Genomic DNA, 144179 nt, shown 5'->3' on the forward strand with positions numbered 1-144179 from the left:
TGTTTACATTTCCTGGGGATTGAGGCAGTGAGGTGTCCTTGATTTCCAGCCTGGAGAGGAATCGTTGTGTCTGCCCAAAACGGGAGAGCAGCAGCTCACACTGGGTATGGAGTTTAGAGTTGTACTAAAGAATTGCAGGGTTACAAACAGATGAAGAATAGAAAAGCTCAATTCCTAAGGCATCACGGGCAGCCCTGGGGGTCCCACTGCCCACCCCAGCCAAGGCTCCTGCCCCTTCCCCAGGGCCTCTCCACTGCCTCCAGCCAGCGGGTGGGCTGCTCTCTCTTTGCTTGCTCTTCATTCAGCCTCTGAAGTGTAAAGCATTATTAAACTTGTCCTCAGTCACTTCAGAGTGGCAGACGAGGCTGCCACGCTCTGCCAGCCGCTGATTTATTAGTCAGTTCTGCAAGACTTTAATCTACTCGAGGGTTTTTCCTTCTCTTTTCCCAATTCATAAATGGGTATCTTTATATTTAATCTCTAGTCAAACTACTCTGTACTTGACCTTTAAACTGCTACATGAGGGTGTGTAATTGCCTCTCTCCAGGTCACATCTGCCCACGGGAAGTGGCTGAGCCCCAGGAGGGCAGACCTGGGATATTCTGTTCACCCCCACTTTCAGGCTATAGCTCACTGAAATATTATATGAGAATTGTGATGGCTTTCCTGGAAAGAGATATATTCACTTCCAGTCAATGCAGAAGGGCACCTGACTCCCCTGGTGTCTTAGCTGGGATGTAGAAATAAGTGCTAAAGGATCAATTCCGTGTGATTTTGCCCTTCATTTACTAAAACACAGCCACCCAGCCCCAGTCCAGCACCACCCTCCCCCCATCCTGGACAGAGTGGGCATCACACCCCCAGCCCAGTCTTGGATACAATGAAATGCCTTGGGCTTAAAAAAAATAAAATTAAAATTGTGCAGAACACATATAATTTTGGCAAGACCTTACTCTCCCTTCCTTCAGGGAATGCTTATAAATCAAAAATAGTTATGCAAAATTATGCTTTTTTTTTTTCTTTTATACTGTAAAAAGCCAACACAAAGTGCTTCTCTGTGTACAAATACTTTAAATATCGGATGCTTACTGGACACAGTTCTGGATTTTCCTTTAAATGTGAAAAATGCAAATGCCTCCCATGGAAAAATTATGGAAATAAACTAGGAAGGGAGGCTTGTTTTTTTTCCAAGGATTTTCACACCAAGTTTCAATATGCAAGTCACGCTCCCACCGTGGAGGGCTGTGCACAGATACAATCTAGTGAAGATTTTGTGTACACTGTGTAAAATAAAGCCACATCAGCTTCATTTTGCTTGTGCTAAGAGCTGCTTAAATGTATTATTCTTCTGCCTCATCACCAAACAGAAACAACACATAGAAACAGCAGCAAAATTAAATTAAAGATTTAGCTTCCAATTTAGAGCCACAAGAAGAAAATGTCCTGTACGAGGCACCTCCAGAGGCTCTTCTGGGGGATCTTTGAGCCCTGCATCTGCTGCACTGCCATAAGGAAACATCTGGAAATGGTTTCCTAAAAAAAGCCACCCTCAGCTTGGCCTGAGGCACATCATCTTCCAGCCTCTCCTCCACAGGGATGTCAGCAGCTGCCCAAGGTGCTCAGTGGCACCAGGCAGTGCTGGAGGGAAAGGAGCCATCCCTGGCAGCCTGTAAATCCCCAGCATCACTGGTGTGACTTGGGAGAAGCAGGAAAACCAGAGTGCAGCACATTTTTAAAAACTAGTTTGTTTCCCATCTCTTGAAATTAATTTTCTCTGTTTTCATACCACCATTAAAATGCCAAATAAACATCAGATTTTTTTAAAAAGCAGCATTTCTTTCTTCCTGTGAATAGCAATACACATGGGAAACCTCCCACACTCCCCTTTCAATCTACAAACCCCACGTGCTGCACAATCTCCTTCCCATGGGAAAGGACGTGAACCTGTTCATTGCTTGCTAAGCTGAGAAGTGCCAAAATAAACCTGGTACCCAGATACTGGCAACTGGGAATAAAAGGGTTTTAACTGATACAATGGTCTGGTTTAGGGGGAGTCTCACAGCAGCTTAAAACAAGACCACTGGAAAATCCATGCTCCAGAGGCTCCTCACATCCCACGATCCGAGCTGGGAGGGAAGAACTGGTGGTGGTGGCTGAGGGAGAGCTTCTCCCTCTATGCAGGCACGCTGCCAGACTGGCCCCAGGGTTTCAACGTTTGGCCACAAACAAGCCTTGAAAAGCAAACAGGGATGTATTTGAGAGTGGTTTTCTGCACTGCCCCCAGCCCTACTGCCCATCAGACCCGCAGGCACTGCGCTTGTCACTGCCCGTGGCAGCAGGAAGCAGGGACACAGCCAGGACCAGGCACAGTCCTGTGAATTGCTGTGTCATTATCCAGGCAGGACAGAGGGGAAAGTGGGCTCTGTAAATCCTACAGAGACTGGTGTTTGAAGCCGAAATTGTGGGAGATGCTTGGGGGTGCTGGCAGGTAAGGACAGGGAGTTTGGCTGAGCAGCTGCCGGATGAATCCAGGGATCATCCCAGCCCCCTGAGTCACCTCAGGGCAGGACACGGCACCTCCTCCTGCTCTCTCTCACCCCTGCCCAAAGGTGGGGTCCCTCCATAGCTCAGGCTCAGGTCGTTTTCCTCTGACAGGTACATAATTTATGCCTCCACCCATCTAACACTCCTCAGGCTTCCACAGAATCTCAAGTGGCCAACACCCACTGCCATGGAAGAGCTGCTCTCCCCAGACCCCCTCTCCCTTCTCGAGGCAGGCATCCCCTTGTCCCCACACATCAGGCCATATTTTGTTCCCAGTAGGTACAGCCAGATCCATCCACAGCTTCTCACCCAACATTTAAACTTCCTCTGAATGTGCTGGAACAACCAAGAAATTTGTTCTGAATTGGAAATTGGGCAAAACAACTGGCTGCAGCTGGGCAAATTAATTCCCAGCATAATTCCACTGAAATGGAATTTAACAGGCATTTGAAATAACGTGATCTTTTCTTGCCCTTTGCATGCATAGAAGTAAAAAAACAAACAAAAAAAAAAAAGGTATTAACAACTCATTCCCAATCTTTGCATGGGTAATTAGCCATGTGGGGAGCAAAGAGCCCCGTGCACTCCCAAGCTGGCAGGTGCCCAACCTTCTGCTCTGCCAGTTGCTACCTTTGTTCAGGAGAAAAAGGAGCTGTCCTGGCTGGGTCCGTACAATGGACACGTGCTGAGGCTGACAGGTCACAAACAAATCACGTGAAAGCTGAGCAGAACACCACGGGGCATACCAAGTTTCTTTGTAAACTGGTTCCATGCAAAGATAATAGCGAGCAGAGGCTAATTCTGCAGTCTCTAATTTTCTCGTCTGACTAAGCAGGCATAATTTACACCCATCAGTTGCAAATGGCTTCTCCCACCAATCCTAAAGATAGAGGACTTTTTTTTTTTAAAGGGACCTTTTTTTTTTTTTAAAGGGGAAAAAAAAGAAAAAAAAAGATGATTTCCTACCTCTGCAGAAAGAGGATGAAAAAACACATGCAAAGGCTGTCTGACACAAATATGTATTTTCACTCAGATAGTTCAAAGAGATCATCCCACAGCCCAGAAACAGGAGACTTTGATGGAACCAACTGGTCCAAACAGCTTCTTCTGTCAGATATGAACACAGGGGGTGATAAAGACAATAATTTTAACTGGTCTTACTTAGTCATTTGCTCCCTGTTGCCCTTTTCAGCCCATATGACACACTGCAATTGTACAAATTCAGCTGCTGCTGCACGATGCTGACAATCAGCCGGGATGCACGTGGCTCCATTCCACAAGCCCTGGGGAACCTGTCACCACTCAGGTGCCAGGACAGCTCAGCCCCTGCTCACAGCCACTGCATCACATCCGAAAAGGCCAGGCAGGTTCCTGCATCCTGCCATCACCTAGGGTGATGCATCCTGCATCCTGCCATGTCCACCTTCCTAGGGTGACCCCGTCCATTGGGGAGCGTGTGGTCCAGATCTCAGAGCACCAGCCCATCTCCAGGTTCAGACCAAGACCCCTCCAAAGGAAGGAGCTGACAAAAGGGGCCCTGCTGGGGGTGCCCAGCGAGTGTCCGGCTGCGCAGAGTCCATGCAAGAGCTGGCAGGGATGGAGCAGGGATGGAGCAGGGATGGAGGAGGGATGGAGCAGGGATGGAGCAGGGATGGAGCAGGGATGGAGCAGGGATGGAGGAGGGATGGAGGAGGGATGGAGGAGGGACGGAGCAGGGATGGAGGAGGGATGGAGCAGGGATGGAGGAGGGATGGAGCAGGGATGGAGCAGGGATGGAGGAGGGATGGAGGAGGGATGGAGCAGGGATGGAGCAGGGATGGAGCAGGGACGGAGCAGGGATGGAGCAGGGACGGAGCAGGGATGGAGGAGGGATGGAGGAGGGATGGAGCAGGGACGGAGCAGGGATCGAGCAGGGACGGAGCTGCTCCATCTCCACAAACTCCCAACGCCGCCCTAGGGTCCCACATCCCCACTGTGCCCTGCCAGGGGGGAGCAGCCAGACCTCCGAGGTGTGACATCCCTGGTGGCAGGGCCTGGGGGCTGCTGCTGGTGCAGAGACCCTGCTGGGTCTGTGCCAGGTGTGCCACACTCTGTGAGCCTGCGGGGCGCCCTCGGACGGGGCAATCTGCGGCATAACTGGTTAAAAACAACAGGATCCACACCCTGATACTGTCTCACTCAAAGAGGCTCCACCGGCCTCAGTTAACACCGGCTCCAGGCGGGAAAGTCGCGTAAACCTCTCTGGCCATTGTTTGAAGGGTCGCGCACTCTCAGCACAAGCCTTGTCTCACACCCACGTCTGCTTGGGCCGTGGAAGGAATCGGTGCTACAAATACCGCCGGGGGAAGGAAGAGCCACTTCGCATCTCCTGCCAGCCTGGGGGGGGACGTTCGCGACAAAATCTCGTAGCTGCTTCCACCAGCTCTGCTGGCTGCGAGGAGCTGACGATGGGACCCACCAGGTGCCCGGGCGGTTTGCACGGCGGGGATGATGCCAACCGCTTCAGAGAGCAGTGACAGCGCCTTTTGATGAGCTCAGGCACACGGGCCCCACGCGGGGCTCCGATCTGAGCATCCCGCAGCCAGCCCAGCCGAGGAGGGGAGCGCTCCCGGCCCCCTTCCCACTCTCCCGTCGCTGCTCCCGGTTTGACAGGAGCTCGCGTTCTCCTGACTTTCACAATAATATATTCAGCAGCACTGGATACATTTCAAACCAGCTATTATGCCACAGTATGTTCCAACATAAATATATGCAGCGTAGTGCAGCAACAATTCTTGTGCGAGCACCGCGCAGATTGCAGAAATCCCACATTTCCCTGCCCGCCCCACCCGCCCAGGACAGAGCGGCCGCACCGGCACAGCGGGAATTAATTAGAGGATAAACTTCATAAAAATCTAAGCGGGAAACCGCTCCACTTTCAAATTTTTATGTTTATTTGGCATTATCTGCCCAGCACCACAGCACACGAGCGGTTCGCCCTGCCCTGGCCCCGGTGCCTCCATCCCAACCCCGCAAACCCTGCCCGCGCTGCAGGCAAGGCACGGACAAACACAATGCCTCTCCCTTCCAGATGGGATGCCGAGCAGGAGGAGGGAATCCTTCCCCTTCCCTCCGCCCCACAACAAGTAAAATGTAACACAAATCGCAGTGAGTTTGCGGGGGCAAGTGCGGCTAAATTGGTGTTTGCTTTTACACGAGCTGCTGGAGCGTGGTTGGTGGCGTCATCCCGGCTCATCCCGGCTGCTGGCAAGGAGTTAAAGCCTCTCCCATCCCAGGAAGAGGCACGGAGCAGATCCAGACTCCTCGGGCAAAGGCGGCTTCTCCCTGCAGCACTGCCGTGCCCAGCCCGGCGCCGCTCTCAGCTCTCCCCAACGCCATCACAGCTCCCAGATGATTACAGCCGAAGGAATCCTCCTTACAGCATCTAAACTTGCCATTTAAACCAGGAAATCTGCTGTGGCAGAGCTGCAGGAACCAGAATTAACCAGAGTGTTGGAGTGAGGGATGAGACCGGGAGAAAGGAAAGGAGGGATCCTTCATAATGGATCCGTGAATCGCAGGCTTCAGGTCAATTTAGTGCACCATCCATCAAGCTGCGGGTGTCACAGCGAAGGGCCGGAGCCGGGACGGTTTCAGTAGAGGGCACTCAAGTCCCAGAAATCTGCATTTCCCAGGTATATTCCCTGGGATGTTTTAGGAGCCGACTTCAGCACATGAATCTCGGTAATGCGAGCGCTGAGCCTCATAACTCAGATTGATTGTGGTTCTATTAGACCTGATGCATATAAATCTAAACAAAACACATGTGGATGGAGCTAATTCGAACGAACCAGTTTAGATACCATTAGAGAAATAAAGAGAAGGCTCTTTTTCTTCATTACTATTGAAAAATGCTATAGTTATAGAAATGCTTATGTCTCTTTCTGCCAGGTTCATAGCTCTGCTGCTGCTCTAAAGCATTAGTCTGATTTGAAAATGTCTTTTGTCAATCAGCATTTTCCTCTAGGTATTAATAATCTTAACACTATTTTCCATTTCTGCAAGTGATTCCTTTCATACTCAAAAATAAGAGTATAATTAAAGAGTTAATAAGTCACATCAGTGACTTGAGAACAGCCATAAACCTACAGCTTTATTTGTAGGTGACAGGACTGAAATTTTTATGCATATAAAACCCCCATAAGATGTACACAATTTTGAATCTGACCTGTGTAATAGCTGGAGCTCTAAATACCACACATACTCATTGTAAAAACAGCAGCACGAAAAAATATATCCAAATACCTTCACAACAAACTCAAAATAACAAATCAACTTCTCCTCACCGGTACACTGTGTTCACAAGTTATAAATACACCAAAGTTTGCATTAATTGATACACTCTTAAATGATGAATTTCCACATTAAAGCTATTTTCACAGCACTTATGAACTGGGCAAATATCTTGTATTTTTAGCATTGCAGTAACAAGCCATCCAAAGCCAAAGCCCTTCTGCTACCTTTGATCATCCTTCAAGGCACAGCCAAAGATTCCTGATGAGAGACCTGACTCAGCTTGGTGTAAATTCCCCCTCCCAAGGCCCAGCATCCCAGTGGGCAGCACTCACCTGTGTAGCAGCACTGAGCCAGAGCTCTGGGCTCTTGAGGAGCTCTATCAACCTTCCAGGTACTTCTCTCTTTTGTGCAGCCATCCTGTCTGAGCTGTAATTATCCATCACGACCTGGCTCCTGCTCCAGGGGGAGCCTGGCCTGGTGGCTGAAGGTCATTGCTCACAGGTCTGAGCCCATGCAGCCCCTCCATGGGCACGAGGTGAAATTCAATCTTTGTATGGGGCAAAAAAAAAAAAAAAAAAAAAAAAACCCAAGCAGTTACGGTGCAACACCTAAGAGAAGTTTCAAAAATGGCCTCTCCGTAATCCTGCCACAGAGCAGCCCTGGGATCCCCAGTGAGCTGCCCAGACAGAGGAGCACTGCCAAGTCACGCACAAGGGATGGGCTGGGAGCAGGGTGGGAATCTGGGAATACAAAGGAAGGGAGACACAGCCATGGTGGGCTGTTCTACTGAACGCCTCGGCTTGCTTTGGGAAGGAGCAGCCACACAAAGCCCAGTAAGGAGAGGAGCAGCCATGGAGTGCCCAAACTCGACTGCTGTGGTAATTTCTGGTACAGGACTGCTCCTGTCCTGCCCTCTCTGACCTGCACGCATGAGTCGAGGACTGTCTGTGATCTCCATACACCCATCTGTCACTAATTAAATAATTTAATACAAAATGAATTAATTGTGCTGGCCCTGCAGTAGGATCCAGTGGCTGAAGCTGAGATTGGAGCCTTACCAGTGCCTGGTATCGACAGAAAGTTAGGAAGCAGCATCCCAAACTAACAGAATATTTCCTCCCAGCTACAGTTTAATTTAAACACTTGGCAAAATCAAACCTCTTCTCTGTGTGCTGGAGTCTGCAAAGAGTAAAGAACAGCCACAGCTGAAACAGCCCTTTTTGCCTGCTCCCTCCCAATAGCTTTGTGGGCCTTTTTTATCTCCAGGTGCAAAAAGTCACCAGGTTGTGACATTTAATTTTATAACAAGTTCACAGAAACAGCTGTCCTTCACTTAAGCAGTATGTACAGAAATTTTCTTCCGTGCCCTTTTGCTAAATCTTATCCACTTTGGTGTCAGGAGGGATAAAAATATCCCTAACAGGAGCCACTCTTTTTTTTCTGCAACCATCTTTGGCACAGGCAGGAAGGTTCGGGTTGGGAGCTGGAGCCTTGGCCCTGCCCACAATCAACACCAACAACCCCCTCCTCTGAGAGCGAGCTTGTTCGCAGTGCTTGGAGGAGGCTGAGCAGCACCTCTGCCTCTCTGGCTCCATGCTCAGGTAGGAGCAAGGCGTCCCCTCCACCACGGCACAGTGCTGCCACCGCAGGCCACGCTCAGCGGTCCCTTCCCATCGCCCCAGCGAGGCACCGCTCACACCACGGCCCAGGGAGGCAAAGCAACATCTCTGAGAGGCGCTGGTCCTGCCCCCGGGCCTGTAGATCTACCAGAGACTCTCCCAGCTTCTCCTTATGGTTCTGTGTTGATGGCGGCTGTCACATTCCCTGGCCAATCCCTCACCGCAGCCAGAACGAACAGCCAGAGCCCAGACACCCCTGCAATGGGCACGCAGGGAGTCCCTCGCGTGTCCACCTCTCTGCAGCGGTCCCCGTACTCGCTGCCTGCTGGCAGAGGCGACACCCAGCAACTTCCCTTTGAGTTGTAGATCAATAATGACTTGCAGCGTTCCTCCTGCAGTCCGCACGCTCGGGCTCCCGGAGGCTGCTCCGGGATGGGTCTCTGGAGCAGAGCGCAGGACGGCGATCAGCGTTTCTCCCAGCACGCCGAGCTTGCTGCCGGGGAAAGCGACGGGCAAGGAAAATTAAAAAGATGAGCCGATACAGAGTAATAGTATGTTTGTAAGAAAATTAAAGATTTGCTCTTCAGCTGTTCCAGGCTGGAGTTAGCAGACAGCTGGCAAATGGGAACGATTGGAAATGATGGAATAGATCAAATTATTTAAATGAGAAAAAAAAGGATTTCGCCCTAGACTGGCCCAGCACGTTGACAAAGCAGCTCCCGGTCCGCGGCATGGGCAGCCCTTTGTCTCTGTCACCGAGGTCATTAAACTCCCGGCTGCGGAGCGCGGGCCGGGCGCTCGCCCCGGTACCGCTGCTGCAGCGGCCCCGGCCCAGCCCCGGGACACCGGGCTCGGCCCCAGCCCCAAACCCAAACCCCCCGTGCCCCGCCTCTCCCGGCGCCTGCCGGCGGGGACACCGGCGCGCCCGGGGTCAATAGGGACACCCGAGAGCTTGGGGGACACCGGGCACCCCGCCATCTGCGGGACAGGGGCCCGTCGGGGGCAGAGGGAACAGGAACATCCAGCGCTGCCGGGACCCCCGGGACCCCTGCGCCACCGCCCCCAGTCCCGCCGTGCCCGCCGAGGGTCCCCTTGGTGTCCCGGCCGCGCCCCGGGGGAGCGGCGGGTGCCGGTGCGCGCCGAGCTGTGTGTCGGGGTGTCAGCGGCGTGTCAGCGTGTCGGGCCGTGTGTCGGGGGTGTGTGTCAGGGGGGTGTGAGCGTGTCGGTGTGTGCACGCTCCACTCCGGGGCTTTGCGCGAGCCGCGCATCAGCGGTAGGAGGGGACAGAGCCGTTCCTGGGGCGCACCGGCAGCCCCGGCTCCGCAGGTGCCGCCCGACCGGCACCGGCACCGCACGGCTCGGCCCGGAGCGGAACGGCCCGGCTCGGCTCGGCACGGCACGGAAGGGAGCGGCCGGAGCTGTGGCTGCCGCGGGACGGGCCGGCGCGGCCGCTCTAAGATGTGCCATGAGCCGCCCGGCCCCGGAGCCGAGCGGCCGCTCCGCCTGAGCCCCGGGCAGCAGCCGCCCGAGTCCCCGCTGCCCCTGGGGCCCTAGGGCCGCGCCGGCCCGCGCCCTCCCCAACGATGCCCCATCTCTGGCCGGCGCTTCGCCGCATCCTCTGGGAATACTGGGCAGCGCTCCTGGTCGGCGGCTTCTGGGGACAGAGCTCGCACGGGATGCCGCATGTCATCCGGATCGGTAAGGGCCGCCCGCGGCGGGAGAACTTCGGGGCCGGGACGGAGAACGCGGTGCCCGGGGCCGCGGCGGGGGATGCGGTAGCCGGGGCCGCGGGATGCGCTGTCCGATGCCGGGGTAGAGGTTCCCCCGGCGAAGGGTGCCCTGGCCGGGGCTGGGGATGCGCTGCCTGGTGCCGGGGTGGAAGGCGCCGGCGGCGCGGCGAGGAGGGGGCTGTGTCCCAGAACGGAGCGAGCAGCGCTCTCGGTGCGAGCAGCAGCCCCGGGCGAGGCGCGAGAGGGGTTCTGGGCACCTTGAGAGGAGGAGAGGAGAATGCTGTCCTCTGGAGAGTGGGGTGCTGATTCCCCCGGAGAAGGGGAACGCTTTGCTCTCCGAGAGGACGAATGCTTTGCCTCTGGAGAGGGAGGATGCTGAGCCCCCAAAGACGGGGGATGCCGAGCACCCAGGGAAGGGGGGATGTTGATTCCCTGGAGAAGGAGGATTTTTGCTCGCAGAGATGGGGGATGCCGAGCTCCCGGAGAGAGGGGATGCTGAGCTTGTGACGAGGAGGGCTGCGGTACCCGGTGCGAGGAAAGCTGTTGAGCCTGCGGCAATAGGGTGCTGTGCAGAGGTGCTTTGACCCAGGGCTGGATGTGCCCAGCACAAGGGACAGACAGACCGGAGGGGCCCCGCGGCACCGAGTCCTGACGCCTGGAGGATGCCAGTGGGCTGGCTCCGCTGCAGCTGCTGCTGAGGACCAGGCGTGTTTCATTAAATTGCTGAGGTTCTGGGGAAAATTAATTTTTAATAATGTTACATAAAGTAATTGCACAGATAACATCCTGGGAATGAGTCTGCGATCTTTCTTTTTCTAATTAAACGAGATAGTTGTTTTAATCATGTCATGTAAAGAACGGTGCTGATCTGTTACACCCCATGCACTTTGCCATTGGTACACATTCCTAGGGATTTGCTGTCTGCCCACTAAAAATTACAAGGACGTGTTTACCTGCCTTTTGAGGGTTCAAATTTTAACTCGGAGAAACCAGTGAAAACTGAGTAAATTTGTGAATAATTTTTACGGGAGAAAAAGGGGTCTTACTTATGCCAGTGCAACTGCACAGCAGCAATAGGAAAGCCACAAAGAGAAAAATGCTGGTCCTGAGGGACAGGTGCATTTTGAAGAGAAACACTGTCACCTCCAGCACGGCTTGGAGTGGCTGCATGGCCCGGATCGTCTCATGGACAAGGACTTGATTCCTGCAGGGTGAGCATCTGGTCTCCCCCAGACTTCTGTGAATGGGGAAGCTCCAGGCAGATGTGTAGCCCGTGCACATTGCAGTGCCGGAAATATTGGTGGAAAAGGTTAATGGATCTGCCTTCGGGGACTGGGGCCCGGCGGCTGCTGAACTTTCACCAGAGCCAAGCTGCTTAGTATGCTCTGCCTCCGCCTGGAACAGCTGGAAATGTTTTGTACCACACAAACCCACTCCCAGGAAGGCTCCGTTGCTGCTGACAGGGCGCGCTGGGTTTCGCCAGTCCCACCGCAGGAGCGGGGAGGAGGCGTCCTGCTCTAAGGGCTCCCCCCCCGTCCGTCACCAGCCTGTCCCCACCAAGAGCACCGCAGTGCTGTGCCGGAGTTTCCCTCCCCGACAGGTCCCAGGGCTCGGATCCGCTTTGGGACCGTGATCCGTGTGCGGGGCAGCTGCCGCAGCTGGGCTGCCATCTCCTCCTGCTTTCGGCTTGGCAGCAGCCGGCCCGATTCTTGGTGGCCAGAGCCACCAGAGCCGCCTGCTGCCAGGCTGTGGCTCCGAGGAGGAGGGCGAGGGGCAGCTGTGGCAGATGCTTAAGGGGGAATGGGCTGGGGCTGGCGAGTGCTGAGACTCCAGGGAATACTCGCCGGGCTCAGGGGAGATATTCAGGCTCAGGAGTCTTCCTGGGGGCTCTGTGGAAATGTTTTAGTCTCGACTCTCAGTGCATCAGTTGTCCTGAAAATGGGTTTTCTAGGCTCAAAGCAACTGCAGAAAAGGACAGAGATTTCAATGCAGACACTGCTGCCAGCCCTCCACGAAAGCTCTTGGGTCTGTCTGCTGCAGCTCCGCTTCCCTTCAGCGGGCAGGCGGGTGGGCAGCCAGGAAAGCAGGGATGGAGGCAGGCAAGGAGGGAGGGATGGAGGCAGGCAGGGAGAGATGGAGGGAAGTAGGCAGGGATGGAGGGAGGCAGGGATGGAGGGAGGCGGGTAGGGAGGGATGAAGGCAGGGAGGGATGCAGGGAGGGATGGAGGGAGGGATGGGTGGAAGGATGCAGGGAGGGATGGAGGCAGTCGAGCAGGAAGGGAAGAAGATTGCCCACTGCAGGAGCACAGCTGTGCCACTGCCAGTACTGCCGTGCCTTCCACAGGAATGGTCTCGCTTTACCTGCTGAGAAATCCCACAACAGCCAGCCCCTCATCGAGCCACCTTCTTGATCAGTAAAATAAGAAACTTAAAAGATCAGAAAAAGGCTTTAATCGGGGCTTCAGGGAGATCTGTGTTTACCTTTTCTCTCAGCTAAAACTGGCATCATTTTGTGACCTCTTTTTCAGCCCACTGGAAAACTGCAGCTTTTTGCCCTGCATTAATTTGTGCAAAGCTGCCCTGGCTTTCAAGTAATTATTTTAATTATTAGGTTATGCCAAGAAGTGAAGAACACTTAAGTAACTACTGGTTTAGCACTGAAAATCAAACCAGAGAGAGAGAGAGCAGGTAACTTCTCAAAGCTCTTTTTTTTCCCCTGTGAAGCTGACTATTGAAATAAATACAAGGGAGAGATATCTAAGAAAGAGAAGGAAAAGCCAAAAGCACTCTTTCTCTCACCAGTAAAATATAAATATTTAATCTGCACATCTAAACATAATCTATACATGCACCCGTACAAAGAAAATCTGTGCCTTGTTACTGGATGGTTTTTTTAAAGCAGGAGTTTGTATCTGAATCTTATTCAACAGCTGCTCGGTTATTACGCAATCTGTTAAATATTTGAAAATGCCGTATCAGAAAACACCTCCCGGAGCTGCTCCAAGTGCTCAATTCAGCTCGGAGTGGCTGTGGAATAGAGGCAGAGGAGGGTGGCGGTGTGAGGAGCTGCCCCGTGTTTACCCCGGTGAGGGATCCTGCGCTGCTGTCAGCCCTCACTGCGGCTGAGCTCCGGGAGATCACACCTGGAGCCAAGAGCTGCTCCGAGCAGCTGAGGATTTGCAGCATCGTGCCCCTCGTAGCTAAAAGGAGCGAGAGCGAGGTGGTTACTGTGCCATAGAGAGCCCTTTTGTCTAACCTTTCACTTGGATTAAAAAGCTACAGACGAGAGCTTGATGCCATTTTGTAGAGCTGATGGCACCATCCCTAACAAAGCAGGGCGGGATGACTGGCACGGGTGGCACAGGTAGAGCAGGACTGGTGGCTCCAGCAGACCCATTCCAGCCTCCTGCTTTGCTGAAGCGTCACCAGAAATTACTCTGAGTGATTGTTTTGAGGGATGATGCTGGTGAGACGCACGTGCGGATCAGATGCCCACGGGTTGAGATCAGTAAATTGTAAAGAACAGCCCCCTGGCACTGGGCAGGCAGCAGGAGCTGGATTTGGGGGTTCCTGGGTGGATTTGCACTCAGGTGCTGCTGAGAGGGTGACACTGTCACCACGCTGCCCTGCTGCCGTCATTGCCCTTGGCCACCCCACTCCTTCCAGGAGCTGATGTGGCACCTGCTCCCCCCTCTGTGGGCAAGGGGACACGTAGGGTCCCAGCCCACCCTGCCCTTGGGTCACCCCCACCCTCTGCAGGAGGAGTGTGCTGGGCCAGGGAATTGGGTTCATTTTCCTTGCTACATTTTAAAAGGCATCACCTGCATGTCTAGGTCCTCATTTTTTGTGCCAGGTTTTTCACTAAGGTTCTATTCCTGCTGATATTTGCGGCAATAATCCCACCTCGAGAATGTCTGACAGTCCTACTCCTGCATCTCTGAAGTCGCTGTGAGCGGGATCAGTCCCCAGCAAAGCTTTTAAACAAACATCCCTGCATGAGGAATTTATCGGATTTTATTTCTTGTAGTGTCTTTCTAAGCTGTGTTTGCATAGAGAAAGGGTCAGGGCATTGATTGTTTGTATGATTTGCAAGTAACAGAGAAAATACAATCAAATTGGAGTCCGTGTGAGAAAAATATCATTGATTATTTTATAGAAATGCATAGAAAATAAATTCTGTGGATAATTACCGTGCTCTGTGTGATTGGCTTTTCTGAGGCTTATTATGCCTGTCAGGAACTTTATTTTGAAACCACCTTCCCACACTCTGCAAATGAAGTTGTATTTTTAAAAATAAAGGCAGAAACCGGCTTTTCCAGGCTGAAAAGGCAGTACTCAAGGGCTGGGAGCTGCACAGCCATGGGGGACATGAACGCTGGAGTGGGAGTCCTCAGAAAGGCAGCTTGAGGGTTTTTCTGCTCAGCTTGTGCCTGGCGACCAGAGTGGCCAGTGCTCTTTGGGGATGCTGGCAGGGGATGGCACCAGGGTGTTTTAAAATCACTGCTTTGTAGCTTCTCCTGCATTCCCTCGGGCATTTCTGTGACCGTGCACCCACTGCTCAAGCATTTAACGGTTGATAAAGTTATTTCAGGTCATGAGACGCTTTGTGTGTCAGATAACACATCCTGATAATTTCAGCAGGATAGGAGGGCGGCAGTGTAAATTGTTTGGTGGTAAATGACTTCTGAATACATTTGAATAACAATGTTAACTCTTTATCGAAGAATAGTCTAATTATTTGATCTTGGCATTCTCTTGAGAACTTCATACAGGAAATTAAGATCAAACCACACAGAAGAAAAGAATAGGCTCTCATTTATCACGAGGCAGGAGAAACCAAAGCAGACAAAGCTCAGTGCTGGGCTGCTGCCTCGGGGCACTTGGACAGAGCTCGGGCTGGAGGCAGCGGGGCATGGGCAGGGCTCGAGGGGAGAAGGAGCCTGGCTGTGCACTGAGAGAGGTGGATGCACATAGCCTGGCACACACAGGGACACACAGACACGCACTGGGACACACAGACACGCACTGACACAGACACGCACTGACACAGACACACACTGGGACACACTGACACACACTGACACACTGACACACACTGGGACACACAGACACGCACTGACACAGACACACACTGACACAGACACACACTGACACACAGACACGCACTGGGACACACAGACACACACTGACACAGACACACACAGGGACACACTGACACGCACAGGGACACACAGACACACACAGGGACACACTGACACGCACTGACACACAGACACACACAGGGACACACTGACACGCACAGGGACACACAGACACACACTGACACAGACACACACTGGGACACACTGACACACACTGACACACAGACACACACAGGGACACACAGACACGCAGTGACACACAGACACACACTGACACAGACACACACAGGGACACACTGACACACACAGGGACACACAGACACACACAGGGACACACTGACACACACAGGGACACACTGACTCACAGACACAGACACACACTGACACACAGACACGCACAGGGACACACAGACACACACAGGGACACATTGACACACACTAACACAGACACACACTGACACAGACACACACTGGGACACACAGACACGCACAGGGACACACAGACACACACTGACACACAGACACACACAGGGACACACTGACACAGCCCAGGACACACTGACACGCACTGGGACACACTGACACGTGCTGGGACACACTGACACAGCCCAGGACACACTGACACGCACTGGGACACACTGACACACACTGGGACACACTGACACAGCCCAGGACACAGTGACACACTGGGAGATACTGGCACACGCGCCTGTAGCATGGCAGCTGCCTCTTGTGATGCAGTGTCACGGCTGGTTTTATCACCCGCAGGTGCAAATCCGCCTCTATGAACTTAATTTCTCCATCTCTGATGTCTTTATTAATGAAACCAAGCAGAGGCCGATTAGTGAAAAGGTTCCTGTGAAGCCTGCATGCAAGGAGCAGCATTAAAGTCTTTCTGTCTCCGGCAAAGCGGGGTCCCTTTCTGGCCGGGAAATGAAGCTCTCCTTGGGTACGGGGCAGCAGTCCCAGTGAATTAGCGCTCCCGAAGGAAATCCAGCTTCCCTGCCCGGCTCCCAGCCGGGCCCTGCATCGGCAGAGGGCACTGGCCCGCCGTGGCTCCCGCACCTCCTCCCGGACCAGCCTCAGCACGGATTTCCCAGCGTTTCCACGGAGCGGCTGTGCCAGGAGAGCTGCGAGGCTGGAGTCTCTCGTGGAGCAGACACGGTATCAAATCCGCCCGGTGCGGTGTTTATAGCCGGCATTAAGCCTCCTAATCCAGTGTTACGTGCCAGAAATGTCCTCTGGTTTCGCCATCTCCTTCCTTTCCTCTTGGCTGCAGCTTTAACGCGATGCTGCTTAGGCGGCTTTTCCCTTTGCACAGCAGAGGACGGCGTGGAAGTCTCTGGGAAAGGCAGATAGGGGAGTTGAAAGCACCAGAACCATGGGCGAGGGAGGATAGAGGCAAATGTTGAAAGGAACCGAGGGCTGAACGAGGGGATAAGAATTGCTCTGCTGGAGGGAATAGATGTGGAACTCAAGTGCTGTGTCCCTTAAAGATTCCAGCTTGGTCTGCCAGGCAAGGATTGTCACAGTATGGGCCGATGCAGAGGGGATTCAAATGGGATGGGGGTTCATGCATTGATACACTGATTCGTGTTCTTAGCAGTGAAAACTGGGATGATGTGCTGCTATTTCCCACTTGTAATAAAGACTAAAGTAGATGCAGGTCCTTAGCACAGGCATGAGTTCTTAAAGCAGGTGGAGGGCTCAACTCATCGCTTTTTCTTTGCTCCTGCACCAGCTTTTCTTTGTGGTCGCATTTATCAACCCCTTCTGCCTCCTCTGACCCCCCTAGCTGTGCTGCCCCGGGGGAACCCACAGCTTCACTGCTCAGGTTTGCACTGTGAGGCTCTCACCATGCCAGCGTTACCTGGGTCCTTGTGCTTTAAATCTGCAGTGAGACACTGAGCAGGAATACACAAATATGGATGTGACTGCTCTGTTATTTCTGGCAGGGAAGATCATCAGGAAAACGTGGTTCAGCTGCAAGCGGCTGAGGAGAGCGTGGGGTACCCCTGCGTCAGAGGCAACCCCGGTGCTGCTCTGAGCTTCCCCCACACTGCTCAGCTCTGCAGCGCTGCCAGGAACAGAGGGAACCAGACACCAGCCTTGGCCACCATACAGTAGCTGTATTACTTAATACTTTAGTCCAGTCCTCGCTAGACTTCAGCTTTTTTTTTTTTTTTTTTTTGCTGTGCCCCACGCCCCTGTGTGGGGTCAGATGCAGAGGGTAAAAATCAGAATTGGGAATTAGTGAGGGAACAGCTGGCACGTTCTGTATCAGCTCGTTGTGCCTGGGACATTCAGCACAGCGGTGTGACCTGGAAAGCAGCAGGAAGGATTGGGCTTCCAAAGGCACGGGTGGTACATTTGGAGAAGTTTTTAAGCAGACAGATAAACCAGCTAATACCAAAGGCACAAACCAAAAACTTAAAATGACATAAGCGTTCCGATGAATGTTTGCACTTTGCTCATCACTCTGGAAACTGGGCACTGGGGATCCCCTGTAAGGGGTACCCAGCTCCCCGGGGACTGGAGCACTCAGTGCTGCACAGGCTTTTGAGACAGATTCCAATTTCATCCTTGGCATCTGCAAGCAGCAGCTTCGGGAGCATCAGTGGTGCCCCTGCAGCAGCTGGGTGGAAATGGTGCTTCCTACCCCCAGTAAGAACCTGGGTGAGGAGGCCACTGGCTGCTCTGACAGAGGCCACTGGACACTCATTAGCTGGCTACGACATCTGAGGGCTATGGCATGTCCTTTGTTCACACTGGGGACTTGGAGGTGAACAGATCTCTGAACCCACCAGCTCCCAGGTGAGTAGGAATGTACAGCATCCCCAAAATAACTGGGGCTGGTACTGCAGGTTCCAAACTCGATTAGAGACGTGGAAGTGTACGGGGAGAGAACCAGCATTGCCGTGGGCGGCCTCCCCCCACTCTAATGAATAGACGGCTGTCAGCTCGCACTTTTCTCCCAGGATGAAACAGTAAATAAAATCTGGTATAACCCACAAATTTAGCTGAGTTATGGCTGTATATTGGGACTGAAGTGTTAGACTTGTTGGTTAGTTTAGCAGTGAATTCAAAGCTCTCTGAGGGAAGTCACCGCAGTGATTTTAAATTCCACCCCCTGTGAGACACTGTGCCTGCCTGGGCACATGGGCTGAGGGGGATTTTTCCTGGCTGCAGCAGAAGTTTTGTGTTGGGAACAGGGTGGATTTTGTTCTGAATGGAACAAACATCCACAGCACCTGCTCAGCAGAGGATACAAGGCTGGATGTCATAGAATCCCAGAATGGTTTGGGTTGGAAGGGGTATCAAAGCTCATCTCATTCCTGCCGTGGGCACGGACACCTTCCACTAGACCAGGCTGCTCCAAGCCCCGTCCAACCTGTCCTTGAACAATTCCAGGAGTGGGGCTGATGTAACTCCAGGGCTCTGTCAGATCACCCTGCCCACTGCTGGCACAAAGGAACAGCCCCTGAGCCACGAGAGGGAGGTTCCCTTCCTAGAGACCCTTGGGACAGACACCAGTCCTTTAGCACTGCAGAACTCCAAGATGATACTTTTTTATCAGATGTGCAGCAAAAAGTACATCATGATTAACCTTAAAAGCTTAAGCTTTTTCTTTACCTGTGCGAGATAGATTTATAATATTTTCTCTTTCTTTTTCAACACTGGATTCTTAGTGCAGACAGTGATTTATTGAATAATCAATTTCCTTATCTGCGTAACACATTCAGGTGATCCATCAACGCCAGATAATCAATCCAGTTCGGGATTTTAAGTGTATATATGTGTACTTGTATATATATTTTCCTGCTGTACTGTTGGCAGGCCGAGTAATGTCTCCCTTTCTTTGCTCCTTTCCCTGTGACTTTTGTTTATGATGTGTAAAAGAAACCCCCGACGTTATATTACACCTTGTAAGTTTTACGGTACTTGAGAGGTTTATGTGCTATGAATGTAAAGGGCAATGCAATAACGCAAAGGGCAGTGAGACATTTTTAAGCGCAGAAGGATATACACGGAGCTGAGGAGATAAATCTGGGCGGATAATCGTCCCACTGTGTCTCTCCTATTTATGAGAGGAAAAGACATTCACTGCAAATCATGCTCCAGGTCACTTGTGCCCTGGTCCCTGCTCTGTGCTGCGTTATTGGCTGCTCTAACTGCCCTTAATCTGCTTTGGGATCTCTGTCCTGGTTTGGAGCCGTGTCCAGGCCCAGCAGAGGGGGCTCAGCACAGGTGGGATGTGATTCCCCATTGCTGGAGTGGGCTTGTGCAGCTCAAGGACTGGGGTGTGTGGAAGATGATGTGTCTGTCCTCCGTGAGCTGGGGAAGGGCTGAGCTACAGAACGAGCCGTAGGAGGAAGTAAGAGGAGTCACAGTTGCCAAGTCTGGAGCTTATGGATGGTTTAGCTGGGAAAGAGGAGCCTGGGTTCAGCCTCCCACAGTTGGGGTGTTCGCTGCTGGAGTTTGGGCTGGGCAGGAAACTGTTCAGAGAATAGGTCTGGGAACTTCAGCAAACTTCAGCTGTTCCTGCGAGGAGAGGAACTTCCCAGGGGCATTCGGATTTCTGAAACAATCAAACCACGAATCTCTGTCAAATGTGAATATTCAGAATTCAGCATTTGCAATTAGCACTAGAATTGGAGACAAAATGCCATTACTTTCAGAGGTCAAGATAAGTTGTATACAAAGGTCACTGTTCCATGTGTTTCATTCAAAATCCAATTTGTTTTGTGGGCTTACGATGGCAGAAATGTTGATGATTTTGCTATTGTCACATGTTAGGTACTTTCTGTGCAGGAAAATATTTTGCGTTTATTACTTCTAGTTTTAACTGTCCGGCACAGAGAAAGGATTTTCCTGATTTGAACCATCTCATCAAAAGTTGAGTACTTAGCTTTCAGCTGAGACTGAAAACTTCGTGATGTGGCAGAGCTCCATGGAGTTCCCAGGAGTAGGAGCTGATGGCTGGTGTCCTGCTTCCCATCGTGACAGCAGCTCTCCAAATTGCCCCTGGGATGGGAAGAGGGGAGAAGAAGCTGCAGAGAATCCTCTGAATCCATGTCCCTCCCATCCAAAGAGTTCTGCAGAGCCCAGCAGCTCCTGCAGCTCCAGGTGCCATCACCAGTGACGTTTGTTTCAGCAGTAATGCCATTACCATTTTAAGCTGAACCAGGGACTTGTAAAAAGGAGGCTCTTGGTTTAAATCTCTGGTCTATAAAATCTTAAGGACCAGCTCTTTCTTTATAGGGAAAGAAAACCATTTTCTTCCTCATTTTATGTACTTTTCTTTGGTGAATTTTTATTTCTGAAAAAGCAGTTTTTGTCATCTTTGCTTAGACAAAATTCAAAATGCGACCACGGATGTTTTGCTTCAGGGTGGCACCTTAGCTTGGCTCCTAATATTTGAATGGAAACAGGATCTGTAGTTTCTTTCCTAATCATCTACATCACAGTGAAAGGATTGTCCAAAATGGGTGTTGCACAATCTTAGATGAAGCCAGTAATATTTTTAAAAATGTAGGGCTTGTCCCTGCATAGTTTACCAAATTCCCTTTAGGTTAAAGTTACAAATGAAGAGATTCTCAGTTCTTTGAGCAGCTACCTTCTACCCTGTGGTGTATTCCAGTAGCCAGAATTGACTTTGGAACTGACTTTGGAACTGACTTTGCCCATCTATTTATAAAGGATCAGTAAATAAAATAGTAAGAGTAATCTTTACTTAATTTTCTTAGACTTTAATGCAGTGGTTTCTATTTGAGTGATTTTCTTTTCTGCAGTGTAACTTCATCTATGAAATGTGGCAATTTCAGTTGCTGGATCCATTTCTTCCAGCTGAAGGGCGAGCAATGGCACACAGCACTCAGAATCCAGCCTGAGCTGCAGATCCCCCTCTTTTCAGCGTTTACTTTTACAATTTTTCAGAGGTGCTTCTCACCTAATTGGCTGCCACTCCGTTTCCTTCTCTCTCTTACTCCAAGGATCACACACTTAATGTGAAGAAACAAAGACATCCTTAAGGATGAGCCACAACCAAACACTGTGATCCTTCCTCAGGAATCAACCTGGCAGATGTGACCTGCCCTGAGCTCCTACCTAAACACCAGCCCTGGGGCACAGCCACTCCCTCTGTGGCTTTCATCTCAGATGCTAAACTCCCCTCCCCATCCCTAGTCCTCAAAGTGGAGGCAAGAGATGAGCACAGTTGAAATCCTGAACAAGCTGTACTTCCTGGTATTTTAAGAAAATGCTGAACTTTAAGAAAATTCAGAGTTTCCTCAGCAGCTGGATGGGATTTTTGCTTATCCCCAGTGCTTGGGAACAGAACCCTCAGAATATTTCCAGCTTCCTAAAGATCCTGTGAGCTGCCACCAGCACTGGTGACACTCTGAGCACCCTCACTGACCTCACCACCACATGCACATGAGTTCAATGGAAGTTTCCCCCAAGCCTGGTGACCATCTATATTTAGTGCTGGCCCAGGCACCTGGTCTCTGTATTTTGTGTTATTACTGTCGCTCTGTGTGGTTACACGACTCTTTGTGCTTTGTGAGTGTTTGTTGGGAAACCCATTTCCATATGAATTATGGAAGTTGATACCAACAGGGCTGTAATTCTTAAATTGTTCTGACAGCAACATTTTGTAACAGAACACAGAGAAACCAGGGTAATAAAACTTGCCATTAAGGGAGTGGACTTGCGAGTCCTAGAAAGAAATCTTGTCCAAGGATTATTTATGATCATTGCACACCAGAATGTGTTTTTGCATTTTTATTGCTGGCAAATTACTTGTAAACCCACCAGGGAGCTAATGATTTTTCCTCTGAGGCCATGCAACTTCGTTTTGGTTTATATGTATATCCATTTCTGTGACCAGTTAAGCTGTCACTTTTGATTTATATTAACAATAATTATTTCAAAATAGCCCGGGTGTTAAAGGGTTAACTATCCTTTGACTCCAGCTGACAAAATCTACAGGACAGTGATTCCAAAGGAGAAAGGTGGCGCCTGGGCAGGTTTTCCCTGGATCACTGTAATGGTGCTAACTACCTCTAATGGGGAGCACGGATTATTTATGTTCTTCTGCAGCTTCTCATTAATTTTTCAGAGCTCTTGCTTTGAAGAGTTCCGACTTTTCGGTTCCTTCATTAGTGTTACCTTTTCAACAGCGTGGAGCAGTGGAGGTGACATTTCAGAAAGGAGCATTTTTTTGGGGTTTTTTTTTGTTTTTTTTTTTTTTTTTTTTTTTGTGATGTGCAACCTTGGACAGACTTTCCTGGTGCAACAGATGCAAGAACTGCCTCCAGGGATGGCTCAGTGGTGCCCATCCACTGCTGTCAGCCCAGCTGGCATTCCCTGGGCCCAAGTAGCAAATGGATGGAGATGTTCGTTGGGTTTTGGGGGTCGTGGGACATTTGAGCATTCATTAACAAAGTCAGTAATGACTAATTGCATTTCTGATCGTAACAGAGCATTTTGTTGGGGCCACATTTCCTTCATGGATTTTCAAAGCTTTATTTTTAAGAGAATTTTTTTTTTTTTTGATCTGCTGTTGGCTCCTCTTCTGCTCTATTACAGAATCCCTGCATTGCTTTGAACAAATGACTTTGCTCTTCCGTGCCTTAATTCTGTACTTGCAAACTAGGGCTGAGCACACTACCAGCTCCTCTGGGCTGTGGAAATGGGAAGGGTTTAAAGCCTGCAGATGTCAGGAGCCGAGCTCACCACACCCAGCAGGATCTTTGAAGCAAAACAAACAGATACGATCAGTCACAACCCTATTACCAGTGAAATACTGAGATTATAACCCGGGAGCCTCTGACTGGAGCAATTCTGGGGAAAAAAAGTGTATCCTAAATACACTTAACTGCTTATTTAATGTAGATTTTAAAAGTTATTTATCAAAATTTAGCAACTGTTTACTCAATCTGAGACTGGAAAGCCTTTAAAACACACTCTTGATAATCCCTCTGTATTTAACTAATGCACAATAGCGTGTGCTATTACATCGCAATTACATCCTATTTGAGACACTTAATTAAAAGGGAGGCTGTAATAAGCTCCCAATTGTTTGGCTCCTCAGCCAGACCCACATGATGGAGGATTCTGCCTGTCAGCAGGTGCCAAGAATATTCTGGAAATACACAGTGGTAGCGTGGAGCTGGGTCTGTGTGGGGCTGGGTCTGCGTAGGGCTGGAGCAGCAGGGTCATGATCCCACAGGGCTCTCAGGCCTTGGGGATCACTCCCACTCCTTATGGGATGGCTTCAATCCCGGGATGTTCTGCGAAAGGGGTCGGACCATGGACACTTGATGTTCCTGGATTCCAGAGCTGCCCAGGACTGCAGTGTCACAGGTCATGGGTGCTCTTCAGAAGCAGCTGCCCATCACAGCAGCTCTGGTTTTATCACTGCCATGGGAATCAGCACCAGCCCCTTCTCTGCAGGAGCCACCTCCAGCTTTGGCCAGAAGTTCTGATGTGGAAGAGCAGCCTTGGAAGGTGCACCAAAGTCAAAATGCTGCGTGATGTTGTGGGAACCTTGGGAGCCCTGCACTGCTGATTCCCTGCTGGGTGCCTGGGCAGCACATGGTCTGTCCTGCTCTGCCCTGGCCTCTCCCACAGCTGGAAATCATAAATCTGGCAACCAGTGCCATGCTGGTACGGTTATCCTGCCCCAGGCTGCCACAGGCAGGCTCTGTGGAAGAGCTCTCAGACATCTGTCTGCAGCCAGCTGCTTGCCATCCCACCAAGTGACTGCTCTGCTTCTCTTAAATAAAAAATAATAATCCAAGCCCCCTCTAATTCAAGCCTGCTTGAAATCAGAAGTGACAACAGCTTTGTGCTTGCTCCGTGGTGGGATATGAAGTTAATTTGTATAAGTGATTCTTTTACTTTTAATTTATCAGCCTGAGTTTCAAAACTGAGGAACACAGGGACCCCACGAGACATGGCTGAATCTTTCAGGAGTGGAGCTTGTTTATTCAAATGCTTATATATAGCTTTTAATTGTGTGGCAGATCTTACAGTACAGTGCAAGGAAGGCAGGATAAGAAATCCTTCTGCTCCCTGGGTCACTGTCCAGACCCTCACTGTGGTGCCTGTGCAGCCCCTCAGGGGTAGCGAACCCCAAACTCTTCTCCTACACAGAACTGCTAGAACAAGTGCAGAGGGATCTGTGTGCAGCAGCTCTTTGGGTTTTGCAGGGGATTTCAAGGCCAGCCCAGGTTTATGAGCTGCCCATGAACCCAGTGCACGGTGTCTCATAAAAACCCCGTTTTTCCCTCTCAGCTCTGCAGTTGTATTTTGTTTGCAGTCTAAATCTAATAAGAGGATCAACAGAGGTGTTGGCAGGGAACAGTCCCCATCCTGGGTGTGGTGACTGGTGCAGACACATCGAAAATCCAGGATAGCAGCATTTCCCTCCCAGGAGTGGGCCTGAGGAGGCTGTTCTTTGGGGTTTTGGTTAGGAAAGGAAGGATGCTTCAAAGTGAAAGGGAAACAGAATCTCCAGGAGGTTTTTTTGCTGTTCCAAGTGCTTTAAAATGATGTTTAGTTTTCGTGTATCAGTAATTACATACACTTGGGTGGTATTTAATGCCAGCCACTGATGGATGCTCTATAATCCTATAGAGAGAGAACACGTTTGTTTTCTGAGGCTAACTGCACACAATCTGTTATTGTGTGATGTTGAATACTTTGAGGGTTGGTGCCTTTCAGTGCTGAGAATAAAAGCCAGGCCTCCCTGACAATAACCTCCATTAATCAGGCTTCCCCCATCCACAAGCCTCTGAGACCACGACGTCTTCTTTGTATGCCAAAGCTTGCCAGGATTCCACAGTGAAAAACCTCCCACCGATCTCCCGCTCTTTCATTTTTACTTTATTTGGTTTAAACGGGAAAATAACCTCCCAGTACCCAGTACTAAAGCATTTCCCACTGCTTTAGCTGCATCTCCACACATTTCTTTTAAACTAACCGGCAGCTTATGGTGGGAAGAAGAAGCAGCTGCAACTTGCTGGGAGCGGGGGAACTTCATTTCCAGAGGATTCAGCTCCTTTTGTTTTCCACAAGAGCTGTTGAGTGCTCAGAGCTTTAAAAAATATGGCCACTCATTGAGGCTCCTGAAACATGGATTAAGGGGAGAGGTGCTCTGCAGGCTCTCCAGAGAGCTGGAAGCAGGAATGAAGATCCCTCAGAGCCCCACCGGCTGCTGTGCTTGGCTACACTTCCACAAACTCCCATGGAAACTGAGATTTTGGTGCTTCAGCTTAAGTTTTCACCACTGTTGGAGTCCTCAGCTGTGCTGTTTGATATGTCCCAAACTCCCCAGCTCCTCTGAGTGGGCGGGAATGACAGAAAGAGAGGACACAGTCTTACAAGGGAAGTTTAGGTTAGACATTGGAAAAAAATTATTCACTGAAAGAGTGACTGGGCAGTGGAATCATCTGTCCAGGGAGGGGGTGGAGTCACTGTCCCTGGACATGTTTAAAAAGAAGCTGGATGTGGCACTCAGTGCCTTGGTTTAGTTGATGAGGAGGTGTTAGGTCATGGGTTGGACCAGGTGATCCTGAAGATCTTTTCCAGCCTCGTTCATTCTGTGATTGTGTAATTCTGTGATTGTGTGATTGCCTGATTGTGTGATTGTGTAATTCTGTAATGGTGTGATTGTGTTATTCTGTGATTGTGTCATTGTGTGACTCTGTGATTCTGTGATTCTACGATTCTGTGGCTCTGTGATTCTGTGATTGTGTGATGGTGTGGTTCTGTGACTCTGTGGTTCTGTGGTTCTGTGGTTCTGTGGTTCTGTGGTTCTGTGACTCTGTGATTGTGTGATCGTGTGATTCTGTGACTCTGTGATTCTGTGGTTCTGTGGTTCTGTGATTCTGTGGTTCTGTCATTCTGTGATCCTTCTGTGATGCAGGACCACTCCAAAGTGAGCCTGCTTTTACCGAGGTGCTGCAGTATGCCAAGGCTTTCAGACCCTGTCCTGAGAGGAATCCCTGCAGGGTCAGGGCTGGGCTGAGCTGGGGCAGCAGCTGAAGAGAATGGGAATTCTGGGCGAGAGGGAGCATGGCCACAGGGCTGGGGACAGAAGTGCCAGACACCTGGCTGAGGAAGGGGGTTTGAGGAGAGAAGAGAATGTTCCAGGGTGGCTCATCCTTCTCCTCTTGGGCAGCTCCAGTGGGGATGTGCAATGTCCCAGCTGGACAGGTTCCCTCAGGGCAGGAGAGGCCACGGGTTTGTGGTGCTCCTTGGGGAGAAGGGCCCTCCACAACGATTTAAAGGACTTTGGAAAAAGCCAAAACATGCAAGAAAAGCCAACCAAACTTGGGCTGCAGCTGGACACTTCGGTCTTGAGCAAGCAGTGTGTAACCTTGACCTCATCCAAGCTGTATTTTCCTCCTGAAGTCAGTCCCTGCCTGTCCTTGATGGGCAGTTTCTCAGTGGAGAAAAGACTCTTCTGAGCTGCCAGCCAAAATAAACCTAATTGTTCTATTGTGCCTGAGCAGCTCTGAAAGTTGCCAGTAACAGCTATCTCAGACCATCACAATCAACATAATTTTAGTCTTAATTGCTAAGTATTGCTGTAGAAAGACTGGTTGTCTTTCTGCTCCAAGTCCTTGCAGTTGCTCTCCCAGGTTTCAAGATGCAGTGAAAGTTTTTGGGTTGTTTTTTTTTTTTTTTTCTTCCACACTACGTTTCAAATGCTTCATTGTCAAACTGGTTAAAAGCCCTTATTTATAAAACGTGTGCGTCTCTTTCAGCTTAACTGAAAAGGCATTAAAATAACTGCAGCTGTGGAAAGAATAATTACAGCGAGATTTTGTCAAGGACTCTCTTGTCTGATGTTGCCATCTGTGACATGGTGAATGCAAAGATCATTTGAAGCATAGGCAGTTAATGTAGAGAATAATTTCAGAGCTTTCGATATTTATGGTAAATTATTTAACTTTATTGTTTGGTTTTATGGCCTCATTATTCTGTGTCGTAAGGATCTCTGCTTTTTGTGTTGTTCTGCACTTCGATTTCCACTTTGTGAAGAAAAGAACCCTGCAGTAAAAGTAACACTTCACACTTTTCAGAAATGTTTCAAGGAGACATACTAATCAGATTATTTTCATGCACCTCAATATCATCCTTGATGCCTTTAAAAAAAAAAAATCTGCAGAGAAAGATCTTCTTATTGACCAGGTGTTAATAGTCAGTCCTTCAGGCATGGGCAGTGACAGGGGCTGGTAAACATTACAGTGTTGCATTAATTTTCTCTTGTCTCTTAGAATATTGTTTCTGAGACTCCGTCTGAGAGGACATTGCTGCATTATTTCCTTCAACAACCCCTGACTGGCCAAATTAGGAACAGACTGTCGCACTGGAAGTGAGTAATTGGCTGCCAGAGACACAGAAAAGGGACTTGGCTTCCCCAAGAGTGGCTGCTCTGTACACAGGGCTCACGCTAGAGCCAAGCTCCTGTGCTCATTAACCAGATGAGGGCATGGCCAGGCTGTGGGTTGGTTCCTGCGTGGGCACTGCTGGGTTCCCCGAGCTCCTCCAGCTCCAGCTGGGTGTGTCCCATGTCACCTGCATGTCCTGCCCCAGAGCAGGATGGGGAAAACACCCCTGGGAGTGTTCCCTTCTTATGCCCAGGGTGTAACTCCTCCACTGGGCTCTGAGCAAGGTGTGAGCAGCTCTCTCCAGGGAGGGTGACTCCAGGAGGAGACTGTGATGGGGTGAGGGTTGATGCCTTTCTGGGACTGCCTAAAAACAAAGGCCAGACAAAATTAAGAGAATAAAAAGCAGTTATTTTTATTGAAGGCCTTCAGGTACATTTAGGGCAGACAAATCTCCCCAGGGGTTACACCCAAAAACTGGATGACAAGTCACAGGTTTTCACACTTTTATAACTTTGGTCCATTTGCATATTGAGGGTTAATCTTCCAATTACAGCTTCAGGTAATGAAGTCATTTACCCCAGTTTGCTCCCCCCAATCACTTTTGTTTCCATCTCTCAGGGCCTGAGGCAGTGAGGTGTCCTTGATTCCCAGCCTGGAGAGGAATTGTTGTGTCTGCCCAAAATAGGAGAGCAGCAGCTCACACTGGATATGGAGTTTAGAGTTACACACTAAAGAACTGCAGCACTGCAAATAATTGAAGAATATAAAAACTGAAACCCTAACGCATCAGCATTAGGTACAGCACTGTGCCTGCTCCTCACTGTGGCTGCTAACTGCAAACCACCCTGCAGCCTCACTGTGTAGTCCTGGGGATGGTGCTTCTCACAGAGCATGAGGTTTGCTCCTTCTGGGGAAATTCATGTGGCTGCATCTCAAAAGCATCCACCAGCACTTTCCTTGGAGGTGCTGCACATGGCATCCTCAGCAGCACTGTGAAGCACATCAAGTGCCCCCACCAGCCTTCCCTGCTCCTGCAGCGCTTCCACAAGCCCAAGGAGAGCTGAGAGAGCCCAGCAGGAGCATTTTGTCTGATGTGAACTTTTCAGTGGAATTGGGATCGTCTTTCTGACAGCTGAGGGCTGCAGCTCCATTGTGTGGTTGCAGTCCTGGACAGCTGCTTTGGAGAACATGGATCAGAACCCGGGAGGGATTGGGAGCCACCTGTCTGCCCCTGCAGAAGAGCATCTTGCCACCAGCCTGCCTTCTGCAGCAGCGGTGCGTGCCCTCTGCAGCTGCTCGACATCTGGATCTCAGTCTGGCTCTGTTCATGCTGAGGAGGTGGTGGCACCACAGCCTGAACGTCCAGAACAGCTCCATCTTCTCCGTGGGTCACTGGGAAGGGGCACAGCTGCTCCAGCCAGCAGCTCTGCCCTGCAGATACAAGTTTGTCTCCAGGAGATGGTTGTGGGCAGCTCTGGAAACCATCTCAGGGAGCTGAAATGCTGCAGGAGGTGGGAGGGGAAGGTGAGGAGCCCACAGTGCACAGATGTGCAGCAGCAAGTGTGCAGAAACCTGGGCTTAGTGCAGCCAGCAGGGCAGAGCTGGCAAATCCAGTTGCCATGGGCTTACTACAAGGGGAATTAAACTGGGAACATTTGTGTGGGTCAGGGACTAGTAGAGAAGAAACTGGATAACATTTATTTTCCTATCTATAATACAGCCCTGGGGCAATTCCCTGTTTGCCCTCAGCCATCCAGGGGCACAAGAATCCCTCAGGAGGTTCTCCTGAACCTCACTTCCCACCTCAGGCTGTACAGGAGGCTTTGCCACATTTAGCTCAATCTTTCACATTTCTGTACCTAAAATTAGACACTGTGCTCCAACCCTGCACTCCTGGATTTCCCAGCTCTAGGGAGGTCAATGTGCAAATGTCTGCAAGCACATGAAGAAATATTTAAAGAACAACATTTGAAAAGCCCTGGATGCCAGACACTGCCAGGTGTTCCTTTATTTAGAGGAAAAGTAAGTTTGTGTACGCAGGTGGTTTATGGTATTTAGTAAATTTTGGTAATTTGTCTATCCCTGGTAACTTACTCTGCAAAACAATACAGCTCATTTTGGAAACAAATGAAGCAAACGGATTCATAACTGTGCAGCTGATGAAACACAGGCAGTAGTCAGGATAAAACAGTTCCCCAATAGTGATTTTTCCTCCCCTCTGAGCAGCGATGGTTTCTAAGCAGTAGCATGTCAGAGAGTGAGAGCTCCCTGTCCAGCTCAGCCCTAGGTGGGGCAGGAACCTGGTCCTGCAGGGCTCAGGTCTCACCAGGCTGGGGAGTAGGAGCCAAAAAACACCAGTGGGAACTGGAAAACACTGGAGCTCTCAGGTATTGAGAGCAAGAATATCATCTTTGAGTTTCCTGATTCTCAAAGACTGTTTTAGTGATGGGAATGTAAAGGCCCCAGAAATATCTCCATGCAGCGATGTGCTCTTCCAGTTTGCATTTCTCTTCATCCAGTTTGCATTTCTCTTGCTCTGCATTGTTCAGGACATGTGAGCTGAAAGCTTTCCCCCTTTGCCAGCAGTTCTTTGGACAGATGGACCCAGGAGCCAGCCATGGTTCCTCACCCTGAAAGGTTCTTTCCTGCAGCCTCATAGTTTGTGTATTTATAAAAAAAATCCCTGCGCAGCATTTGTGTTGGCTCTGAGGAGGTGGAGCAGGAGGGACAATGGTGTATGCACCAGGTGAAGCACATGGTCACAAGGGCCAAGTGGGCTCTGTCCAACTCCTGCACATACAAGACAAGGTCAGAAACTTTCCTACACCCTCATTTTGCACCCTGAACTGAGGTTTATTTACAGCCACTGTCTCAGCCCACGGCTGGTTTTGACATGATGCTGTTGAAAGCTCTGAGAGGCAAAGCCTTTCTCCAGGGATCCCAGAGCCTGGCCCTGGGGGTCTCTGCCAGCAGCATCGACTCCCTCTGTCCATAAGTTTCTTTTCATAAAGGCACAGATGGCCAAGCCCTGGAGACAGGCACCCGAGCTTTGTGAGCCTGGTGCTGACCCACAGGGAGTTCTTCAGCTCAGTACAGCTGCAGTGGAAATCGTGTGCAGAAGTCTCTGTGTGTGTAGCCAGTATTTACCTCATTCACAGAGGTCCTTGGACCTGAGGGACAGACAGGAATCCCTGCTCTGCCCTTGCTGGCTGTAGCTACACAAGGTCTGCTGACAACACTGCTGAAGGAAGTTAAACATTTCAGGTACTTCTGTTCTCTCTGAGTGTGATGTTGTAGCTCGACACAGTGGGAGCTGGCAGGGCAATGGGATCAGATAACTTTGAAACAGCCCCTGAAATTCCAACTGGTTAAAGTGAACTCCACACCACTCCCTCTGCAGTGGGACAGTGGAACAGGGAGGTGCAGGGGGACATTTGTGCCACTCATGGGCTCGTGCTCTGCCCGAGGACATTTAACAGCAAAAGCACAGGGGATGAGCAGGGCAGCGCTGCCGAAACAAGGAATGGACACGGGACTGTCAGAAGCCTTTGCCACCTCTGCCTCCCTGCCCCAGCTGTGGACAGAATTCCCAATGCTGCACCACAGTCAGGGAATCCATGCCAGCAGAAACTGGAGCTGCTGGCCCAGTTACCACCAAAACCAGGCAGGAAAAGCCCTGCATCCGCTTGTAAGCAAAGAGTCCTCATGCTCCTTGGTTTCTTTTCCTCTGGCTCTCATACTTGTTAACTCAAATTAACATTCATAATGCAGAAGCCATTGGAACATGCCTTCCAGACTCACAGATATTCCTGTTATGGTCAGGATTAATCACAAGGAATAATTAGAGTATTAAATGAAATAATTATAACATTATGACTCTAATAACCAAATTCATGGATATTAGCTTCTGAGAAAAGACAAATAAAGGAACCAGAGAAGTTTGGATGGATGCCTCCAGCTGCATTTTTTTATTTTGCATTTTTGATTTAAAACCCACAAACATCTACACTGAGACAACTCTCCATAATGTGAAAGGGAAAGGTAAGGTTGGAACTATGGAGCTGGTGGCAAGAGGGGCTCCTGCAGAATATCCACAATGCTTGCAACTGCAGAAAGATGAGCATCCCAGGACTAGGGAGTGCTGAGGACCCTGATTGCCCCTGCAGCAAAAAGCCCCAAGGCTGGGCATCCTGAAGGGGAGACAGAGCTGCTGGAAGGGTGCTGCTGGTACCTCCAGAGTGATTTTCTTGTGTGGCAGTGCCAGTGCTCCTGCTCTGTTCTCTGGATCCACCACCTCCTGCCAGCTGGGAAATGCCTGGCAGGTCGGCTGGAGGCCAGGTCCAAGCTCAGCCAGCTCAGCTCCGTGGGACACCAGGCTCTGGCAGCATCTCCTGGCCCCAGGCATTACCTCCTCTGAGAAAATGGAAATTTTTCTCTGCCTCAAGGATGTGATTATCGTATCTGACAGACCCCTGAGTGCAGCCAGGCTTAGCTTGTCCTACAGGACAGCTGCTGTTCTCCAGGGATCCCAACCTGGTGGTCAGGGCTCCACGTAGCCCAGGAGGTTTCTGTGGCACTAATGTATGCTCAGCCTCTCTCCTATATTCTGTGTCATGCTACAGAGGAATAAATGAATTCATTAAAGAATTACGCAATTGAAAATGTTAAAAAATACCAAGCACATAAATTTCTGGGAGCCTACACAGCACAGCCCTGTGAGGGGCTGGATGGGGATTGGCACATGTTCTCAGGGAAGGGAATGGAAAGTGCTGCTGGGAACACAAACTCGGGTGTTCAGTGCTCTGCACACACTCAGCACAGGCAGGGCACTAAAAATGCAATGAAATCTAAAATACACAGACTAAGCAATTTCATCTTTCCAACAAGCAGTATTAATTCTAGATAATAAATTGGGATTTTTATCATATGATCCCTGGATGATTTAGAGTACAGCCAGATTTATATTAATATTGAATAGTTCCTCTCTCAGGCAACAAAAGAGAGAGTTCCTCTTGGTAGCTGGAAGCAGTTCCCATGATCTGGGGAAGGAATCATCTCCGTGTGAACTACTAATATGCCATTCTCCATATATAACCTGGTATCTGCCCTTGCAGTCTGCATGTGTTAGTCGAAGTTTTGGTATCACTCAGTTCCAAAAAGAAACAAGACCTGGGGAGCAGTTACACATCAGAGCACACAGCACATGTCTGGGCTCCCGTGGGCCACACACCCCACGTCCCTGCACACACTGGCTCAGTGAACACCTCTAAAACAGCCTGGGCCTTGTCCTGATGTGCCATTCTTGAGTGCCCTGCCTGAAGAATACATTACACCACTTTCATTCCAGAATTTCTTCGTAATATTAAATGATAAGAATTTTTTTTTTGGTAGAGTTCTGACAAAGCAGTCAAAATCCAGTTGCAAATGCTCTGCTGTTTATTGATAGCTCCATAATACAGGCGAGGTAGGATGCCAGACAGCTGCATTTCCTGGCATTTAAAAAGAATTCACTGTAATGTATTGTAATGCATTAGCATAATAATTGGTAAGCATTCGCAGATGAATAGTTTACTGACTGATAGATTTTGTACAGAAACTGTGAAGGTTACATGGAGGGTGAAAACATTTCACTGTGTCAATGAACATACTTAATTTTTCTGGAAGTGCTATTTAAATTGTGCGGCGCTGGGACATTAGCATAACAAAGACACAACGCTCGAGTTTGTGCCGTAATAGGGAACACTGCCCTGCCGGGCTCCGGCGGGTGACCCGTGAAGGATTGGGCTCGGAGTCCTCCCAAACCCGGCCACCGAAACGGGCAGAGGCGCGCCTGGAGCTGCGTGTCTTGCTATCCCACCCCTTCTCCATCCTATCCCACCCCTTCTCCATCCTGTCCCTTCCCTTCTCCATCCTGTCCCTTCTCTTCTCCATCCTGTCCCTTCTCCATCCTGTCCCTTCTCCATCCTATCCCACCCCTTCTCCATCCTGTCCCTTCTCTTCTCCATCCTGTCCCTTCCCTTCTCCATCCTGTCCCTTCTCCATCCTGTCCCTTCTCCATCCTGTCCCTTCCCTTCTCCATCCTGTCCCTTCTCTTCTCCATCCTGTCCCTTCCCTTCTCTATCCTGTCCCTTTTCCATCCTGTCCCTTCTCCATCCTGTCCCTTCCCTTCTCCATCCTGTCCCTGTCCTTCTCCATCCTGTCCCTTCTCTTCTCCATCCTGTCCCTTCTCCATCCTGTCCCTTCTCCATCCTGTCCCTTCCCTTCTCCATCCTGTCCCTTCTCTTCTCCATCCTGTCCCTTCTCCATCCTGTCCCTTCCCTTTTCCATCCTGTCCCTTCTCCATCCTGTCCCTTCTCCATTCTGTCCCTTCCCTTCTCCATCCTGTCCCTGTCCTTCTCCATCCTGTCCCTTCCCTTCTCCATCCTGTCCCTTCCCTACTCCATCCTGTCCCTTCTCTTCTCCATCCTGTCCCTTCCCTTCTCCATCCTGTCCCTGTCCTTCTCCATCCTGTCCCTTCTCCATCCTGTCCCTTCCCTTCTCTATCCTGTCCCTTCTCCATCCTGTCCCTTCCCTTCTCCATCCTGTCCCTTCCCTTCTCCCTCCTGTCCCTGCCCTTCTCCCTCCTCTTCCCGCATTTCTTGCTCCTGTCCCTGCCTTTCTCCATCCCTTCCCTGCCTTTCTCTCTCCTGTCCCTGCTCGGTTCCTCTCCTCACCAACTCCTCCCCCTGCCTGCTCAGCTCTCCCGGGTTTGGATCCTCTGGTTCACTCCAAGTCTGATGAGCAGCGCCTGAGGAGCTGGGGGGGGATGGGGGGGCTCAGCCTGGAGAAAAAGAGGTTCAGGGGGGACCTTCTGGCTCTCTAAAACTCCCTGGCAGGAGGGTGCAGCCAGGTGGGGATCACCCTCTTCTCCCTGAGGACAAGGGACAGGCCAAGTGGAAACAGCCTCAAGCTGCTCCAGGGAAGGGTCAGGTTGGACATCAGGAAGAATTTCTCCATGGAAAGGGTGATTAAGCATGGAAAGAGACTTCCTAGGGAGGTTTGGAGTCCCAATCCCTGGACACGTCCAAGAAATGACTGGACGTGGCACTCAGAGCTCTGGGCTGGGTGATGAAGTGGGGATAGGCACAGGTTGGACTCCATGCTCTTGGAGAGCTTATCCAAGCTCTGGGATTCTGGGATTCTGTACTGGCACGTGCAGTGGGCTGGGCAGCGTTCTGTGCTTGGTGCCAACCCGTGGTCCTGACCCTGTGGGTCACCACAGCTCCTGTCCCGTGTCCCCAGAACCACCAACATTTTGCTCTCCAGAGCTGAGCTGTGGAGCCCTAGAGCACACGTGTGGGTAGGTGCAGGACCAAGGTGAGCAGCACCAGGAGGGCTTGAGCTCAGGGAAAGAGGAAAGATGCAGAGAAGCAGCTTCTAAATCCACGTGAAGTGCTGCGTGTGTGTCTGTGCTGCTCCTGTCAGGGCACAGGTACAGGGACCTGCTAATGGACAAAATGTCATCTCAGACTGGGAGACCTTGTAAAGCTTCCACTAACTCCCAAGTTTTCTCTGGGTCTTCTGAGGTCTTGGGCATGAACAGAAATCACCTGTGTCCCCTGGAGAAATGCACATTTCTGAATAATTCACAGCCTTTGGCTGCTACGTCACTCTCCTCCCTGTTGTACCACAGGCTATCACAGTGACAACTCTGCAATTAACTCAGAGAAAACCAAAAAGCTAATTGGAAGGGACAGAGCTGGACTTTTTTGGACAGAAAGTTGATGGAAAACATTTAAAATCAGATTTTCACTTGCCATTATATATGTTAATCCCACTGTCATCAAGAATAAATTGGGGAAAACAGATGTGAGGAGGAATGAGATATTCCAGCATGGGAGAAGACAAAGATTTCATCTCCACTGGCAGGTGGTGGAATATCAGGCACACATACAGACCTCGCCTGCTTGGGTATCCTGAGCTGTTTTACCCCACAGTTAATGTTCATTTCCAGAGCAGGAATATGGGATTTTCTTAAAATCAAAGGAGCTTTTTTGTCCAGATGATAAACCCAAAAAATCTTCTTTATCATAACCATCTGACCTGTAGTTTCAACTGGAAACAAACAGATTTTAGGATTTCATCTGAAAGCCTTGTGGACAGGTACAGTTGTACAGGTACCTCATGAACTGTCCTACAGTTCAGATAATTTCTTCCAGAAATGATGGAAGGGTGAATTAAACCCTATTTGTAGGGATCTTTTATCTTAACACTTGTGGCTTTTATTTTTCCTTCCTGGGAAGTTCCTGTGGCATAAGGGGGGAAGCTGCAAACAGGATTTGTACTTCAACATTTATCATCAACAAGATACCCTTCTGTAGATTTTAAAAACCACTTTAAAATATGAAACACATGGGATATAAATAATGGATTAATAAAATCTTCCTAGAGGTAAGAATATGTAATTTCTAGAAGAAGTTCCTTTTTTAGCAACAGGAATATTTAGGATTTTGGGGAAAGAAAGCCCCTGATGAGGAGTCCACAGACAGATAGCTGCATCCCAACCAGACCCTTCCATGTCTTCCCTTGAAAAAGGCACATTAAACAATTAAACAACTCTTCCTCCTGGTATTTTAACTGTGAATCTTCTTCTTAGTAAGCCATACACAAACATGACCCATTCAGCTACCTGAGTCTAACTGGAAATAAGGAAATGGAAATGCAGTTTATAGTAACAGATTTCTTCTGACTTTACAGCTGCAATGTGTTTCATTAACACTTCTGCAGCAATCTGCACTATTAGGGACACATTTGCTTCCAGGAAGATGAGAGAAAACGCAGCAGTGTGGAGTGTAGGGATGGAGTCAGCAGCCCCTGAGTCCCAGGGGAGCTGTGGGATGGAGGTCTCTTGGCAGCCACTGTGGTCCCTCTGATGCTTTGATATTTTCCATATATTTGTAATCCTGCAGTTCTTTAGTGTGTAACTCTATAAACTCCATACCCAGTGTGAGCTGCTGCTCTCCCGTTTTGGGCACACACAACAATTCCTCTCCAGGCTGGGAATCAAGGACACCTCACTGCCTCAGGCCCTGAGAGATGGAAACAAAAGTGATTGGGGGGAGCAAACTGGGGTAAATGACTTCGTTACCTGAAGCTGGAATTGGAATATTAACCCCCAATATGCAAATGGACCAAACTTGTAAAAGAGTGAAAACTCATGACCCATCATCCATTTTGGGTATAGTCCTTGGGGGGGCTTCATCTGCCCTAAATGTACCTGAATTCCCTTCAATAAATAGAAATAAACTGCTTTTTATTCCCTTATTTTTATCTGGCCTCTGTTTTTAGGCTAGCCCAAATAAAGCATCACCTAAGCACCACCAAGCAGGTCAAGAACCCCACAAAACTGGCTTGACACATCCAGGCCAGGTGTGGGATGGAGGTGACAGTGGGTCCCACAGGTACAGAGTTATGCCTCAGCACAGTTATTTTTGGACAGCATTTCAAGAGATGTGTCAAAAATTACTCTGAGTGGAAATAAATTTTTTCATTCTTTCTCCCACATTTTCTGTAACACTGCCATTCCTCCATGTTTCTTAATAATTTCACTACGTTTTTGATGTGTGGGAAGAAAACACCTTCCTCAGAACATTCCAGAGGAGCATTGCTCTGAAACACATCTCTCACAAGACCCAGCACTGTTGTGCTCTACCAGAGGAACTTCAGGCTCCCTGTGCTCAGTAAAGATTTCCAAGGAGTCCAAAAACCAGTAGGAACAGGGCCAGGATATTTTTGGGCTGTTTGGTGCTGCTGCCTCAGCCCTGGCCCTGCCTGTGGCTTTAAATGATGCAATATAAATAATTATATTTAGAGCTGCACATCACATTTTAAAAGAAATAATATTGTGAGATGATTTCTAACAGAAACACCGCCTTATTCCTGGATATAGCTTCCAGTGAAGGCATGAAATTCGCTCACCAGGGAGGGAAATGATGGGAGAAACTGGAGCTCTCCCAGTCTGGGTTTGCTGAGGCTCTGGGGGGAAACTGGAGCCTTCCCAAAGGACAGGAGGTCTTAGAGTTTGCTTGAAAATAGCTCTAAATGGCATTTTTTAATCTGAGGACTGGCTTTGGGAAAGGGCTTGATGGCAAATGGAAAAAGAACAAAAGCATGTGGTCAAAGGGACTCTCAGGGTGCTGGGCAGGAGTTCAGGATGGCTCAGGATGTGTTAAGGGACTGCAACTCCAGAGGGAAAAATGCATCCTGACACTAAACACTCATTAAATTTTACTTCTGGTTCTTTAAAGGAAATCTATTATTTATTTCTGTTCAGATATATTTAATAATTAGCTGAAGAGAAAGCTAGCAGCAGATGGAGACATTCCTGGGGACAGTTTCAGTGCTGAATGTTTCATGATGTACAAATGTAACTCGCAGCCCTTTGCTTCACACAGAAAGGGGGGGGTTGCAGAAAATGTGGGAGGTGGCAGTATATATTTTTTAAATGCTGTTTGTTTAGCAAATAAATTGTACTTTATTAAACCCACAAATTTTTAAGACGTCCTGAGGAGTACGTTGAAATCCATATTAACATCTTCGTGATTTACACCAGATGAAAGCAGATCATTCCCGGGAATGAAAATGATTCTAATCCCTGGGTAATGCAGACAAAATCCTGAGTACAGCTGTGAGTGGGTTTGCCTATGACAGCAGCACTTCCTCCTCACAGGAAATCCCTGCAATTTCAGGAGAGTTGGCACTTCTTCTAATTTGAAACACAAAGCTCATGATATTTTGCATTTAAATGAGGACCCCTGGTGGGGTGGTCTTTGCTCCAGGCTGGACTCATCATTCCTGAACAGATAATATGATTCCAAGAATTTTTTATCAGAGGAGGGTGGACCTTGCACAATCAAGCCTCAGTAAAGATGTATGAATGGTCCCCAAAACTAGAAAAGTTTTCAGTCCATTGCTTCAAAGTAGATGTATGAATGGTCCCCAAAACTAGAAAAGTTTTCAGTCCATTGCTTCAAAGTTACTGGGGAATGATATGAAGAGGGAGCTCAGCCTCCTGCTATCTCCCCTCTGCAGTATTTCATGAAAATATATGCTTTCTCTCTCAAAATTTAACAGACTTTCCTCCTTTCCCTGTAGCACCAAAAATACTCCCAATTTTGAATTTTTAAAGTTTGAATTCTGTCAGTGTTGCAAACATAATTTGCCAAACCCACTGATGGTCTGTAACTGCAGAGGGTACAAACACTCCAGGATCTCTGAGCCCTCCCAGAAGTGCCACAGCTGGGAGAGCAGAACAGGTCTGGGGATCCCGGGCGTTCCAACAGGAGCTGTCTGGTGCTGGGAGCAGGTCTCTGGTCCCTGGCTGCAGAATGACTCCCCGGGTGGCACTGATGCCTTCAGATTTTAGCCTTTGTATTTCTCAAATCCTGTACTGCGTTAGTGCACGGCTCCAAACTCCATATGGAGTGTAGTTCCTGTCCTCACATCGTGATCAGACAAAACAATTCCTCCAGGCCTGAGATCCAAGGACACCCTACAGCCTCGGACCCCAAAAAAGTGTAAACAAAAGTGAATTGGGGAGGAGCAAACTGGGGAAATACAACTTCATTACCTGAAGCTGTAATTGGAGAATTAACCCCTGATAAGTAAATTTATATCTGTCTAAAAAACTTGTGCTCACCGTCCATCATGGGATTTTTGTCTGCCCTTAAAGTACCTGAAAGCCCTCCATTAAATCTATCTGCTTTTATTCTTTTCACTTTGTCTGGCCTCTGTTTCTAGGTAAGCCCCAAAAAGGCATCAGCACCATCCTTTCCCCAGCACGTGGCAGCTTTGGCAGGACTGCCCAGGGCATGCCACTGCCACATGCCACACTGGCTGGGGATGAGTTCGTGCCCTCAGCACTGAGAACATCCTAGAGAGGCAGAGTGTGGACACTGGGAAGTCATTTCGACACTTGGCTGCCCCCATATATACTGGTTAATAAATGCCCCCTTGGTAGGAGGAGATGGTATTTCATTGCAAAAGTAAAAAATAATAACGAGGGAAAGTGCTATCTCAGCTTGCTGCATAAACAGCTCAAATAAGCAATATGCAGGCGTATCATTTGGAACCCAGATTAATAATTTCTGTTCTGAGGGGTGGTAGCTGGCCTGATTTATTGTGGTGATGGTGTTACGGCCTCAGACTTTATTGTCCTTTAAATTATACTGCAGTCTATACAGGAGGCAGACAGGGATCTAAATCAAGTGTTATTGCCTGTAAATTTGGAAACAAATAGTAGTTTTCCCTCCTTTAAATCACTGAGTTTGTGTGTTTTATAAGGTGAACGTTACGACTTTTTATGGGACCGAAGTTTTTGTTTCCCCACCTCTCTCTGCCGGAGCACGGAGCCCATCCCCAACCCCGGGGGATTCGCAGCCTCTGTGACTCTGCCCCTTCTCCATTTCCCTGCAGGGCTCTGAGAGGGGCTGAGCTCTGCACCTTGGGGATTTCTGCTCAGGGAGGTGCTTTTCACCCAGCTCAAAGAAAGCCACACACCTACCTTGGGGTGGCCAGCCGGCTGCTCGCTGTGGTTCCCCTCCTGAGGCTGGTTCCCTACCAACCTCAGCACCCATGTAATTAATATTAACACTGATTTCGCATAAAGCAAACCCACTGTGGGTGCCTGCTGTGAGGATGGGCTCCAGGTGCTTGGGGATGGAGCAGCCCAGTGCTCAGGAGGTAACTGGGAAGCAGGTGGGTGAAGCTGTGCCCCTCAAGCCTTCAGACCACAATTCACTCACAGGCACTGCTGGCTGCTTGTGGTTTTGCCCCCTCACACTTGGATGTCAGATCAGACTCTATTTCTGCCATGCCTTTTGGTCCTGCTGAGTGTGTTCACAGTGTCCCTGTCTGTTTGCTCCGTGGGAGCACGGAGCAGAGGCCAGGGGAAGGACAGGGACCACTCATGGCAGAGCCTCCACGGAGACAGTCCCTGGTCCTGGGACAGGGACAGCGAGATGGCAGCAGGACCCCGTCACAGAGGGGCTCTACAAACCCAGGCAAAAGGCAGCCCTGGCTGTGAATAGTTTCTGGGGCTATAAACAGCTGAGAGGAAGAGAGGAGGGACAGGGAAGGAGAGGGAGGGTGGGAGCCTTGTGCTGCAGATGGAGGGAAGAGTGGCTGGAGTGTGGTTACCGAGGGACAGCGTATGGCACATTACAAATCCCTCCTTCTTCAGGCTTCCCAAAGCACAGCATTCCAGCTCAGTTCAGCACAGAGGGAACTGGGCAGATCCCTCCCCACTCACCCAGGGGCTGAGGGCCCTCTGCTCTGTCCTGCACGGCAGGAGCTCTGGACAATTCCAGGGAAAAGACCGGGCAGGGATGCTCGGAGTTCCCAGCCTGTGGTTAGAGCCATGGGCAGAGGATTCACAGCTTTTCTACACATTGGTTATGGCTGGGATGCTGCTTGCAGACCTGGTGATGATGTATTGGCCTGCCCTCCTCTCAGGCAAGAAGAAAAATAGGGTAGGCAAAATGTTTCTGTATCTGTAGGCTTGGAACAAATCACTTTTATGTTACCAGAGCAGCTGTAACCATTAGGGAATGCTGGTGGCCTGAAAGAGCTGCTAAAGAAAACCTTCCCGAGCTCCTGTGACACCTCGGTGGAGATGCTGGGTGTGACCAGGGGCCAGCTGGGACCTTGGGGACCCTGTGTCCATCCTGTGAGGTCACTGCCAGGTACTGGCACTGCTGGGGCAGGAAAGAGGGGAGAATCCTCCCTTTCCCAGTGCAGTGGTTCCATTAACAAACAGACCTGTAGTGACGCCTCTCCTGCTCAGCACAGCACGAGCCAAAGCCTTGCATGTAAATGAACATGAGAAAAGACTTTCCTGTCACATCTGCATCTTTTAGTTGAGCAAAGGTCTGAGTTACACACGGAAATAAATGGCCTTAAAATGCAAAATCCCGCTCAGTGACCCTCCCTGATCTCTTCAGTGCTCAGTGCCCTCATGGAAGGGAAACAGCTGTGCCTTAACACGTAAAGTTCCTGAGACTTCTCCTGGTGTTCATTGCTCCTGCCATACTTTCAGGCAATTCTCTCCCATGCCGTGCTTTAGCTGAGAAGCAGCTCCAGGGAGCTGAGCCACATGCAGAGGCAGCACAGGCAGTTGGCTACAGTAGTCTGTGTTCTGAAGTAGAGATCTGTACTCAAGAGCTGCAAAAAAGGTGTGAGATTCCACCTCTCCAAGGTGTCAGTGTCCTACGACGTCCTTACACAGCTAAAAACAACACTAAGAGGCCCCAGCCTTGGATGTGGCAGCCTGTGCCTCACCTCCCCTCATCTGCCTCTTTGTTCAGGCTCTCAGAATGACACAGACACTATCAGGGCTGAACTTGAGATGGCAGCCAAGTTTGGAGCCCCTGCTTTTTGAGTGGGCTCATAAATTCAGCATCTCATGATTTACTTTTTCCTTTTGAGATCTATAAAAAGCAGAGTGCACCGTGCCCCAGCGGGGCATTGGCATCAGAACGGTGCCATTGTGAGAGCAATGTCCCCTGGCTCCTATTTTTAAACAACCTCCTGGAGTCCCTCTGCCCACGTTCTGGTGAAAGCACTCCACAGCTTAACAGGTTTGACATTTTCATTTCTGTTTTCCTTGAAATCCTTAACATCATATGATTGAGCATTACAGCTTGTTTGCATCCTGTTGCCTGCGAATATCTATCACAAGCCCTCACACTGCAAACACGAGGCATGAGGCTGTGACAGAGATGTCCTGAAGAGGTGAATGATGGCAGATGAGCTTCTGCACTCCCCTCTCCGAGCTGTGCTCTCCTCACAGACCATTCTGTAGATCATTTGCTCTCTGGCTAATGGCTCCTGGCAGGTAGCACAAGAGCCTGTTTTTATTTCATGAGCGCTCCAAGGCTGCTGCCAGGGCTCCTGGGCTCTGTTCTGCCAGGAACACAACTTTGCACTTTTCTTCCATCAGCTGCTGCTGCAAGGGCATTACGGACCCCGTGCTGCTCTGTGTTACCCCTCAGCATCTCATTTGTGGGTACAAGGATTCGGGAAGGGAAACGCAGCCTCCGCCGAGTCATCGCTGCAGTGTCAGGAGATGGAGCCTGTGCCAGGCAGCCTCGCTGCTGGGAGTTCCCAGCTAAAGAGCTGCTCCTCTGTTATTAATACCCCACACATCTACATATTCAGCCATTAGCAACCTGCTCCTCACAGCTCTTCTCAGGTCTTGTCCCACAGCTCCGAAACATCCTGTTCCACAAGAGTCTGCAGATGTAACAGACCCAGCTGTGGGGTGAGCGAGGCTCGGCTGCCTCGTGCCACAGCACTGCTCCTGCACCTCCCTGAGCCAAAACCTGCCCACAGGGACTGCCAGGATGGGGGCCGAAGCAGTACCCAGGTGCCTTCAGAGCTGCACCTTGTACCCCAGCCCTCATGTCCCCCAGAAATCCTATTCTGCTTCTCCTCTGCCCTCTGCTTCAGCAAATCCATCCCAGCAAAGCCAGGGCTACAGAGTCCCTGGCAAGCAAGGAGCTTCTCCAAACCCCATTATGTGTTCAAAAGCACTGGACATCAGAAGGACTTTGTGTCCCTTTCATTGCATAGCAACTAATCCTGACAAAATTATGATGATGATTGCCACAATTTCAGAGCTGTGGGTGTTTCCTCTGGAACAGCAGCACAGCAGAGGAGCAAACAGACCAGACTGTGTCACCAGGGACAGCTTAGTGCTCCCTTCGTGGGATGTCTGGTCTGTGTGCCAACACATCTGAGGGATCCATTCACCTTTGATATATGTTTTAACTTCTCATCTTGTGAGCAGAGATTCAGATCTGGGTGTTGTGCCAGCCTTTGCCTCAGTGGCACGCTGTGCCCTCAGCCTAGGGGTCTGCACATGGGCAGCCCCAGCAGGGATGGCACCTCAATGGCTGCACTCCCTTTTTCTTCCATTTACTTGGGGGTCCAAAACCTGGCGGGGGTCAAAAGACCCCCAGTGTCACAGCAGCACGCTATCATCTCTGGAAGCATGATTATAGCCAGGGCTGAAAATTGCACAAAATACCTCCCCAATGATGAAGATTGCAGGGAGGCTGGAAAATTACCTTTTTCATTATGGCTTAAAAACACTGCAATCTCAGCCTGTGTCTGAGATTCCAGGAACTGGTGTGTTGTTCAGAACAGCACTGCCAGAGTTGGCTTGCAGAGAGCAAAGCAAATGGAGCCTTCTCTCAGCCAGCTACATCAGGACCCCTGTGACCACTGGTTTTAAATCCCAATACTCTGAATTTTCCATGGTTGTTGAAAGCTTTCTGCAGCTCCCACTAAACAGCAGGAAATGTTGGGGGAGGTTTAAAAGAGGAGAAATTGGAGCCCAACAGATGTTTTTTCAGGCTCTCAGAGGTGCAATGACCGGGGCTGGATAGCACCCAGGAGAAAGGACTCCATTGCAGAAAACACAGGGAAGAATCTCACAGCTGGTGGGTCCATGTCCCCTCCAGGGTGCAGAGCACTGGGAATCATGCAGAGTGGTGGGATCGTGCAGCAGCTCCTGCAGCAGTGCAGATGAAAGGACCCATAATTCCCTTAGCAAAAATCATCTTGTGCCAAGTGGCAGGAGCACAAGCACTGAGGTGGGAGCACTGTGCATGGGTTTCATGCACTGTCCCCGTGCACCTGAGTCAGGACATGGCAGCAGCTCTGCCAGCTGCCTCCTCCCCATCCACAGGCTGGTGCCTTAGGATTTTAACTTTTTTATTTTTCATATATTTATATTTATATTTATATTTAGATTTAGATTTAGATTTAGATTTAGATTTATTTATATTTTTCATATATTTGTAATCCTGCAATTCTTTAGTGTGTAACTCTAAACTCCATATCCAGTGTGAGCTGCTGCTCTCTCATTTTGGGCAGACACAACAATTCTTCTCCAGGCTGGGAATCAAGGACACCTCACTGCCTCAATCCCCAGGAAAGGTAAACAAAAGTGAGTTGGGAAGAAGCAAACTTGGGATAAATGACTTCATTACCTGAAGCTGTAACTGGAAGATTAACCCCCAATATGCAAATGGACCAAACTTATAAAAATGTGAAAACCTGTGATCCATTTTTGTACATTTTGGGTGTAGCCCCTGGGGAGGGCTTTGTCTGCCCTAAATGTACCTGAAGGCCCTTCAATAAATAAAACCATTTTTTATTCCCTTAATTCTGTCTGGCCTCTGTTCTTAGGTAGCTCCAGAAAAGGCATCAAGGGCTGCCTGCTCCCTGGGCACGGGGTAAATGTGCTCTGTAGGCTCCACGAGGCACAGGCAGAGCTCGGAGCTGGGTTGATCACACAGCCGTGGGCACGGACAGGGCTCAGCCCCTGTCTGGCTAAAGAAAAAACCTGCTCAAAACCATCTGGATCATTTGCTTCAAGAGCCACAGAGACAACTACATCTTCGTGCCAGCCAAAGAACATCTCTCTACTGCCCCAAGCTGTGTCTGGGCTCTGGAGTGAGGGATGGGCACACCAGGAAAAGACCTTGGCCCCAGAGAATTTGAAACCCTCTTCCCTGCAGTGCAGCAACCAGATTCTCTCCTTTAAACATCTGTATCCCCACAGAGGCTCCTGGTGCTGAGATGCAGCTCGTCAAGCCGGGGAATCTTTTGAAGGGACTTTCTGGTCCTGCACAGCTGCTGACACAGCACTGGCACCACAGCCCTCAGACACAGCCCCCCAGCCTCAGGGAAAGTACCAGAATATGGAGAGAAATTTTCTTCAGCAAATCAAAGAGGAAGAGAGCTTTGGCTGGGGGACCACCCTGGCTCGTGGCTGAATAGGACCCAACAATGAAATTAAAAGGCAGAAATATGCCACAAAAAAAAAAAACAAAAAAACCCACATTGTTGAGGAAAAGTAAAAAATTGGTAACAATAAAGATAAATGAAAAGTAAAAAATTTGCAAGGAAATCTAAAGGCATCCTGATAGACTATCCATTGTTAGCAAGGCAGAGGAGAATAGGTGAGAGCTTATGAAACTCAATTGAACTGATAGGACATTATTAGAGGAATATTATGTAATTGTTGTTACCAGTGCAGAGGGAACCAGAAGAATATTCAAACAGATTTTCTGATCTGTACTTGGAAAGAAAAGTGACATCTGGTGCCATTGAGGGAAGCTGAAGTGTATTTCTCCCCATGGGTATTGGAGAGAGAGCCCAGGCTGTGGTTTTAAGGAGACACTAAAAACAGCTGCCCCAAGGCCTGGGTGATGGCCAGGAGCAGCTCAGAGTGCAAGGGCTGATTCCAACAAAATGTGTAAAAACTCAAGGAGTTGGGAGAGAGCGGTGTGAAGGAGGGGAGAGCAGGATGAATCCATTAATGTAGGCTTGGCAGAGCTGACAGGAAAGTCAATTACTGAAGCATTTAGCAGCAGTGCAATGCTGCTGCACACATTTCCATGGAAAACAGTTGTCAAATAAATCTGACTTCACTCCCTGATGAGGTTTGGGATTCAGGTGATACAAACCTCTCTTATCCAGTGTTGGAGCTGAGCGTTAGAATGAGCCTGGCTCGGGTGAGTGGCATAAGTTAGTGAGAGGCTGTTTGGGAGGATGGTGGAAGTCACAGGAACTGGTGAGGTGCATTTGGAGGGGCCTGTATGGCCACGCTAGGGGTCTGAAGGGGCAGATTGGCATTTCTTGCTTTTCTAATTTTAGGAGGGGGAAAAAAAAATGACTGAACCACTAACTCCGAACCCTCCTCAGAAATGACATCACCTTGGAGTGCTCCAGGTGGAGAGCTCACACAATTCTGGGAGCAAGGGGTGATGTCTCTGGTTTTTAGAGTGGGAACAAAGTGCCAGCAGCAACCACAGCTCTGAACACCAGGACAAGGAGTTGTATTCTGGCAGGAAAGGCACTCAAGGGCTACTTCTTCTCCACTTTATGTGGTTTAATCATTCTTCACCCCACCCCAACAATCCCCATCGCTGGGAAGTAGCACATCCTAGCTCTCCCTGCACCAAGAACTCCAAACAATGCAGTCTTTAGTGGACTGTGAACAAAACGGGAGCAGCACATTTGTGAGGCACTTACTGGTGCTGCTATAAAAAGCACTTCCCATGAAGTGTGCTAGTGTGGCACAGCTGCTCGGGTCCCCACTGATGCTCCAGACACACTTCCTCTGCCTGAATCAATTTTTTGTGTCATTTTTAGCATGCAGTGAATCTTATTTCTTGCAACAGTATAACAGTAGGGCACTAAATAATCGCATTAGGGGAGGTGAGAACAGATGCATCTTGTTTTTGAAAACATTATTTCCAATTGAATCAGCCCAGTGAATTCATGCTCGGATATTCAGTGCTGTAGGGGCACTTAATAATAAAAGTTCCTTTCACTTGCTTTTGCAGGGCACAAATCTAATACAAGACTCTCAAACTCTAGTCACTACTGAATTTACACTGGTTTCTGTCCTGGCTATCAAAAGCAACCAAGTGGCCCAACTTGAGCAGTTCATGGCTGAACTTCCCCTCTCAGCCTGACACATCCATGCACATCCGCACATAATTCAGAAGGCTCCGATCTGGTTTATAGAAGTCAAACTCTTTCAGGCCAAGGGCAAGAACCCAGGAGATGGTTGCTGCCAGAGCTCCCATGGGATGAGGGTCCTGGTGGGAGGCAGGAATGATCCGTGGTGGCTCTGGGCTGGGCAGGACCTGGCTGCTCACAGGCTGCCCACTGGGCTGGCACCAGGCTCAGTCCCTGCAGGCAAAGTGGTTTTTCCTTCTGTCAGAATGCAGCAAATACCTCCCCCCTGGCTGAAGGCACAAGTGGAAAGTCTCAGACTGACATGCATGAAAAGCCTTTTTTAGCTGAGTTTTCTGAAGATGTGGCATTTGAAGTCGGCGTCTCCGATTAGTCCCGTGGCAGCTGAGCACCTGTGATTACGTGCTTTCATTAGATTCTTGTGTTAATTGAAAATGATTTTGAAAGGCATGGAGTGTTGTTGTCCACAGCCTCAGTGACCTCAGCGAGGTCTGAAAAAAGGAGCTCTTTCCTTTGAAGCACCCAGGGACGAGAAGTCTGGCGCCAAGATGCTCAGAAAATTTGTTCTATTATTATTTTAGAAGCAGAACAAACAGATTTGGCACCAGTAGCAGAGAGCCTGGCCTAGGTCAGTGTTTCTTTTTCCATTCCCACAGGATCCTGCACAGGCATCTCCCAGCCCTGCCAAATGCTGAGGGGCTCCAGGTACCCAGAGAGGCACCACAGCTGCCTCAGTTCAGGACAAGTTTTGACTGGAGCTGAAAGGACTTTAGAAAGATTTCCTCCCTCATTTTCCATGGCTAGAGAGCTGCAGCGAGTCAAGCTTGCTGATTCAAGCCTGGATTTTACCTTTTCAAACACCTGCATTTCTTACTTATTTAGCAGGATCCATCCAAAAAGAACTCAGCATTGACAGGGGGTTTCATGCAGAAATCAAGTAAAAGCTATCATACAATTTTGCTCTGATGGGAGGCAAATGCAGAGTAATTTGAGCTGAATTTTCCTTTAAGTTTCTTCGGAAATGAAACCTGAAATGGCAAGGAGCATGAGGGAAATTGCTCCTCTGTATCCCTGGGAGCTGAAATTGCTGAACACTGCAGAGATCCACCAAATCCCCTTATTCAGGACACACTCTTGCAGCATTGGTAGATGGGACAAGGCTGAGATTTGAGAATGTCACAAGCAGCACCATGAGCAGACAGGAGCTCTTGTCTATCCACCATGTGCATAACAAGCCTGGTGGGCACAAATTTTCAAATATTCTCAGTGTAGAACTCTTTTTTTTAAAAAATGAATCCGCTTGCCGTGTATATGCCGTGCAGATAGATAAGGGATAATTCTTCATCATGTGAATTTCTATATCCACAGACAACCTGCAGCTGAGCAAATGAAGTCTGTGCAGGCCCCAGAAATACCTATTTGGTCATTCAGTAGAGCAGAGAACATGCACTGGGAAACTTCTAAAGAGTTCAGCTTTCTGTATATCATGAGATGACACGGTGAGGGGTGGGTGACCATTCCTCCAGCACATTTGCACACTGTCTAGCCCAAAACTGGCTCTGAGTCAGCACAACAAAGCTTCTCCTCCCTTAAAATGAGTGTGGGAAGGCTGTGCTAGATACCCACGTCAAGGCTGGGGTGGGATCTATGTCTCTGATAGGGCTGGGAAACAAAACTCTTCTGGCCTTTGGTCACTGCTGACTGCACTGTCCTGGGGTACAAGGTCACTCAAACACCCCACACGCCGTATGCATCTGCAGGGCATTTTAAAGAATGCACTTTAAAAATTAAGACACGAAAGTGCCTGCAAATCTGAGATAACCCACACCACGTACGTGTCAGTGGAGTTTCAGAACAGGCTCAACAAATAATGGAGCATCTGTTTGCAAAAAGCAGACAAAGGGAATAATCAGGCCTGTGCTTATTTTTATATCATAATTCACTGCTGGAGTGTGAGTGTCTGTGGCTGGACTCCTGATAAGCAGCAGACAGGCAGGACGTGGTGACCAGCTGGTGCTGCTGGCACGGCTGCCTGCACTGCAGCAGGATGGAGAGGGACAGGAGGGGAAACCACAAATCTGTGGGAGAGGAGGGAAGGGGCAGGCACTGAGTCACAGCCCTGGAGCACAGCTGGGGTCACTGTGACATGCTGGACCCCACAGTGCTGGACCACATGATGCCATGATGATTTTTTTTGCCTTTTCTTTTATGTAGTTTTGATGGATTCTCAACATGCATACTTGTAATTCCTCAAGCCTAATAACTTAACATAGCCCTAATATTCTTTTAGGCCAGAAGACCAAATATCCTGAAGGCCTCAGAGTTGGAGGCTGGAAAGCCCTACGCTATCTTGAAAATTCGAAATACAAAAGAAAAAGAAAATACATCCTATAAACTAGCGTTAGGCCCATCGAGGGAGAAATACTTCAAAATAGGAGGGTAACACACTATTCACTCAAGCCTCTCATTGGGGCATTTGTTAGATATGCTAATTTACAAAGTCCATACAATTGCCTACACCACCTACGGTGTGTGTGCGTCTCAGCGCGCTCCACCTCGGCTAAGCGTCGCACCTTAAAGATCCTTATTAAATACCAAGATAAAAACCCTTTATCCCTTAAGCGTGCCTGGCTCTTAATTTTAGGACCAAGGAGAAGGCACCACCCACGGTGCTGTGCCCCACACTGGGGCCACTGTGCCCTGGACCGAGCCGTGCCAAGGCTCACGGCCCCTCCACGCTGAGGGCACACAGGAAACTAAAGAGACAGAAAAGCAAAGTACTGCCAGAGAGAAGAAAAACGACCCAAATGTAAGTGACAAGTGTTGTTTGAATAGGAAACAGTGTCTCACTGAACTCTGCACATAAAATGAGTGGAGAGAGTGGAAAATGTCTGAAGCAATCTGCAGGAGTTTATTGAATCCCCACAGGGAGCTCCAGATGGTTTGTGCGGCCAGTGTGGCTTTTGTTGCTCATGTAAAAGCTGCCCTGAGTTTTCAGGAGTGTTTGCGATTTTGCTTTCCCCTCTCCCTCCCTGCACAGACAAGGGGATTCTCTTCCCACTGAAGCCCTGCAGGTGCCCCTCTGTCCTCCCCACTGGAGGAGCACTGGACAAGGGGGACGTGTTGTCCCTGTGCAGCACACTGGTGTTCCTCCCCCTTTTCCATGTTCTTTGGGAGTCAGAGGCTCGTCCTCAGACCTGCACTTCTGCTTTTTATGATGCTTAAAGGTGTTTTTGTGGGCTCTATAATGGGACAATCTGTTCTCTTCAGGCTGTTCCGGTGGGTTTGTAGGCACCATAATGCTCTGGCACAGCATTTCCTTGGGGGGATGAGATCCATAGGGCTGCTCCTGGCTCCTGTTACAGCTTCCTGTGACAGCACCACTTCACAAGCCTCCACCCCGTCCCCCAGTTGAATCTCCCATCAGTTTAAAGGCACCAGGCTTAAAACTACAAGATTCCCACTCAGTCCTGTCATGTACAGTGCAGCCATCCTCTGCAAATCCTTCCCTGGGCTCCATTTCCGTGGTCTCTTGACCTCAGGTTGGAGCACCAGAGACAGACACTGCTGGTGGAGAGGAAATGACTTTCAAGACTGGGGGAGGCAGCAGCTTTGAGGCAGCCTGTGACCTTGCAAACCACCTCTGAGGCAGAGAGAAGTCCTGAATCAATTATACATCCAAGTTATTCTTTCCTTCCAGTTTCTGATCAGCCCCCGCCATATGCTCTGCTCTCACTTCATTCTACCTAAAGTAGGAAGAAACGTATTTGAGGTTTGGGGTTTTTTTCAGACGTGCATTTTTAATTGGGCTATAAATTCCACTTTGTTGTGTTCTAGGATGTTATTTTTATTTTCCAATAGAACTGTCTCTTCTTTGATGAGGGCAGAGATTTATTATCCAATTTCCAGCTTTATGTCTCCCTTTTGGTCTGTTCTTTTACCTGTTTCCTAGTTATACAGACAATCCCTTTTCCCCATGTTTTTATAGTTGAATTTCCTCAAGTCCTTGTTTCTGCACTACTCATTAATACCCACTTCTTTTACTCAGTCTCCTCAGGATTCATCCTGGATCCATCCACAGTCCTACATTTCCATTTGATACCTTCTTGAGGATGTCTCTAAGCTTCCCATGATTAGACAAGATATTGTCATTGAGCAGTGTGATGCCACAGTGATTTTATGAGTTTGTTTATGCTCTGTCCCCCTGCCCAAACCCTGCACAGAATTACTGAAAGGCCACTGCATGTGTTTCTTTTTATTCATCTGTGGAGAATGTCACATAACCTTCGGTCCAGCCTCTGGTTGTCTGTAGGTGAAGTCACAGCCTCAGGACCCTGTAAGGAGGCTGCACCAGTAACTGGTGTTTTAACTGAGTTTGTGAAAAGGAAAGAAAACTCAGCCAAAGTTAATTTAAGCACAAATACCCTGTAACCTGCTAATTAAACCAACTCCCCAGTGCTCTGCCCTAAAATACCTCCTCATTAATAGGCACAGGCAGCATGGCAGCAGGGACACAAGTAGGACACAGCTGTGCCTTGGCAGAGGTGTCTCCTGGCTTGGACACTCCCAGCCCAGCACGAGGTGGGCATGGAGACCTTGAGTACCTGCCCTGCACACCTGGACAGCTGAACTGCCCAAGCACCATGGGCACGGCTCTGCTGCTCCCAATGGCCACAGCAAAACTCAGCCAGCAGCAAAGCCCAGCAGATGTGGGGTGCTGGCCACACTGCAGCCAAAATACAGCCCAGGGCTGGTCTGGTGTGGTGAGGCGACTCCAAGGGGCAATTCAGGTTTTAATTCCAACCCCTGCATTGGCTACGGGGCTCAGCTTCTGACCTTTCTGCATGGGATTGCTGTGTTTATCTAAGCAAAGCCTTTTTTTGCTTCTAAACTAAAGAACCAACCCACATCCTCCACTATTATTTCAGTCTATTTATACAAAGTGTAGCTCTGTGCAGACTTGAAAGGTCACAGGAAAACCCAGGGAGTGAATTGGCCCCATCCGTTCTAATACTGCTTTGACATTGGGAAGATTCCTTGTACTAAGCCAGGAAAAGGCACAGTTATTACTGTCTTATTCTACTTTTAAAATGAAAATTTGCAGAAAGATTCAGAATAGAAAGAAGTCTCCCACCTTCCTCTGGAAAAGTGTTTCCAGTGGGGGTGGGTGAGCAGCAAGAGGAGGAGAAAAGTTCAGAAAGGCATTTGTGTTTATCCCTTTAGCTCCACAGACAAGCCCCATGCTCCTCTGTGACCTTTCACTTGCACTCGTCCTGCAGAGCCAGACCTTTGTGTATCTTTGTTTCAGCATTTCAAAGCAGGGATTATTTGAAGAACACCCAAGGAAAAAAATAAGTTGCTAATATTCATGCAATATACCCTGTAAGAATATGTTTCAAAATATACTTGAGCAAGATGAACAATCCCTGCTTGGATGAATTCTGGGAGTGAAAGCTAAAAATAAAATTATTAACAGTAAAATCTGTGAAGGACAAGGCAACAGCTCAGCACACTCATGGCTGCCCTGATGACCATGGCTGTATCTGCCCACCCCTCTGAGCAGAGCCACCAGCCCATGGGGACTTGTCCTGGCTTCCCCAGCAGAGCCATGAGAGGGACAGGACAGCCACAACATCCTCAGCAGCCACAGCCACGTCTGTGACACAGGAGCTGTGGCACCCTGGGCAGCCAAAGCCACCTGCCCCCAAACCCCCACCAAGAGGAGCTGCGAGTGCTGCCAGCCGTCCCTTCACTGATGGACAAGGGAACGAGGGTGGGGTTATCTCTGACCAGCTCCAGTATTCACACTTCCAGTGGATTCTGCTGACCAGCTGCACTTGCCAAAGAGGCTAACCTGGCTGCCCCTGGGATTTGGGTCTGGATTACTCTGCTGGAGGACTTGTGGGTTTCCTTAGGTGAGGGGAGAAGGGAAAGACAAAACTCAGTCTGGAACCCATTTGGTTGTTTAAGCAGCCCATTAATAAATGGAGTTCTGAGCAGCTCTTGAGAACAAGGAAGCCCAGCTGGAATAGACAGTTCCACATGCTAATCCACTCAGGGTTTCTGTCTTCATCTCCAAGGGGACTGCAGGATCATTACTGCATTAAGGCTCAGCTAAAACAAAGCTGGAGGAGCAGAGGTTGAAGCTCTGGAGTTTTTGGCTTCATCAAGCCTAACATCTCTGAGAAAACACATCCTTTTCGTCTCCATTTGAAAGCATTAATAAAAATACATTCATTCAGCATGAACACTTTGGGAAGAACCTCCCAAATCCACAAAACTGAACAAAGAGCTCGAATGCACTGAAATTAACTCCTGCTTATTGGGATAGAAGCATTTTATTACAGCAAGATGGGAAAGGACCACACCTGGAGCTCCAGCCAACACTGGCTCCCATACTGATGATGCCTTATGTTTTAGCTTTCATCGTTTTTAGATTCTGTATTGCCTTAGTGTGTAACTCTGAACTTCATATAAAGTGTTAGTAGGTTCTCTTCACAGTTTAGTCAGACTAAACAATCCTTTTCCAGCCCAAAAACCAAGGACACCATTGCAGCTTCAGGTCCAAAAAGCATAACCAACAGAGAACTGAAAAGAGCAAACTGGGAGGCTGGGACTTCGTAATCTGGAGCTGTAATTGGACAATTGACCCCAATATGTAAATGGACCAAAACTTATAAAAGTGTGAAGAGTCATGACCAGTTGTCCATCTTGGGTCCATCTTGGGTGTAGCCATGTCTGGGCTCTTCTATTCCCCAAGGTGTATCCTTTAAAGGCCTTTTAATAAATCCCTACTTTATTCCTTTAACATTGTCTAGCCTCTGTTCCAGGTCCACAAGACCTGCCAGGAGGGAGAGGATCCACACTGAGCCAGGGTACCCGAGATCACTGCTGACCTTGAACAGAGAATCATCTTTCTGAGCCTTAATCCTACTGCCTGCAAGCTCCAAAAGTCACATCTCTTCTTCTCCCCTTGCCTTCTAACTAATGTCTGGTTTTTCTTTTTGCTGGAGAAAGAAAGGAAAAAAAAAAAAAAAAAAAGCTGGAGGATTCTCTTTCTACTACAAAGCTGAGCAAAGCACTAGGAGGGTTGGGTTATCCCAACTCATTGTCTGGTGAGATGTGACCTAGGTCAGGCCTTGAAGTATTTCCATAAACAGTGTTTAAGAAGTGAAATCATTCACACCACGTTTTCTGCAAGTATTCTCCCGAGAGGGACCTGAGCAAAGCCTGGAGATGCACAGGGCTCCCTGCTCTGGGGAAGGCAAGGTCACCTCCATGGCTGGGGCACCCCTGGAGCTGCTGCTCAGCTGCTCCAAGGACAAGGGCCGCAGTGATGGATGCAAGGACAGACCCCATCTCTCTTCATGGTTTACTTTTAGATCTTTTCTGCATTCTTGCTACGTGTCGGCAGCAAGGCCCACCACAGGAGCAGGAATACCACCACTGGTTCCCAGTGCTGCCTCATATATCCTCATTATTACTGATGCCTTTTTGGGCTTGCCTAAAAGCAGGGGCTAGACAGAATTAAGAGAATAAAAGCAGATTTATTTAATGAAGGGCCTTCGGATGCACTAAGGGCAGACAAAGCCCCCTCCTGTAGGGGCTACACCCAAAATGGATCATGGTCAGGAGTTTTTCAGACAGATCTAAGTTTGGTCCATTTACATATCAAGGGTTAATCCTCTAGTTACAGCTTCAGGTAATGAAGTCATTTAGCCCCACTTTGCTCCCCCCCCAATTCACTTTTGTTCACACTTTTTGTGGCCTGAGGCTCTAGGGTGTCCTTGGATCTCAGGCCTAGAAGGGCTGTTTTATCTGACCAAAATGTGAGGACAGTAACTAACACTCCATATGGAGCTTAGAGCTATACACTAATGCAATACAGGATTTGAAAAATATAAAAGCTAAAATCTTAAGGCATCATTACAGCCCCAAGACGTTACCAGTGGATTTTAGCTAAGGGAGTCCCACAAAAAGGGGGCACTGCACACACTCACCCTGGCAGGGTAGCCAAGGCCAATAGCAGCTGTAGGAGAGCACAGATCAGGGCAAGAGGATGCAACTTGAAAGCCCTGTGCCCCCTGCCCAGCCCCCTTGCTGGGACTTTGCTGGGACTCACGTGTTTGCAGCAGTTTAAGTCTGGATATTGCAGAGGACAAGTGGCAGTGACCCGACACTTCATCTAATCTGGTTCACGTGCTGCTGCCCAGCACAGTCCCACTTACTGCTGGGCCAGAAGATGCTAGAAGCATCTTTTGCAAATAGCCTTTAAATATATTACACGCCTGAAGAAGAAAGCGCTGCATGAACCAGTGGCTTGGCACTGCAGCAGGGGGTGTCTGCAGCATCCTCTCCACATTTGCTTTCACATGGACAGCTCCACTTATTAATCTTGCTTTTTGTCACTTAAATCTGAAACTGAAGATATTACTCAAGTTCTGCAGCAGTTACCTGTAAATGAGAGGAAATTCAGGGATGCTGTCCCTGATTCCAATCCATGGTCCAGGCATGGAGCAGTGACCCCCATGGGGCTGATCCCTGGCTGCTCATCCCACACAAGGGACAAAGAGGAGGAGGATTGTTTCACAACTTCATGTGGTTTCCCCCCAGACAATCTGCTTACTGTACAGCCCTTGTGAGAGGAGGATGCCAGCTCATGTTCGCTGATTTATAAATAGGGTGGGAAATAGGAACCCTTCACTCCTCAGTTTTCCTGTCAGAAATCTCTCCCTTCAATATGCTTTTTAATTAAAGTCAAATTCAGCTCAAGTGCATGCTCAGCTCCTTTTGAAGCTCCCACTCACCAGTATCCCTTTTGCTCAAGCTTCATCAAACCATATTTCCATTGAATTAATGCTACTCCCAGTTTATAGCTCCCAGTTTAAACCATTACAAAGGAAATACTAACACACCTAAAATGTAAGAAATGGCAGGGGAAAAAAACCACTATTCCAGAAAAAAAAAAAAAGTGTTTCATTTCAATCAGTAGATCCATTAACCCTTCCAGAGACCTGCCTGCTCCCTGGAGCAGTTTGCTCATTGGTGCTAATGAGGCATGAGTTATTGCTCATGTTTATTGTAGGTAGATGTATTCCATTAATTAGCTCTGCATGAATCAATGGAAGCCACTGAATACATAATTCTCGATAATTCATAATACTGGAGTAGAGGAAACAGTGTCCTTAGCATTGAGTGAACAGTGATCATGGTAAGGAATCTCAGAATTCCACAAAACATCACGGCTCCGGGGTTGGTGTGAGCAGTTACAGGGTCAGGTCAGTGCTGAGCTGCCAGTGGCACAGTGACATCCACTGTCACGAGTGACAAAGGGCTGTGTCAAGCACTGCACAGAGACTGACACTCAGTTTTAACTGCATTTGGATCTCTTAATAAAGCTTTCCTCTTCCACCTCATCTAGAATTTGAATGTTTTTCTAATTCCCCCTTTTCTGATCTACCAACTAAGAATTTATCCATTTTAATTTGTGATTCACTGTGTTTAGTCATAATAATGAATATTCAGCTTCACTAGCAGATGCTTGGTTCAGTTCCTACTGAGACATTCAGCTCTGCCAGTGTGGCAGATCACTGGCAGTGGATCCCCCACTGGCAGTGGGATCTCTGGCAGTGGGATCACTGGCAGTGGATCCCCCACTGGCAGTGGGATCTCTGGCAGTGGGATCACTGGCAGTGGATCCCCCACTGGCAGTGGGATCTCTGGCAGTGGATCCCTATGGCAGTTGCGTCACTGGCAGTGGATCCCCCTCTGGCCATGAGGTCAGTGGCAGCGGATCCCTCTGGCAGAGGGATCTCTGGCATTTGCGTCACTGGCAGTGGATCCCCCTCTGGCAGTGGGGTCAGTGGCAGTGGATGCCTCTGGCAATGGGATCTCTGGCAGTGGATCCCCCTCTGGCAGTGGATTCCCCTCTGGCAGCAGGATCTCTGGCAGTGGATCCCCCTCTGGCAGTGGATTCCCCCTCTGGCAGTGGATCCCCCTCTGGCAGCAGGATCTCTGGCAGTTGATCCCCTCTGGCAGTGGATCCCCTCTGACAGTGGATCCCCTCTGGCAGTGGATCCCCCTCTGGCAGTGGATCCCCCCTCTGGCAGTTGATCCCCTCTGGCAGTGGATTCCCCCTCTGGCAGTGGATCCCCCCTCTGGCAGTGGGATCTCTGGCAGTGGATCCCCTCTGGCAGTGGATCCCCTCTGACAGTGGATCCCCTCTGGCAGTGGATCCCCCTCTGGCAGTGGATCCCCCCTCTGGCAGTTGATCCCCTCTGGCAGTGGATTCCCCCTCTGGCAGTGGATCCCCCCTCTGGCAGTGGGATCTCTGGCAGTGGATCCCCTCTGGCAGTGGATCCCCTCTGGCAGTGGATCCCCTCTCTGACAGTGGATCCCCCTCTGACAGTGGATCCCCTCTGGCAGTGGATCCCCTCTCTGACAGTGGATCCCCCTCTGGCAGTGGATCCCCTCTGGCAGTGGATCCCCCTCTGGCAGTGGATCCCCTCTCTGACAGTGGATCCCCTCTGGCAGTGGATCCCCTCTGGCAGTGGATCCCCCTCTGGCAGTGGATCCCCCTCTGGCAGTGGATTCCCCCTCTGGCAGTGGATCCCCTCTGGCAGTGGATCCCCCTCTGGCAGTGGATCCCCTCTGGCAGTGGATCCCCCTCTGGCAGTGGATTCCCCCTCTGGCAGTGGATCCCCTCTGGCAGTGGATCCCCCTCTGGCAGTGGATTCCCCCTCTGGCAGTGGATCCCCCTCTGGCAGTGGATTCCCCCTCTGGCAGTGGATCCCCTCTGGCAGTGGATCCCCCTGTGGCAGTGGATCCCCTCTGGCAGTGGATTCCCCCTCTGGCAGTGGATCCCCCTCTGGCAGTGGATTCCCCCTCTGGCAGTGGATCCCCCTCTGACAGTGGATCCCCTCTGGCAGTGGATTCCCCCTCTGGCAGTGGATCCCCTCTCTGGCAGTGGATCCCCTCTCTGACAGTGGATCCCCCTCTGGCAGTGGGATCTCTGGCAGTGGATCCCCTCTGGCAGTGGATCCCCTCTGGCAGTGGATCCCCTCTCTGACAGTGGATCCCCCTCTGGCAGTGGATCCCCCTCTGGCAGTGGATCTCCCTTTGGAGCAATGGCCCCCAGCTCTGTGCAGGGACACGCCGCCCGTGGCGCTGATGTGGTGCCAGTGGCACTCGGTGCCCATCACCCCCGTGGAGCAGGGTGCCCAGAGCCAGGTGCTGCCCTCCCCAGAGCTCAGCCTGGGGCAGCTGGAGCCCCCGATGGTGTTTGGGTCCAGTTCCCTCCCATGGCACAATCCAAACCCTTTTCCCAGCAGAGCAGAGCTCAGCGCAGGTGGGGTCAGGACCCCGTGCCGAGCCCTGACCCTGGGCAGAGAGCCAGGAGCAGGATAAACCCACGGCCAGGGCAGGCTGGCAGCGTGGCTGGGAGCAGGTAGAGCACCCACCGTGGTGACAGGGACCCCTGGGCAGCGATGGCACCAGCACAGCCCCACGCCAGCCACTTCACCGTGGGCAGCTGTTCCTCTGTGGAACAGAATCGGTTTTTAAAAGCTGGTTTTGATCATTTAGGGAATGTGGAATTCCTTTGGAGCCCAGCTGTCGGGCAGGTCCAGCACGTCCCCTGTTCTGTGTGGGGCTGTTTGTAAACCAAGAGTACAGATGACAGGAAAATAATGAAAGCATTTTTCAGAGCAGATCCTTTTGTCATTTCTGTTTTTTTTTTTTCCTTTCTTTCATTCCCTGGAATAAAGTGCTGCTTTTAAGCCAGCAGATCTTTCAGCTGTAATTACCCTGGGCATCCAGAATTGAAAATTAAGAAATGGCGGGGAGGGTTAAAACAAAGTGAGGGAAAATAACCATTCATAAAATATACTGAAGATTGCAGGTTTCAAAAATGCCCTCCCCGGGCAGATCTTTCCCACCATAAAAGATTTCAGTCAAGGTAGATTGGGAAGGAATTTGTAAAAATTCTCACAGGTCCCAGTGTGGGCCCCTGTACTGCCCCCCACCTCCCGTGCCCAGCAAGTGCCACATCCTGGCAAAGTCTGGTTTTTCCCTCTGCTTAACAACACTAAAACATTAAAATAGGAAGAGGAAAAGCCAGAATCGGTCTGTGAATGTCCCAGTTACACCTTTGGCTGCCCCAAGCACCAGCAGCAGGGCAGGTCAATCCCCCAGAGCCCCACGCTCCCCCTGCACTTCCTGGAGACCTGTTGAAATCTATTACAGACCTTTGATCTCTTCCTACAAAAAGGATTTTCTGAGGAGAGGAGATGGGATTAAGCAGAAACAATTTTTACAGGGCACTCTGTGTTTTTGTTTTTTTTTTCCCTTCTCTGCTTTCTTTTAAACAGAAGATGCCAACAGCAAAGATCCTCACAAGGCTTTGGGACTGTCAGCTCCTGAATGGAATCAGTCAAATTTAGCATCTATCAGGAGCAAATACTCAGCATGTGGCACAAAAATCTTGTAAAATGGAACTGTTAAATATTTAGGGCAGATGACAAACAATATGTCATAATATTTGCAGAACTGCATTTGCCATTGAATGCCTCATCCTAGTCAAGGTCCCAATTTTTGGAAGCATCATTACAAAAGTGAGAAACAAGTTGACTGTCAGTGTTTGATTACACTGTGGATAGAAAACAGGATTTAATGTAGGTTTCTTAAGTCTAGTATATGCTACATGCCAGGTGGGTATTAAGTCTTTAAGCTGCATCTCAGGAATGAATATTGGAGAATAATTTAATTAATATGCAATCATTGTCACCTTAATTTAGCTTGCCAGGTCTGTGTGCTTCCAATGGGCTCTCCCAGTGCAGAGCTCTAAGATTTGCAAAATCCAGTTTACCTGGGTAGACTATTTTTTTTTTCCCCCCAAAAGAAGCGGGTTTGGTTTCCAACACCCTGTGTTCAGTTTACAGTGAATTTTCACAAATGAACTTGCTGGACGCAGTCTGCACTCCGATAAATGGGAAGAGCAGTCACCAGCTGGGTTGGAGCTCTGCTGGGTGGGGAGCACCAAACTGGGGAATCCGTACAGAGGGACACGGGGCCAGCCCTCAGCTCTCCAGCACATAGTAGAGAGAAATTCAGAGTGTTTTAGCACCCTGCAGGCTTTGTTAGAAGCCTGGTCAGTCCTGGCACGAGGTGGGATTTATGTTTCGGTGTGGCCTCACTCCCTACTCTGTACCTTGCCTGAGCCATGCCCTGATGGACACCCCAGACGCCTCCAAAGGGCAATAAAACACCACAGAAAACACAGAAAATACAGAAAATTCCCTTCCAGCTATACCACCTCAACCCTGTATTACACATCTGCAATAATTTGAAGCTTTCAAACCCTTTTGTTTCCCCCATATATTACAGTGTCACACGTGCTCTCACCCCAAAGCACTGCCATAAAAGTGACATTTGCCTGTGCCTGATTTATGCAGCCATCGGTGATTCCCAGGACACGCCTGCTGAGTTTAGACTGCTCCGATGAGGTTTTGGGGAGGAGGGGCCATCACTCAGGGCAGGAGGGCAGGGATGGACACGGGGGGACTGGTGGCACAGTCCAGTCCAGATGCCCCTCCCTGGCAGTGGGGTGGCAGAGAGTGGAGGCTGGAATTGACACCGTGGTTAAATTCTGGGCAGTTCATAAACCAATCCGAACAGGTAAATAATCCCAGGGAGCCCCGATACCTGGTGAGGTATCCCATAGCAAGAACAAGATAAGCGCAAGTAGCCCAAAGCTGCCAGATCTCCCTTTTGCAGGGAAATAAATCACTTAGAGCCCGTGGGAGCCTTTCCCAGCCAGCATCGAGGGCAATGGTGGGACTGGGTGTCACTGGGAGATCAGCCCCTAGCAGAGTTCTGAGGCTGCAACAGGCAGGGTCACTTCGGGAGATTTGCATTTCCTGTGAGCCGAATACTGGGTAAATTAAAAGTTCCGTGGCATTTTCCTTGCCTTTATCTTGATGGTAATCTGTTCCTCTGAGATTATGATGCTGCTTTCTTTTTTTTTTTTTTTTAAATTAATTGAGCCTGCTTAGGAAAAAAAAAAAAAGCCCATTTTATTTTAATCATGTATTATGCAAATTAGAAATTTAAATATCATTAAGAAATCTGTTGCTAACTTAATTTATTTCTGCTGTAGCGCCACTGAAGGCTTTTGATCTCAGATTAGCGCTTTGATCCGCTCCCTTGGTCGGGGTTACGCTCCGCCGCTGCGGTAAACGCTCTTCCTCAGATGTCAAACGTGCAACACCACAACAGCTTGTTCAAAGCATGGCAGAGGAAATGCTGCCAATTAGGCCAAACGAGGAGGGTTTGCAATGAGGAGAAGTTTGTTTCTAGGAGCCGCAGCCTGTTCTGCCATGTCCTGACCCATGGGGATGAGCAGTGCCAGTGTCCAGCTGAGGATGCAACAGGTCATCCCTAGGAGCAGTGACAAACCTTTCCAGACCTTCCCTATCTACTGTTCATTAAAAACACAACCTGCCATGTTCCATTAATTCCTCATTTAGTGTGAGTAAAGTGCTGATACATACATTTTAGCTCCAGTGGTTTTAATCAGTTCATTTAACCAGAAGCATTAATAATGTATTGCTTTGCCACTTGACTGCTCATCTGTTAAGCAGCTTATACATAGAAGAATGTCACCCCCTGTGACATGAAGTGCTTAATTCAGAGTAAATGAAATAGGATTTTGCATATTCAATACCAAAATAAGAAAAGAAGGAGACACTGTCTCCTGGGAATGGATCAACCTGCTGCGATGGGATTTCTGTCCTGGCAGGTGGGAAATCCCTCCTTGTGGGATGCATTTGTATTTCACGTATCTGATTTGCTGGTTGAATTCATTTCCTTGGCATTACTCAGCAATAACCTGGCTCTGCCTCCTGCTGCACCGTGTGGTGGAAGCAGAGGCACTGGGAATGCATCTCTGTCCTCTACCAGCCACCGTGGGGTCCCAGGGACACCCCCAGAGTGACCGGTGTGGGGGGCTGTGGCAGGGAGGTGACAACAGGACTGTTCCCACTCAGGTTTGGCTCCATCATGCAGGGTCACAGCAGCTGTAATAGAAACGTTCCTGGTCACATTTGAGGGTGTTTGGGGACAGTGAGCTCCCGGACACTGGGGGGGATCTTCTGCCTCTCCTCTGAGCTCACAGGGGATCCAAGATCCATGTCCTGCCTCTTCCCAAGGACGTCAGGCAGCAAATCCAGTCAGGTGTGCTGGGGAGTTCAGGAACACCCAAACCCGAGCCCAGAGGGGCTGCGCTCAGCCCCTGCTTGGCTCAGTTTCTCTGTAGGGTATCATGGACACAGGAAAAGCTCCTGGATGGGCAGATATGTCATGGGCTTCCTCAGCCCCATGAAACTGGAAAAAAGCAGATGGAAATGCCTTGGACCTGAGAGCCAGGGAAGCTGCCAGGGTGGGAGCAGCTGAGGGACAGGCTGGTGCCTTTTTAATTTATAGGAAAGAAACGCACAGCGAACGCAGGCAGCGTGTGAGCGTAAGCGATCCAGACACACTGGCTCTGAGGTTAATCCTCTCCCCGCGTTCCAGGCAGATCCTGCTCCTGGGTTTTTAGCAATCAGCATCCAGAGTGAGGAGCTCCCGTGGGCAGGGCCAGCTCAGCCCCCGAGCCCCAAGCCCTGCGCTGGGGCTCTCTTGCGTGATGCGTGTTGATGAAGCCTGAAATTGCTTTGGATCCGCGGCTGTGCTGCATCACATTAGGCAGAGCACGCTGAAGTGACGGAGCCAGTGCATGATCAGCAGCACTTGAAGGGGGTCAGGGACAGGGACTCAGATCCTGCTGCTCTGTCAAGCCCAAGAACCCACTGACAGACCACGGGAATTATTTTCAGCTCCTTCCCAGAAGGTTTGTTTCGATCAGTTTGCAAGTTGTGCTCGCTGCCTTGGCTGGAGCGGCTCCGTGGTGCTGCTGCAAGGCACATCCCAGGATGCTGCCAGCTTCCCCAGGGGGCTGGATGGGGCTGGATGGGGCTGGACGGGGCTGGATGGGGCTGGATGGGGCTGGGGCAGGGGGATCCACTGCACCTCTTTGGCAGCCAGCGCTTCCCTGGAGTAACAAGGGCTCTGCAAGGGTGGGAGCCCCCAGAGCTCCTGGCACTGCTTTCCTCACTCATCAGTTCATAGGGTGGGTTTGTTTCTGCCTGGGGACCAGCTGGCATCAGCACCAGACCTGGGGGCTCTGCTCCATGCCGGGCTGAGCACAGGACCAGCTCCTTGGAGCACACTCATGGAGAATTTCACAGTAGCAGCTCCTTGGGGGAAGGTGCAAGGAGAGATTTCTTCTGAATAAATCTGTCATTGCTTTCCCTTTTTGTACTGCTGATATTTATTGCCTTCTGGATTTCCCTGCTCTCTCTTCATCCTTATTATTGCACCTGAGACTGCCACAGTCCCCCAGGACGGGCAGGCTCTGGGAGTTGGAGCCCCGTTCCCAGCCACAACCTCGTGCTCCAGGGAACTTTCTTTCACTTCCCAGCAGTGTTATCTCATTTCTCTCTATAATGCTGCTGTATAAACAGCAGCTCTCAAGGGACCTGGGCCATGACAGTGAGATTTTCATCACTGGTCTTGTCAGCCAAGCAGCAGTGTCAGGTTCTCCAAGCCTTCCCAGGGAGGCAGCTCTGTGAGGAAGACTCCACAGACTCTCCATTTTCTGCCTCAGGGGCTTGTGGAGCAGCATCCTGCAGGAAAAGGCACTAAATTCTGTGTACCTGTGCTCATCGGCCCATTTGCTAATACTGTCCCCAAAACAGTGATTTGTCCTCAGAAAAGGGCAAATCTCATGCCTCAGAAGGCAACAGCAAAAACATTTTATAACCTCAGAGTAAAAAAACACAAAAACCACAGCTCTGGGCACGAAAGGGCTGTGAGTGGGAATAGGAGCTCCTGTGTCCCTGAGGAGCTCTGCTGGCTCCATCCTCAGTAAGAGCTATCTCAAACCAGGTATTTCTTCCCGGATGTCACATGGAAAGAGGCTGTCAGGGCTGTCTAAATGTGTGAACAACACTGTCAGCGGGGGAGAGAAAAGTGTTATCAGAAATAGTTGTTCTTCAAAGCTAAATAACTCCGTGATTTATAAGGAGTAGAAGATAAGAGATCACACCACACGCTGAGGGCTGCTGGAATTTTCTTTCTGAGAATGAAGCTGTTTGTTTTGGTAAAAGGCAAAAGAGGGGAGAAATGAAAACCTAAAATACTTTGACTTTCTTGACTTAGCTCTTGACAAAACTAAAAATAACTGCACTGAGCCCATGCAGCCATGTTCCAGGATCACTGGAGTGGTGGAGGAAGGTTCCCAGCCCATTGCCCGAGTGTCTTTCCATCTCCATCCTGGGGGCATTCCCAAAGTCTTCCAGCACCATCCCTGGGGACAGAAGAGTGCAGTGCAGTTTTGCTGGATGCAGAGAGACCTGGGTTGTTCTGATTGTCATCAACGGGATTTAAGGTGTTCTGTGGGATCCAGGTTTTACCCTGAAGAGAAGCCTGAGTTCTGCTACTCCGAGTGAAACCCTCTGTGGTTTTCAGCCAAACTTCCCCTTGTGCCAGGCCAGGCTCCTCCTGCCTGCCCATCCCCACTATTTCTCTTCTGGTCTAGACCCAAAGGGAGTTTTAGGCATTTGCTCTGGAATCCCATTTCAGATTTTGAAAACTCCTTACCTTAGCAGCAATGTCGAGGTCATCAAATAAAGTAACAGAAAGCAGTCAGACATGAGGTTGATTGTAATTAGTGTGTTTTCCCATACACTGGCTGACATTCTCCAGAGAGCAATTAATCTGCTTTAAGAGTAAAAGACAACTGAATAATTATTTAACGTGCCTGGGATTGATTTTAAAATCCAAGAAGTCAGATATAACAATGGATTACTTCATCAAAAAATATGTAAAATAAGTGATAAGGGTTGAAAGCCTTCATCAACAGCTTGTGTGAAGCATCTTCTACAAGGCAGACTCCCAGTCCCAGATCCCATTGCACCAAAGGCCCCCCCAAACATGGCATAAAAAGAAGGTTCCCAGGGAAAAATATCTATGCAAACAAAGTCAACCTGAACTGATAAAGTTCAGGTGCTGCAGCAGGGAGTCCTTGGGCTCTATTGACTGGTCAAGGAACAGCACACATAAATCAGGCAGCAAATCTTCTGAAAAACCTCAGGAGGATGTCACAAAGCATGACAGACCTCGTCATGGCCATCTTTTATCTCTCTGCCGAGCCACGGGAGGGGAAGAAAGAAGGAATGAGAAGCCGAGACCTGCACAGACAGGAAAGCACCACAGAGCATCCAGTGACCTCCAAGACATCGGAACTAGCTTCCAAAATAGGGCAGAGGTTTAGAGAGGGACAGCAGCACTAAAGAAGCTTCAGCTGTGCTCTCCTGGGTGGGATTTGTCGAAGCATTGTGTATAAAAGTGGACACTGTTTAGTTGTGGACTTTTCACACCCACTGGCTCTCGTTTGTGAGAGTGAAGCAGGATGAGGTTTCTGCCCAAGGCCTGCGTGGGATCACTTTGCAGTGGAGCTGCCTGCAATTGTCCAGCTCTCAGCAGCAGATTGCCCAGCCCTGTTCCTTCATCTCTCCTGCTGAGGTTTGCAGGGGACCCCTGGGGTCCCCCAGCCCAGCCATCAGCCAGCTGATGTCACATCCCTCGTGCTGCCAATGCCACGAGCTGAGTGTCTCCATTTTGCTCAAATGGAAGAACTGCAACAATTATTTTCATAATTAGCTGGCTTTGCAAATTAATGCCAGTTATGCTGTGTAATCATGATGAAGATTATGCATTAATCAGCTGTTTCAAGCCAGTTATTAGGCTCTTTAAATAATGATGGGAATGAACATCTCTGAAGGAGTGGCTCACAGCCAAGAGGGATGTGAGGATCCAATGGGATGTGCCATGAATCCCTGCACAGATCTGACATCAGGTGCTCCCAGTCTCCCCAGTTTCTGAGCAAAGATCAGGCTGGGGCATGTGGTGGCTCCACAGCAACTATGGGAGACTCCCACTGCCCCAGAGTATTCCTGGTGTGTTCCCAGCAATGGGAAATATGTGGAAACCCATCCCTGCTCTCTCATCGCCTGGCCCTGAACTCAAGGGACTCGGTGACTGCACAGAAAACTCCTTCCTGTCAAAAAGCCTGCTGTATCCAGTTGGATGTCTGGTAAGGGAATTTATTTAGCATCAAACACCAATGATCCACATATCCAGCCCTTCTATATTCTCTTATAGTAAGACATGCTCCAATGCAACCCTGAAAGTCCTGGACATGGAGAAAGCTTAATGCCAGCTGGTGGATAAACAAGGTAACATTAAGCAGTTATCACTTCAGGGCTATGCCAGGAAACAACAAGTCCCTGGACAGTGAAGCTTTGAACAGAAATATGGGGTGAATCTCGCACTCACTTTACTTTTGTTTATTGAATCTGATGTAATATTGTAGATGAACTTTCTTCTGCCCTAAGAAACTTATATTGAGCTGCCAGCATATGCAAACTTTGATGTGGATGAATAATTTTCTTTGTACCAGTCAAAACCCAAATGTTTTGGCATAATCCAGTGAGAATGAGGCATGTGGACAATTCTGCTACACTCCTGCCTACGCTGCTCAGCATTCTGGATTGAAAACCTGCCCATGAGTGACTGGCTGAAAATCACGTAAGACTGAAATGATGCTCCAGAATGAGCATTCAGCCTCTTTTTTTTCCTTTATTCTTCTGCCTATAACCAAAATTAGCAATGAGCTCAGTGTTTCTTTCTAGCAGAGACATGTAGGAAACAGCTCAAACTTTTTTATGTCTGTGAACGCAAATTAATTCCCACACTCACTTCACAACTGGGGACATGGATGCACAAAGACTGCAGAGGAAGAGGAGGAAAGGGACTTGTCACAATCAAGGGGAGCAAAAAGTCAGAGGCCTTTTGTAAATCCTTCTGCTTCCTTGCTGAGAACATCTCCAGCCATTGCTCCTGTGCTTCACCCAGTCTATGGCTCTTGTCACACTCCCAGGAGGACACTCAGAGCATGGCCATCAGCAAAGTTGTCAGCTTGGCTCTGCCCAAACTGGAACTCCTGGCTAACACCAAATAGCTATAAAACTATAGAAAATGTGCTCTGGCTGCTGGGGAAGGATTCATGGCACTGCCTGAAAGCCAGGAGGGCTGAGCAGACATCTGTTGTCTACAACAAAATGTTTGAGGACTATCTTAAATTGAAGAGGAAGATTTTCCTTCTGCTAATGAACCCTGAGACCATCTGTTACCAATTGTACTTGCTTATTTCACTCATCTATTAATTATTTTGGTTTTCTTTTGAATAAGATAGAGCATGGTTTGTGTCTTTCCATGGTTCTGCGAGGGGTGCAGGGTGGCTCCTGCATCTCAGAGACAAGGACACATGATTACATAACCCATGCCTGCTCCAAGTCACTCCAATTAGAGTGGCTGTCAGTGAGAACTGAGGACAAGACTCACAGACACGGAGCCAAGAAACCCAGGGATGCTGTGACATGAGCTTGTTGCCCTTGGGGAGGTGTAATGGCATTAACAACTTTTGAACACAGGAAAGCTTCATCTGAGACGTGCATTACTGAGCAGAGGAGCTGTAGGGTAGGCAAATCCAGAAGTCTCTGCTGGTCTGAATTAAAAACTTGGAGAACTAAACATGAGGAACAATAAAAAAGGAGAAGAGTACTGAAAATGGCACTGAAAATAGCCAGCAGCAGCACCGCCCTGCCTGTCTCCCGTGCAAGGACCAGGGGTGGGTGTTGAGGCAGGAGGATTTCAAGAGGAGGAGAGTGCCAGTTTTGTACCCAGTAATTCCTCAGAGCACAGACCTGGAGCCTCCCTGCAGATGGGCAATAAGCCTGTCCACTTCCCATGGTCTGGTCCTAAAGTTTTATGGGAAGCCACTTATCTGGCTTGTAAAAATAGTCCAAAACTTTAAACCACCTCTTATTGCCCCACAAAGCTGCCACCCTGAGCATTCTCACAGACCAGCATACAAGAAAAACCCAGTTCTTCATGTCTTCATTTCAGTACAGGACAGGTCCTCAAGCAAGCCCTACTCCATCCGCAAATGTTCCAAGAATTTTCTTATCCTTGCTGCATGAATTTGTGAAACAAACTGTGGCTCAAAGGTGGAATTTTTTGTCTTGCAGGAGGAATTTTTGAGTATGCAGATGGCCCAAACACGCAGGTGATGAGTGCTGAGGAACAAGCCTTCCGATTCTCCGCCAACATCATTAACAGGAACAGAACTTTGTTGCCCAACACAACCCTAACCTATGACATCCAGAGGATACACTTCCACGACAGCTTTGAAGCAACTAAGAAAGGTAAGAGCAGAGCAAACTTCTGAGCAGCTTTGTGGACACTGATTCCGTGTAAGAAAGGTCTGGTTTCAAGACCAGCAGCTTGTTCTGTCCTGCTCTCACCAGTGAACTGGATGAGAACTCCTGCTGGAGCTGACCTTCCTGAGGCATTTTAATACAAGGGGAACAACTACTGTTTTTTTCCTCTGAAAACCTCACAAAACTCCTTTCAGCGTTTGCTCTAATCCTGAGCTAAGGTCTGGAGGCCATGCCTGTGTTTGTGTCGCTGCGTCCCTGGCAGTGCTCACATCCATCACATGGATGTTCTGTTCTCTTAATAACAGTCACTTTTGATTACTGGATAACAGCAGCACGCTTGAATTGCTGAAGGGGAGGGACTGCACAGCAAAGGCTGTGAGCTGGTAACCTGTGGGCTTGTGGAGTTTGATTCTGGCTGGGGACAAAGGAAACCTGCTGATTGAGCTGGCAGCTGTTGGAGGGACATCACCAGCAGGGAGCTACCTACTCCCAGCCAGCCCAGTGATGCCCTGTCCCTTCTCAGATGGTTTTGTGGTGGAGGCTCCCTCAGAGGAGTCCCTCAGGGACTTTTCTGTCCCTCTACCCACCTGGCATAACTCATCCTCTCTCTCTGTGCCTCATCACTGCTGTAATTATCCATTATCAGTGCTGGGTGAGTGCCCAGAAGTGTCTGGGCTATGCCCCGGGCTGCCCCATGCTTAGCCCCCCCAGGATTTGCTGACATCCCTCCCTTCCCCTTCCAGCCTGTGACCAGCTCGCTCTGGGGGTCGTTGCAATATTTGGACCTTCTCAAGGCTCCTGTACCAACGCTGTCCAGTCCATCTGCAATGCCCTGGAGGTCCCCCACATACAGCTCCGATGGAAGCATCACCCTTTGGATAACAAGGACACTTTCTATGTCAACCTGTATCCTGACTATGCTTCCCTGAGCCACGCCATCCTGGACCTTGTGCAGTATCTGAAATGGAGGTCAGCCACAGTGGTGTACGACGACAGCACAGGTGGGTAAAGGAGGGGCTCAAAGAGGGAATCCTGGAGATTTTCTGTACTGGGTTTCTTTGGGAACTTTTCCAATCAATCCTCTTGAGAGAAAGATGATGCCCTGTGCAGTGAGGGGTTCCCAGGAGTTCCAGACAATACTGTGGGCAGCCCTGGGAGCTTTCTAAGCATTTAATTCACAAAGCTCTCAGCAAGTGGGGCAGTGAGCTGGTAAAGGGTCGTGGGGGGGGGGGGTTCATTGACATGGGGTGACCATCTCAGCCTGGCTCTTCTGGCCCTCTGCAACAGAAAAGCCCCAGTACACAGCTGCCATGGAGGGAGCATTTCCCAGCTAAAACCAAAAAGCCGTTCTGGAAAGTTTTTTGTTTTCTAGATAATTCTGTAACACAGAGCTGGCAAGTTCTTCATGTAAGGAAAGCTGTTGATGGTTAAACAAAGCAAAGTGCTGCACAGCTCTAGATATAGACCACCCAAAAAACAAAAGCCACATTGAATAGCCTGTCCAACCTAATTTCACTAAACCAAATGGTTTCTTTAGGGGAGGGCTGATGAGAACACAGTTTGACATTTCTGTTTTGCAAATGTGGGTCACAGTATGTTCCCTTCATGGCATATTCTAATGTGTTTCTTCTATGCAAAGGGACATGCTTCTCTCTTCCTCCTTGCAATAGGCATCTGCTGAAATTCTCCTTGCAACACCAGATTCCAATAATTCAGATGCTCAGCTGCATCCGCCATGGCTCTTTGCCTTGTGCAGGAAACAGAAATGAATTCTGAGGGTAGCAGGAAGTTACGAGTTGTGATTAAGTGACTGTTACGATCTACACGACTCATAAATCCAAGCACATATTCATTTTTTCCTTTTGCTGCTGTGCATGGTAAATATGCAGATTTTAATTTGTTGTGTAGCTGATTATCACATCCTGTCCTTTCTCAAGGGCACATCTGCTTACTTTTTTTTGTGATCCCAGAGGTGTCAGAGGTTAGGACCAACCTGCTGTTCTCCCTTTCCTACCCAGTGCAGAAACCCCATCCAGCTCTACTGTCTGCAGGGGTGGCAGGGAACCACAAAGGAAAGCCACTCTGTCCTAGGACAGCTCCTCTGGCATTAAAGGCTGACATGTGACACCTTTGTTTTTAAACCCATTAGCAATGGCCGTTTGAGGGATGGATGGATGGATGGATGGATGGATGGATGGATGGATGATGGATGGATGAATGGATGATGGATGGATGGATGGATGGATGGATGGATGGATGGATGATGGACGGATGGATGGATGGATGGATGATGGATGGATGATGGATGATGGATGGATGGATGAATGGATGATGGATGGATGGATGGATGGATGGATGGATGGATGGATGGATAGATGGATGATGGATGGATGGATGGATGGATGGATGGATGATGGATGGATGGATGATGGATGGATGGATGGATGATGGATGGATGGATGGATGATGGATGGATGGATGGATGGATGGATGGATGGATGATGGATGGATGATGGATGATGGATGGATGGATGAATGGATGATGGATGGATGGATGGATGGATGGATGGATGGATGGATGGATGATGGATGGATGATGGATGGATGGATGATGGATGGATGGATGGATGGATGGATGGATAGATGGATGATGGATGGATGGATGGATGGATGATGGATGGATGATGGATGGATGGATGATGGATGGATGATGGATGATGGATGGATGGATGAATGGATGATGGATGGATGGATGGATGGATGGATGGATGGATGAAGGATGGATGGATGAAGGATGGATGGATGATGGATGGATGATGGATGGATGGATGATGGATGGATGATGGATGGATGAATGGATGATGGATGGATGGATGGATGGATGGATGGATGAAGGATGGATGGATGATGGATGGATGATGGATGGATGATGGATGGATGGATGGATGGATGGATGATGGATGGATGGATGGATGGATGGATGGATGATGGATGGATGATGGATGGATGGATGGATGGATGGATGATGGATGGATGATGGATGGATGGATGGATGGATGGATGGATGGATGATGGATGGATGATGGATGGATGGATGATGGATGGATGGATGGATGGATGGATGGATGGATGGATGGATGATGGATGGATGGATGGATGGATGATGGATGGATGATGGATGGATGGATGGATGGATGGATGATGGATGGATGATGGATGGATGGATGGATGGATGGATGATGGATGGATGATGGATGGATGGATGGATGGATGGATGGATAGATAGATGGCGGTTCTGATCTCTTTCTGTGCAGAAGAGAGGAAGCACTGAGGTGGGGAAGGCAGAGCTGTAACCTGTGGGTTTGTCTCTGTGTGACTCCCAAAGGCCTCATCAGGCTGCAGGAGCTCATCATGGCCCCATCCCGCTACAACATCCGCCTGAAGATCCGCCAGCTCCCACTGGACACTGACGATGCGCGGCCGCTGCTCAAGGAGATGAAGCGGGGCAGGGAATTCCGCATCATCTTCGACTGCAGCCACCTGATGGCAGCTCAGATCCTCAAGCAGGTGAGCAGGGGGGGAGCAGGAAAGCAAAGTGGCTGCTGAGGAGCCCATGGGTGTAGGGTGGCTGTAATGAAAAGTGGACCCCACCCTGAGGTGCAGCTTTCTCTTGAGCCAAAATCCACAGCCACACCAAAAGCTACAGCATTGTCCATCCTTCAAGGACACTGCTGGATTTCTACAGACAATGGCATTTTCACTGCAAGACCGGAAGTACCAAAAAGTGGCTCTAGGTAAGAACAAACAAATGTTACAGGAGGAGAAGGAGCTGTGCCAAATGCAGCGCCCAGGCCCAGGCTGGTGCTGGACAATTCTGTGGCTCTCCCTGCAGCTGCACAGCCCCAGCCTTCTTCCCTCTTCCCCCCTCTCCCTCCATCCAGACAGGCTCTCCCAGTCAGGAGGGATGGCATCCTCTGTCCCTTCCCCAGCACTGTCTGCAATTCTTGGACTTTAAGGCAGATGTCAGTGATTTTCCATTCATCTGGGCTCCCTCCTTTCTTCCTCCACAAGTTCCTCCACTGGCATTCTTGCTGCTCATCCCAGCTCCTCCTCATTCCCGAATTCCTTTGGGTTTCAGGGTCAATATGAGGCAGAGGAAAAGGCTCTCACAGAGATGTTAAAAACCAGCTGGTGGAACTGTTGCTCCATCACCATCCAGATTAAATAAATCCCTGAAGGGGTGAGAAAAGCCAGCAAAAGGCAAGAGCCCTCTCCTGCAGCCTGCTTGATGTAAAATGAAGGGAAGTGCTTAGAGAACTTGGAAAGCCTGGGAGGGATTATTATGGGAAGCAATAGAAGGGGCTTATTGTCTCCTGCCAGTTATTTTCCTGCGCTGGTTGTGTTTGGTGCTGCTCACTTATTATGCAGTTTATTATAGTTTATTGTGCCATCTGCTCAGCTCATCCCTGCCGGTGCAGAGTGAGGAAGATGGAGGAGAGGGGGGACTAGGGGAGACAAGACTCTCTAAGTCCTTCTGGCTGGGTCTGTGTGTGTGTGTCGGGGTTTTGTCAGGACCTGAAGCAATGGATTTCAGCTTAGCAATATACGACAGTGTATTTTTACTCAGGGAAATGCCGGAGTATTTTCAGAGTCTGGGAAGTCACACAAGTCCAAGCCAGAGCCTGACTGGTCTCTGCATGCCTGGCCACTCTGCTGAGTAACATCAGACAGGTTTGGAGCAGAGCACCATGACTTGCAGGTCACCCACATCTGCTCAAGATTAGGAGGCTTAGAAACCTCATATTTTCCTCACTTTTCTGCCTGTAGCAGGAAATGCGTGTCTAGAGGTGCCACCTGTATTTGTGAAATAGCTCTTTCCACTGAAAGTACAAGCTAGGCAAAGCCATCTCCTGGAGGAGGGGAGTCTGCTTCCCTTCACAACAGTAGAAGAATAATGCACAGAATGAATAATAGACTGCAAAAAAAAAAAAAAAACCGAAACAAAACAAAATAAACAAACAAAAACCAACCAAACAGGAAGGAAGGCCCAGAATTCTGTTTATGGCAGAATCAGTGATATTTATATTTTACTGCTATATTATGCCTTTTTGTAACATTTTGGTCACTACACCAGTCAGCTCTGCAGACATTTGGCTGGATGGAGTCCCTGGAGTCTCTTGGCCCTGCTGCCACCCCCACGCAGCCTCACGGGTGGCAATAAGGTTCTCACAAGACTTGTGCTGAAATTTCCACTCCTTGACTGATTTTCATTGCACATCTTCAGAAAACACAGAAGGTTTGAGCACCTACAGCCTGTGCTGGCTGAGGCAGGTCTGGCTGAGCAGTGCACACACCATCATGGGATCTTGCTCCCCAGGTTCCATGCTGCCACAGCACAGCACTGATCATCAAACTGGAGTAGTAAAAAACCCATGTGTGGGAGTCCAGGGTGTTCCCCTGGCTTCCCTGGATGCCTCGAGACCCCTCAGGCAGGGGGTTCAGAGGGCTTGGTATAGTGCCCAAGACCCCAGGGGACTGGATTTTAGTCCCTGGAAAAAATTACCAAAATTGCAGGAAGAATCACAAGTCACAAAAATTAAGTAGAGTATAAATTAGATTGTTAGAAGGTAGAAAAATGAGTTTTTAGAAATGTTTATATTAGGGGGTTTAAAGATAAGTTGGAGGATTTTGGGCGTGGTATGTCTTTTCTTCTTCTTTTTCTTCTTCTTCTTCTTCTTCTTCTTCTTCTTCTTCTTCTTCTTCTTTATGTCATCCATCTTCTGAGTCAGGATGGCATCACTGGATTGGTTTGGGACAAAGTTGGACAGTGTAATAAAGGTGCCATGTGCTGGAAAGTAATTGTAAACATTAGGTATGTAATTTATAGGATAAAAGATAAGTCCTGCCCAAGGGCAGGCAGAGCGTGCCTTGGATCGATGTGCTACACAGACCTCTGTTAGCCAGAGAAAGAATTTCTTAGATTAGAAAGAATAAACAACCTTGGAAACCTCAGAAAACGGCTTCCTGACTCTTCTTAGGTGCTCGAGCTGAGAAGACTTGAACTCTAAACCACCTAAATGTCCTGTTGTGGGGGATCTCAAGTTCAGGAGACCCCGCAGACAGCGACACCCATGGATTAGTAATCCATGAGTAACATTACGTGAGACAGCACAACTGCACAGATGAGACTGTCACCTACTGCTCCAGCCTGGGTCCCTTGGAGTGACCAGACATTATTTTGCCCTCTTGGAAAGCAAATAATTGTAGAAACCTATCAGAGAGTGGGTCTTGCTTGTGAGGCTTCCCTGTTCTACCCCAGATTTTCTGGCCTTCCTCAGTTTTGGTCCCTTGCTATCACTCCAGGTCTGTTCCAGGCTTCCCTGCACTGTCCCAGGCAGCTCTGCAGGGCACAGCTGTGCCTGTCAGCTCTGACAGAGCTCCTGCTCTCATCGTGGCCACTGCCTGTGGCTTATCCACCGGGATGATCATTTATTCATTTTCTCACAAACCCAGATGCTTCCTGCCCCAGGCTGCCAGTGTTGGGAAGCTGAAGCTTCCTTCTGACAGCAGGGCTGGGCTCCTCAGCTATAGCCAGAATGATCCAGCTGTAGAACATGAACTGGGATCTCATTATTTGCTCCAGATTGGCTCCCCGTCACTGACTGATGCTTCCCATGCTGAGGTGCCATTCCCTACTTCAGCTCTTTGAACCAGGGTGTGCAGAAGGGAGAGAGCCACACTGCAGCCCCCTGGATCCACTGACCATGCAGGGACTGGGGGCCAGGATGGTGAATGGCCGCAGGGACAGCCCCCAAACTTTCTAAAAGCTACTTCCAGAGCAGGAAACCTGAGGTGAAATCACACTCTAGAGTCACAATATCTAGGCTTGCAATCCAGATCCTTTCCTTTTCCCTTGTTTTTTGACATCTCTCTTCTTTTCAGATTATCACTTCCTTCCTCGGAGAAAAATTCCGCCCTAGTAATTTTAGCAAAAACCAAGGGAAGCAAACATTTCCTGGGGGGACTTGAAGTCACTCTCTCATCAGTGGGGATTTTAAAGTGCTCTTGCATGTGCTTTCTCCAGAAAACATGCTCACACAGTCAGCATCCCAGCCAAACTCACAGGAATCTTTCCTGTCACCAGCCACCAGCTTCAAGGTGACTTTTCTCATAGACAGAAATGTGCTCCTCCCATGTTGTGAAGGGCCTGGACAAAGTCATTCAGCCAAGGCCCCTTCAGCCCATGGATGTCCTCTGAAAGGGCTTCCAGGACAGTCTGTTCTCTCCAGTGCTCAGTTATGCAAATCCCAGCAATCTGCAGGAGCCATCCTCCATGTAGGGGCTGGCAGGGAATCTCAAACTTTGCTGGCCAAGGGCCTCAGGACCATGATCTCCAAAAGCTGAGCGACAGAGGATATTCCTACTCCCCATCCTTGTGCCTACACCTTCAGTGACCCACTTCTAAACCAGTCCCTAAGTTAGGATCTGACGGTTGTGCTCAGCAAGGAGGGACAGAGGCAGGAGCTCCACGTAGGGGCTCGCTGAAGGTGGGGATGCAGAGCCCCAGAATTACACGTGTCAGAAATCCAAACCCTTTCAGCTGGCTTCTTCACCACTACACAGGCGTGGAACTAAAAGAACAGGTAATTTATGGTCACTCTGCCCAGGTTTGTGTGGGGCTGCTCATCGTTTGGGATTGGAGAAGGGGAGGTGACCCCCTTTCCCACAGCTGTGCAAACAGAGCCTGGAGGACCCTGCACCCATGAGTGAAGTGCCACAGTGCCCTGGGGCACCCAGTGTCACCCAGAAATGCCACCAGCCCTCACGGGAGCTGGACACAGGCTTTGCCATGGTTTCAGAATGGTTTGAGCACCACAGCAATGCTTAGCTCAGCATCTGAACACCTGCCTCTTGCTGACTGAGTGTGGCTTAACTGCTCCGTGACCTCAATCCTGAATCCAGCCCTGGTGTTTCCACGTCTCTCCTGCCACATTTACCTACGAGCTCTGAGTTTTATGTTGCATGGCTGTTGTTATATTCTTGTATCCCTTTACTAACCTCTTTTCCCTACTCTCCTTAAGGCTATGGCAATGGGGATGATGACAGAATATTACCACTTCATCTTCACCACTCTGGTAAAGTATCTGGTTGTGTACACACCTTGTACACTCACTGCTGGGGGTGGGATGTGAGGGGGCAGCTGGAGCAGGAGGGTGGGATGGGGGTCTGATCCTGGCGTGCACTGCACTGCAATGGGGTGGGAAACACAAGGAATTGGGAGATCTGGGACCCCTGGAGGAGAGGGCAGGGCTGGACTTGGCTGCAGGTCAGGGTCAGAGCCCAGTGACTCCTCTGCTCTGCAGCACTGCCCAGGTGCTCAGAGATGTCAGTTCTTCCTTCCCCTGCCCTCAGACAGGTCACTCCTCTGGAGTGCACAGATCTGGATTCTGCTTTTATCTTCCCTCCCATTTTGATTTCAGCGTAGCTCCCCACACACTAACACTGAGCACAGGGAGAGTGCAAGGCTGCAGCCACCACCCAGGATTTGGTGGGACCCTAATTGTGCAAAAGCTGGGGATAAGCACCCAGGACCCCCTCTGGAGCCAGGAGCAGCCCTGTTGTGATCCAAGTTTCAGCCCTGCAGGTTTATTTTACAGGAGGGGAGCTCAGCCTGACATTAACTCCCCTCTGTTAAACACGGGCCAGTTCCTCTGTGACTCTGGGAGGCATTTGGCTTTCCTGGCAGGGTCACTTTTTTCTCCATTTAAGATGCTATTGTCTAGACTACTGTTGAATTTTGTGTGATTTTGAAAATCCAATTTGTCTTTTTGCCTTTAGGAAAGAAACACACTATACTAACCCTTAAAAACTACAAAATTTATTTTTCAAATGCAAATGACATTTTAATTACCCCTGCTGCCATTATCTATTCCAGGCAGCTTTAAGCATTTCCCAGATAACCTCCTATTAATCAGCCCCAGCTGAGCCTGGAGTACATTTCATGTGTAGGTACAGCCTGGAGGTGGGAAAAGAGGAATTATAATAAATTAATAGATAAGCAATCACAATTAATGCCACTTTCCTGAAATAACAGTTATATCATGGGAAAGATATTTTAATCTGTCATTCCTTAAGGCAATGTTTTCCTAGCTTGCAATGCCTGTGCTTCAGCTTCCCCAGTACGAGACCCATGGGGTGCTAATGAATTAGTCTATTATGTTATACTGAATGTTTCTAAAAGGTCCCCAGTCAATACTGAGCACAGTGTATCAACACTTGGCATGAAATGCTTCAACATTTTGCTAGGCAGCATGACTACAGTTCACTGACTCCAGCATGAAGAGCCCCATCAGCCTTTTCCACCACAGGAGGAGGAGGAGGAGCAGGAGGAGGATCTCTGATGAGTGCTGGTCTCTGTCACATGCAGATTTTACATCCAAAGCCCCTGCAGGGAGAACCCCAGAGCTCCACTCTTGTGGGGGTGCCTCAGCAATCTGTAAACTGGGGCTTTGCAGACATGGCCAAGCCCTGCCAGATCCCAGGGCAGAGCTGTGGAGACTCCGCACCCACAGGCAGCAGAAGACAGGGATGCCCTTCCTGGACCACCTTTCCAGCTTCCCACTGAGCATGTGGGATGCGCTGAGGATCAGTCCTCAGCACTGCTGCCACCACCATGGAGTCCAAACTGGGCAAACTGGGAAAGGGGGAAAGCATCATGGGAACACCGAGAGTAAAATTAAGGGTGGGGGGAAGAATTAATCTTCAGTACAGAAAATAATGAGTGAAAGGGAATGTAGATGAGGTGGAAAATAGAACCAGATGTTTCAATTTGTGGCTGTGCAGGAGCAGAAAATCCAGAAGAAACTGATCTGATGATTCCCATCCACACCTCCCCGCGTCCTGACACTCAGCTGGTGTTCTGAATTATCCTCTGATTTCAGGAGGTGATAAATCAGGCTGCAGCTGAGATTTAAACTGCAACCAAGGAGGGGGCCTGATGGGAGGTTGGTTTTTACAGGAACTTGGTGAAAGGAAGGGTCGGTGGGGAGCAGCGGGGCAGGGACAGCATCCAAAATACCCGTGGGATCTGAGAGGTGGCCAGGGTTGATGGTTTGACAGAGGGGCAACAGAGACCATGGGGTCTGGAGCTTGGGGATCTGATTTGTCACATACAGTCACATTCTGAGGGAGAAAGATCAGCTTTTGCAACAAAAATTATTTCCTCACAGCAGTTTCTGGAATACAAACTGAAATGTCTGATTAAAAATGAATCTTGAAAAAGCAGACCCATTCCAGCAGGTCAGGCACAGGAACTGCTGTCCCCCCTCCAAACCAGAGACACGAGTACCTGTCTGAGGTCAAACCACTGTATTTGCCCTTAGCTCCCTGAAGTCATTTAAAAGTCAGCAATGTGGACTGGTTTTCACAGTGCACTTTAACAGAATGTGAAGGTTTGCACTTGCAATTTTTCAGGGTTAAAAAACAACCCAAAAACCCAGGTCCAAATTGCCATTGTAGGGTGATTAATGATTTGGTCCCTGCTGCACCTGCAGATTTGAGCACTGCATCCATCAGCAGTGAGCCCTGGAGCTGCAGAGGTTGGGGCAAGGCTTACAGAAAAGATCAAACCCCCAAAGCTTATTAAAGCAAAGCAGCCATAGGAACCCTCGCTCCCCCATGGAGAATGATGTCTCAGTTGCTGCCAATGCTGCTGCTGTTCTGCTTTGCTTAGGGCAGCACGTGGGACTTCACCAGCCCCCTGTGGGCTGATGGGTGCTGGAGCTGTGTCCCACTAGCACAGCACAGAACAGCCCCAGCATCTCATCCCACACTGAACCTCCTTTTGATAAGACCTAGTGAGAGCAGTGAATGTCACATATTCACCCCCACGCTCCATTGCAGACGACTTGTGGTGCTGCCTTTCTACTTCCTCACATTTATACTGCCGTGAAACGCTCACAGAAATCGTTCAGGAATAAACGCTGATGAAATATGTCCCATCCAACAAATGGTTCCCATTAACCAAGCCACCCCTGGCTGCCCTCTCACCACATTCCCTCGGGTGAGTTGCTTGGCTTTGGGGAGCAGATCAGCTGCCACCTGCCCCTGACATGCTGTCTAACCCCAAACTCATCCCTGAGCACTGAAGATGATATTCAGACACGTGGAGAGCCAAGAACTGCCCCACAGTAGTGCTCCCCCAGTGCCCCCAGTTCCCCTCGCTGCCCGCTGAGCGATGCTCCCAGGCCAGCAGCCAGCAGAGCTGAGCACTGCCTGGCTCTGGTTCTCACATCGTATAAAGGGCACCCTCATTCATCTGCAGACTGTGTAGGCTGGTCAGAATGTCAAGAAATGCGTCTTAGTTCCTCTTTGATAGTCAGCAAATTGGTGTTTTGCATTCAGAGTGACTCTGTCATCCGCAGCACCCCGCGGGCCCCAGCACTGCCAGCAAATCCTCCATGGAAAAGTCCATGGGAGCTCCAGATACAGAAACTCTGCCTTGTCCCCCCTCTCTGGGTCACGAGTCTCTTTTTTCAGAGTCACAGGCAGTGATTCTGGTTTTCTCCCCACAATTCTCTCACCTCTTTCATGCTGACAGCGAGTTCCTTGGCTCTTTGGTAGCAGCTCCCTTCTGCTGCGTGTGGGGAACCTGCACATACAGCACCCAAATTCCACCAACACCTCCAGGCCTCGGCAAGCAGCGCCTGATGGCAGCAGACAGCACAATCCTTTAATTCCTGAGGGATCTGTACTCCCTCCCACCTTCTGTGGGCTCTGCTGTCTCGCTCCTAACACAGACATGAACCGACGCAGAAAACTCAAACAAAACAAAGCCAAGCAAAATGTTTAAACCAGTTTCTCTCTTTTAAGGATCTTTATGCATTAGACCTAGAACCATATCGCTACTCTGGGGTGAACCTGACCGGATTCCGGATCCTCAACGTGGAGAACCCACACGTGTCCTCCATCATTGAGAAGTGGTCCATGGAGAGGCTGCAGTCGGCGCCCAAGGCAGAGCTGGGGCTTCTCGATGGTGTGATGATGGTATGGGCAGTTCAAACAGGGCACAGGGGTCTGGGAACAGGGCAGGGTGGTAAGGAAGGCAGGAACAATTATTAAGGCCTAAATGTTACCCTTTTTTTGGTTCTTGTACCAGTAACAAGTCATCCCAGGTGTCTGCCCTGAGGTACTTTCTTCCATTCTTTAATAACTGTCCCTCAAAGTCTGGGGTGAAGCCCACACCCTGCTGCTGTGGTAATGCTCCTGCTCAGGCCCAGCTGCCAAAAGATTTCCCAGCAGACAAAGTAGGTGGCCAGGACATGTCCCAAAGGCTCCAGCTGCCCCCGAGAGCAGAGGGACACTGGCTCCCAGGGCTGGGAGCACAGCACTGGGGCTGGGCCAGGCACTTTGCCGAGATAGAGGCAGGGGAAAAGTGCCAAAGCAATGCCCAGAGATGGGCAGTGCTGCTGCTTTGATGACTCCTTTTAGGGTCTGATGGCAGCTCTGCTCTGCTGAGTTACTGCTCGGAAGGTACAGCACCTGCTCTCCCATCTGTCTTCCCTGCCAGGCTGTCTCCGACCCCCAGAATTGCTGACTGGCTCCCTCCTTCCCTCTCCCTTTAGATCTGCCAGAACCAGCCCTGCAGAGCGGCAAAGCCTCCCAGACTTTCACCTTGAAAGGGCTCCTAAGATCCCTCCTGTTGTGTTTGTTGTTAGGGATCCCACTTAGATCCCACTCTCCTGCCTCTGCCCACAGCTGAGCCCTCCTGTGCCTGCAGCACGGCTCAGTCCCCAGCTCTGCCTCTCCTCCCAGCCCTCCTTCCTTTCTCAGAGGGATCCTGCCTTTGATTCCTGTTCTCCAGGTGTCCATCCAGTGGGGCACTGGACTCAGCTGGGCATTGCAGTCTGTAATTCACCATGAAATTGCATGGATGTATCCTTGCCCCCCTCTTTCCTCCAGTCCCAAACTCACAAACCTGTCCCTGCTGAGGTCCATACCCACCCACGGATGCAGGTGGGGCTCCTGCTCTTCATGCTTGGTTGCTGAGGGAAGGGAAGGTCACAGGGACAGCTGCCAAGGCTGGAGGATTTTCTCCATGGCTACATCCTGTTAGATGTTTGCTCAGTTATTTGCTGTATTATTTTGTTTTATTGTGGTTTATTATGATGCTGCTACACTCACATCTGTTTTGTGGCTCTGTGAAGCCAGCAAATAATGTATTTTCACTAGGAGGTCTTACCACATCAGAGCAAAAAATAAATCCAATTCTCCTGATCAGTGTTTGGATGCGAGATGGGGCATCTCAAATTGAATCTAAAATTATCACATTATATGGGGGGAAAAAAAAACATTCTCCCTAGTTCACATCACTGAAATGCTAGAATATGTTACAATGCTATGAGGTCCTGATTTTGGTGACAGCTTGTGTCATTTTTTTTTTGAAAAATGTGTGCCCACAAACATCTCTGTTTCTTATTTTCCCATGTATAAAATAGTGTGGAAAATATGTTCCCGTATAGCTGTTTTTTTTTTTTTACACTCAGACAAAACAGACTCAATAACAAAACTCTGTTACTACCTTCCACATTTAGAAGTCGTTGCCTCCCTCTTTGACACCACAGCAGGAACCGTGCAAGAAACAACCCGAGCAGTCACTCACAGACAAACAACACTTCCAGAACTGCCGATTTTAGACAGAACCCCGAGCTTTCGGTCTGCAGAGCCAAGGAACCATCAAACAGGGAACATCAAGCAGAGCAACCCAGGGGGGTAACTCAGAGTGGGTTCCACCTTCTGCTGGGACTCCACCAAGGCTGTCCCCGTTCCCTTTAGACAGACGCTGCCCTGCTGTACGACGCGGTGCACGTGGTGTCCGTGTGCTACCAGCGCGCGCCGCAGATGACCGTGAACTCCCTGCAGTGCCACCGCCACAAGGCCTGGAGGTTCGGCGGCCGCTTCATGAACTTCATAAAAGAGGTAAAAGCCTGATTTTAATTTTTTTTTTTTTTTTTTTAACCATCGACACAGCCCGGGAGGGGCTTCGTCTTCAATTTCATATTATCAACAAATATAACCCTGTAGAGGAGACGAATCCCTCTGCAGATACCCCCTTGGTGTTCTCTCTGAGATAAGAAAAACTACTTAACCAGAATGACTAATGCTAGAAAAACGTAGGCCTTCTCTTATCTTTTTAGAATATTATTGGTTAGAATTGATTCTTTATAATTGGTTGTCCCACACAAAGAAACCTCATGTAGTTGGCTAAGTGTTTTAATTTTGTACCCTATTGGTTTACTTTTGATCCCCCCCACCAAACCCTATAAAAGCACATGTAGTACCCCATATATTTAGATTCCTACATGACCTCCCTTCAGAGAATAAAGCCTTTGGAAAAGTCTGAGCAGTTTCCCAGTCTTTTTATGTTGGCCGAAGAAGGTTCCTGTAAGCAAAGATGAAATCACAAACAGAGCTGACAGCCCGATGGGCCAGTGCTTACATACCTTGTAACTGACCCCTGCCCGAGAAAAGCAGGGGCGGGGGGGGGGAAAGTTACATAACCCCTTTTTATTTCCTTAATTTTGTCTGGCCTCTGTTTATAGGTAGCCCAAAAAGACATCACCGCCGCAGCCCCGCGGGAGCTGCAGGGCTCAGCACACAGCTGTGTTTGCTCCAGCTGGCCAATATCAGACATTCCATGTTTTCCCCGGCTCCCAGGGGGCTCTGCAGGCTGCACATCCCATAGGAAAACCACCTGCACGCCCAAATGAGCAAACACGAGCCTCCCCAAGACTCCAGGGTGGCGAGGATGGGAGCAGGCTGTCACTGCTCCTCAGGAATTAATGAGGCAGAGCCAGAGGAGCGTATTTACTGGGAGAAATGCCAGTTATTCCCCCTGAGAATACATTATGCCACCTTGATCACACTGGAACGCTTCAAGCTCCCCCACCCATAAAGGAAACACGTTTCCCTGTTTCCCTGCACGGAACTGCTCAGGGGAAAGAGCCCGAGGCTCAGCTCCCCACTGCTGGGATCCCATTGCTGAGCAGCCTGGCATTCCCATGGGAGCATCCTGCTCAGGACAGTGCTGCAGCCCAGCCAGCACTGCCCCCAGGCATCAGACACCTCTTCGTCCCCCAGCTCCTGCTCTGCTGGCACAGAGCACCTGGCGCTGGGGGTTCTATCGCCTCCTGAATCAGAGAGATTCATTCTAGGCACGCTGCAAAGTGAACAGTGGGAAACAAATCGAATTACAGGAGGTTTTTGGGGGGGAAACTGAATTGAGGCATCTTTACCCCAAACCTTTGCTTCTGGTCCCAGTCAGACCAAGCTGTTCAGGACCTCAGTCAGCCAAGCACTGAAAAATCTCTGGGAACAGGATGTCCCCAGCCCCAGTGAGCACCTGCCCCATCCTTAGGCTGACAAAAACTGAAGCAAGGCACCAGCAGCATGTGCTCCCAGACTCCTGTGCCTGTTTCCAAAGCTCAGATCTTGCTTGCATGAACACGTTCTTGGCCCCTTCTGCTCCACTTTCCCTCTGGAAGGACAGAGGGAAGCATTCCTGACATTTAAGCTTCCACACACCTTGGAAGCACCAGCAAGTTCGTGCACAAAGGGATTTCTTCTGGCTGGAGCAGTCCCAGAGCCAGGTCCCTGCAGCCAGCGTTTATCAGCACTACAAGGATAAACGCAGCACACAAGGATGCTGTGATAAATGCAAGTCGTTTTCTACTGAGTCATCACGTCCTGCAACAGCTGGTGAACACAAAAGGTGCGAACAGAAATTGTAGCAAGGACTGAAAGAGAGTTAAGGAAATCTCCAGCTTCGTCTGCAGTCTGAGCAGTGATGGAGGGATTATTAATTAAGCAGGCTCTTTAGGGAGAAAGAACCAGCATAAGGACTAATTAAAAGAACATATAGAGGAGGGCAAAAGATTATTTATGATACTAAGTAACAGCCCTGCTACTTTTTCTCCCTTCCACAGGCCCAATGGGAAGGATTAACAGGACGCATTGTCTTTAATAAAACCAGTGGTTTACGGACAGATTTTGATTTGGATATCATCAGTCTCAAAGAAGACGGCCTTGAGAAGGTAGGCAGGGTTTATTTTATCTGCATGTGGCTGAGGATAACGCTGGTGCTCAGCAACAGAGAAGTGGTTGGTGCTGTATTGATTCCAGGTTGCTGGGGTTTATATAAAAGGATATTCACTTTGTGGGATTTCTCAGATCCTTTTCCATGCTCAACCATGACTCACTCGCCCTGAAGCCAGTGCGTGGGATTACAGATTGCAGAAGTGCTTGTGGCACTTTCCTGGGATAGTGGAGGAAAATGAAACTTTCTGAGCATCCATTAGCCCCTCCCTGCCCTAAGCAGGCAGGAATGATGCCTGTCCCACTCCCTCTTGCTGGCCTGGCTCACAAACCCTCAGTTCTTCTCTGAGAAGACCATAGCTCTGGAGATCTTCATCTGGAGTCATTTCCCACTGTGAAATTGCCCAAGGTTGGGAACAGCCCCAGTTTATTATAGACTGGAATTTGCAGGATACACTGGGTATTTTATCATCTAAGGGACAATAAGGAAAAAAAACAAAATGTGGCCTTGTCTGCCTGGCTGGGGATGTCATGAGAGTCAAGGGCATGAAGGCTGCAGCCTTGTGTCCTCCAAATCAGTGCAGATCTTCTCTGGGCACAGCAAAACCATGCTGATGTGCAAATCTGATCCCAGGTGTGCCTAGGCACTTAATTTCCTTCTTTTCAATTACTTAAAAAAAAACAAACTTAAAATAAAAAGGCAACACAGACAGCCTTAAAGCCCTTAGAATGCAGGTTTTAAGGTGAGATCAATTGATGACAAACAGAGCAGCGAGTGGCCAGGGCTCAGGGAGCTGTGATTTCCACAAAATTCTATAATTCTGCCTACTCCGTGAGCAGCTCTGTGTCCCTGCTCTGCTACAGGTGTCTATCACCTGTACAGAGGGAGTTTGGCAGGGCAGCAAGGTGCTTTCTAGAGCAGAGTCTGCTTTGCGACAGGTACCAGGTGCCTGTGGCAGTTGGGCACGGTGCTGGGTCTGTCCCTCTGGGCAGGGTGACAGGTTCTGAGCCCACGGGACACCCGGCTGGCAGCAGGGAGGGATTTCAATTACCTGAAATTGAAATAAATCCCGTGCGTGGCCCGAGAGCACAGGGGACTCGTGCAGGGAATTAATCACTCGGCACAGGGAGGCAGCCCCAGGGCTGGAGGCAGCCGTGGATCAATTCTCCGTTTGGAGGGGATGGATCCTGCACTGTGAAGCTCCCGGGACCCATCCCCCTTCCTCACCGTTTGTTTTTCCTGGGTTTTGAAATGAATGACTGCCACGCTTCCCAGCCACAGCAGCAGCTCGGTGCCTCAGGTAACACAGCTCAAGGTCAGCACAGCCCTCTCCTGCTGGGGAGGTTTTGGTGTCAAATACGGAATAAAGAAAACATTTCAAATCAACCCAGTGACCTTCAGTCTCGCTGTGGTTGAGAAAGGCGGGACAGAGATGGGGAACATGCTGGTGCCTCGCAAGAACCGAGTAGCAGCTGACCTTTGTAGCCTTATTTTTTTACAAAATGTTTTGTTTGTAGAGCCTAACCCAAAAATAACAACACATCTTTTTGAAGTCCAGCAGCACCGACACACTGCTGGAGAGATGCGTTGGGCAGGTAATAGAGAACGTGCCAGCCTTTGATACCACATGAATCCAAATGTTTAAGCACAGCCACAGTATCACCTGTCAAAGCAACACCCCTCAGGTGTGCTGAGCAGAGCTGGCACCAGCTGGAGTTATTGCAGTTCTTTGTCACATCAAGCCCACTGGAAGCTGCCAAACCTCGACACGTCCCCTGCACACCCCATCAACTTTTGTCTCCAGTAATTCAGAGATTTCACAGTTCCCACCATTATTTTTCTGAAAGCTTCGTGTCGGCTCCAGAAGGGTTTTAAGGTATCGATGTCAAATCTCTGTTGAAGCCGGAATTCTGTCAATAGTTAATCTGAACTAACAAAATGCCAAACTACAAACAAATCCCAGCCGGACTGTGCATTATGTACCACAGCTTATGTTTGTTGAGCTTTAGGATTGAACCCCTTATCCTCATACCTCCTGGATGTTCCAGGGATTACAGGAGTATTACCAAATCCTAATTACATATGGTTGGACTATCTGACTCAGGCAGTTCTCTTAAAGCACTTTTTCCTTTTTCTTCCTTTTTTAATATTTTAAATTGATTTATTCAGTCTTAAACGCCATGAATTTAATTTTTTTAAAGAAAACATCACAAGGCAGAAGTGATTGGGGCTGCAGTGCAGTAAACTGGGGCCTCTTGTATTTGCTTTTTTCCCATCCACAGTAATAATAATAACTTTTGACATTGTAGCTGTTGTGTGATCCAAGGCAGAGATGGGGGATTGCTTCCGTTTTACCTGAAATATTTAAAACCTTTCACAAAGTTCATGGAAACTCTTCTAGAATTTATGACAATTTTTTTTGCCAGGCAGCATTGCTCATTACAAAGTCTCTTTTTGGGGATGCAGTAAAACCAAGTTCTCCCCTTGGACTGCTGAAGAGGCTGAAGAATCTTAAAAACAGCAATAAATAAAAGATGGGAAGCTGCTGGCTCCCCGGTGGATTGAGCTGGCTCCCTTTGGCTTCTCTCGGAGTCCCACCTTGCAGTTTGACCCTACAGATGGATCGTTCTGCTCCCATTTCCAGGTGGGGTTTGTTTTTTCCTCACTGTCAGGCTGGCTCTGTGGCCACCCTGCTCCATTTGCTGGCAGCACTCCCATATTCCTCCAGCTTTCCTGACATTTTATCTCACTGTCACAGTCCTTTAGCCACTCCTGCCTTCAAAGTTTGTCCCAAAGCCTCCCCTGCTCCGTGGAGATCAGGTTAACAGGCTTAGCCTCGCCCAGATGACTCCCTTAAATAGAGACATGTTTTGCCATTTCTGGATCAATAGACTTCATTAAAGTCTAATAATTCATTACATTTGACAGCTTGAGAAAACAGAGCACCTGAAATAGAGCTGATGTGCCTGTGCCATGCCTGGGCAGGGCTGCTGCCACCCCTTCCTCCAGGATTGCAGCCAGGACTGAGACCCCCACTGCAAGGATTTCCCAAAGGGGGACCCAGGGGCCTGTCAAGAGATTTGTTAGAAACCTCCAGCTGATTTGCCATGGCACAGAGAGCAGGAAGGGTCCCTATCAGGGATCTGCAGAGCTGTCAAGCAATTTTTAATTCCTCCACCAAAGCAAATTGGTGGGGAAATGGAAAAGAAAGAAAATGGACTCCGATTTGTGGTTATTTTTCTTTTTTTGTGCTTTATCCTTGCCCAGATTTGACCCTTTAATGTGGTTTGCATGCTGCTCTGTGCAGTGCCTTTGCAAATTGTTTATTCATTCAGCCCCTAAATTCCAGTCCCCACAGTCTTCATCCACTACAGCAGCACAGGGACTGTGGAACATGGGCCACTGGACTGACCTGCAGCTGAAGGGTTAATACATAGTAATTCCAGTTTTGCTGCTGTTTGCTGCAGACAAGAGAAGGAAGTTCTCTTTTCCAGGCAAGTAGGATGCTGGAAGCAAATGAGGAATGCAAGGTAGGGATTAAGGAATGCAGGTAGGGACTGAGGAATTTGGGGTGGGGGTTCACTACTTTGGTTTGCTTCCTTTCAGGTTGGAGCATGGAGCCCTTCAGACGGTTTGAACATCACAGAAATCTCCAAAGGACGAGGGCCCAACGTCACGGACTCGCTGAGCAACAGATCTCTGATTGTCACCACGGTGCTGGTAGGAGACTGCAAGCCTGTCATTGTCCTTCCCCATGAATCCCAGGGATATCCCGGGGATATCCAATACCTCTGAAGACTCACAGCTCCCAGAGCAGATCTGCTGGAAGAAGCCCTGCACGTGGTCAGGGCTCATGGGGCACCCAATGCCTGTGTGCCTGCAGGGTGACCTGCAACATCCCCAATGTCACGGCCCCTGAGCAGGCTGCCAGCCCCCATGTGGTGGTCAGAGAGGCCAGCACAGGCCAGTGGGATCCACAGGTGCTGGTCCTGGCTGAGTTCCTCCACTTCAGCTGCCCAGCCCTGCCCCTGTGCTCCCTGGCTGCTTCTCCTGCCCAGGAAGCTGCTGCTCATCCTGGCTGAGCTCTTCTGCTTCCTCTGCCCAGCCGGGTCCCTGTCCCTTGTCAACCCCTGCATGCTGGAGAGTCCTCCTCTTCCCATCCCTGGATGTCAGAGGGCCCATCCCCTGCTGATCCCTGCGTGCTGGAGGGATGAGCAGGGAACTCTCCCTGTTGATCCCTGCATGCCAAGGGGCACAGGGGCTTGCACATGCTGAGCCCCAGGACAGTCCCATGTCACCGTGCACCCGGTGCCCAGGCAGGCAGAGGCACAGCAGTGGGCACTGGGCTGGCCAGGAGTGTTCTTGGTACTAAAGAGAATACCCAGAGCAACCAGAGCCCCCTGGCTCGGCTGTGACACTGTCTGTCCGTCTGTCCCCCTCCCAAGCACGCACTGCTGAAGTGGGGAGGACTGATGCTGTTATCCAGCTCTGCTCCCAAGTGTCGTGCTGCACTTTGTTCTCTTGCTCGCTCTTGGGTCTGACAGCAGGTGTTGGATCCCAATGAGGTTTTATTGGCTGGTTCATGAATCTGGTGGCATTGGTTCCTGCGTGGCTGTTACACAGCATGGGCTCGTGGCGTGGCACCGGGAAGCAACAACACACATCAGCCCTTGGCCAACCTGCCCAAAATTGAGTTATGGGTTTGCCTGGGGAGAATTTCCAGCCCTTTTGTGTTACGTGTTTTCAGGGAATGTAAAGGTGCAAGTGGAGCAGAGCCATCTGAGGATACATTCCCTAGTCTGGAGCAGTGGGAACCCTTGTGCTGGCTTTTCCTTCCCAAAAGGATGTGACTTGATATAGTGTGGATTTGTATCATAAAAGGAATGGGACCACGGTGTCCAGAGGGAAACAGAGAAAGGGGACACTTGGTCTAGGACAGAAGAGGGGCTGGAACCAGAGGTCTCATACCCCTCAGCAAGGGGTTAGCAGCGTGGAAGCATAACATAAGCCAAAGACAGATGCTGTGGCAGCTTTTCTTGTAAATCAGCCACTCCTCCTAATGAACTTCCCATCCGCCACATGACATTTTTTCCATGAAACATTTCCGTGGCTGTGGAATTGTTGGGGTCCAGACCATGGTACCCACCACACCTCAAAGGCCATGGCATAGCGCAGAACGATGGGGCCAGGAGGGGACTGTCAGCCATCTGTCTTTGACAGGCTTTTAAAGGCAACATTTCTGCCTCATGCTCTGTGAGCACGGACTAATTACATAAGGCACAGGGTGATATCAGTTCCCATTAATTGTGCCACTCCAAGGGCCCGCACACATGCCTTGGGGTTTCCACCACAGAACCATGGCCGTCCTGGATCCCTGCGTCCAGGGGAGGAGGGAATGTGCTCAGACCTGAGTTCTGCAGTAATTGCACTGCATATTCTGGAGTCCAAAACATAAAATACCACCCTAGATGTTATTTGCATTTGCAACACCCCTTTGTAGTTCTGCACTGCTGTAAATGGCGAGAGAAGAGCCATAGGAGGAGCCTTTAAAAGAAAAAGAATGAAAGGTTGTTTTTTCCCTTTTTGCTCATATTGCAGTGACTTGTTGGAAGAGAAATATTACCCCAGCAGCCAGTGCCACTCTCCCCAAGCAATATGGGAACTGTGAAGTTATGAAATTGAGGGCACCTTCACTGAGAAATCGATTAGCAAACTGAGAGAGCTTGTGAATTGGATGTCTGGCTATTTTCAGTAATAAATTGTGAAATAGTCCGTGAATAAGTGGTTCACAGAGTTCAGAATTACCCCCTAGGAAATGTTTGAGACCTGGAGATACATTACTGAAGCGAGCGGCGTCCTAATGTTCAGTGCTTCGGCTGTTAAATATGTATGTAATCCCTACAGCGCTTCCCAAAATTAATAGTGCTTTATGGCTGCTCTGGAGCCGGCGTATTTATATCCAGATCCATAGATTCAGCTGATTCACAAACAAAGCACTAATTCCAGAGTAGAAAGCCGAGGAGGTGGCGGGGGAGCACGGGATTGAGCCGAGCTGCGCGTGCCAAGCTAAACTCCATGGGCGTGATGTGATCAGCTGGGCTCTAGAACTCTGCAAGTGGGGCTTCGTGTGCTGCCTCATCCCCTCTTGACCCTGCTGCTGGGCCAAAGGAGCACCCCCTGCCCCTCAGAGCCCCAGGGTGGGTGGGCAGAGACAAGGACCACCAGCATCCAGGCTGGCACAGCCCCACCTGAGCCCCCTCCTCAAAGCACCCCCGGGCAGGGCACCCATGCCCCACCAAACCAGGCACTGTGACAGGGCTCGAATGTGGGCTCCAGACCTGCCCTCCCACCTCTTCATGCCCCCCAGTGCCTGAGCAAAATCATAAAGGGTGTTTGCCAGCACAAAGTCCCTCACCGTCCCTTGCTGGCCACCCCACAGCAAGGACAGGAGCCCTACAGACACCCCCAGTTTGAGCTAGGGACTCACTGTAGGTACCTCACCCTCCTCTTGCCTTCCAGCTCGTGCCTGCTGCCCACCACCTTTTTCCCATTTCCGTCTGTCCTCCACACGTTTTTCCCTCAGGCTCTCCAGTGTTCCTTGTCCTTGGTGGCTGCCCAAGCCTGAGAGGCACCAAAGGATGCTGGACTTCGCTGTGTGACTTCACCTGTCAGCTCAAGGGGAGGGATGCACAAGTCACTGCATTAATTCCTGTCCCCTGTGCTCAGCTCTGCTGTGGTTCAGACACCCCCATCTCTCCCAGGCAGCCAAAAGTGCAGCGCACAGCACAAAGTTTCCCTGGGCAGTGGCAGGGCCCCATGTCCATCAGGTGGTGCCAGCACAGAGCTGAGTGGGGAGATTTTGGGGTGGTCCCAGTCATGCACAGCTCCCTCACCCTGAATTTCACCCAGCAGTCTCCCGCTCTCTGTGGTTAATGGCAGGTACTAGGTGCAGGGCTTGGGGGTGAGTTTGTCCTCCCCCTCTTTCACTGTTTCTAACATTTCATTTTCAGAGCATGAAATGGTTATTTTTCTCCCTGAAATCCTACCAAATGGAAAACAGTTGGCTGCTCAGAAGAGACAAAATTAAATTTTGTGGGGTAAACAAGGTTGCTAATTAGCTGGTGTGCTGTGCAAAGTTAATTTATTCCCAACATGTCACAGTGCCAGCCCTGCCTGGAGAGCCGGTGCCTGGTGGCTCGGGCTGACGTGCAGAGGTGGCCCTGCCTCCAGCTGGCCCTGAGCAGGGATTTTTTGCTTTCCCTATGCAGGAGGAACCCTTTGTCATGTTCCGTAAGTCCGACACCGCCCTGTTCGGGAACGACCGCTTCGAGGGCTACTGCATCGACCTCCTGAAGGAGCTGGCCATCATCCTGGGCTTCTCCTACGAGATCCGGCTGGTGGAGGATGGCAAATACGGGGCACAGGATGAGAAGGGGCAGTGGAATGGCATGATCAAGGAGCTCATCGACCACGTGAGTGAGCCCACAGGTGGCTGCGGAGCGTTGGCGTGCCAGGCTATGCCAGGCTGTGCCCAGGATGTCCCTGGATGGGACAGGTGCCATTTCTTGTTGGCCCAGAATACCCACAGCAAGCTTCTGAGACCCTGCCTGGCTCCTGCCACATGGGTTGCCAGCAGAATATCCCTGTGTCTGGCTCTTCCAAGTATTTATTTGAAATTCCTGAAAACGGTCGTTCTCCCAGCCCAGAAATGGGCTCTGTGGCTCCAGGCACAGGCTCTGCCACAGTGGGACATGGCCTGGGCATGTGATGAGGGAAGAGGCTTCTCCTGGCCCCAGGGGTGTCCTGGGCTGGCAGCACCAGCTGCTCTCACCCCTGAGAACATGGGCAAGGGCACAGCACCAATGCATTTTGGGGACCCCAGGCATGTCCCAGACACAGCCCAGTCCAGAGGAAGGATCCAGACTGCGGGAGCAGGTGTGCACTGGGCAGTTTAATTTTTTATTTTCTATAAGAACAGCTTATTTTCTAAAATCTGCTGGGACACAGAGCTCCCTCTGCCATGCAGAAGCTAAACTTCTCCTTCCAAAAGCCCATTAAACCCCAGGGAACCTGTTGCAGCAGCTTTGCTCCCACAGCAGCCAAAGCATCACCAAGTCTGAAACTGCCACTGGCAGCCAGAGGTTGCTCAGTTTCTTAATTAGATATCTTGCCTCCAGCACATCCTGTGATCCCAAGGGCCCAGTTATGGAGGTGAGGAAAGCTGATGTTTTTATGAATATCTGATTCCCAGAGAAGGCCTCTGGAAGAAAAGCTAAGGACAAAAAGAATCCCTGCTCTCTGCAGCACAGGCCACAGCGCAGGCAATGCAGAGCACTCTCCTCTCGAGCATCCTGCTCAAGCGGGGCAGCCCTTGAGCACCTCCAGGTCCTGGCTACATTCTGAATCCATGGCCTAAGCAGCAAAGACACAAAAATAATCCCCTGTAGAGCTGTGATGCTCTTACCATTCATGGGAGAAGAATGAGTTTGCTGGGTGAGTCACTGTGGTGTGTGGAGAGTCAAGCACAGGCTGGGACTGATGAATGGCTCAGGAGCTGGGCTGAGCTTCCAGATCTGCCTTCTCTGCCCTAAATGACATTGGACAAGTAGCTTCTGTGCACTGCTTCCTCCATCTGTAAAATGCAGATTATAATGATTATGTCCCTTATAGGGACAGAGTGATGCTTAATCAGTTTGTGACGAGTGCTACAGCCCTCGGCTGGCTCGGCCCAGGGAGCAGGAGAGCAGCAAGGGCAGGCAAGGACAGCTCTGGGGAGCAGGACACAGCCTCATGGGGGAACATACCACCAGTTCCACACACCTGCTTTGGTGCTTTTCCTCCTGGGAAACTCCGTGCAGCTCAAAACACAGATTTTAGAGGCTGTTACACAACAGCCTTGCAGAGTCAGAGGAGCAGCAGCATCCCAGTAGACAACACCAGTGCTTTGCAGCTCCGAGTGATGTGTGTGACACAGATCAGAACTGGCACTGAGCAGTGCCTGTGTCCCTCGGCAGAGCCCCCTGGGACACAGCTCCTCTGTCCTGCCCCACTGCTGGGAGCAGCTCTGGAGCTCTCAGTGCTGGGACTGAGCTCTGGAGCTCTCACTGCTGGGACTGAGCTCTGGAGCTCTCACTGCTGGGATTGAGCTCTGGAGCTCTCACTGCTGGGATTGAGCTCTGGAGCTCTCAGTGATGGGAGCAGCTCTGGAGCTCTCACTGCTGGGACTGGGCTCTGGAGCTCTCACTGCTGGGATTGAGCTCTGGAGCTCTCACTGCTGGGACTGGGCTCTGGAGTTCTCAGTGCTGGAATTGAGCTCTGGAGCTCTCACTGCTGGGACTGAGCTCTGGAGCTCTCAGTGCTGGAATTGAGCTCTGGAGCTCTCACTGCTGGGACTGGGCTCTGGAGCTCTCAGTGCTGGAATTGAGCTCTGGAGCTCTCAGTGATGGGAGCAGCTCTGGAGCTCTCAGTGCTGGAATTGAGCTCTGGAGCTCTCAGTGATGGGAGCAGCTCTGGAGCTCTCAGTGCTGGAATTGAGCTCTGGAGCTCTCAGTGCTGGAATTGAGCTCCGGAGCTCTCAGTGATGGGAGCAGTGAGTTCTGGAGCTCTCACTGAACTGTGGGGTTTGCAATGAGCAAATCCCCCCAAAGGGAATAAATAAAGGCAGATGGTTGTTCAGTCTAAACCATGTCACTTCCAGTGTCCTGCAAGGCCCCAAAGGGCTCTCAGGGGGCTTCAGCCATTCCCAGAGCTGTGGTCAGCTAACTGAGATACACAAGAAGGTTTGGGGAGCAACCTCATTAAATAACATGAATTTCATGGTCAAACCTGCATCGTAGCATCTACTGGATAACCATTTAAAAAGCAAATCAACACACAGCAGCAGGACAGGGACAAACCTCCTCTTCTTGCAAGTTGTGCTCTCAACACTGAGATGCAGTTCTGAGCTCTGTCCTGCATGGCTCAGCATGTGCCTGCAGGGACACTGCCCAGGCCCCACATGAAGCCATTAGTTCCTTTATCTGCATGCCATTGCTTTTTATAGCAGCGTTTATGGAAAGCCTTAGAAAGTGACATTGCAACCAGATGGGCCCTTCCCCAGCAGCATTTTCCCATGGTGTGGGGAAAGGCACAACCCATGGACACTGCACCAGGAGAGATCAAGCTTATTTCCCACCCAGGAGGAAAAGTGTTCAAGACAGCATTCAAATCAAGTTGTAGTGATGAAAATAGGGCTGCCCCACATCCAGAGTTTGATATCTGTGTTCAGCATCTCCTTCTCATAAACAAATTGGAATCATTCAGGTGGGAGAATAAAGCAGGCAGGATTTTGTGAGATCCAAATACCCAGGACAGGATTAATTCAGTGCAGGAAGTCATTGCATTGCTGAAGACCCAGTTAACTCAGGAGATGGAGCCCCCCAGACTTCTGTGACACAGGTGGGCTGAGCTGGTGTGGGCTCCCTGAACGACCTGTGCAGAACAAGGAGTGCACCTGGGGTGAAGTGAGGGGTTAAAATAGTGATAATTGCTGCTCAGAGGGCCTGGGAGCTGTGGGAGTGGCAAATTCTGCATAGCAGGGATCGTCCAACTCAGCCTGAGCTGGGGCTGAAATTTGGAGAGGAGGAGATGGGCAAAGCAAGGGGCACCTGTCCCCTGGGATGGCCTTCAGTGGCTGGAGATGCCACTCAGAGGAGCTGGGTGAGGGTGGCCTGGGTATCTGCATGACCGCAGTGTCTGGGGGACAAAGATGGTGTCACCAAGTGGGTAAATCCCCAAAAGTTGGCACCCCAAAGGTAAATCACATGCTGGGACAGGTGTTTACACGCTGAGCACTCAGGGCTTGATGCAGTCACGAATCCTCCCCCTCTGCTCTCTCTGATCCAGACATGCCTGGCCACAGGCAGGGATGCCTCGGGCTATGATCCTTTGTAAAATCCCTGTGTTTCTAGTCTGGCCTTAAGCATAAACAGGAAGAGCAACAGCAATCAGAGCAGCCACAGCACGACCCTGTCCAAGAGGTCCCCAGCAGCAGATCCAGGGACAGCAGCCTCATGCAGCTGAATGCAACAGCCCTGCCCCAGTGCCTTTCATTTGCTGCTCATCCTCAGCACAAAAAGTGCCTGTTTTGAGGAGTTCAATTCGTTCCCTAGAGAAGAAGCCTCTTTCCTCACCACAATCTACTGCTTATTGTCACCCCTCTGGCCATTCCCGCAGAGCAGCCTTGATCAGAAGGGCCATGAGAGCTGTACTCAGGTATTCAGGGAGGTCTGGGGAACCCAGGCGATGCAGAGAAGCTCCTGAGTCCTTTATTCATAACAGACAGAGAGCCTGACAACTGCCAAACCTCCTCCTTTCACAACAGTGAACTGCTATTGATGTTTATTCATAGAAATTATTACTGATACAAGCAAAGCTCCACTGCACACTGCGGCCCATCCGTTCTGATTTATAAATTCCAGTTGTCTGGCTAAGCAACGCCTGCAAATCTTCCTTATTGTTTGTGGGCAGAATCCCATAAAACCAGCAGAATGAGTTGTTCTGGACATTTTGCACAAACTTGTTCACAAATAAAACTTGTCTTCTGCTGCAACAATGCACATCACATTGCCATTCAATCTGAATCTTCAGGTGGGAATAAAAGAGATGTGGCAAATACTGGGGTTTCTAATGGAAATCCCTGCCAATGTTACTGTAGAGGAGTTGTAATATCCATCCTTAGGGACGATTCCTGACAGTTGATTTAACAATTCCATAACAAGTGGGCTTTTACTGACAGTAAATTCTGGCAGAAATACATATTGCACCACACTTCCAGCTGCCCATTAATGCTCCTGCACTGGTGGATGTTTTCTCTCAAGTGTCATGAACTGGGGCTTCATTTGGATGTCACTGGGTGAGAGATAAAGAACAAACAATTTCATTGGATGAAGTGTCCTCGACCTTTTGTTTAGACACTGCAGGACCTCAGTGTTAGGGACAGGATGGAAATAAGCCAGAACAGCTTTTCCTTTTGTTCTCAGATCATTGTTGGGTGGATTAATAACTGGAACATACTCAGGGATCGAGGTGAAGGATCTGTGTATTGGGAGCCCTGAGTTTTTTGTGTGCCTCAGCAGGTGTCCCTGCTCCTTGCTGGCTGGTTCACCTGCCAGGAATCCATAGGATAGGGCTTGTTTCTCACAGCAGTGGCATTTTCACCAGAATCCTGCATCCCTCAGGTACAATTAATGGCAGTTCCAACTCTGAAGATCTTCCTTAAAGTGAAGATTATAAAAAGCCCCTACAGGACCTTGTTGCCCTCATTCCTCCCCTTCAGCTCACAGCTAGGCTTTTCCTGCTGACATCTGTTCGTAATTCACCCCTGATATCAAATAAGTCCATTGACAAAAATTATGTCTAAGTTAGGACTGAGGTTGCAAGAGCAGCCGTTAAGAGCTGGAGTCAGACAGTTAACACTGACCCTGTTCTCCTTGAACATCCCTGCTCCCAGTGAGTGCTTCCCTGTCCCTGGGCAGGCACAGGGCTCTCACAGAGCCCTCCCACCCCTGCCCCAGCATCAGCCCCTCCTCTGTGAGCCATGAGATGCAGGGGAGCCCGGCTGCCTCAGGTGAGCCTGTTCCTCCATCCCCCACGCCCCAGGATGGATACCCGGGGCTGCTCTGTGCAGGGAAAGGTACAGGGAGATGCAGGAGTGAGCCCAGCAGACCATGGGGACAGGGAGCAGGAGCAGGGCACAGCAGCCAAGCAAGGAGAGTAGGAAGCAGAGATAGGACCCAAGGCAGAAGCCACAGCGCTGGCAATGGCAAGAGAGACCGAGGGATGACAGTGTTGATGTTGCCAGACCTGGGTAACAATTAAATCAGTAAAACACACACACTATTTCTGTCTCTCAGGCAACACACACATGATTAGTTTATGTAAATACCTAACGCAGATTGGCAAAATAAGCACAGAGGCAGCTTATTTTCCTGAACAAACATTTGTCTTGGTGTTTATGTTGTTGGTGGGCTCTGCCATGCCCACAGGTTGGCTCTGGCCGAGGTCAGGCACTGCAGGATTCCCACAGTGACTGTGGCTGTACAAGAGTTGTCCTGACCCACAGGCCACCTCTCCCTGATAAGTGAGAACTTGGAGATAAGACTTGGCATTTTTGGATGAAAGCCGAATATCTCTGCAGCGAATACGATCATCCCTGTGCTGAGCGCCCGGTGAAATCACAGCTGTTCCAGCCCAGTGAAACCCTGTGACTGGGTGAATGAGGAGATCCAGACCCTTGGAGGTGTGCTGGAGAAGTGTCTGCATTTGATGTGTAGCTGCCTTGGCAGAATTCATGGTTTTGGCCTCAATTCAGCAGAACACTTAAGAACGGGCACAAGACTTGGAAGCCGTGTGAGCTCCAGTAAAACAGAGGTGTAGGCTTAAGTGGTTTTTCTGGACAAGGGTCTTTAAGCCACTGGCACTTGCTCTAATTCCTCATCTTTAATAAAACCCACCTGACTGCATAACAGCACAAGAGTCAGGGCTGAGTAAAGGAAGCAGCTAGAGTCTGGTAATTGACTCCCCAGTTTGGAATGTCAGAGCACGACAAATCAAAGCTTCACCCGTGGTGGGTTTGATTTAGATCCTCTCTGTCAGCAAACCCTTAATTAGAGGCCACCTTCAGAAAAATCTGCATTGATAAAAAGGATATGGAAGTGCAGCCCTGCGCTGCCTCTAATTGCTCAGGACACACCCCAGCCCAGGCTCCTGAATCCATGCTCTGTCCTGCCTGAATGTGACATTCCCTGCAAGGACACAGGGCTGGGAGCACATCACGGGAGCTGCTGGACTGACACAGGAAAATTTTATGTCTCCACAAAAAGCAGCTGGATCCCTGGGCATCCATGCAGATTTTTCTCTCTTCATTTTCTGTGGCAAAGCACAAACTCCAGGCCATTCTTTAGCTCACTGTATCATTCTGACAAATTTGGCTGAGGATCCCTCAGCCTGGCCATTGCCAGCGAGCTCTGACCGCAGAACATTTGCTGGCTCCTTCAGAAAATCCCGTAGCCAAATCCTTCAACATCTTCCTCGCTTTTCCCTGGTGAGTCAGGACACCCACACAGAAGTGATGGAGGAAGGAAAATGCTGCATTTCTTCTGCAATTTCTGCCTTGTGACTGTGGGCAGCACTAAGCCAAAATTTCCAGGTATGCTGTAAGGTGATGGGAGCAGCCAAGCTCCAAACCTGCCAGGATGGTCCCAGGGATGCAGAACATCCCCACCTGAGGCTGGGCAGCCACCAATGCCCAACCACTTCCAACCCCCTTCAGCTTCTGCCACATCACCACAACCACAGCTGGCACAGCGGACTCGCTGGGAAAACACTGTTCCCATTTTCCACAGGTCTTGACAAATGCCAGTGACTGAAATGGGCTCTTTCTGTACCAGGCTGATGTAAAAATGTATTTCCATTTGGAAAGTGAGAAGGAAAGGAAACAAACCAGGGCGCAGCTGGAGAACCACGTTAGAACAAAAATACATAATTTTTACTCGTGTTACACGATTCCTGAAGGCCTCTGCTCAGGAGCTCTAAGGCTGCACTTGTTGGAGGGGGGTCCCTTACACACACACACACACACAAATGACAAAAGCTCATGTAGAGACTCTTCCTAGAGTAAAAGACCCAGATTCCTCTATTTATAAATATTGCACTGGCTTTCATCACAGACTGGCAAGGTCAGATGAAACCATTAGCACAAGCCAGGGCTCTGCTCTGGTTCCTACAATGAACCCCCAGTTCCTGCTGAAGCAAAGTATGTTCCAGCCAGTATTGATTTAAAGTTCATGAATAATGACAAATCTACTGTATCTCTAGGTAATTATCACTCATGGGTAATTTAGAATTTTAATTTCCAGAACCAGATGTTAAATAAATCTCACCCAGGCTCTTGGCATGGGGGGAGGTTTTGCTCAACTTCAGAGCTGTGATTTATGTGTCTGTGTTTCCTCAGAAGTTCACAATCCCAAAGAATGATTTGCAAAGCTCAAGCAAGGCAGGTGATATTGAGGAAACCTTGGATGTATTTACCTGTGGCTTTTAAGAACCTGGATCAATGTTTAGTGAGAGACATGAACTCAGCTCTCAGCCAGAAAGGGGGTGTATGTGGTTGCTCACTGAATTAGCACAGAAATTAGTAAATAACAGAAATAATAGAAACAAACACACTTCATACAAGCTGTCAAGATAAAGAATATGCTCAGCTGAAATTCTTCACGGTGCTCAGACCACTCCAGAAGGATGGGATGAAGAGTCCATCATTAAATAGTTTTGGTTTCCTCAGAGGGTCTCACCTCCACACCTCCCTCCCTCCCTCCCTCCCACCCAGCAGGCACCAAGCATTCCTGCCTGAGACTGAACCTCTCAAGTTGTACCATGAAATCACCAAGGGAAAAGAAATTGAACCTTTTACCTCACACTGCCACAGTATGGCTCCCTGCAGCTCCATCCAGAGCAGCCTTCCTCCACACCCTCCTCTCCTCCTGCATCACCATGAAAGGCAGGACAACAAATGAAAGGAAGAATTGCAACAGCAGCAACAGAAGACCTGTGCTGCCAACAGCAGGGTCTGCACACAGCCCACTTGTTGTAGAGTGGCAAGCAGCAAGCATGACAAGGGCCACTGACACTTTAGAACTCTGTAAAATCTGGTTTTTCTGCCCATTTCAGAAGAGTTCATCACATTGGGACAGAAGCTGCAGAGGCTGTAACGTCTCCATTTGGTTGTGCTGTATTTTTACTGTGAACATTATACCCACAACATCTGTATTTCACAGCAAACACTGTGCCCCAACATCTGTATTTCAGAGCAAACACTGTACTCTGACATCTGTATTTCACAGCAAACATTGTATCCCCAACATCTGTATTTCACAGCAAACGCTGTGCCCCAACATCTGTATTTCACAGCAAACATTGTAGCCCCAACATCTGTATTTCACAGCAGATGTGTACATGTGCAACAGGAGGGGGAAACCCCAGGGCTGCACTCCGGGGTTTTTTGGCCTTTTCTGTCTTGTGAGAGCTGGGGTGTCTCCAAAGGGATGGAAACAGCTCGGCTTGTAACTCCTCCTTTCTCCCTGCCTGTGTCCCCTCCCTCTGTGCTGTTTGCAGAAAGCTGACCTGGCCGTGGCTCCTCTGACCATCACTCACGTCCGGGAGAAAGCCATCGACTTCTCCAAGCCCTTCATGACCCTGGGGGTCAGCATCCTCTACAGGAAGCCCAACGGGACCAACCCCAGCGTGTTCTCCTTCCTCAACCCTCTCTCTCCTGACATCTGGATGTACATCCTCCTCGCATACCTGGGGGTCAGCTGTGTGCTCTTTGTCATAGCCAGGTAAGGGCTGGTCCCTGCTGGGAGATGCAGCGTTAAAATCTTGTCACCACTGAGATCCCTTCTAGCCCATCACCACGGGTTGGCTGCTTACTTTCATGCACTCGCAGTATGAAAGAATTTTAAAATGGACTTTCTTTTGTGGTTTCAGAAATTTTGCAGCCTTTCCATCTCGTCAGCACCTCGTGGTGCATGAAGAGTCGTTCTGCTCTGTATCACTGTCCATTCACGCTCCTGTTTGGTCACTGCTCACACCTTCCCAGCCTCTCCTGGCTCCCACACCATTTTCCATTTCTGTCTCTCATCCCTCCACCAGCAAAGCACAAACCCTTCCCTATATCAGAAGAAGGGAGAAGCTGTTGCTATGGATCACACAATGTGTCTGTTTACAAAATTAATATGCATCTAATTATCATGTTTAAATCCTCTATGTTTAAAGGCAGAATTTGCATACATTTGCATGTCTTGTTAATTCCACAGGGCCTTTGATGAGACACAGTCCAGGGTTGCTCTCAATCCATGATCCCACCTTTTCAAATCAAAGCAAAGCACTTGCCCCGTCCTGCAGGCAGCTGCCCTCCATGACCACACACAGCCCTCCATGGAATATTTTGCACAAACACCATATCCAGGAAAGATTCTGCAGTTTGATGCTTATTTTTCATTATTTCCAGTTGAATTTATACCAGTGGGGATTTCAGAACCCTCCCTGCTGCCTTGGTCTGGGGGTCCATGTGACCCTCTCCCCCAAGGTCTGCTGTGCTACACCTTCCTGGGAGCATCCATCAGAAACCTTCCTCCCTCATCCACTGACATTAGAGAGCCAAAGAAAAGACCAGATACAGAACTGGAGCAGGCAGATTTCATTAACCCTGACAGTACAACAAATCTACAATTTTCAGCATCCCTCAGGCACAGTGGGGACATTTAGAGCAGATTTCCTATGTTCACTCTGTCATATCCTAATTACACAGAGCAGCAGAGTGAGCTGGGCGTGAGTGCTGTGAGCACCTGCAGTGCTCACATTAGGAGCTTGGTTTTTTTCAGCTCATAATGGCCAGATCCAGCCTAAAATGTCCAGAGCTCACTTTCAAAGCATATTAAACGTGCATGGTGAGGCAGGTACATCCTCTGGTCCCTCCTCGGCTCAGGGTCAGACATTGTGGACATTGTGTTTTCCTCTCAGAGGACATGGAGGGCCCTCCCTGATCCAGATTGCAGCTGCAATTGCCCTCCTCCCTTGTCTGTGCCATTCCTCCTCACCCAAGGGTGTCAGAGATAACCAGGTGCTCTCAGCAGCACAGGACTCTCCTCTGGGAAAATGGACCCAAGGGAATCATGAGAAGGAAAATCCTGTGATGGCTGATAGAAAGCCCTTGGCTGTCTGTCCCTGTCATCCAGGCAGGGCACAGCTGAGTGGGCTCTGCTCCCACAGCACTGCTGGCTTCGATGGCACCAGGCACCAGACTGCTCCTGTGCCCTGCAGTGACAATTCAAACACAATTTTACATTTACGAGCTTATTTTTCCCAGCTCATAATAGCCAGATCCAGCCCAAATTGTCCAGATCCCACTTTCAAAGCGTGCTAAATGTGCAAATTGTATCTGCGCACAAAACACTGCAGAAAGGCTGAAGGAAATGCTGGGGCAGGCCCTGATGTGAAATCCCTCAGTCACCACTTCACACAAACAGGGATGTCTGTCCGAGCACAGCCATGGCTTTTGGCTGATGTTGAGGGATGAAAACCTGAAGAACTGTGGCTTTGTCTCAGGTTTTATTCTGAAATGAGCCTCAGCATCTCCCTACGTTGCATTAGTTATGATGTAATAGAACAATTTTTCCCTCTCAGGCTATTTTTGGACTAAATTCAACACATAAAATATTGCAATTACAGTTTCTTTTTCATGTTTTGCTCCTGACAGTTCTTCTGTCATCCTATTCTTTCAAAGAACACCGAGTATTCAGAGTAATTAAAATTCCGCAGGAATGGTCTTTTAACACATAGAGATGGAAAGCAAGAGATTTCACAGGAAAAATACTTATTGCGTTCAGAAGTAATGGAAACAATATCTGCTTTTGACCCCAGCAAGGCCTCTGAAATCCAATTCTCAGAAGAAAACTACAATCATAATAGAAAAGCCTTTATTCAGAAACATGAGTCTTCTGAACTAGGCACCAGAGCCCTCTGCTCATGCCATAACCATAGGTCAACGCCACTTAAAACAGACTCAGGAACTATTTAGAGGCAGGCAAAGGATGGATTTGGTCCATCTGTCATTTTAATCAGTCTTTCTTTGCTATTGATGGAACCCCTGCTCCCAGCCCCCAGCCCCAAGAGAGCCATCAACACTGGTGGTCCCCACAGCTCCGTGGGATGATGGTGCCAGGCTGGCCTGAGCTGCCACCTGTCCTCGGGCTCACACAGCCTCCAAACGACACCAAACCCCTTTGGTTGTGTGGCAGGGTGGGTGGGTTTAATCTTCATCCTAATTGCAGTGGGAACTGGGTCGTCCGTTGAAAATTTCTCTGGAGACGCAATTTAGACTCAAAAACATTTTGTGTTAGATCTTTTAAACTTCTTCAAAATGCTTCAATTTCCCTGCCAAAAAAAAAAAAAAGAAAAAGAAAAAAAAGGAAAAATAAAAAAAAAATAAGCCAAAAGAGATGAGGAGAATGATCCTAGTTTGTGATGAAATATTTCTCAGAGCCCACTGTGCATGTGAGGATGAGGGAAGCCAGCCACGGAGAATCCTGAGCTCCCCCACTGATCTGAGCTCTGGATGTACGGGGTCAATGAGCTCCTTTCCCTCCTTCCTTCATTTCCTCTTGCTTCCACTAATGGTTTCTCTGCTCAAGCACTGGAGGCTGTTGCTGCTTTGCAGATTTCTGAATATTTCTCTGTCATTTGAGCTGCACCAGTCGGTTTTTGCTCAGACCTTGAAGTTCTCCAGCGTGTCATCTTGCCAGGCTCATTGATCTTACCCATTCCCTTTCTTTTTCATAGTCTTCCATTGGCAGCCCAAGAAAGTTTTAATCTAATTCCTGAACTCTGGCTTTATCTGACAGAAAGGACCAAGACACTGTCCTTTATCCACCTCTGGTCTGAATCTATAGCAAGTTCCAAGGAATAAGCAGCATATAAATCCAGGTCTGAGTTCAGCCTGGTTCTTGTTTCCTTGCTGATTTTCTCTGATTCAGAGAGCAGAGGAGGGTGAGCAGCAAGAACAGCCCAGCCATTACCTGGATGAACAGCAGCAATGTCAGGTGCAGCCTGAGCAAGACCTGTGGTTCCCCAAACCCAGCCCAGGGAATGGTCCCAGCTGCAGGAATGTGAGAGAAACCAGGGAGGAAAGGAGAGATCATCTGGACTGTACTTTGAAGGTGGAAAACAGAAGCAAAAAGTGGGACAGTTGTGCCCAGGGTAATCTTTTCTAAAGCCACCAGAGCTGTGGGCTGTGCCCTGTCCATCCTCAGGGAGGGTTTTCCCCATGGACCCTTCCCAGGCTTTGCACTGCTCTGGGACCACAGCTCCACACTGTGCCCAGGGTAGGTTTCTGTGCCAGGAGGTTCCTGGCAGAGAGCTGGGGCCCTTCTCCAAACATATCCAACTGTGTGAGTGAGGGGAACTGAGCCACGAACCATCTCCTTGGGTGGTGGCACATCTGGTGAGAATTACAGAGGGAAACATTTCCTGATACAAGCTGTGGGCTGGGCTTTGAGAAGGGGCTGTTGTGAATCTCCAGGGATTCCAGAAGGAAGTAGAGATGATAATTAATGCCTGGTTCAAAAGCAATTATACCAATCATGTTTTTAATTTAATCTCTGCAAAATTTGGGACTCTCAGAAAATGTAAATAAACAGCTCTAAAAATATTAACATCTCTCCTGTTGAGCATCCTCCCCAGATCCTGGCTAAACGAGCTCATTCCCGGCAGTGCTTGCCTGCCAATCTTGGGCAGAATTTGCAGAGATATTCCTAGGAAATTCCCTCAGTCTTGCTCAACATCTCCGGAGCTATCCATGGAAATACATCCCCACTGGGAATAAGTTTCTCCCACTCCCCACCACAGGGCCAAGTGACACAACAACCCACAGTGAACTGTCACCACATTCCAGTGTCCTGCCAGTGCCCTGGCTGGGCCAAATTCTTGTTTGTCAGGACAGTGACCTAAAGCCCACCCTGATTCCCATGTGCATTGCTGGGAGAATCTCTTGAAATACCAGTTTGTCCCTGCTGTTGCTGCAGAATCACAGAGGCTTCTCCCCTCAGTCAATCAAAAATGCCATTTTCCCCTGTATTTTTGAACTGTTACATATAAGAGGTTATGCATCTGGGCCCCATCCCATCCCATTATCCCATCCCGTCCCATCCCATCCCATCCCATCCCATCCCATCCCATCCCATCCCATCCCATCCCATCCCATCCCATCCCATCCCATCCCATCCCATCCCATTATCCCATCCCATCCCATCCCATCCCATCCCATCCCATCCCACTTTCACGTGCTCCGGGTGCTGTTGTAGGACACAATATTGAAGAGATGATCCAAAGGCTCTGGGGAAGCCACACGGGACACCTTAGGAGGATTTGGCTTCCCAGATCTCTGCTTTCCAGCATGCAGGACACAGCCTTACAGCTCTGTGGGTGACTTGGGCTGAATTTGCCTTTTTCTCTATAAAGCTGTGCACCAGAGGGTCAGCAGCCCCTGCACAGCAGCACCAGAGCCATTGAGACTCCTTTTCTCCATTTCACCCCGTGTTTAGTGTCACCCCAGTTTAGGGTCATGTCCTGCCACAACCCAAGTAACTGATGTCTTAAGATTTTAGGTATTACGTTTTTCAAATCCTGTACTGCATTAGTGCATTACTCTAAAATCCATATAAAGTGTTGGTTACTGCCCTCACATTTTGGTCAGACAAAACAATCCCTCTAGGCCTAGATCCAAGGACACCCTCTAGCTCAGGCCCCAAAAAGTGTAAACAAAAGTGAGTTGTGGGGGAGCAAACTGGGGAAATATGACTTCATTACCTGAAACTGTAATTGGAGGATTAACCCCTAATAAGTAAATGGATCAAACTTAGATCTGTCTGAAAAAACTCATGACCACCATCCATCCATCTTGGGTGTAGCCTCTGACTTTTGACTGCCCAAGGTGTATCTATTGAAAGCCTTTAATAAATATCTCCTCTTATTCTCTTAATCCTGTCTAGCCTCTGTTTTAGGCAGCCACTCCAAGGTACCATAACAAGCTCCTGTTCCCATGTGTGCTGCAGGTTCAGCCCCTACGAGTGGTACGATGCCCACCCCTGCAACCCGGGCTCAGACATTGTGGAGAACAACTTCACCCTCTTGAACAGCTTCTGGTTCGGGATGGGAGCACTGATGCAGCAAGGTAAGGTGGCACCCACCTGCTTTTTTAATTTAGAATTTGTTTTGGTTGCAACCTCCCAGCACCTCCTGGCCCCTGTGGCGCTGAGCACGCAGCCAGGGTGCTCCAAGGAGGAGCAAAGCCTTCATCTCCCTCAGCTTCTTCATTCACCCACATCCCACAGACTCTGCCAATTCTTATTTCTGTTCATTCAAACCACTTGTTCAGTGCCGGGATCTCTGACCTGGCCCTCTCTCTGTTCTAAATCAGCTTTTCCAGCAGACAGGGTGCCTTGCCCTCTGCTCCATCCCCATTTTCCCCCTCCCCTGGTCATTCTGAGCAGTGTGAGATGCTCTGAAGTTCCCCCAGCTCAGTGCAAAGGTGAAGAGCTGCCCTGGGAGCCTCTGCCCAGCAGCCCCTCAGCAGAGCTGTCAGTGGCACTGGTGTGAGCCCCCACAGTCACAGGGACCTCAGAAATGGGATATGGATGGGATTACATTCCTGTGTGTGAATGGAATAGAGAGATGGAATGAATAGAATAAATCTGTTCAGAAGACAGCAGGGGGGGAGCTTGGGAGCAGCTCTGACTAAGGAACGAAATTCAGCTGTGATCTAATTGCAGAAAATCCAGGAATAGAAATAAGTGGAAAATGTCAAACATTTGTCACACTTTAATTTACCGTGTATCAGTGGTTATACCCAGACAGCAAGAGGCACAGCCTGGGCTCAGTGGCAGGCACAGAGCTCCTGCTCTGAGCTCCACTGCTGCCTGTAAAAGAGATTCCTCCTGGATCTCGGCTGCCCTCATGGACAGTGACAGCTCCCAGCAAGAAGGTTTAGCAGGATGAATCATCCCTCTTATCAGATGCTGATAAATGAAAAGAGCTATATTCTTTTTAACTCAATTCTGCATCTGAGAAGAAAAATATTTCAAAGCCAGACTGATGTCACAGCATCCAATGCATCAAAGGGCCGGAGATGGAAGAGGGAAGAAGCAGGATCTTGAGGAGAGCCAAAGCACCCTCAATATCCAGGACTCCTCCTCTTCCTGGTGTCTCCTTGCTGCACTCTGAAGGGAGGAAACTACTCCCCATGCTCTGCTTTGATGCCACACTGCCTAAAATTGCTTTGCAAAGCCCAATCTTTGTCGCACGTTCCAGGCTGATAAATCCTCTGAGCACAGCTGTTTCAAACCCAAAGCTCTTGCCTGGCTTTAAAAGGTGTTTTGGGTGATTACAAAAATAGGACAACCCATTTAGCCCTTCATGTCTGCTCAATAAAAGTCATTTCAGACCCGCTACACCTTTTATGCTGTAACATCTCCTGCTTCCCCACTTCTGACTGGCATTCAAAGCCCTGGACCCTGATAGTTCTTTTTTCTCAGTGTTTGATTTTTTTAAACCTTGTGTATTTGAACACACTCCCCAGAGTGAGTCTTTTGAAAATAATCTGAATAAAAGCAAAGCCCTTTTTAAATGGCAGAACAAAACACTCATAAAAGTTCATAAATAACTTGCTATTTAAATCTCATAAAAGCAGCCCAGTTAATTACTTCAGTTTGGATGTTTCCTGTAAATTGGGAACTGTACCAGAGGTCAGTAATCAAGGAAGAGGGTTTTTCTGCAAATGCTACAAAAGTCCCGCTGATGTCCTCACATGCAAGATGTCTGGATAATTTGTCTCAAAGCCAGTTGGCTTTAATTGCATAGCTGTAACAGTTTTGACAGTAAAACCTGATCATATATATATATATATATATATATATATATATGCACATATATATATGTATATAAAATGTACATATGGATACATAAAATGGGTTCTTCCCCTCTGTTTTGTCTCCTTTCCTTTCCCTCTCCCTCCCCAGGCTCGGAGCTGATGCCTAAAGCCCTGTCTACACGGATCATCGGTGGCATATGGTGGTTCTTCACCCTAATTATCATCTCGTCCTACACGGCCAACCTTGCAGCCTTCCTGACAGTGGAGAGGATGGAATCCCCCATCGACTCTGCAGATGACTTGGCAAAGCAGACAAAAATAGAGTATGGAGCAGTGAAGGATGGAGCTACCATGACCTTCTTCAAGGTGAGACCAGGCAGAGGCTTTGTACCTTCCAGGCAGAGATGCCAATGGGAGCCAGGACAAAGATCCAAAGACAAAAAGACTCCCAAGCTGCCCCTGCTGCTCCTTCCACGCAGCTTCTTTCAGTCTCACATCTTGCCCAGACTGAGATTGTCGCTCACCTGAGTGCCACCAAGGCTAAATCCCCCTCCCTGCTGTTAACTGAAGTCACAGTTACAAAACTGAACTGATGTTACAGTTTTGCAGGCTCTACCTAATCTTGGCTCTGACACCCTAAAACGTAGCATGTGCCAAAGTGCAGCTTGTATTAAAGCTCTGCAGAAAAATCTTGCATTCCCTGAAGCATCTTCCCAATTTCCACATCTGACCCATCCAGCTTCTTCCTTGCCCCTGCCAGCACAGCCCCATGGAGCCCCCAGGCTGATCCAGCCAGCCTCAGGGACAGAGGAGAGCCCAGATCAAACCCACAGCTGGACAGATGTTGCAAAGTGCCCTCCCTGACCAGTATTTTTTACAGCTGAAATACCTTTCTTGTCCTTCAGGTATTCATATCAATGTAATCCAGTTTTATTAACCTCTGAGTTCCAGGGCAAGGTAACGCTACCAGTGCATCACAATCCAATTGCATTAATTTCTTCTATTTAAAGTATAATTAAATTCAGGAGTCAGTCAGATTCCACCGTGGCCTCAAAAATAGAAAGAAACTGAGAGATGTAAAATGACCTTTAAAACCACTGCTGGCCTGTAAAAACCCAGTTTAGAAGAGAGAGAATAAAGGGATAGAAATGAGGGGTGATTAAGGAATTATCACCCTGGCAAGGAAAGAGGCCCAATATAAGATCCCAGGCTTTGGCTCAGGAATGGGAGCTGGCTCTACCCCACCTCTGGCTCCTTCCCCCTTCACCACCCTAATGCAGAAGGAAATGCACGTGACTAACAGAGTTCAGGCTTTACCAAGCAGGTTGTGCCTGGTGCTGAAAGATTTGAGCAGGCCCAGGGTGATGGCAGCTTGACAAGGCCTCGGTGGTTTAATTGGCAAGACTCATTAAAGGAATCCAATATGCTGGATTTTAATAATAGAGAGAGTATTGTTCCCGTGGAACTTCTCTTGGCTCTGATCTGGCTGAGAAGCCACATTCCTCCCTGAATCTGTGTCCTGACTCTGACAGGCAGCAGCAGAGGTTGATAAAGAACCACAAAGGGGTTGGTTTGATCTTTAATGATTCTGGGAATGCCCAGTTTGCCTCCTGCCATGGAGCTGGTCCGTGCAGTTCTGTCCATGGCACAGCCAGATGCACGGTGGTGTCTTCCAAAGCCATATAAACCTGGAACAGCCAGCAGAGAAAGGCAGGCTGTAACTGTGTGCTTTAACTGCTCTTTCCAGTACGAGTTTTATGTGGGAATAAAAGGAAACTGTCTCTTTTAACAATCATCAGGACACAGTATATTTATTGCTTCATATCATTATCCATCAGAATCGTACTTCAGGCTTCTAACGGCCTTGGCATGGTTTATTGATGCAGCGTATTTTCCTTTTCCTTTTTATTATCACTGTTGTATGGAGATGAATTCTCAGGAATGTCCCTCCTGACAAGCATTTCCATTACTGGAGCAGTGGGAGCGCCCACGTGGGATGCTCTGCTCACTTGTCCTTGGTGTACAGGGGGACATGGCAGGGACAGGATTCCTCCCAGCTCCAGCAAGGTCCTGGGCTGGGCAATTCCTGTGCTAGTTTTGATTCAGCTGCTCTGTCACTGCCACCTCCCTGGGGACACCTACAAGAGCACAGAGCTCCAGGTGTCAGCTGAGGATCCCCACTCCCTCAGATGGGTGGCACTGGAAGAACAGCACACGGATTGCCTCCCCTTCCTCCGCTCTGCTCCGGGGGGCAGCAGCAGGGACAGCCCACGCTCCAGAAGCATTCCAGCAGATCTGAACACACAGTTACTGCTGGGACAAAAGGCTGATGGCAGCACACGAATCGGGATCTCACCTGCTCTGTGGATTACCTGCTATGCTTGGCCCAAATTGCTGCCTGGCTCCTTGTATGGCTGCTTCCCAAAGTCATTCTCCTCATAGCAGGGTCTCGCTCCTTCATTTCTCCCTGTTAAATCAGCTGCAAGCTGCACACACCAAACAAAGCTGAGCACACCTTGCGGCCCCTCTGCCAGTGCCCATCCTGTCCATGCTGGATCCCCCCAGGGATGCAGGAGGAGAGCACCACCCCAGGGCTGATCTTAGGGAGCAATGGGCAATGGGAGGTCGAGGAAGGCAGACGCCTTGCACGCTGTTCCATGAGATTGTTCCCAAAGTACTGAGCAGTTCTGTCTGTGCTCAGGCTTCCTGAGAGCTTGTGCAGAGCTCACCAGGGACACTGCACAAGTCACAATGGAACCAAGACCCTTCTGGGATGGCCCCACAGCAAGGGATGCTGCTCCCACAGATGATGGCCCCATGCAGCAGAGCAAACCAGCCACAGCAAATGGGAAGAAGAGAGGGTCTTACCAACCGTACTGGCAGATTTTGACTTCATGAAAAGAACTTTTGAGAAGTTGTTTACTCCCTGGCAACGCAGATTGAGTTACAGGAATAAACACGGATCAATTAATTTAGGAACAGCATCTACAGTTCATTATAACTCATAAATCCTTCCCATCCTGCAGAGGATGCTGCCTCTCTGAATGGAAGGTCAGGTCTCACGAGCACTTTGGAGTCCAGGTGTGAGTGTGTGTATGTGTGTACACAGATACTCACTCATACAGAATTGTTAAATCCTCTACACTAAGTATCTTCAGTTGGTGGAAATCAATTTATTTTTTCATACAGCCTGGAATTGAAAATCTTAAGCCTGAAAGTTCCTTTCTTGCCAATTTGGCAGATAAAAAAGCGTATATGTCTTGGCAAGATGCCTCGCAGGGGCTCCTCTAAACGATTCCATTAATTGATTTGGGTGACTGGCCCTGCAGAACTGCTTATTAAAGGTGGCTTCTGAGCTGTGACTCTGAAGAATGAACTCGGAGGCGTTCTCGGTGTCGCTGCGTTTGGAGGGGCTGGCACTCAGCTTTCACACACACATCTCATTTAGCACTAACACAGGGTGATTAACATGCAGAGCACAGCAGACCAGATTCTGGTGCTATTTATCCTCGACAAATCAAGGAGAAGCTCCACTCTCGTGAGTTGGAGGGAGAGATGTGGGCAGGAGTGAGACTCGACCCTGCCGTGTGAGCCACTGCTGCAAAACCAGCCCTTGATAATTAGCAATATCTCCATCATTCCTAATGTCCTGGAGCTCCTAACATGGGAAATTCTCTGCCAGGAAGAAGCCAGTGTCAGACCATTTATCTTCATGCTCCAGAGCACCCAAGCAGCTCCTCCTCATCTACTTTTGGCAGCAAAGTCGTCACTGAGGGGGACCTGGGGACCCTCTGGAGGATGTGGGGGCACAGGAGGATCCCTTTACCTGCAACCATCTGAGATGTGCTTCCTCTAAGAAGCCCATAAAAGCAAACGGTGAATCTCTTGAGAAGAAATTTGCACCCAGCCACAGCACAGCAAATACCAGATCAGACCAGTAACTAACCCCAGCAAGGATTTTTTAAGGTAAATGATGGTAAAATCAGGGGTCCATCAAAATACAATGTACACACAAATAGAGAATACAAAAAAAAAACAACCAGCAAAATAAAGAAATACGGTTTAAGGCATACTTTATTACTAAATTACTACTAAGATGGTTTTGCTGATTTCTATGGTGTGATCCTGGCTGACAACATCCAAATTCCCATCAATAAGCAATGCCTTTGCAGTGTGGCCCAAGTATTTGAGAAGAGGAAGGGGAGAAATTAACTTTTCCTTGAAGTACAAAACATGTTCTGTGGCTTAATTGGGTGTGAGCTGTGAGCTGGCTCCTGCCCTCCCTGCTGCTGCGATTTGGGATCAATGACTGACATCGCTCTCACAGCTGCTTCCAGGTTTTTAGCAAACCATCAGCCTGTGAGGGCCGTGCTGGGAATTAGAGCTGGGGAATTTTCCCTTGGAAAAGTAGTGTTCTTATTATGTTTTAGAGCCTGAGACTGCCCTGACCAGGGCTGGGTGTGAGCTGCCCTGCCCTCCCTCCTGGAGGGACCCCCAGCTCATCTTCCCTGCCGGGGCTCAGACCTGTGCCCTGACCTCTGTTCCTGCTGCTCATGAGGCACAAATGAGCAGTGACCAGCAGCTCCATCCTCGTGGCCAGCCCTTGCCCAGCTGTGCCCCAGCTGGAACCGTGCTGCACCCCCGGCAGGGCTGGGGCTGGGCTCACAGCAGCACAGCCAGCGCTGACAAATCTGGGCTCTTCCTGGCATCCCAAACACAATTAAGTGCCTTCAAGTTGGTCAGGAGCAGTGATTTAAGAGGAGAAATGTGGTTTTTCTCTTCCAGGGAGCCTTGTCTCATGTAATTTCTGTTGCCTGAAGAGGTCCAGTGCCTCATGCAAGTCCCATTTGCTTCACTAAATGCAGCCTATTGATTTTTTGCCAGTTTATTTTGCTCTGTGCTCTAAACTGGGAGAACACTGATGTTAAAAACTCTCTGTCAACACCCAAGGAGCATTAAATGCAGGAAGAGAAGAAGAGAGAGGGAGAGCCAAGGAACCCAGAGGCCTCTGATGTGAACTATATAAATGTTAAACAAGTCCTTATCAGCCAGCTGAGCACACGATTCATTTCAATTACCCATTGTAATGTACAGATATTTAATAATCCTTTTGGAGTCTACATTTCTTGCTGCTCTTTGAGGTTTGATAGATGCCACAAATCTACCTTACAGGCACTGGTCCAGATTTTCAAGCGAGGGAGATTATCCTGCCTCTTGAATGAAGTTTGCTCCAGCACATCCACTGCTGAGCATTCATCAAGTGGATTATAACGAGCACAAGGTTTAATGGAGAAGAAGTGAATCCCTGGGTATTTCAGCCAGGAGAAGGGCCCCACAGGGTTAAAGGCAGAGGAACAGTCTTTGTTTGAACAGCACTTCATTACCCAGCTTTGGGGTGACGAGCTTTTGTTTAACTTTTGCTAAACATGCAGGAATAAAGGAGGTGGATGGGTAAAGCATTTGGAATACCAAGCATTACAAGGGACTTTCAGCTACCTCACCGTAATTTATTGTGGCTGTATCAGAAGAACCTGTGCTGGCATTATTTGGGTGATACTGAAAAAATGAGGGGGAGCCGTGGCAGCAGCAGTTGGGCTGGGCTGGGGCTCCATCTCCTGCTTCCTCATGGAAGGACAGAGACCTGTGGAGAGATAAACGACAGAGCTGAAGTCACAGCTCTGCTGCAGCGACTCCTGGTGCAGCAGCTGCTGAGAGGCCACCCTTGTTCCAGGCACAGCACAGGGACTTACCTGCCCTCTGATTTATCCAGGCTCACCGAGGAGCACAGTGGAGGAGGAGGTTTGGCTGGCTAAGCTGCCTCTTACCAATAAGAAGGTGAAAACAGATCTAGGAAAAACAAGAAATTGGGCAGAAAAGAAGAATGGTGAATAAAGGAGCCGGCAGCAGTGGGAGCACAAGCCTCAACACCAAAGTGCTGTTCCAGGGCTGGTCTGAGGGAAAAGCACTGACCCATGGGAGCACTGGGACCAGCAAAGGGGTAAGAGGACACAGCTCTGCCCATCTGGGAAATCTTCCTAAACTAAAGCCAGTTCTGACCAGCAGTCCAGTCTAGTGGAAGTCCCTTCCCATGGCAGGGGGAGGAACAGGATGAACTTCAAGGTCTTTCCCAACCCAAACCATTCTGGGATTCTGTGATTCTCTGACTCTTGTGATGACTGACAGAGACAACTCAGAAGGTGCTTGTAGATAAATGGTACTTTTCAAATGTTATGGCAAGATGTAAAATAACCATATTTCTTCTCGCTCAACACATTTTCTTGAAGAAAAAAAAATCATTCACATGAATAGCAAGCTAGAAAACATATTCCTTCCTTTGCAACAGAATGTCTGCTGATAGTGAAAGAATATCCATGTTTATTTTTAGCCGTAAGACAATCTTCTTGAATATCTCTGTGCTTCTGTTTACGTGGGTACGTTAAATCTGTTTGGCAATTGCACATATCTCAGAGGAGACATGTTTCCTTGCCATGCTTGAGGAAAGACAAAAAATATCATAGAGTGTGTGTGTAGAGAAAACCACATCCTCCAAAACTCTCTTTGTTCTCTCTGCTCGCAAAAACATTACAGGGTAAACAAATCCTGGTTAGGAAGTGAACACATTTAGGCAGATCTGCCAATGGCCTGGGAGATGAGGGGGCCTGCAGGGTTTTGGGCAGGGTCTCAGTTCCACCTCAGGACCTGAAGCACATGCACAGTGAGATGTTTGCTGCAACCCCTGCCTCTCTTTAAGGCAACATAAATCCAAACAATGTTGGGCAGTGAAGGCATTTAAGACATAGTCAAATTCATGACTCATGCAAGGGTTGCTCCGTTGTGTGATCTGTTCTCAACTGTTATTATTATTATTATTAATAACTAAATAGATACCAGCTTTCATCAAATAGAGAATTCATTCTTATTTTGGGGCTGGTGGGGGGGGGGTGTATCATTTTTCCAGAAATCCAAAATTTCCACATTTGAAAAAATGTGGGCTTTCATGAGCAGCAAACCCACGGCGCTGGTAAAAAACAACGAGGAGGGGATCCAGCGAACCCTGACCGCCGATTACGCGCTGCTGATGGAGTCCACCACCATCGAGTACATCACCCAGAGGAACTGCAACCTCACCCAGATCGGGGGGCTCATCGACACCAAAGGCTATGGGATTGGGACACCCATGGGTAAGTGACAGTTCTGCAGGGACTCCGAGCAGGGCTGGTTACCACAAACTCAACAGAGCAGCAAATTTCCAAATACCAAACTTTAAACTGTCTGCCTGTTGAAGAGAGGTCTGAACTGCTCTGCTCAACACAGGCACCTTCCCTGCTCGGTGGGATTTTGTCCCGCTTTCCCTCTGTGTGTAACTGTGTTCCCATCCCCAGGGTCACCGTACAGGGACAAGATCACCATCGCCATTCTGCAGCTGCAGGAGGAGGACAAGCTCCATGTGATGAAGGAGAAGTGGTGGCGGGGAAATGGCTGCCCTGAGGATGAGAACAAGGAGGCCAGTGCCCTGGGCATCCAGAACATTGGAGGGATCTTCATTGTGCTGGCGGCAGGCCTGGTGCTGTCTGTCTTTGTGGCCGTGGTGGAGTTCATCTACAAACTGCGCAAAACGGCGGAGCGCGAGCAGGTACTGAGTGATGCCCTCTGATTCTCTGCACTCCCCTTAGCACAGCCATGGGGGGCTTTGCTGAGCCTAGAGACAGACAGAGGGATCCAGCCTGGCACTCCTAAAACACCATCCCCAGAAGCTCACTGGTCTGTCCCTCTGACAGCCTCCACTCGGGGGAAAGTCACGTCTGCTCTGATCAGGGTCATTTGCTGCTGCAGCAGCCAGGCCAGGACACACTGGTAGTGTAGTTTAGAGCAAGCTGACAAATAAATCATTAAAATATAGACACAAGTCCCTCGGAGGGGTCTTTCTCAATGGTTACATCCATTTGAAATCACCTCGCACGTTCCAGGTGTGACTATCCATGCCTTCTCCCCATCCCATTCTAAGAGGAACAAGTCAGGGCCCTCCAGGAAGCCTCACACGGTTTTGTCAACTCTGCCACACTCACAAAGTCATCAGTGGCTGAGCAGTGTTCAGGAAACAACAGAACTGGTTTTATGTTCTTCCTTTTCCGTGGGTGTCCCGGTGCAGTAAGTGGAACACGCACTTGTGAGCATGACCAGAAATCAAAGCGAGCTGCCCTCGTGATGGGTTAGACAGAGAAAGGAAAGCTGCCCAGTAGCAGGAGGGTCAGACCCATCCGAGCCCCCTGCAGGGATCACACAGCACAGACCTCCAGCAGCCACCTGCAGCTCTGCCTTTGTGCAGGATTTAGCATGTCACAGGTACAGTCCTTGGCCAGGGACAGGGGTCAGCCAGGTGCCCACACAGCCCTGCAGAGCACAGCCAATGCCTGAAACAGCCCCAAAACTCGTGCTCACCTCTGCTGAGCCCTTCCAGCCCCTCTGCTCCTCCCTGGGGGAGCAGAACACTGCAGCAGTAATGGAGTGTTTTGTCCCTGATGCCTTGGAGTGGCTGCCTAAAACAGAGGCTAGACAGGATTAAGAAAATAAAAGCAGGTATTTATTGAAGGCCTTCAATGCATACACCTTGGGTAGTCAAAAGCCTCTGAGGGGCTACACCTAAGATGGAAGAGGGTCACGAGTTTTTCAGACAGATCTAAGCTTGGTTTATTTGTATATCAGGGGTTAATCCTCCAATTACATCTTCAGGTAATGAAATCATTTACCCCAAGTTTGCTCCCTCCCCAGCTTACTTTTGTTTATAGTTTTTGGCGCCTGAGACAGTGAGGTGTTCTCAAGTCCCAGGCCTGGAGAGGAATTGTTTTGTCTAAATAAAATGGGAGAACAGTAGCTGACAAGCTGTGGAGCTTTACAGGTACACACTAAAGAATCGCAGGATTACAAATAGATGAAAAAACATAAAAGCTAAAATCCTAAGGCATCATCCCCTGTGTCCCCAGCGCTCCTTCTGCAGTGCCATGGCTGACGAGATCCGGCTGTCACTCACCTGCCAGCGCCGGGTCAAGCACAAACCCCAGCCCCCTGTGATGGTGAAGACGGATGCAGTGATCAACATGCACACCTTCAACGACCGACGGCTGCCCGGCAAGGACAACATGACCTGCAGCACTGGATTGGCACCTGTGTTTCCCTAGAGAATGGCACTGGGGAGGGGTGGGTGGGAAGGAATTGCAGCAGACAAGGCTGGATGCGCCCCTAACTAGGGAAGAATAGATTAAAAAACAAAGAAAAAAAAAAACAAGAAAAAAACAAAAAAGCCTGGTTTGTTCATTTCGAGAACAAGGCCTTTGCAATGCAGCTGAATCCATCACCACAGAGGAACCAGAACTTCCAAGCACGGACAGTAACGTGGGTCTTGGGGCTTTTTGCGTTTGTTTTGTTACTTTTCATTCCTTTTTTTTTTTTTAATGCTTCGATCCTCCAGGCCTCATGGAGTCCAAGCACCATGGAGGAGTCTGATGTTTACACTCTGAAAACACGCGGAGGTGAAGCAGGATTGAGCCAACCCTGAGCGGGTGAGGAGGAGCCCCGAGTGCGGCTCCATCAGCACGGCAATAAACAGGAACACGCAGCCAGGTGCGAGCACCTGGCCCTCACCGACACGCAGAGCACATTTTGGATACGCTGTCTGGGAAAGGGAGAGGCATCTGGGAAGCACTGGGGTGGCTGAGGCTGTGCCTGCCCCCAAAGCAGCTCGCGGTGGCCCTCGCCTCGCGGCTGTGCTGGCCGCGGCCATCCGGAGCGGGACGTCCACGTGGGAGCCTGGTGGCAGGAGGTGACGCACGTTCCTCAGCAGATCCAGGGCAGCCAGCCGGGAAGGGGATGGTGAGCCCGAAATGGACCCACGCTCCAGGCCAGGGAGGGCACAGCGTGGCTTGCACAGGATCTTCTGCACCTCCGAGGGACAGCACCCACGCTCCCTGTGCCGAGCTCCAGCCCAAGCCCAGGCTGACACCGTGATCTCCGGGTCCTCAGCTCTGTCTCTGTTCTTCCTGCAAAGCTCAGTCTCTCCTGCAGAGAAGCATGAGAAGCAATCAGGTCCACAGGCTCCAGTAGCGGCAGGAGCAGAGCTGCTTCCAAGAGTCAAAAGTACCAATTTCCATGAAATTCATCAGTGCTGAACTGCAGCTCCACACTGGGAGGGGACCGTAGGCCTGGTTCAGGACTACGTGTTCTCCATGGCATCAAGGATCTGAAAGATGGATCTCAGGCAGGGCTGACCCGGGAGGAGCAGAGCCAAGCCTGGGATCCCTCCCGCTCTGACCACGAACTGCCATCCCTCAGGCAGCCTCTCCATGGGATTTAAACAAACACACACTTAAAATGTTTTTAGGAAATCTTCCATGAATTGTATAATTATTTTCAGGTGGCTTAACGCAGAAGGTCGGTCCTGCAGATGAATTTAGGTAGAATTACCAAAGACCCCTCTGCTGACCTAAGGTAACACTTGAGTAACATCCCGCAGGCAGCCAGTGGGACACTGTGGATTCATTTACAAAATTTAACAAATGGAAATTCCTCTGCCCACTGTCGCCCAGAATGCCCCACACGTGATGCAAAGGTGCTTAAAATCTCTGATTTAAACACTTGGTGGTGTAGAAAACAACAACGCCCCTCCCCTGCAGGGGTAAGAGGGACAGTGACCTGCTGCAGGACCCCACCTGTGCCCACCTGGGTGGAGCAGCCAGTGCCCAAGCTCTGCCCCCAGAGCCTCTCTCTGTGCTCAGCAGGTGCTGAGGCCACTGCAGGAACTGAACTGACCCCAGCTGCCCTCCCAATCTGCACAGCCATTCTGGAAAGTTTATCCTCGCCCAAAGGAACAAACCTGTCTGTATTTCGGATTTTCCCCCACTGATTTCAGACTTTCCCCCACCTGTTCCTCCCTGTGCTCAGTTGGGAAGGCTGTCTCGAGCTGAGCAGAATTAGCAGATTAGCTCAAGGGGGAAGAGCTGCTCCCCCACCCCATCATGGAACACAGTTTGTCCTTATTTTAATTTCTCCGTGATGTAAAGAAACAACAGAGTGACCCCCAACAAAACCAGGTGATTTGTCATACTTCGACTCTAGTAAAGATATGCAAAGAACTTACATTCATTTTCACTTTTTCACAAAAACCGTGAAAAATTAGGGATGAAAGCTGCCCATGCAATGGGAACCAAATTCTTAATAGTTTGCTGCTCAAATACCCTGAGCAGAGGACAGACTAAAGTGTGGGGCAGCTTCCCAAAGCTAATGACGTGCTTTCTGTATTCCTTTGCAAATCCTTAGGCTTGTCAGAGTAGTGGATTTTGTTTTCCTTGCAGATTTCTAAGCTCTAAAAAAACCAGCAGAGATGAAAACAAAGCCTGAAACTGGTCTTAAATGTCCAGAGAGTAAAATACCACAGAAATCAGCATTCATTTTTCTTCTTGGCAGAGTTTTAAAAAATAAATAAATATTGCTAATACCACAAACCCAATTAATTTATTGACACCAGCCTGATTTGATTTTACTCACAAATGTGACAGGTGAGCATCTGGAACTACTGGTGTACTGCCAGCAAGATCAAACCCTGCAGATGAACCTTTTCCTTCTCTCCTAAACACCCCTAAATCAGCCACGAACCGCAGCCAAATTCCTGCATCTGCTTGATGGCTTTGTGTTGAAGTTTTGATCATTGGAACGCTTGACATCCAATAAAGGAATGTCTGCAGTGCCCAGAACAAGGCAGAGGAGCTGCTGGGACCCAGCCTGGTGCAGACCCTTCCCCCTGGCCCTGCTCACTGTGACCTGAGGACGTGGACGATCTCAGCCCTCAGCCTTCCTGGGGACTTGGGGTAGCTCGCCCAGGAGAGCTCCCGGAGCCTTTCCCGTGTGCTCCCGGTGCCACAACCCAAAGCCATGCGTGCTCATGCCAGAGGAGGAGCAGCCAGCCCAGTGCCTCACGTGTTAGGAGACTTGGGAAGGGACAGACCAAGCCTCAAAGCCTTCTGTGAGCATCCGTGACCTGGCTGGGACAAGCAACAACTCACATCTGAAATCATCCGAATTCCAACGCTGTTAAACTCGGTTCCTTGCTTCACTTGGGCAGAGGGACTGGAAAACTGTGAAGGAAATAGAGAAAAAGCAGGTCTGGGTTATTAAACTGTATCTAAACCGCTGTCACCTTGGCTCACCGTCCCCTTATCACTTGCTTTTTCACTCCAACTCTCCCATGATACAGAGCAGGGACAGCCAGCAGCTTCCCTGTGGAGGATTTTCTGTTTGGAGTCACCCAACAGCACATGTCAGGTGTGATGTCGAGGGGACACACTCACAGAGACACAGAACGTGCCAAGGGGAACCAGCTCCAGCTCTGGGCACCCACTGCTCCACCTGGGTGCTGGGAGCAGGACTCGGCTGGGTGCCAGCACAGAGGCTCTCTGGGCAGGTCACAGCAAAGGGACGTGGTGGATCCTGGTGGCTTCACCCAGTGTTCACCCCAGCACCAAGTGACTGTGGGGTATGACAGACCCCAGAGTGCTCGGGGCTGGCAGGGCAGAGGCATTCCCAGGCATTGGCAGCACGAGCCCTCTGCTCTGTGACTTACTTTGACATGTTTCTCAAAAAAAAAAATTAAATAAATAAATTTTAAAAAACCACAAAAAAAAGGATACAAAACAGAAAAGAGTGGGAAAAAGGAAAAAATAGTCTCCGTGACATTCAGGGGATTTTCCTTTGTGGACATGCAGAATTTCTATGAATATAGTTTTTTGTAAACATTTTGTAACAATTTTGGTTTCATAGTAACTGTGTTACTTGCTGATCATTCTAGGCCGATGTAAATACAATTTCCAAAAAAGAAAAAAAAAAAAAGAAAAAAAAAAAAAGAAAAATTCGGATTATTTTCCTTTTTAAGACACTGTGATATATCAAAGTGCACAGTTTGCTGTATGAAGTAATATGGTTTTAAATTTTAAATAAATAATTTCTAGAAAATAATGAAGTTTATGCCTGTTTATACTCAACATCTCCATCGTTGCTCAGACTGTCACAAACTCACATTGTTTAACAGCATCCCAGCTTTATCAGCTATACACCCAGTGATGATAAAACCAGTTCTCAACCGAACCCAAACACCTGGGCAATGCTGCTGGTGCTGCTCACCAAGGGGGTTGTGACACATTTGGGGCAGTGGTGATGATCTCGAGCACAATGCATGGAGAGGAAGGAAAGGTTCCAATTTTGGCCAGAGACAATGAGGCTCAGGCAATGCTGCTCTCCCAGCCCTCCCACAGCCTGATATCAGACAGGTAATTAAGCCTGGATATTCCATGAAGAGCCATCCACAAGAGCTCTCTCCCATCGTGGTTTGCCTGGAGGCTCTCGGAGATTTTCATTGCAGAGCCCGACAAGGCCGTCAGGTTCATAAAAGCTTTGTTTGCCTCTTCCCTTCCATGTAAGTCAAAAATCTTATTAGCCCAATAAAAGCTGAGAGCACCCTAAAGGCCAGTGTTTATTAGTCTAAATCTTTATGACTCTGCTTTATTATATCAAGCCAGAGAGGAAAGCTCTGCGGTTTCTGGGGTGGGAGCAGAGAGCGTGGTTGGAGCTGAGCCCTTCCTGCAGCAAGAAAACAAACCCCAAAAGTGGAGGTACAGCCCTGGGAGTGGCTTTGGGCTTCAGTGGCACAGCCCACCCTGCACACTGAGAAATAAAGACAATTCCTTCCCATTTTAATTCTTTTTAAGGGTCACCCTCAAAAATTTTTCACATCTCTACTTGCTTGAGCCCCCAGAAAACCAAAGCTTTGACGCAGGCACCAAGGGGGCAGAGCCAAGCCCAGCCTCACTTTTATGCTCTGAACCCTGATCAATATGCAGAGAACATAGCAAAACGAAGAAGGGGGAAAAGGTAAAAGCAACGGATGCCTTTGCAAAGCTGCTTCTGCATCACTTAGCATGAGAGACCTTCTCTGGGAACAAAATCCCTTCCCACGTGCCGAGGGAACGGCTGCTCCCAGCTGCAGGGGACAGCAGGGGCAGGACAGGGCAGCGCCAGCTGACCCTGCATGACAAACCTCCGGCTGAGCCAGGAATACCAGGAATTGTCAACATAAATCGTTATCAGCAATAACGTGAGGCAGCAATTAACCTTGTCAGTCACAGCTCACCCTTTACTGACTCTGACCCACCGCTCCGAAGCTGCCAATCACATCCCAATGAATAATGAATGAGACAACAGATTTCACTCATAAAGCAGCAGTTCAGTTCCCTTTAAGCACCAATTAATCCCTCTGGGCAAAATATGGAGAAAATTGGGAAATGGTGAGAGGCGTCTGCCCACCCTCCCACCTCCCGGTCCCAGCCAGGCACCTTCAGACATTTTAGGTTTTCAGCTCAGCAGAGAACAATTTTTAACCTGGATTTCTTCCAGCAAAATCCCATTTCAAAGCAGTAATCGTACATCTGCAAGCAAGTGTTTTGCTGACCCTGGATGTCAGTGCTCTGATACATCCCTGTGCCCTCTCCCAGGGACAGGAAGCTGACATGGGCACCATGACCCCTCCGTGCACTCTTGCTCTCTGTGAACACCAACTCCTTCTTTCTCCCCAAACCAAACCAGACAAAATCTCTGCCACGTGGGGAGGACTCGGGCAAGTTTGGACCTGATTGTTTTCATGGGTAAAATACACTTGATTTCCTTAATGGAAGTTTGGGGGTGGAACAGAGGGAGTGATGGCAGCAGGAAATCCATTGTCTCCTCTAGTGCCTGCCAGAATGGGTTGGGAAGGACAGTCCCTGTATGGTGCAAGAACTGTGTTTGCATCACTCTTACCAGGCCCAAACAACCATGGAAATGGGGTGCAGCACCTGCACATAATAACTTTACATTTAATAACACTCTTGTCTGTCCAGCATCAGGAGCCTTTCAGGATCTTCCTGAGATTTTCACAAGTGGCGTTATCTCATCCCAGCCCAGCTTACAGAGCATGACAGGTTGATCCCAGCTCATGTCATCTCCATCTCTGGATCCACAGATGAGAAATTGAAGTGACTTACAGCACAACAGGGAGCTGTGGAGCCTCCTCCAGAGACCACTCCATTATTCCCTCTTCCAGGAGGAACAGAATGGGAGCAAAGTCAAATGGGCCCTGCACAACCAGGGTGAGAGGTGGAGCCCAGCAGAAAGGTGAATAGCACAAAAACAAACCAGCCCTGAGCCCCCAGATCCACAGCCTGGATCCAAACTGGATTGTGACATTTGGAAGAATTTGGTGACATTTCCCTTCAAGAATTTCTGTGCAATTTCTTCATCTGATATTTTCCATCAGAAACTGAAATATTCTACCAACCATGGGACTGGAGCTGTGCCCTAATTTTATGTTTTTAACTAGAAAAAAACAGAGCCTCTGTCTTAGACGGCTGTGCTCGGGTAAACAGGGGAAGAAACAAAGAGGAAAACACCAAAAAACTGAAAGGCGTTGTCCTACACAGAGGTGAGGGAAAGGGAGGAGAGCAGGAGCCTGGTCCATCAGCAGAAGGGCTCTGTCAGCTGCACTGGGTGACAGGGACAGGCTCTCTGTGGGCTCTGCACATCCAGGAGCTGCTCCTCGGCCAGAGCTGGACAGCACCAGCAGCTGGCCCTGGCTTCTCTTAGGAACCCCAGGCATTCAGAGCATTAAAAACACTAAAAGTGTGTCATTCAAACCAAGAACTGCCTTCCTGCCACAGCCCCAGGATCTGGGGTGCAGGAGAGCTGCAGGGATGGGTCAGGAGCAGAGCAGCATCAGGCAGGAGCAGCTCAACAGGAGATGTTGGTGCTCAGGGACATTTCAGAGCTGAGAGCGCCGAGCAATCTGCAGGGGCAGACAAGGTGCTGACACCTTTTATTTTAAGTAGTATCGATGGTGCTGTTTAGCACACTCTGAGCACGCTGAAAGCATCAGCTTAGTAAACAAGAACTCTTTTGGCAGCGGTGAGGTGACATATGGGCTCTGGATATAATGTGCCTTGAAATGGTTGTCGTAAATTAGCAAAGTGACTGTGACACAGGTAACACCTCAGTCTGCACGGGCAGAGGGGAGGAGCAGGTCTGAAGAGGTTTCTTTTCATGGGCTTGAAAGGGAGGCAGGAGGAACCAGAGCACGGTTCCCCCAACAGAAGGGGAAAGGGCATCATTAGAGGAGGGAAGGGGGCACACAGCAGAGCAGAGGGTTGGAGAATCACTGCAGAAAATACAAAAACACGCTGCAGAAAGATTTCAGGCATGTTCCAGTCTCTCAGGCTTTTTACCCTTCAGCACTAGTTGTCTTATTTCCACCCTCCCCTGCTGCCCAGAACCTCTCTCCCTGTTCTCCATGCACGCTGTGTGCTCATATAATGGCTTTTTTTCCATTAATGTGTTTATCTTGCTCCCTGTGCTTTGCTGGATGCACCATTTGCTGTTTCTTTATAGCAAAGTGTCTGGAGCACCTCGGGAGCCACTTTTGCTCGGGGAAGTTGAGGCTGGTACTGACACTGTGTCACTGACAGGTTGTGAACCACGGAGATTGGCACCATTTTTACAATTCCCATAGGACAGCACAAGGAAAGGCAGCTCCCAACACCCCAGGGCCCACACCACCCCACCTCGGGGAGGGTGACCTGCCTGGGACCACTCACCTGTCCCCTCTCATGACCTGAAACAGGTAAGCCCTGAGCCAGGAAAAAAACCAAATGCTTTCATTTGAGCAAAGGGGGAAAAGTTTTCGCTCGGAGATGTTGTGGGAAAGGAATGAGTTTTATGCTAGGTATTTCAGGAATACTGTTTCCTTTTCTGTGGCCTTGCTAAAAGAGCTCCAAGAGACATAACTGAAGTGTTTAAGAAGCATCTGCCATTATTAAAACAAAGTTGCTTTGCAATTTTACTATTTCACTGCAGTTTCATTATCTCATGCAAATGAGCTGCTCTTCCCCTCTGTGGCTGGGCTGGAGGGAGAGGAGCCCCAGTGAGGGAATTTATTACCAGTTCTCACTCTTGAGATTATCAATTGCAAATGAAGGAGCATAAATACATCTTCTTTAGCTGCTTATGCCACATTAAAGAATGTGCTCCAAGCTAATGGCTTTGTCACTCTTGTCTCCTCAGACAGAAGCAGAGCGTGGGGACGCACAGGACTCCTTTGGCTCAGAGCAGCATAAAAGGGGCTGGAGGAGCCAGGGCTTGCTCAGCAGGTTGTTACTACAACACTAATTCCAAATCCATCCTGCAGATCATGCAGCTACAACAGGTAATACAACTGGCATAGTTGAACTTTTAGCAGGAATTCTGGTCCCCTGGTGATCAGCAGCATAGCCACCCCTCCAGCCTTGCTCACACTTCAGTCTGTCCATGCACACTGGCTAATTTCCAGTTTCCCTTGCTGTACCAGTGGTTCCATGGCACAGAACTCTACCCCCAAACCTCCCTGAAGCTGTCCCTGGATGGGGAGAGAGTCACAAGCCCATGGAGCAAGCCCTGCTCCCCTCCTGGCTGGATATCCAGGGGCAGTGTCTGTAGGGCTGGCAGAGTCCAGCAGCTCTGGCCAGGACTCCTGGGACTCCTGAGCCCCAGGGATCAGCACCCAGCTGCAGTCTTTGGAGAGCTGGAACACAGAGCTGTGGCTGCTGCAGTCTTTGCCCCACACAGAGCTACACAAGAGCACCAATTACCCAATTTTCGGATCCTTCACCAGCACTGGGTTCAGGGACACGGCTTAGCCACCACCTGCAGTCACACCTACAAACCACAGCCACTGCTTGTCATTCCCCAGCCTCCCCCTGGAGAACCAGGTGGGGAGCAGCCTCTGAGGTGCTTCACAAGCCATTACAGGTGTTCCTGTTCCTGTCACCACAGCTCTGGCAGGGCCTGACTCCAGCAATCCCCACGGAACACCAGCAAAGAGGCAATTACTGAGTGGCCTGGCTCAGAGGTGCAGTGGAACACTGTCACCAGTGGGTGTTTGGCCAGGCTGCCACTGCCCAGGGCCCACAGACACTCAGGGGGTGCCAGGCTGTCCCTGTCCCCAGCATCACTGTGGGGTCCCCCCGCGTGCACAGGTCTCCACCAGTGCTGGGACTGCATTTTCCTCGGAGCGTTTCTATCAGACAGGAATGGTGGCTGATCCTGTGCAATCCAAAGCTGGCAGCCTGCACTCAGCCATCCATCAGGAGTGGGTAATTGATGCTATCAAGGGCCAGTTTATTCCAATGCTTGCAGCACATCGGCATTCACCGCAGCCCGCTCCCCTGCCAGAGGGTGAGAAAACATTATTATCTAGACAAACCCCTAATTCCAACAAATTCGATTACCCGGGCAAATGGAAATAACACAAACAAAACCGTCTGAGGTTCTGAGGGCTGAATCGCTGGTCTGTGGGCTCAGTCCTTTATTTCCAACAGGATTTACTGCACTGGGTTAGGGGCAGTTTGGACAGAGCAGCCTTTGGCACCTGCTCACGCAAACACAAACCCTAATTATCCTAAAGCCTGAGCTCCAAATGCTCCTCGGAGGACCTGTCCCTTCCAGACTGGCTGCATGAGGCTTTTCCTCTCACTCTCATCTCCCCCAGCTCATCTGCAAAGACAGGGCTGTTCTGTAGGTCCAAGTGCACCAGCTGGGACTTAAAGAACTACTAAAATGATCATGAATGTTAAATAAGAGATTTGGAAACCTTTTGAGTTTATTCTTATTCCTTGGAGGCTTTTTTTTTTTCCCCAGGAGATGCTGATCACTAGAAAGGCCCTTTAAATTAATGCAATCCTGAATGTTTTCTATCACAGTGTGATTAAGGTGGATACTGCAGAACAGTCACAGAAAATAAAGCTGGAATTTTTATTCCCCTGAAAGCTGAGGTCTGATGAGACAGTTTGGACCAGCTCATCGATGGACACAGGCCAGGGGACTCCTGTAGACAAGGACAAGAACTGAAATTTCAATTTTCACACTCAAGCAAGCAGTCAGGGCACTCCTATGAATTGAGCTCCCGAGCAAGGATGATGGATGAAGTAAACAATAGAGCTGTGTGGAAAGGGCAGCGTTCTTGCTTGGGGGGGAATCACTTTCATTACAAACCCTCCAAAGAAAATTTAAAAACAATCTCCAATTGTTTAGATTTTCTCCAAATGTAGTAGTGAGAGAAGTGCCACTTCCCCTGGCAGGGCTGCAGGGACCCACAGATCCACAGCTCAACTTCTCAATGCAACCTCCTACCCCAAAAAGACACAGATCCCACAGGAAACCATGGAACAGCATTCCTGCCAGCCAGCTGGGGCTCAGCACGCTGCCTCTGCCCTCTGGTTTTCTCTGCACTGGCCAGTTCCATCTCCCCAGGTTCCCTGTCTGTGCTCCTGCAATCCCAGCTGTCAACCCCAGACACTGGGGCTCCCAGCCTTTAAGCAGGATCATCTGGAAATGCCCAGTTTATGTTCCACACTGGGATATGTACAAAGTCCCTCCTGGGCCAGTGGCAGTGCTCTAATGAGCACATCAATAAACCAGAGCAGCTGCTCTGAAAGAATTCAGCTGTTCCAAGATGGAAAAGTCCATTAAGTTTATTACATGAAATGCTGGACAGGGTTTAGGCAGAGAATCACTGCCACGTTATATAAACTCCCAAAGACCTGCCAAATTAAGGAAGTGGAGGCAGGAGAGGGAGTTTCAAACCATCATTATCCCTGGAGGGAAGGGAACATCCATTTGCCTCCAGTTGCTACCAAGAAGCAACAAGCTGGATGATATTTGTGGAGCCTATGCTGCTATTCTTTGGCTGGGTTAGAAGAATGAAGATTTGAGAGGAGAAGGGCTGGAGTAAAGACTTCTTAAAAGGTCACCCATGTGGGCAAAGGGACCTCAGAGAGCAGGCTCACAGAGACCATGGCTCTGAAAACGTTCTGAGAAAAATACGGAGATTTGAATTATTTTACCATATGACATGAAAATACATGAAGTAAAGCAGGACTAGAAAACCAACATACAGTTACCTCGTACCACAGGGATATCAATTAATTGCTGACTGCTTTGGTGACTGGAAAGTTTGAAATGTGATGTTTTAACAAGGCATACAAAAGGCTTAAATGTTCTCAAGGCATCAATGAGGGAAAGTTCTACTTCATCTGCTCATAAACATGAGAAACCATACAGAGGATTAATTAGCAGCAATTAGGAATTAACGAGTTCCTCTGTTAATGCTTCAGGAAAGGAACACATGCATTTAAAGGATCTCAGCCCATAGCTGGGTTTGGAGTAGAACAGCCCAAACCACTATCCCAGGAATAATTCCCACAACCTGCATCAACTCCCTCAGGAGACCAGTGAGCAGGAGACATGCTGAGAGATGATCAATTAAATAAAAAAAAAAAACAAGTGGAAAACTCAGTGGGGAAAGCTTGTCTCAGTGGAGACAGAGCCCAGCATGGAGCTGGCCCAGCAGTGGAGCACCCAGACACCCCAGGATGGATGTGGCCTGGAGCAGGAGCCCAGCGTGCCCTGGACAATGTCTGCTCACACCTCACCGAGGCACAGGTGGCAATTCCTAGAGAACACCTGCTCCCTGAAATCTGGGGCCACAGGGAGCAGTGAGCCAAGAGAGCACTTGAGGCAAGGGAGAGGAGGAGGAGGGTAAAAAGGAGGAGCGTGAAGAGGAGATTTTTCCAGCCACTGAGGCACATCAGGAGCAGAGGAGCAGGAGGTGCTGCAGGGATCCAAGGCAAGGCAGCTGCAGGGAGGTGCCCGAGCACACAGCTCAGCTGCCCCAGAGGCTGCTTGATGGTGGCATAAAGGCAGGAAAAAAAGGGGGAAAAAAAAAACCAACTTTAAAACGCCTCAAAGAAGTCCTATTTTTAGGAAAAGCTGAGCACTCGCCCTTGGAGCTGCCTGCCTGGTGATGCTGGTGGCTGGCACTCAGACCAGTGGGTGTTTCTGCTCCAGAACAGCCCTTCCTGTGCTGGGAAATCCTGCACTGGCAGCTCCAGCTCCGCTGTAGGAAGGACCCAGGCATTTTCAGCAACTAGTTTTTATAACTAGCAAGATTCATCCATGGGGTAAAGATTCCCATCAAAACTAATAAATAAAAATCAAGCCTACATCTTATCAAAAAAATCCTTTTCTTTCCACTCTGGGCGTGTAAATTCCCACAAAGCCAAGAAAAGAGAGAGCAATTTTTAAATGCTGCTCTGGCAATAAAATCCTCATCTCTCACAAATGGAATTCGGAACACACAACATGGGGCTATACATTATCCTGCCCAAAAACTCCCTCAGGGGAAATGAGGTTATCAAAATTTGGAGAACCTAATGCAAACGCTGATCCTTCTCCAGTGCAAATGAACACCATGGCAGGTATTGGAATGGTATTTTCCTCTGCTGAAAGGAGGTTGGTTGGAATTTGAACTTGCTGAAATAGCCCCATCGCCTCTGATTTTTCATTCCTGCTGCAGGTGCTCCCCAGCACTCAGCATTTATTTATGGGAAGGTTCTTTCCATGCTGTGCTGCCCTTCCCATTACAATACAAATTACTGCAGAGTTCATGGGCAAGGTTCTCAGAAACACTCGAGTTAAATTTGAAAATAATTCACAATACTGCAGGGGATTGGGAAGGATAATCCAAAACCTGGAGACTTGCAAATGAAATTCCCTCTCAAGGGGGATGTGTTTTCAGGAGCGTGGCAGGGAGGGCGAGTGGCAGCGTGGGGAGCCCTGGATCCATATCCAGTGGAGAATGAGCTGGGACTGCACGGGCAGGATGCTCTCAAGAACCACAGCCAGTCCAGGCAACACTGCAAAGTGCTAACTTGATCAATTTTTGGATGAAAATTTAGAATTATGCTTCTTCTGCAGGTTGTTATCTGGTTTCCCGCTGGAGGCTTGGTCTGACCAAAATCTCTCCAGAGGACACCCAAGCCCTGTCCTGTTCCATCACTCCTGCCTCTGCAGCCTCCTCATTTCCACACCTGCCAGGACCACATCAGGACTGTCCTCATCCAGCTGTATTTTCAATTAGGGTCTGTTTTGCTTCTCCCTGCTCAGATGTCTGCTGGAAATGCCATGTCTCTCTCCGGGGTGCAACAGCAGACTGACACAGCACCGGAGTGTTCATTTCCATCAGCCCAGACACAATTTACCACATTCAGCAAAAGGAAACTTGGAGAAATGCAACTGAATGAGCAGAACCCAAGCTGTAATTCAAGAAGGAGGTTTCACCTCACTATCCAGGCAGAGACTGCTGGATTTGCTCTAAATTACCCAGAACCTCCCTGAGCTCTGCCTTGTGCAAAGGGGAAAGGCCCAGCAATCAGAAGTGCTTATTCTCAGATAATTGTCATGGAAAACATCACTTATAAGACACTCAAATGGATTTTCTTTCTCCACTAAAAAACGCTGAGGAGAAAAATGGAGAATGCTGGAAACACTAGAAAAATGAGAAAGAATGAAAAATACTTATCAAAGGAAATTATTCAATCCTTGTGTTCTACAGCAAAAGGAGACCCAAGAATTGTCTGATGTGACAATTTTAGACTGAAACATTGCCAGGATATTTCCCAGGCTCAAAGACTGATTTCAGCATTAAGCCTCCCTGGATTTAATCAGAGGAAACTGAGAACCCCCCCATAAACGGGTTCCCATAAGCAAAGGGGTTCAGTAACTCCTCCACCCCCAGGAATTATTTGTTTTGCAGATTTACTTGTCAACAGTTTGTAACTCAACCAAAAACCTGGCGAGTATTTACCTTCCCTTCCCCAGAACCTCGTGAAAGAGATTTTATAGACATACTAAATATCTCCTTTAAATTATTATGAAGTGCAGTAAAGCACCATAAAATCATCAGTCACCAGTGGGAAATGAACTAAATTAAAGCTGGTTATGATTTACAGTTCAAGTTCCTGTCCAGCTGTTTAGGCTTTGTTTTATCCCAAAATCAGCTGTGGAGGAAATCCAAATTTCAGGTGTGAGAGAAGGAATACCAGTAGCAACAATTACTTGAGCAACAGAAATAGCACAAGGGAGTCCCCATGATAGTGCCAGGGGGGGAAAAATGTAGATGAGGGAGGCTTTTAAGGATCCTGGTTAAAAGCCAGTCCATTCCTAAACCTTTCTTTAATTTATTTTAGCCAGGAAATGCACACAAATTTTTTCTAGGAGTCTCATGAAAACACTCATTAAAATCTGTGTTTCAGAGGAAATTAATAGCAAATTACATTTGTCAGGCTTTACTTCTTCCTGTTCTTCACAATTAACAAGGCTTTATGTTAGCCCTAAAATATGGAATGACTTCTTCTGAAATCTCATGAGGCACATGAGACTTTCGGAATATCAATCCAATTCCTGCCTTCCTGAGACTTTAAATTAATCACACTGATTACAGCTTTATTTACTCACCAAGGCCTGCTTAGTCCCTCCTTTGTTGCTGTAAAAAGCTGGTTACTCTCTTTAATTGAGCTGCTTTAGTAAACCACAAGCATTCACACTAATTATTTTCCTTGATGAGAGTGGAGTTCCTAATTACTAAAGCTCCCTGAAATCTGTCATCTGACAAGGAACATTACAGTGGCACATGGGACAGTTCTGGGGTAGGAGACACGGAGCAGATGGTGGAGAAGGGAATGAGGAGCCAGCCCAGGGCTATATGAAACCAGGAACAAGAATTCCACCAAACCCTGCATTTCCAGAATACACAAATGTGAATGTTACTATATTTATAGTCTTCAAATGAAAGATTAATTTGATAAAGTGTTTCATGTACATCGAAATTGTTTGATCGCTTGTGTTGCTTTGTTGAAGACATTTGCCTTTTAAATTTAAATTTAGAGTAAAAACTGTTTCAATTAACATTTTTTATTTCAATTAGATACTTTTGAGCTCATTTCTCTCAATCCAATTCTAATGCAGCATTTAAAGAAAAAACAGAAACATTTGTTTTAACTAACAGAAAGCAAAGTGCCGTTCAATTAAAAAATCTGGGTTGACATTTGGGCTAAAAAATAAGTGGTTTCAGTGGAACATTCCAAGTGGATACACACAGTTTTTTAAGTTCAACCAGTAAAACAGAAACACTTACTTGCATGAAAATAATTGTATTTAAAACAGAATAAACAGAAATCTGTTTCCTGTTGGACATCTCACAGCCCAAGAAGGGGGTAGGGGACAGACAGAAGGACATCAGGAAGAAGTCTGGGCATGGAACTCTCATCAATGCGGAGGCACAAAAAAAACCTCCCCGACTGTTTGCAAATCAAACTGGCAACAACTAAACCCAGGGAGCAGAGGGGAGGTGCACTGGGGCCTGAAATGACAGCAAATAGAGGCTGGGCAAGAGTTGGGAGTTCTAGGACATCCTGGATTTCTCATCCTCGTACAGACAGCCCAGTCTCGTTTAACTCAGGAGAACAGGCAAGTTCCCAGGTTGCAGCGACTCCGAGGCACTGTCAGGAGCTGTAAATATGTTGTACTTGCTTGTTCACGTTATTTGTGTGTTTATTCTTCTTCCTGGCAGTTACACGGGTTTGGGGTCAGTCAGAGTGCTGTAAGTGCTTGGTGAATGGGATAAAACAGCCTCTGTCGCCAGTCGCACTCATAGAGCACCAGCATCTCATCTGGAGCTGAACACATTAGCCAGGTCTCTTGCAGAATGGATCTGCTAACCAGATTAGATGCCATTTGAAATCTCTGGAGAGCACTCCTAAATACATTACGGGATTTGCATAACAACAGCCAGCTTAAGTAGCGCACAGAAGGAACAGACGATGATCCACAAAACAAATCCGCATGTCTGAAAACTCCCTGCTCGCTGGTATTCATCCTGCGCAGCATCACCCTCTCGTGTGTGTTCTGCACGACGCCATCCCACATCCCAGCAAGCCAACAGCATCCCCTGACTTCATCTCCGTGGTGCAACAATAATCCTAAATTATGTCTCTTCCGGATTAATCAGCAGGGATGGGAGCCCCCAGCTCCTCTGCACAGCCCAGGCTGGCACAACAAGCACCTGCAGTGTTAAGTGGTGGACAAGGAGGAGGGATCCATCGGCATGACACCCTGCCCTGTGTTGATGGAGAGGGCAGGGGTGCAGGCAAGAGCAGAACAGCACAGCCGGTGGGTGATTCTGGTGCTTTTGGAGGATCCTAGGACAGTTGCCATGATGAGGCTGTAACAGGCTGGAGACTCAGGAGGAACTCATCATGCCCTGTGCAAGAGGTGCAGAGATGGGTCAGGTCCATTCTGCGTCTCCTCTCTGTGTGGAATGTTTTTAAGAGCCTTAGGGAAGGTTGATTTTGTTGGTTCAGAGAACGCTGCGATTCCCTGACAGTCACTAAAATAAACTTTATGTTGGTTCTGGAGGCACAGCCTGAGTGTTGTGCCATGGACAAGTGCCAAGGTGCAGGAGGTCCCAGCACAGACCAGCACAGCTGGACACAGGCACAGCTGGAAAACGCATGGGGAAACAGGGGTCAGGAATGAGACAGTGGCGAGGAGCCCCCGAGCAGCCGCACGGGTGTGCCAGGCTGAGAATGAGCACAATTTGAATAGAGCTGGAGAAAGTGCCCCAGATTTTATCTGACTGTCGCTCAGTTCCACAAACACTACAATTATCTCCTCATCCTAAGGTACGGCCTTCTTTTCAAGGATAATCCCACTAGAAAAGGCAGTTTCACTGTGACAAATGACCATTTACATGCAATTACACATCTGCCCCTTTCCAGATGCGGATGGAAAATCACACACTCAGCTCAGGGGCACGGCGGGGTGGCATCTCCAGCCTCACATCCTCCAGGACTAACGAAGAGTGAGGCTTTGATAGCTCAGCACATCCCACAAAGAGGCTCAGGTCATGCCGACAGCCGGGAACATTTAAATGAGACGACTCCCGTTTCAGTACATGGCTGCCTAAGTGCAGAGTTTCTATTTTGGGTAGACCCAGAGGAGTCCCTGGTGTATTGAGAGCTTTAAGAGGACTGTCGTGACGGGCAGTTCTAACTGCAGAGCTCTTTACACAGATGTTTCACCAGCGCAGAGAGCTGCAGGCTCCACATCAGGACCTTCTGATGGATCCAGGCCCAATTATCTGCCGAATGTTGTTCAGCTTTCCTCTGACCAGCGCTAATGGACCCGCTTACAGCTACACATAAAAATTGGTCAGCGTTAAATTGGGGAAAAAAACCAAAAAAAAAAAAAACCTCGCTGCACTCATGGGTGGGGGCAGGGCTGGGCTGGAATAGCAGAGGGACAAAAGAAGCAGCAGGACTCCGCTGGATTGGCAGAGCATAAAGGAATGAAATGTGAGAACACTGCAAAAGCCACACTTGAAGTGACGATCAAACCGTGTTTACCAGGAAAACTGTGCAAGGGCTCCGGAACGCCCTTCCCCAACAAGCACCCACGCAGCGCTGCAGGCGAACAAAGCAGAGACAGAAAACAGATGGAGAAATCAGCAATGAAAGGGAACGTTTCCATCTCCCCTCCCAGTCGGAATAAGCACGTACAGGGGACGCGGTTCTTTGTGCCAAACAGCCCAAACCGAAGCGAACGCCTGCTAGTGCTCTCTGTGGTTATTCTAACACTGCCTGGGGCTAGAACAGCGAGCAGAGCTGTTGGGTGGCAGAGCTGTTGGATGGCAGAGCTGTTGGGTGACAGAGCTGTTGGGTGACAGAGGTGTTGGATGGCAGAGCTGTTGGGTGGCAGAGCTGTTGGATGGCAGAGCTGTTGGATGGCAGAGCTGTTGGGTGTCAGAGGTGTTGGGTGGCAGAGCTGTTGGGTGACAGAGCTGTTGGGTGACAGAGGTGTTGGGTGACAGAGCTGTTGGATGGCAGAGCTGTTGGGTGGCAGAGCTGTTGGGTGACAGAGCTGTTGGATGACAGAGCTGTTGGGTGTCAGAGGTGTTGGGTGACAGAGGTGTTGGATGGCAGAGCTGTTGGGTGTCAGAGTTGTTGGGTGACAGAGCTGTTGGGTGGCAGAGCTGTTGGATGGCAGAGCTGTTGGGTGGCAGAGCTGTTGGGTGACAGAGGTGTTGGGTGGCAGAGCTGTTGGATGGCAGAGCTGTTGGATGACAGAGCTGTTGGGTGGCAGAGCTGTTGGATGGCAGAGCTGTTGGGTGTCAGAGTTGTTGGGTGACAGAGGTGTTGGATGGCAGAGCTGTTGGGTGTCAGAGTTGTTGGGTGACAGAGCTGTTGGGTGGCAGAGCTGTTGGGTGTCAGAGGTGTTGGGTGACAGAGCTGTTGGATGGCAGAGGTGTTGGGTGGCAGAGCTGTTGGATGACAGAGCTGTTGGGTGGCAGAGCTGTTGGGTGGCAGAGCTGTTGGGTGGCAGAGCTGTTGGGTGACAGAGGTGTTGGATGGCAGAGCTGTTGGATGGCAGAGCTGTTGGATGGCAGAGCTGTTGGGTGTCAGAGTTGTTGGGTGACAGAGGTGTTGGGTGGCAGAGCTGTTGGGTGTCAGAGTTGTTGGATGGCAGAGCTGTTGGGTGACAGAGCTGTTGGATGGCAGAGCTGTTGGGTGTCAGAGGTGTTGGGTGGCAGAGCTGTTGGATGGCAGAGGTGTTGGGTGGCAGAGCTGTTGGATGGCAGAGGTGTTGGGTGTCAGAGGTGTTGGGTGGCAGAGGTGTTGGGTGGCAGAGCTGTTGGATGGCAGAGGTGTTGGGTGGCAGAGCTGTTGGATGGCAGAGGTGTTGGGTGGCAGAGCTGTTGGATGGCAGAGGTGTTGGGTGACAGAGCTGTTGGGTGACAGAGGTGTTGGGTGACAGAGCTGTTGGGTGGCAGAGCTGTTGGGTGGCAGAGCTGTTGGGTGTCAGAGCTGTTGGGTGACAGAGCTGTTGGATGGCAGAGCTGTTGGGTGTCAGAGGTGTTGGGTGGCAGAGCTGTTGGATGGCAGAGCTGTTGGGTGTCAGAGGTGTTGGGTGACAGAGCTGTTGGATGATGTGGGATGCACTCACAGCCCTCTGCGGGAAGTTTCCTGCTGGCAGTTCACATCTCAATGCCCGCAGGTATCCACATTCATGTCCGGGGCTGGAGAGGAGAACTCGGCATCCACCCACACCTCATGGACCACAGCACATCCCCCAGACTCAATCTTTGTAATTTTTTGTTGTGTCCCCCCTGCCCTGCTGTTGTTGTCGGGCAGGGGAAAGTTCCAAGGTTTGTGAGCGCTGGCCCTTCAGGCGTTCAGCTTCTCACAGAAATCTGCAGTTTCCAGCCGCTATAAAAAGACCGGGAGAGCAGCTCAGACTTTTCCCACAGGCTTTATTATCGTCCCTGAAGGGCTCAGGCTACAAATCCAAAGATGGGGGATCACACGTGTACTTCTATAGGGTTTGGGGGGATCACAAGTAAACCAATGGAAAACAGGGTGAACACATTTTAGCCAACTACATTACCTTTCTTTTTTTGGGACAACCAATTATAAAGAATCAAACCTAACCAATAACATTCTAAAAAGATAAGAAGAGTTTACATTTTTCTAACATGAGTCATTCTAAGCAAGTAGTTTTTCTTATCTCAAAGGAGGTTCCAGGCCATAGAAGGGCTGTTTGCAGAGGGATTCATCTCCTCTACAAATCTTCATTTTGCTTTCTCTGAATTTTGTCTGGGATCTTCTTTGGGAATATTTTGTTCAGGTCTGATTTTACATAAACTGGTTCATTGTTTTCTGTTCCACCTCTCAGCTGGGCACGGGGGCCCTGCCCTTTCCTTTCTGGTGCTGCACTTCTTTGCATCTAACCCTTTGCTCTTGCACGATGTTCTGGAGTTTCAGATTTCCCTGCTTGCCTCCTCCTTCACATGACTGGAACACTTCCACGACAGGATGTCAAACCCTACAGAATCATCAGGATTTTGTGCACGTTGTTCCTCTAGTGCCGGCCCCAAAGGGGCCGAGTCTGTACCAGCCCTGCAGGAGCTGTAATGGTGAGGAAAGAGGCTGCTAAAGAGAAAGTGCTTGTTCTGACAGTGCTTTAGACAACTGCCTCCTGCCAAATAATCCCACGTTGTTTTCCTGAAGTGCTTTTAAAACTGAAATAGCATTGAGTTAGAAAGCTCACAAATGGTATTTGAGACGTAAAGGGATGGAAATTAGCAGCTGATATGAATTTCCTGCGAGCAGTTCACGGAATCAGGTTTGACAGAACTTCTAATTCGTAAGATAAGTGTGTTCGTGAACATTTCAGCTGCCAGGTCATGTCACAGCAGAGGAACAGGAATGCAGCACGGTTTGAAACAAGCCAACTTTTGTTCAGGAGTTGGGGCAAGTGCAATAGGCAGACAGAGCTGAGTGAATAATGAATCCTTTACCCAGGAACTGTCAGTTCGCTTTCTTCTCCAAATTGTCCTGGATTTCTCCAGTTTATTCCTTACCAGAATAATATGTGTGATGAAGTATCAGCTGTAATTCACTGGAGAGCAGTCCCCTGACATCACAAACAGCTGCAGCTGGGCCCAGAGGCCATGAGATCCATCATGTCTCTGGCTGAACGAACACAACCTCGTGGCTGCTGGTTTCAAGCCCAAGAGTTGTCCTCTGCTCTGGGTGGGAGGAGGATCTCACTCACCATTGGACCCCTCATCACATCTCAGGAGGCCAAACCCCAGAGGGCAGGGAGAGCAGAGGAACCCAGTGAGTCACCTCCTCAAAAAGCCAATTCACCACCACTCTCCCATTCATGGGAATCACAGAATCCCAGGATCACTGAGGTTGGAGGAGACCTCCAGGATCATCCATTCCAACCTGTGCCAGATGCTCACCTTGTCACTCAGACCACAGCACTGTGTGCCATGTCCAGTCATTCCTTGGTCACCTCCAGGGATGGGCACTCCAAACCTCCCTGGACAGTCCATCCCAATGCCTGACAACCCTTTCTGTGAAGAAAAGTTGCTGGGACAGGAACCCTCCCAGTGATCTCCCAGTAACAGCCTTGGTCCAGCACTCAACCACAGCTTGGAGACCCGAGGAGCTGACCATGGCAGCTGACCTGCCATTAACAGCAAAAGCTTTCTCCCACCACTGCTGCTGTACCCAAGGTGCTCACTGATCTGATCACTTTATTATCATCTCCGGGTGCCCTATGAGTGCAATGTAGAATTCCACCCCACGTATTTATAGCTGGCTAATCACAGCTTAATTACCAAGGCTCAGCAGGCTCTTGTATGAACACCGAGGCTGAGGCAGTTCCACCAGGAAACTTTTTATGAGATAAGCAGAAGCATCAAATTATTCAAGATGTGTGAGAAAAACCTATTTAGTGTTAATTGGGACAATTACCTTTTCCCCTGATTTGCATGTGTCATGAATATTAAAACCATGATAAAAAGAAACCCTTGGCACTGGCTAACTGCTGCCCAAAGTGGCTGTGGGGAGGAGGGGATGGTGCCAGGCTGAGGGGAGGGCAGAGGGGCAGCCATGGCCTTATGCAGCTCTGCCAGCAGTCTGCAGTAGCCTCAGGGCATCACTGCTGGGCAGGTAAAAGGAAAAACTCATGAGAACCAAAAAAAAAAAAATCAAGGCGAAACAGCAGCACTCAGAACGTGTTGGGGATGTTGATGGGATCAGAGGGTCTCCACAGGAGCAACTGGTCTAGTGGAAGGGCATTAGAACAAAACAGCCTTTAGGTCCCTTGCAGCCCAAGCCATTCTATGATTCTACCCTGTGCACCCTCTGTGCCAGATGGAGCTCCATGAACCCCAGCAGCTCACACGGAAAGGGACAGATGCCTTGAGAAGCTGCTGCTCCTCGAGCTGTAGCCCCGCCTGGGGACTGTCCCATGTACCAGTGACAGGCTCATCCCCTGAAATTCAGCACAGCCCCAGTAACCCATTCTGGGTCAGCAGCCCTACCTGTTGGGGTGGAGAGGAGCAGGAGCCCCTCACCTGTGAGCAGAGCTGGGGTTCTTCCCCACCACTCTGGCTCCTCAGCCAGGAACCCTTCCCCACAGAACCAGGCAGCTCCTGCACTCGCAAGAACTTGGCTGACATTCGGCAGATATTAAGTTCTGTTAAGCCAAACATCAAGCTGTATTGACCCAGAGTTAAATATTGACAGAGGTGATGCTGGCACGATCCCACTGGCTGCAGCAGGACTTCAGGGAAAACTCTTTATCAGCTTCTGTGAGCTCTCAGATGCTGGAGTTTGCACATGTGATTGGACTGAGCAATGCCTGCCTGACCTTCAAGGAGCGATGCAGAGCAGGATTTCCTAATTCCTTCTGACTTCCAGGCAAAAAACCCTGCAATATTATTTTCTTCTCACCGATAGTGATTACTGTTGGTGCTGGAAACACAGCTGGATTACTCCAGTAAACCCAACCCAGACCCCAGGCCTTTCCAGAAAAAGGGGGAAATACCAGTGTTTTCCAAATTACCTGAATATATGCTAGAAAGAACTTCTCCTGTAGATAATTGCATTCAATGACATGGAAATAAGCCATAAATATGACGGGTATTTAAACAGTTTAAAATGCCTCATTTATAAGCCTCAGTGATGTTTCTAAAAACATGTCTTACAAAAGGAGAAGGGGAGAAGACACATGTGAGGCACTGCCACAGGTTGTCCAGAAAAGTTATGGATGCCACAGCCCTTGGGCATCTCTGCTCCCCATCCCTGTTCCAGTCCAGGCTGGATGGGGCTTGGAGCAACCTGGTCTAGTGGAAAGTGTCCCTGCACGTGGCATCTGTGATTCTACTAAGTTCATTGCCATGAAGCCATGAACTAAGGTATCACAGAATCACAGAATGGCTTGGGGAGACACCTTAGGGCCGGTTCCATTCCATGCCCTTCCATGAGCAGAGACCTTCCACTATCCCAGGTTGCTCCAAGCCCCATCCGACCTGGCCTTGGGCATCCAGGAGCAGCCACAGCTTCTCAGGGCAGCCTGTGCCAGGGCCTCCCCACCCTCACAGGGAAGAATTTCTTCCCAGTATCCCATCTAAGCCTGCCCTCTGGCAGTGGGAAGCCATTTCCCCAGTTCTGTCACAACCTCCTGTCAGCTCCCCCAGGTCCAGGTGGGCTCTGGGCTGCAGACAAGCCCACCCCACTTGCCCCCCCCACCCCCACCCCGTGCCATAATTCACTGCTACTAAAGAATCATAACAGAGCTATTTACAGCAGCCATTAAGTAAGACAATATTTCAGCATCGATTTTGTGTCCTTCCCACTAGTGCACACAGCTTTTGATAACTCAAACCTTATGGATTTTTCTATAAACAAAAAATTATCCCCTGCAGCAGGTGAGAGCTTTGGCTGGTTACAGCAGGGACAGCCCCTGCCCAGGGGGCTCGATGGGGCAGCACAGACACAGCTCCTGCACTTGTGGCTTTTCTGTCTGGGGATTAATAAGATGCCAGAAAAGGATGTTTGAGAATCATCAACGGCACGGTGCGACCTTTCAGCTGCCCATGAAACACTCTTTGTTTACTTTATTTATTCCTATTATTTTTTTTTTTTACAAGAGAATGCAGTGACAGGACAAGGGGGAATGGGTACACACTGACAGAGGGCAGGGTTAGATGGGATATTAGGAAGAAATTCTTCTCTATGAGGGTGAGGAGGCCCTGACACAGGTTACCCAGAGAAACTGTGGCTGCCTCATCCCTGGAAGTGTTCCAGGCCAGGTTCATGGGGCTTGGAGCAACCTGGGATAGTGAAAGATGTCCCTGCCATGAACAAAATGACTTTTAAGGTCTTTCCAACCCAAGCCATTGCATGATTCTCTGTTTCTATGAAATTCTAACTCTACACAGGAGACAGCAGCTCAGTGTCCAAGGGCCCAGGCATTCCAAGGGGCTTGGTTTGTGCAGGAGCAGCCCCTGATGAAGAGGGAATCAAAGATCCTCCTTCAATGGGAAATGTCCTTCCTCCCTCTCTCCATCCCTCCCCTGCTCTGAGCCACAATTTGCCAACACCTATCTTCAGTGTGCAAGGGTTGCAGGTGCCTTGTTCTGACTTCCTGCACAAAACCCCCTGGGAGTCCCCACAAATACACAACCAGAGCACGAGAAAAGGGGGTGCAAGACCAAAAACTCAAGTACAGCCAAGAGGGGGGAGGCTGTGGTTTGTAGGGGGGTCTCCAGGGCTCAGCTTTGCCATGACTCCGTGTGGTGACAGAACAAAAGAGTGGTGGCATCTGAAGCCACCATCCATCCCTCAGCATCAACCCACAGTCCCTCAGCTTTTTGCTGCATTACAGCAAGAACACACATGAGAAAATGCCCTTTTCTGTGCCTAGCTGGAGTTTTAATCACTTGAGCTCCTGAACAGCATCATTCACTTCAGGGGGGGGGCAGAAACCAGCTCCCAGTCCATGGGCACTGGTGCAGGAAATTAGGACGAATTCAGTGGCTGCACACAGGGTGTGGGAAGAAAATTATACAGCTCGGTCTCATCTCATGTGTCTGTGGAATATTAAATAAATAAAGAAATCTGAACACATGCACCCTCCAGCCAGAAATGTTAGAGAAACCCTCGATGCACAGAGCGAGGGGAGGATTGGCAGGAGGGGCAGCAATTTTGTTATGCTGGCAGTGGGCTCCTTCCCTCTCATCCCAAAGGTAGAATTCCCTAACCTCATGGGACCCTTTATGTCTCCTTTATGGCTCTGAGGTGTAACTGAACCATGTCCAGCCCTGCAGGACCCTCAGCATCCAAGGATGTTCCCCCACCATGGGGCTGGCAGCAGTGTTGAGACACCAACAATGCACGTAGAGCACTGAGCTCTGGCCTGCTAATGCTCCTGTTTGGGTGTTTGCAAACTGGTTTGGGTTTTTGGCTGGATCACAAATGCCTGACTGTGACAGGAATGATTGCTGAAAAAAACAGTGAGATGAAATTAATAAAAAATAGCAAATTATAAAGCAGCCTTGCTGGGTGATTTTATAAAGACAAAAGGGTTGGGGAAGTGATTGTGCTGGTCACAGTAAATATTTTTCTGAGCGATTACACTTGTGTACTGCATTTATTCCAAAACAAAAATTATGGGTTTTTTTTTTTAAGCAAAGAAACCAGCTTATGAATCAGTCACTGAACGAACAAACCTTTAAACCTGCTCAGACTTCCTGTTCCTTAACAAGGCTCAGAATGGGCAATACAGGTTTCTACAGCCCCCTAAATTCAGTGTCAGTTTGTATGATTCTTTGTCATTTTGTGTTAGTCCAATTCCATTAGAAGGAGTTCCAGGAGAAGCAGGACTCATCTGCAACAGCCCCCTATTTCAGGCAGCTTGGAAGGAAAGTTTCATACCAGCTCACTCTAAGGAAACCTCTCCAGAAAAGCAAAAGTCACTCCAAATTTCAGCTGCACTCTTGATCCAAATAATACAAATTTTCTTTTCAACATGGAGAGGAACCTGGGAAACTGCTCAGAGATCTGCAAGACCTGTGCAGCACTTGGATTAGTAGTTCATGCCTTTGTGAAAGGATTAGCAGGATTGCACTGAGCTGAAGGTTAATATGAAAATAAATTTGCATTTCTAAGAATGTGAGGTCCATGATGCACATCCCGCAGCTTCCCAGCTCCCCCCATCAGACGTGTGCTTCAAGCACTGCAAAACATCAGGGATTACCTCCATCAGGGCCCTGTTCCAACAATACAGAGCTCTCAAAATTACAGATTTCAATCTTCACAGCACTGTGGGCTTCAGAAAATAAAGGGATCCAGCCCAGACAGCAACAGCTGGAAAAGCTCTTCTCTGCTCTCTCTCTGTGGAGTCCAGTCCTTGCCTGCTGTGACCATACACAGTGAAAACCACCCAAAACTTGCCCTGAGCAAAGCCCTTTGCAGCAGCAGTGGCACATGTGACACGACGCTGTTCCTCCTGCTCACACCCATATGCAAACCCAGCAAAGTGTATAAATAAATAGCCAGTGTCACACCATTTATCTCCATTTGTCAGGAGTGACAGGATAACTCACTCGCGACTCCCCTGCTCCATCCTCTCCTCATTCATGAAGATTGATGCTCCTACAGATATTCCCCATCATGGATTTTCATAGCCTGCAGGATGCAGGAGTTCCGTGATTTCTGGGGCTGTGGCAGCTGCTGGGGACTCAGGGCAGCCACAGGAGAAGCACCCACAGGGTCCCACTCACCCCACCTGCACCTCTCAGGGCTTGGTTTATTTTCTCCCTCCGTTACAGTGCTTTTGTCCTACGTACCAGCACATGTTCTCCATCCTGCTGTTCAACCTGCCTCCTGCTCAGGGGGCTGGGGTAGAATGCCTGGGACACTGAGGGCAGGACAGAACTCCCAAGGATGGCAGAGCTGCCAGGAATTGCTCAGGGCAGGGCAGGGCAGGTTCCAGCCAGAGCCCCCTGACTCCTGTCCCAGCCAGGGGCACAAACTCTGTCCCAGTCCCCCCAGTTAACACACATGACTTCACTGGATCAAGAACCAGCATTCCCAATGAGTTCCTCCAGCTGTCCTGGCTCTGCAGGCTGCTTGGTCCAGTGGGTTTGGAAATCACTCACAAAAGCTCTTCATTTCCAGCACAGCCAGTGCTAAGGAACCACATTTATGGCCTGACTATATCCCCCAGGCTTTCCACCCCCGGAGCTGTGATTATCAAGGATGAAAGGGAATTAACAACCAGCCTGATCTAACACACACCTGTGGGACACCAGGAGCAGGTGCTGGGTGGCACAAGGGGCACAGCACCTTCCCCAGCCTCTCAGGGGCTTTGTGGGCTCTGAACTCCCCCCTGAATTCCCCCAGGGCTCTGTGCCAGATGGGAAAACAGAGTTCCAACACTGCTACCTGGCAAGAAATATTTGAAACTCCCTGGAGAACAGAATGATCTTAAGGCTGGCATAAAGGATAATGACAAGATTACAACTCACATAGTGAAAATAATAATGAATTAAGGTGATGGTATTTCCCAATCTTATTTCCAGCCTGAATAAATTTCTTTCCCTGGTAGATGGGATTCTGTTGGGGATGGAGAGTGCTGCCTGCAGCTCTGAAATGGGACAAGGTGGCAATATTTATATTACTAAGCTGGATACAGGATCC

General features: G+C 49.2%; 1 protein-coding gene across 1 annotated transcript; it reads left to right on the forward strand.

Annotated features, from left to right (window-relative positions):
* The first annotated feature begins 10021 nt into the window (after positions 1-10021).
* Positions 10022-117517, forward strand: GRIK3 (glutamate ionotropic receptor kainate type subunit 3). The gene is made up of 16 exons (XM_062509250.1): positions 10022-10136; positions 68435-68611; positions 69370-69627; positions 72012-72193; positions 76708-76761; positions 80498-80671; positions 82460-82603; positions 84610-84717; positions 88326-88439; positions 91988-92191; positions 100872-101095; positions 106367-106485; positions 108329-108546; positions 115139-115361; positions 115563-115813; positions 117162-117517. Exons 1-16 carry the CDS (start codon positions 10022-10024, stop codon positions 117354-117356), a joined length of 2760 nt encoding a protein of 919 aa, XP_062365234.1. The 3' UTR covers positions 117357-117517.
* The last annotated feature ends 26662 nt before the right edge of the window (positions 117518-144179 follow it).

This window comes from Cinclus cinclus, chromosome 26 (genome assembly GCF_963662255.1).
Source record: "Cinclus cinclus chromosome 26, bCinCin1.1, whole genome shotgun sequence".
In the NCBI taxonomy this organism is placed as follows: domain Eukaryota; kingdom Metazoa; phylum Chordata; class Aves; order Passeriformes; family Cinclidae; genus Cinclus; species Cinclus cinclus.

Coding starts and splice junctions, on each gene's coding strand:
- GRIK3 (XM_062509250.1), top strand. CDS start 10,022: ATGCCCCATCTCTGGCCGGCGCTTCGCCGCATCCTCTGGGAATACTGG. Junction 72,194..76,707: donor CAGCTCAGATCCTCAAGCAG/GTGAGCAGGGGG, acceptor ACTCTCCTTAAG/GCTATGGCAATGGGGATGAT. Junction 108,547..115,138: donor CTACCATGACCTTCTTCAAG/GTGAGACCAGGC, acceptor TCATTTTTCCAG/AAATCCAAAATTTCCACATT.